Source organism: Podarcis melisellensis (genome assembly GCF_964234715.1).
Source record: "Podarcis melisellensis genome assembly, chromosome: 6".
Classification (NCBI taxonomy): Eukaryota; Metazoa; Chordata; class Lepidosauria; order Squamata; family Lacertidae; genus Podarcis; species Podarcis melisellensis.
The window spans coordinates 48,520,615-48,662,929 of NC_138538.1; the positions used below are offsets into that span (position 1 = coordinate 48,520,615).

At 44.6% G+C, this 142,315-nt stretch overlaps 6 protein-coding genes and 2 long non-coding RNA genes across 17 annotated transcripts in view; 4 read left to right on the forward strand and 4 right to left on the reverse strand.

The window, feature by feature from the left end:
• The first annotated feature begins 2,069 nt into the window (after positions 1 to 2,069).
• TIE1 (tyrosine kinase with immunoglobulin like and EGF like domains 1) lies at positions 2,070 to 29,412 on the forward strand. 2 transcript variants are annotated; one of them, XM_081916193.1, is made up of 23 exons: positions 2,070 to 2,695; positions 6,069 to 6,353; positions 9,097 to 9,207; positions 9,925 to 10,080; positions 10,611 to 10,742; positions 12,342 to 12,482; positions 15,491 to 15,619; positions 15,851 to 15,996; positions 16,540 to 16,684; positions 17,140 to 17,298; positions 18,336 to 18,473; positions 18,961 to 19,251; positions 19,769 to 20,059; positions 20,391 to 20,584; positions 20,743 to 20,953; positions 22,126 to 22,236; positions 23,575 to 23,765; positions 24,335 to 24,448; positions 24,600 to 24,670; positions 25,285 to 25,325; positions 26,106 to 26,202; positions 26,432 to 26,531; positions 26,934 to 29,412. In XM_081916193.1, exons 1-23 carry the CDS (start codon positions 2,647 to 2,649, stop codon positions 27,003 to 27,005), a joined length of 3,375 nt encoding a protein of 1,124 aa, XP_081772319.1. In that variant the 5' UTR covers positions 2,070 to 2,646; the 3' UTR covers positions 27,006 to 29,412. The 2 variants fall into 2 exon arrangements, with proteins under 2 accessions (XP_081772319.1, XP_081772320.1); XM_081916194.1 differs by lacking the exon at positions 19,769 to 20,059.
• A 3,281-nt stretch (positions 29,413 to 32,693) lies between these two features.
• Positions 32,694 to 50,910, forward strand: MPL (MPL proto-oncogene, thrombopoietin receptor). Of its 2 annotated transcripts, none has more exons than XM_081916196.1 (12): positions 32,694 to 33,580; positions 37,870 to 38,002; positions 38,120 to 38,301; positions 39,407 to 39,561; positions 40,116 to 40,272; positions 44,198 to 44,327; positions 44,905 to 45,086; positions 45,275 to 45,417; positions 47,243 to 47,399; positions 47,644 to 47,731; positions 48,792 to 48,876; positions 49,562 to 50,910. In XM_081916196.1, the coding sequence occupies exons 1-12, from the start codon at positions 33,154 to 33,156 to the stop codon at positions 49,997 to 49,999; spliced, it is 2,277 nt and encodes a 758-aa protein (XP_081772322.1). In that variant the 5' UTR covers positions 32,694 to 33,153; the 3' UTR covers positions 50,000 to 50,910. The 2 variants fall into 2 exon arrangements, with proteins under 2 accessions (XP_081772322.1, XP_081772323.1); XM_081916197.1 differs by having other exon boundaries at positions 48,795 to 48,876.
• LOC309372552 lies at positions 38,193 to 50,123 on the reverse strand. 2 transcript variants are annotated; one of them, XR_014169552.1, is made up of 6 exons: positions 49,985 to 50,123; positions 46,057 to 46,260; positions 44,827 to 44,913; positions 40,637 to 40,754; positions 38,993 to 39,161; positions 38,193 to 38,311 (listed from the first exon to the last, which is right to left on the reverse strand). It is a non-coding gene; the product is annotated as an uncharacterized lncRNA (long non-coding RNA). The 2 variants fall into 2 exon arrangements; XR_014169553.1 differs by lacking the exon at positions 49,985 to 50,123 and adding an exon at positions 49,484 to 49,594.
• Positions 50,911 to 52,751: 1,841 nt separating the features above from the next.
• CDC20 (cell division cycle 20) lies at positions 52,752 to 59,655 on the forward strand. The gene is made up of 11 exons (XM_081916200.1): positions 52,752 to 52,928; positions 53,628 to 53,847; positions 54,089 to 54,231; positions 55,259 to 55,355; positions 56,730 to 56,858; positions 57,081 to 57,277; positions 57,728 to 57,822; positions 58,421 to 58,652; positions 58,732 to 58,857; positions 58,992 to 59,109; positions 59,272 to 59,655. Exons 1-11 carry the CDS (start codon positions 52,884 to 52,886, stop codon positions 59,442 to 59,444), a joined length of 1,575 nt encoding a protein of 524 aa, XP_081772326.1. The 5' UTR covers positions 52,752 to 52,883; the 3' UTR covers positions 59,445 to 59,655.
• Positions 59,656 to 63,654: 3,999 nt separating this feature from the next.
• On the reverse strand, positions 63,655 to 86,655 carry ELOVL1 (ELOVL fatty acid elongase 1). 3 transcript variants are annotated; one of them, XM_081916208.1, is made up of 8 exons: positions 86,566 to 86,655; positions 68,753 to 68,819; positions 68,320 to 68,510; positions 66,534 to 66,614; positions 66,242 to 66,298; positions 65,759 to 65,864; positions 65,010 to 65,146; positions 63,655 to 64,732 (listed from the first exon to the last, which is right to left on the reverse strand). In XM_081916208.1, the coding sequence occupies exons 2-8, from the start codon at positions 68,796 to 68,798 to the stop codon at positions 64,487 to 64,489; spliced, it is 864 nt and encodes a 287-aa protein (XP_081772334.1). In that variant the 5' UTR covers positions 68,799 to 68,819; positions 86,566 to 86,655; the 3' UTR covers positions 63,655 to 64,486. The 3 variants fall into 3 exon arrangements, with proteins under 3 accessions (XP_081772334.1, XP_081772333.1, XP_081772335.1); XM_081916207.1 differs by lacking the exon at positions 86,566 to 86,655 and adding an exon at positions 84,020 to 84,178; XM_081916209.1 differs by lacking the exon at positions 86,566 to 86,655 and adding an exon at positions 84,020 to 84,166 and having other exon boundaries at positions 68,753 to 68,814.
• A 16,490-nt stretch (positions 86,656 to 103,145) lies between these two features.
• LOC309371338 lies at positions 103,146 to 103,467 on the reverse strand. The gene is made up of 2 exons (XR_014169062.1): positions 103,380 to 103,467; positions 103,146 to 103,270 (listed from the first exon to the last, which is right to left on the reverse strand). It is a non-coding gene; the product is annotated as an uncharacterized lncRNA (long non-coding RNA).
• A 1,682-nt stretch (positions 103,468 to 105,149) lies between these two features.
• On the reverse strand, positions 105,150 to 130,082 carry MED8 (mediator complex subunit 8). The gene is made up of 7 exons (XM_081916210.1): positions 129,943 to 130,082; positions 125,314 to 125,432; positions 115,177 to 115,321; positions 113,771 to 113,911; positions 112,370 to 112,451; positions 111,969 to 112,217; positions 105,150 to 105,604 (listed from the first exon to the last, which is right to left on the reverse strand). Exons 1-7 carry the CDS (start codon positions 129,946 to 129,948, stop codon positions 105,540 to 105,542), a joined length of 807 nt encoding a protein of 268 aa, XP_081772336.1. The 5' UTR covers positions 129,949 to 130,082; the 3' UTR covers positions 105,150 to 105,539.
• SZT2 (SZT2 subunit of KICSTOR complex) overlaps positions 130,007 to 142,315 on the forward strand; it is an 83,246-nt gene continuing 70,937 nt past the window's right edge. For all 5 annotated transcript variants that reach the window (XM_081916173.1, XM_081916177.1, XM_081916175.1 and 2 more), the window contains exons 1-4: positions 130,007 to 130,110; positions 135,057 to 135,182; positions 135,709 to 135,882; positions 137,649 to 137,819. In XM_081916173.1, coding sequence (XP_081772299.1) covers positions 130,081 to 130,110; positions 135,057 to 135,182; positions 135,709 to 135,882; positions 137,649 to 137,819 — 501 coding nt within the window. In that variant the 5' untranslated portion in view covers positions 130,007 to 130,080. The remainder of the gene's footprint in view (positions 130,111 to 135,056; positions 135,183 to 135,708; positions 135,883 to 137,648; positions 137,820 to 142,315) is intronic.

Here is a 142,315-nt window from a genome sequence, read left to right on the forward strand (position 1 = left end):
GCAACATTGGACTTCCTCCCAAGCATATTTATTTACCCAAACAGGCGACTGCTATTGTTCTCTGTCTAGCTCCTCCCACCCTCCTGGCCCAAGCTTAATCCTGTGTAGACTAACAAAAAAAGTGGGTCCCACAGAGCAACATTATGCACTAGGAGGGTAAACATAAGTAACCCTTCCTCAACCCTGTAAATGCAAGCAACCATGTTTAGGCTCCATGTAGCCTTTTACCAGCCCCAGGACACACATGCAAACAATGCTTCATCCTATTTTTCATGAACACATGCATGAATCCAGCTGCATTCATGCACCATTTCACATGTTGTGATCTGTGTATATGTGCAGCTTTGAGAACAGCCTGAAGCAGTCATGTCGCACGTGTATGGGTTAAACAGAAGCAGAACTACAGGTCACAAAAGGGGAAAGTTAAGCTCAATATTATTTCACAAGATTACAGGTCTAGTAAGTTTGCCCACAAGGCTTCAACCATAAATGGAGATATTTACCAAATAATGGGCTCATCCACACTGGAGTTTATTCTGGAGTCGAAGCTGCTTGTGTCTTTATATTTTGTATGTGTGTTGCATCCACACGATAGCATCCTCACCCAGGTAGTAACCCTCACTTCCCTCCCACTGTGAAAAGGATGCAGTCTGCCTTTTCCCACCAGTGTGTTGCTGAACTCACAGTATGGAACATAGGTGGTCATATTAATTTCAGTTACTGCTTTACTTGAACCCAAGGTCATCTGGAGCAATGTTTCCAGACTGTGGTAATATATGATTTTAATATTTTTAGAGATTTTTATTTTATTTTATAATTTGCTATTGCTACCTTGGACCTCCTTCAGGAGGAAGGATGGGATGATGATGATTTATTATCTGCCCTTCACCAGCAGGTCCCAGAATGGGTTACAATAACTTAAAATTCAATATTTTTAAAAGTTAAAAAAATTAGTCACAGAAACATCACAGGTTTCAAAGGTGTGTCTTCAGCATTTGCAGAAAGTGGTGTAGTGAAGTTACCAGACACATCTCTGTGAGGAGGGAATTCCACAAAATCATCACCACCGTTATCATCATCCTATAAAACCTTCAGCAGGTACTGACCTCTGTTTAGATCATATTGACACCATAGTTATTTGGTCATGTGAATTGACCCACAGAGTGTTGGGAAACTACATATTTAACAGGTTCGTTTGACTTGGCACAGAAGAGGGTCATGCATCCCCCTCTCCCCATTGATAACTCTGTGGTACGTGAGTGAACCTGGCTGATCCACAAATGATGGTTGTGCACAACAAGATGGGCTAGAACTTAAGGCAGTACTGCCCATCCATTGTGATCTGCATGTCTCTGGTTTCCTGTAGTGTGTAAAAAAAGTTGATAGCACTGCTGTAATCACAGCCATGCACAACTTCCAGAGGCGGACAGTTCCCCGGGCTGTAGATTACAGTGGTACCTCGGGTTAAGTATACTTAATTCGTTCCGGAGGTCCGTTCTTAACCTGAAACTGTTCTTAACCTGAAGACCACTTTAGCTAATGGGGCCTCCTGCTGCTGCCGCGCTGCCGGAGCACGATTTCTGTTCTCATCCTGAAGCAAAGTTCTTAACCTGAAGCACTATTTCTGGGTTACTGGAGTCTGTAACCTGAAGCGTATGTAACCTGAAGCATATGTAACCCGAAGTACCACTGTAATCAACTTCAGGACTCCATGATACCTTCTTTCCTCAGCAACTGTAAACTGTTGTTCCTGACTAGAATCTAAAGAGGCAGAAAGAAAACCACTTCTCTCCCAGACTGGCAGCGGCTTGTTTCTTAGCCTTGGATTTGGAAAACATGACTAAAGGGAGTTTCTTGAACCCTGAACACCAGTGGAGTGTCTCTTCATTTCAAGCCTCTCTCCATTGGGAGCTCAGTCCAACAACCTCCCAGTGCGTTGCTTCCTCCTGCAGGAGCAAGAGACAGGCAAGGAACAATGGGTGGAGAGCAGGAAATGGTGCATGGGAAACAGGATTTCATGTCATTGCTGTGCTGTCTGTGAGGGCCTCTAAGCATCCCTCCCCCAACAGACTCCATTCCTGCTCTGGCTGAATCCCAGCCAAGAAAGCTCTTCCCACTGACTCGCCGCTCTTGCTGTGCCCAATCCATTCTCACTCTTAATCAGTTCCTGAACTGCCCAGAAGTTGCTTGTGCGTGTGTGTTTGTGCACCCCAGGCTGAAGCACCCCAGGAAGGCTTTCCAAGCAAGCATGGAAGAAAGAGGCAGGTCATAATCTCTTCTGCAACAACACGTGGCAGGGAACAAAGCGCTGGAATGGGTGGAAGGGCCTTGGAGGGGACAATCTGATCTCCCAAGCAGGTGGACCAAAACTCAGCCAGAGTTTCTTTTCCTGAGGCTCGTAACATACACTTCAGAAAGCAGGAGCGGGATTTTCTAAACTGGAGAACCAGAATCTGTCTTCCTCATGGGGTGTGTGTGAACTTCCTTCGAGCTACTCTGACCCATTCAAAGCAATGGAAGACACAGGAGCATCAGGCATAGAGGACACACTCTGCAAATGAAAAACACCTCAAATGCCCCCATCATCTTTTCCTTTTCTGGATCCGTGATGTCTGAGCTCTCCTGACACTGTGTATACTCAGGAAAATGAGACTGGGCGGGCTTTGTGTTTTAACTCTCTTCTTGCATCTGGCAGGTAAAGTCCTTTTCCCCCCTTAACAGGTTGGTGGGAGGTGGGTTGCTATTGGTTTTGGTGGCAGAAAGAATGGAACTTGGCGAAGGTTGCAGAGCTAGTGGCTACAACTCTGTGCCAAGGTAGAACTTACTACTATTGGAGTCCAACTAACCGGGACATAGTGTCAGTAGAATGGTGCCACATAATACTTGTTCTGCATTTGTAAGAAATCAGTCTTTTAGTGTGGCAGCACCCAATCTTTGGAACTCCCCACCTATTGATATCAAGCTTGCGCCTTCGCTGTACTCTTTTTTTGTTGTTTAATACGTTGTTTAGACAAGTCTTTCCAGACAGGTAGAAGGTTGATGTATTTTAATCTGCTTTTAGGGCATCATTGGTTTTAATTACTTTTTAAATGTTTTATTATCTTTAAAAAAATTTTTTTTAAAGTTAGTTTTATTGTTTTATTCTTTTTGTAAACCACTTCAAGGTTTTTTTGTTTTCGTTGTCATAAATATTATGTAATTAAATAAATAAATAAAAAGGGGTGGCCATCCCCTTTCCTGGACAGGAAGCCACAAGCTACTCCTATCTAGAATTATACTGGTATTCATTACCGTATATCCAGTTAAGGGTAGGTAGTCTGATGCGCCAGCCTGTTGTCTCTTCAGCAAATTGGGGAACCACTATGAAAATTCCAAAACAATTACAGGCGGTGCTGGGAGAATCCTTGAATGGCATACGAAGGGGGAAATCTTGTTCTGAGCTCTCTGAACACCCACCTTTGTTGTGCTGCGTTCCTTCATGTGTAGATGCTGCATTAGCTACCAACAGGTCCAGTATTTTAATCAGGTTGATCACCCTCAGCAGTAGTCAGCCCTGTTTAATTGGGCTCTGGGTGAGGAACCCCTGGTGCCACCAGAATGGTGGGTCTGGGATTTAAACGTTTTCAGAGGTGCTGTTATGTGCTGTTTCTGCAACATCCTCTTTCTCTCTCCCAGCTAAGAGTGGAAAATCTTAGCCATATGGTGAGTGATGGACAAATCATTCAATTTCTGATCTGTGTCATTTTTTTGCATGAGTTCACTCGTGTCCTTTCTATCCCATTTTCACATTAATCTCTCGTATATGTGTGTGGTGTTGTTGCTTTAGTTTTAAAAAACTACATGGAGTTCCACATCTAGATACATATTTGAGGGCTCCTCCTATGCTAATGTTCCATCGTGAGTGTATTCTGCAACATGTTCTGGACACAAAAATAGTGTGTCGGCAGTGGATTTTTTTTCTTTTCTATTTCCTAGTTTGTTCTTTGTGATGCTTCCCCAATGCTACCACATTATTGTTGTTTGGGAAAGTTATAGCAGGCAGTGGCAGTGGCAGGATATGCACTGATTGGAAATTAAGCTGGGTGACCACCCCAAAACTTCTGCAGGCCAAAACAGTATTGAAAGCAGGATTATGTGTGACAGCCCCAACGGCATCATGATCACCAATAATCATGAATATGAAATAAAAAGGACATCTGCAGGCATCCTTAGACATATTTTCTTTTAAAATTCACACCTTTAAACATACTCTAATACTGTTGCTGAGCTCTGATGGAGCATTTGGGGAACGTGAAGAGCTGATGGGTAACTAAGTTCTGATCTGCAGATTGGTCTGGAAGGTGTAGATCAGGTTAGTCTGTATTCTCAAAGACTGAATTCCATGGCCATCTCCAACCTTTTCCATCCAGGCATGGAACACAGTGAATAGAGAATGGAAGAAAAGCAGTTTTGGTAATGCCCATCAGTGGTATTCCATGGGCGATGGGTGTTTTGAGATCATTCTGACCGCCATTTGTGCTACAAACACATGCTTGGGTGATAGAAAGAACCACCATATGGCTGAACACAGTTGTTACGGGAAAATTGGGTGGTACAGACACTGTTGGCTTGGGTTTACATGTACATTTCTGTTGTCTCTGTTCAGATAAATCTTGCAGAGTTTTGAACCACTGCAATGCCCCATGAATCCCTTTTCCTCATAAGAGAGATTGCAGTGAGTGGACACATCATGTCTGTCTCATACCATCATAGCCTGGAAAAAGCTATTGTGTGTATCCAGTCCCAAAAGGCCACAAATGGATTATTTAAAGCCCTGCTCTCTAGCTAATTTTGTGCATTGAAGCTATACTCAAGCCTGTATGCTCACATGTTTCTTACTAACACAGGAAATAGCTTCTGAGGTGGGTAGGGTGGACTTTTCATTGGGAAAATAGCACAGGTAAAAGGGTTAACCCATACTGTGAAATGAAACGAAATGAAACAGCAGAAGGGCAACGTCTTCTGTGTTTCATCAGAATATAATTAGCTGTTTTCTGAAAAGTGACATCAGAACATCATATCTAAGAAAGGTTAATAAGAGTTGCAAGCCTTCAGGGTCACACAAGCATAATGAGAGAGACAATCTGATCAATTCAAATATAAGGGCAGCATTCCAGAATATATAATGTGTAATAGAAGTATTCTGGTAATAGCATCATTGTTATTCCTGAAAAGATTTCTGGATTTCTATGCTGGAAATAATGTGTGACAAACACATTGATTGACACATGGTGTGTTTACATTTGTATATTGTGATGTATGTACATGTAGACAGAAGAAGGCATGCTTAACATGTAAGGATTTTGTCATAATTGACACAACAATAGCCCAAAGGCTATTAATGTGCTATCTCATCATACAAGCAATCTCTATGTTCCTTTCCAAATTCAAACAAATACACGGATAAATATTTTAAGTGGTGGTATAATGATTTGTTTTCAAACCTGTACTGTATGTGTCCCGAGACGGAATAATAATATTGTTTTTAACATATTAGATAAGAACTTCCTGCTGTGTTGTTGAAATGGCAACAGAGGTTGAGCACCATCCACTGTACCTTTGTATTAAAAGAATTTGTGTGTGTGTGTGTGTATGCGCGCGCGCACACACACACACACACACACACAAAAACAGTCCTACGCACAATATCTGTTATTAGATGTAAGCAATTAGGTATATGTATACATATTCAACTTATCAACAAAGATTCTACGTTCAGTGGCTCTTCCCAGAGGGATGGGATTTACTAGAGACAATGTCCCTGTTAAATAGGAACAACTGGAGTTTATATCCGTTGAAAGAAAGCACATAGCTTCAGATGTTACTTTCATGAAGAGGAAACACAAGTATGTCACAGATAAGCAGTCCCTGGCTACTTTCACCTGAGTGAAGCTGGCCCTCACAGTGGGAGAGTTCCCTGCTCTTCTTCTAGAGCCTAGGCAAGGCCTGGCTTCGATTGTGTGAATTATGCTGAGATCGTTTTCTCTCCCTATCCTAAAATAACACCTTCTCTTGTTCTTCTGACGCAGGAGCAATTATGGATATCACCCTGATGGCCAACGTTTTGAGTCCCTCACACACCAACTTCTACCTCTCGTGTGTGACTGGTGAGCGAAATGCCAGCCTCCAGATTGACAGAGACAATAAAATTGTCATGACCCACCCCAGGTCCAGATTCCAGATGTACAAGAACAGCAGCCATGCAGTACAAATGAGCGGCTTCTCCCGGGCAGACCTGGTGGGCATCACATACTGCTTGGGGCAGACTGAGTCAGAACAAACCAGGGTGGTTTATGTGCACAACAATGTGGATGGTAAGCTTGGGAGAGATTCAACATGACACTGGAAAAGATAATATGCAGATATGTGGTTTCTAAAGGCTGAAAGTCTGCACTTTCTGAGAACTGGGAGTGATATGTACTTTGAAGTTATTCTTTCTCAATGTTAGGTCCTTACATCATTGTGATAAGACCAAGGCTAAGGTAATGGAGTCTTCTCTCTATACCCTCCTCAGACCCAGACCCTGGGGTCATTCTTGCAATATGTTTATTTACCAGGACAAGGAAAAAGCAAAAATGAGTATTAATCAATCTAGGGAATTCATTTCGTTTTAGGCCCAGCCAAATAAATGTGTGTTGGCTTGTGTGTGTGAAATTGATTGCAGCAGTGCAATGTATTTTACTTTACTTTACTTTACTTTACTTTACTTTACTTTACTTTACTTTATTCATACCCTGCCCCTCTTGCTGGGTTTCTGGCTGGGTTTTAAAAAGAGGAGTGGATGAAAGAAGCTAGAGAAAAAACAGCACAGTGAGTGGAAAAAGATGTCTGTAGGCCAGTCTACCCATAGATGAAAAGGAGGTCCACAGCAAAGAGGAAGACCTGGAAATTTCTCTGAAGACAGGTCTACCTAGGCCTTGTCACCACTCAGTCACCAGCACAGGCAGACCCACAGCAATAGCCTCATGGAAAGGGCATCATTGCCACTTACTGGGAGTGGGAAGATTGCTGTGAAGGCATGGCTGCACAAGAATGACTTCACTGGTGATATCACTGCCAAGAGGCTATTGTTGTAGCTCCACCCCAATGGGTGAGTCACTCCTAGTCACTGGACTTACCAGAAATGGCAGACCTGTTCTCTAATTCTAGGTTTGTTTGTTTGTTTGTTTGTTTGTTTGTTTGTTTGTTTGTTTGTAGTATTTACTTTGCCCCCTTGCTGGAAAAAAAAAATCCTGCTGACATCTGTGGAAGGGATTCTGACATATTTTATTGATTTATATACAGTGGTACCTTGGTTCTCAAACTTAATCCGTTCCGGAAGTCCATTCCAAAACCAAAGCGTTCCAAAACCAAGGCACGCTTTCCCATAGAAAGTAATTCAAAATGGATTAATCCGTTCCAGACTTTTAAAAACAACCCCTAAAACAGCAATTTAGCATGAATTTTACTATCTAACAAGACCATTGATCCATAAAAGCAATAAACAATGTACTGCAGTCACACAATAAATCATTCATTAGCTGAACTGGTTTCCACACAGTCACAAAAACAAAACAAAAAAGAGCCGCAAAAACAGACAAACCTCAGTGTAACACTCAAAATGGAAGTGTGGCACTCAAAATGGAGCACATTTGGCTTCTGAAAAAGTTCGCAAACTGGAACACTTATTTCTGGGTTTGCAGTGTTTGGGTTCCAAGTTTGAGTACCAAGGCATCTGAGAACCAAGGTACCACTGTATATGATTTTCATAACTGTTGCTACTAGTACTCATAGAATGGCATACACAGATCTAACCATGCAGTAAATAGGGTATCTGTCTTGGATGCTTTAGTTGAGATTCCTACATTTCTATAATTCTATGAACTTAAGGGCACACATTTCCCCTGGCATCCTACTACAAAGGTATTTCTGGATGCTATGGTGCTAGTCAGTCATTAGTCATTTGAGTGATTCTTATTGCCAGGAAAAGAGACATCAGTCAGATAATTTAAACAAAGAACCCAGGAAGAATATCTGAAAATTGACTAGATTTTCTTATCTTAGAAGGCCTTTGAAGTATGATAAACATTGATTTGGGTGAGGCGTAACAAAGACACCACTGGAAATCCAGGCTTTGTTAAAGATACAATTTAAAGCATGACTTTGGGAGATATGCTCATAAGGGAGGGTTTGGAAAGAAGAATAAGGATGACATTAACAATAAGATGTAGAACAATCCTAACCCTAACATTACCTAAAATGGGCACATCAACTTTCACCTCACTTGTTGTATTTTAATATTTTGTTGGAAGCTGTCCAGAATGGCTGGGGAAACCCAGCCAGATGGGCGGGGTATAAACAATATTATTATTATTATTATTATTATTATTATTATTATTATTATTATTATTATTATCATTATTACTATTATTATATTGTTCCAAACACTGTGAGTTAGTACCTCCACTAAGTCTACATGCTCACCTTTCCCCTTGCAATATGTGTAGAAAATGCCACACACAGTTTGTTCCACCCTTGTAAGGATTTCATCTTTTAGCCTGGTGGCCTTTGCACTCTGGAACTCCCTGCCCATTGACATTAGGCAGGCATCTTAGCTGCGTTGTTTTCTGTAGCCATTAAAAACTTTTTTGTTTAGACAAGCCTTCCCAGATTAGTGAAACTGACATGTATTTTATATATGACATGTATATAATATTTTAACTTTATTTTATAATGTGTAGTTTTAACTGCTCCTTTATTATTTTTTTAAGGTTAAATTGGCTTCAAATCTGACTTCTATCAATAATTTTAATGTATTTTTTATTTTAAGTAAAACGTTTGGAGTCGCGCCCCCCCCCCCAATTAAGTGGTATACAGATTCCATTAAATAAATAAAGTAAAATAGGCAAATATACATGTTGAGCAGGATGAAGTGTTTAGGTAAGTTCTGGAAATCCCAGACAAAGATGGAATGACAGATCTGGGCAATCCAGAGCATGGCCCTCTGATGATCAGGGAAGAGAAAATATTGCAGGTCCTGCTTCCTAACCCACTCTCTGTTTCTGTCTGACCCTGCAGCCAACCTCGTCCCAGAGAAAGTGACACAGACATTCAGCCTATCCCAGCCAGCTGTACTTGTTGCCAAGATAAAGCATGGGAAGAATGCAGACATTTTGTGGAAAAGGAATGGCAAGTGACCCAGCTGCACGGCTTTGGGGAGATCTGCCCCTGCTCCAATGCTTCCCCACCCCATTCCTGGAACAAGGCCTGCCCTCAGTCATCCTTGTCAATCGAAGCTGGCAGTCTAGGCCCAGACCTGCCAGTGGGCTTGCAGCTGGATGCCTTTGTGCTTCCTCAGTTCTTCTCCTACCCAAACTGCTCTGTCAGTGATGTCCTTAGAGGTTGCAGGAGCCTCTAAGCTCTATCCAGGCCAGTCACAGGCTGGAGTGGATTAAGCCTTAGTAGGGCTTATTCAGGGGACGCAGGTGGCGCTGTGGGTTAAAGCCTCAGCGCCTAGGACTTGCCAATCGAAAGGTTGGCGGTTCGAATCCCTGCGGTGGGGTGCGCTCCCGCTGCTCGGTCCCAGCGCCTGCCAACCTAGCAGTTCGAAAGCACCTCCGGGTGCAAGTAGATAAATAGGGACCGCTTACCAGCGGGAAGGTAAACGGCGTTTCCGTGTGCGGCTCTGGCTCGCCAGAGCAGCGATGTCACGCTGGCCACGTGACCCGGAAGTGTCTCCGGACAGCGCTGGCCCCTGGCCTCTTGAGTGAGATGGGCGCACAACCCCAGAGTCTGTCAAGACTGGCCCGTAGGGGCAGGGGTACCTTTACCTTTACTTTAGGGCTTATTCAGAGTTCAGTTGTCACCTCTCATGCTTTTCTTCATCTCTGCCACTTTCATTTGCAGGGACCTACTATGACACCAAGGACCAGGGGGAGGTGAAGGAGAGCCAGTCCACTCTGACCCTGTCGCCTGTCAGCGTGAGTGACGGTGGGATTTACAGCGCAACATTCATTGGGGACAGTCCTTTGTCAAGTGCCTTCTTCCGGCTGATTGTGCGAGGTAAGGTAGTGCAGAACTGAAGAGATGCAGGTCAATAGGAGCCACGGACGTCCCCACTAATGTCTGTTTACATCCTTTGTTATGGGGTGGGTGTGATTCAGTGTCTCATCATTTAAAGACTCCCAGCTGAACATGTACAGCTTCTATTAAAAATGATTGTTTGAGATCATAAGAAGGCTTTCTCTGTGGTGCCTCTTTACCCATATGTGAGTCGTCACTTTATGTTGCTGCCAGAGTGTAATGAACACATAGGTGTGAACTTACCCTGAGCATAGTGGCTGTTGGATACTGTTAGTGACTGCACTGTGGTTAATGCTGCCTTCTGCTGTCCAGAGATCAGGCTTCCTTCCACATCTTCTTTAAATTTTATTCTATTATTTTATCCTGCCTTTCTTCCGTCATGGCACTCAAGGCAGTGACCAGAACCAGACCTGCCTAGTTTCATCAAAGCAGTGGCCTCCTGTGCATTCAGGCAATAATCTGTCTGTCTGTCTGTCTGTCTGTCTGTCTGTCTCTTCCCAACCTCCCAGGATGTGCAGCCAAGAAATGGGGCTCTTCTTGTGACAAGGACTGTCCCGACTGCCTGAATGGAGGCATCTGCCACCATATTGAGGGAGAATGCATCTGTCCACCAGGCTTCATGGGCACCCGCTGTGAAAAAGGTTAGAAGCAATGTGTACATGGTCTTGGTAGGAAGAGATGCCTCTGCTCCATGAACTGCACTTGTAAATCTTCACAAAGAGTATAGATGGTTGCCATTTGAAACCTAGTTGGATGTTGGACCCTGTATCTCCATATGTACCATATGAGGGCCACATCACTCCTTGGTAGTGCACTGCCTGTATTTCTGACTGATGTGCCCCTGCATAGAGTCAGCCCTTTGTGTGGAAAGCACACAAGAGTACCTGTGAAGAGCTCATGACTAAAGCATGTAAATTTTCCTCTGCTTTGAAACTGGGAATCCAGTTGCAGGAGCTGCATGGCCAATGATGTTACCTGGCTGAACCCCTTTGTTGTATGGTCTGCCCAGGAAGAAGAGGCAGGTTGGGTATAAGCACTACTCCAGCCATGCAGCGCAGTATCCAGAAGTGCATCAGATGCAATTCCTAACCCTTCCAAAACCTTCCTTTGAATGTGTCTTTAGGTGTGGGAGAAGCATTAGTTTTCAGTCTCCTAAACCTTGGTGTGCAGAGGTTGCAAGTGTATTCTTCCTTTTGAAAGTTTCCTGGTTGGGGTCAGGACTAATCATAATTGATGGGGAAAGCTCACATTTCCTTCTTGATTAAGGTGGAAAGATATGCTCTGTTGAATCCCCAAGAATAGCTCCTCAGACTTAGGCATGACTCCTTAGGCCAGTGGTTTTCAACCAATGTGCCTTGGCACCCTAGGGTGCCTTGAATGACAGTCAGGGGTGCCGCAGACAACATTGGCCTCTGTCCCTCTTTCCTTCCCTCCCTCCTCTGATGCCGTCTCGTGTCTCTGCCTCCCCTAGGCTTGCACAGCTATTTGTTGCAGCAGCCCTGGCTACAAGCTCTGCAGGTAAATCCTGCCTTTGGGGCTGGTCAGGGGACAAGGAGTAAGCAAGCAAGCAAGTGAGGGAGCCCAGACAGCCAGTCCACTAGCCCTTGCTGTTGGGAATGGACAGACAAGTCCCAGGCCGCTGTGGGGCAGTCTGAGGGGGCACCTCTCTTTGGGGGTGGGGCAGCTCAGAAACCAGGAGCAGCAGCAGCAGCAGCAGCTGCCCAGAGGACTCCCAAGGAGAAGTTAGAGGAGGCTGAGGGAACACTCCACAAGGGTGGGTGTTCAAGAAAGGGGGAGAGGCTGCCAGCTCTACAGGCACATGGTGACATAACTGGGCTCCTGAGCCCCACAGGGGTGCTACAGAAAGAATGTAGTTGGTCAAGGGAGCCGTGGACTCAAAAAGTTTGAAAGCTTCTGCCTTAGGCAATGAAGTGTGGGTAGAAGGCCCAAATAGCCTTCACATCTCGAGTCCCAAGTCCCTTATCTGCAGAGGGATCAACTGGTGTTGTGTGAGAAAAGGTACATGGGTTTGAGACTGAACCCAGAGATCTCAGTGGAGAAACTTGGCATCACAATAAAGAGGAATTATGGATTCATTGTAGGATTTGTTCTGATTGTGTGCAGATAGGGACACAGGAAGGAACAATGCACTGGCAAATGTAGTGCAGGGTTGGTGAACATGTGTGGCTTTGTCAGTACAGTGGCAGCAAATCCCTGACAATAATCTTCTTGCCTTGCAGCTTGTAAGGAAGGCATGTTTGGGCGAAACTGCCAGGAGAAATGTCATAACAAGCAAGGCTGCAAGGGGCTGGCCTTCTGTCTGCCTGATCCTTATGGCTGTTCCTGTGCTACTGGATGGAGGGGTCTTCAGTGTGGCTCAGGTATGTCCCCTGCAGTTTCTTTCTCCCAACTCTATGACACTTTTGGACACCAGGGTGATAAATGAGATGGGGAGGTGGGGGAAGCTGACCTACTTAGAAAGGCACAAGATGCAAGTGTATGGTGTCTGTTCCATAGAACCAAAGAAACTCTGTGCTGCCTTTCCCCTTGCTTTCCATGTTACATTTGGCAGCATAAAAACAAACCTCGTGTAATGCTTAGGGTGCAAACTTGTAGGCCACCCTTCATTAGGGCAGTTTCCAGCAATACATAAAAACACACCGAGGAAAGAAAATCAAATGTTAAAATAATCCAATTAATAAAACAGTAACAGAGCAACCAAATGAAGCAAACTGGTGGCTACTAGTTAACATAAAAAACCAGGAGAGTAAAATTGTTTTTACCCATCAGCAGAAGCCAAATTTAGGGCACTCCCAGATTGTCACTATTTTTGGGTGGGATTCAATTCCATACCAGCAAATTCAGGTTGCGTAATTATAGTTTACCGGAAGGCCTCACCGTATTAGACTTTTTGCATTAAGGAAAGTGATGGAGAATGCACTGGGATTGCTTGATTCAAAGTTGTATAACCTCCCTGCAAACAAATCAGAACAAACACTCAATAAATATTGGGCGTCACCTAATCTCCCCACAAACTTTGTGCAAACAAATCAGGATGAATGCTCAACAAACAGGTTGTCTGAAAGCAACCAGAGTCTCTGCCGCCTGGGCTTCCAGGGAAAACAAACTCCAGAGTTGGGGAGGAAACGATAAAGACTCTCTCATGCATCACCATCAAATTTTCATGTAGTATTTTTAAATAGTAAAAAATGACTTAACTTTGGTCCATTAATTACAATAGGTCTATTTGGAGTAAAACATAGCTGAATAACACCCATGTCTTTCTTTAGAAGGGTGTGGTAGATCCCCACCCACACGGCCATCATGTGATTGATTTCTTGCTAAACTGAAGCTTCTGACTTCTTGTATGTGTTCAGAGCAGCAATAGGGATACATATACCGTATTTTTGCCCTATAGGACGCACTTTTCCCCCTCCAAAAATGAAGGGGAAATCTGTGTGCGTCCTATGGGGTGAATACAGGCTTTCGCTGAAGCTTGGAGAGCGAGAGGGGTCTGTGTGCACCGACCCCTCTCGCTCTCCAGGCTTCAGGAAGCTATCAGCAAGCCTGGGGAGCCCACAGGAGTTCCCCCAGGGCTCCCTAGGCTGCGGATAGCAGCCTGCCACCCGGTGTGCAAGGCGCCCTGAAGCAGAGTGCCCCGCGCGCCGGGCAGACATCTGCAGCCTGGGGAGCCCTGCGCCAGCCTCACAAGCTCAGGGGACAGCAGGGAGGCGGAGCGCCGCCATACCACTGTTCCCCGACCTGGTTTGTTTTCCCCAACCTGGTTTTGGGGGGAAAATAAAGGAAAACTTTTTTTCCTTTATTTCCCCCCCAAAAAACTAGTTGCGTCCTATGGGACAGAGCGTCCTATGGGACGAAAAATACGGTATATTAATGTAATGTGACATCAGATCTGATTAACATGTTACTTTTGGATAGGGTAATGTTACCATGAGGGGGTGTTTTTACCCTTGTATGTTTCACATCGTAAAAATTACTTGTGAAAAGGCATTACCTTGAGAAAACTAATGTTTACCAAGTCTCATTCAAATGCTAGAATTTTTCTTGATACAATAAGTGCCAGTTCTCAGCACACAAGGGAGGGTTCAGGGTGGGGGTGGGGAAACAGTCCTTATGTGAAATCAACACTGTAATCATTGTGAGAAAGGTAATGAGCATTGGGGTCATGTGATCTCTCAGAAAGTGAGACATAATGAAGCCATGGGAAAGAAGAGCTCCTACAGGTGTGGCTAGGAGGAACCATGGATATTGGAACAGTACCGAGGAAGGCAAATTTCATTAAATCGCTTAACCAGAGCGCAAACTTGTGGTTTCATTGTTGTTACTACCAACAAACAGCATAGTCACATTGTTTCCTGAACATCTTCACATGGAAAAGATGTTCAAGAACCCTCCCTTCATCTCAGACTCACAGTATTCCTTAGTATTTTTATTCAGCTTTGGCTACTTTCTCTGCTGGGACTCTGTTTGGCTCATATCCAGGAGAGAGCTGCTTCCTCCCTTTGTTTCTTTAGAATCATTTCCCTCCTGCTTGGCTCCAACAAACCAAAAGAAAAAGGGGGTCCTCCTGAGCAGGAAGTTCCATAGCAAAGAGAAAAGGCTCCTCCAGACTGAGCTGTTCGTTAGCATTCTTCCTGGTTTGCTTCCACAGAGTACAATAAAGAACGGGCACCATATAACCAGTGCAAAGTTCATATGATGCCTACCCATTATTGAGCATTCATTCTGACATGTTTGTAGGGAGGATATATGACAGTGGGAATTTATCCTGATTTGTTTGTGTGAAGGTTAGACGTCTTCCCATCCATCTATTGTTATGCACATTTTTCAGTGCATTCCGCTCCCCCCTCCCCGCCCCTGTCATTTTCCAAATCGCAAAATGTCTCCTTTCCTGTTATTTGTAAAAGTGGGTTTGTTGCAACAGAGCACTTTAATCTACTTCATTTCTGCAAACCTACATTTCTGGGATGCAGTTGAATCTCCCCATTAAAATTAATAACATTCTGGAGGTGACCAATCCATTTTTTAAAAAGGAAGCCAGCACATTTAAAACTGCTTTTCGGTCTTACATGCCTGCAAACCTACAATGGGAGATGGGTTAAAAGCAGCATACATGAAATCTGCCAGACATCCTTGACCCAGGCACACACACTATGCCTTTAAAGGCCATTCAAAGCCTGTCCCTCGCCAAAGAATCTTAGGAATTAAAGTTTGCCCTTGATAGAGTTACTATTCCCAGCACCATTATTCAACTATAATTCTGAGTGTGTGTTTTGACTGTGCCTTAAACACATTGCTTGTATGCAGCCCCAGTCTCTGGGAAATGGTCAGAGGAGATTGACCCGCGATCCCTGTGCTCTTTCCCCAGCTTGCTCCTCTGGGAGGTACGGTGCTGACTGTGCCCTGGAGTGTCATTGCCAGAATGGAGGCACCTGTAACCGGTTCAGTGGCTGCATTTGCCCATCTGGTTGGCATGGACAGCACTGTGAAAAGTCAGGTAAAAGCACTCTGGAATGTGTATCCTGGGAATGGCAGGAACCAGGCCCAGTGCCAGAGAACTGCCAAACGAGTACATGAATGGGAGAGGGTGCTGCATAGTGGTTAGCCGTTGTCTGCCACCTAGAAATAAAGGGAGGCAGGGAATAAATATCATATTGCCCTTTTAAAAAATGCTATTTTATTATGATTGTAATGATGTTTTATCCTTATTCTGGTGTTCTGTGCTAAGATCGGATCCCCCAGATCAAGAACTTGGTCTCTCACTTGGAGTTTAACTTAGGCTCCCAGCCTGTAATTACCTGCATGGCAACAGGCAATCCAATCCCTGTGCGTGAAAACATTGAACTGCGCAAGGCTGATGGAACAGTGATCATGGTAAGCTACCATCATGTCCTGGATCAGGCCCTGTACCATCCCAGAGACCTGGGCTTGCTCTTCCCTCTGCCTCTCTAGCCCCAACTTGCTCTCACCCTACTCATACCCTTCGGTCTTTTTCTCTCTGTAAGCTCCCTTTCATCCAGATCAATCTATGAGCACAGGGTGTTAAATTGGGTTACACCCAGATATATATAAGCACACGGTGTTAAATTGGGTTTCTTTGTGTGCTTTTGCAACCCTACCTCTGTTCGCACGCGAGGAGGATAAATCAGGATCAAACTAGAGGTTATGTTAATTATGTAAGTATTTGGGTGCTTAAGCACGAGTGCTTTAGCATAGCAGTCCAATTGTCCTGACACCACTTTTCCTTCTGTTTATATAATTGCATATGATCTATTTCCTTCCATGTTGGTACTAGTAAGGATGGGGCTAGGTCAGTTGTCAACCCTACCTGCATCCCATGGGACTGTGGTTCCCCACAAATACTCAGAAACAGAAGACTTGAGACAGGATATGACTCTACTCTTCTCACCTCTCCAGTCTCTGAAAGCCATCATGGAAAAAGACTTGACAACCTGTGAATTTCAAGTGCCACCGCTGGTCCTCTCTGACACTAGCCTCTGGGAATGCCGTGTCTCCACTACGGGTGGGCAGGACAGTGGCAAGTTCAAGGTCACTGTGAAAGGTGAGCAGGACAGTACAGGTGGTGAGATTTCAGGGTTAGAGATATTCATGCTCAGCTTCTGAGAATTACAAAATCATCACAGGAAGCATCTTTGGTTGTACAGAACTCGGTTACTGAAATGTTGCCACACAGTTTTTAATTTAATACCCCTCCTAAGATACTCTGCAGTTCTTGTCCAGGCAAAATGAGGGTCTGATGTCTCTTTAAAGGTGGTGTCTCTTTAAATGTGGTGCTAGTTTTCAAGCAAAGAAACCTAGAAGGAGAGCATTAATCAGAGACAGAAACTAGGATTGTGCCAGGTACCAATCAGGAAAATATTGCATGAGAAACATCTGGTGCAAATCTGTCCTAATAGCTGCAGTCATCTTTCTCTCAAGGGCAAAGGTAAAATGTGCAATCCCTTTGTCTACTTTCATGTTTGCCTGGCTTGTGATTGATGCTGTTCCCTTCCTTAGTGCCTCCCATGCCACTAAGCCCTCCCAGGCTTCTGGCCAAGCAGAGTCGGCAGCTTGTGATATCGCCTGTGGGGCGCGTCTCAGGTGATGGACCCATCATCTCCATCAAGGTCCTGTACAAGCCCCAAACTGGCACTTCTCAGTGGTCATCCATTGTAGGTAAGGGATTTGCTGTAATCCAGATGGAGTCGTCGCTCAAATTTGTATGCTCTCTTAAATCTGCAGGGCTCTCTCAAACCTGTGCCTGCTCTGGCTTCAGTTCTTTTCAACTATACAGAAAGCGATCCAGACAGGAGTGTTGTGAGCAGGTGATCTAGGAGGCTGAGCTCTGGGTCTTTTGTGCTGGACCCCAGATCTCCTGCCCTTCCCCCTTCATTTCCTTTTTATAAAAAGTTTTATATTTATAGAACAGCTGGGCACACCATGAAGTGCAGTGCCCATGAGAACCCATTGCCCTAGCCATCTAACATCTTAGTTCGGCTAGGGACATGGTGCATTTATGCACATTTGAGTCATTTAAGTAACTAGCAATGCTTCTTGGCCCAGGGGATTCTGCTCAACAGGGAAGCAAAATATTTTCAGCTCAGCCAATCATGAAGAAACAAGGATTCTCTCAGGCATATGCTACAACAGGAACAGGAGATCAGGCTGTTAGGCACAACTCTTGATCCTGGGAATTGCAAACCACCACCACCTCAGCTACAATTCTCATCTGCCTTAATAAACTGCAGTTTCCAGGATTCTTTGGGGGAATTTTAATTAATTAATTGTACCCCACACATCTAACTGGGTTGTCCCAGTCATTCTAAGTGGCATACAGCAGAAATTGACAAAACACAGCAATGTACCAGACATTAAAAACTTCCCAATATAGGGCTGCCTTCAGACGTCTACGGAAAGTTGTATAGTTGTTTATCTCTTTGACATCTGATGGGAGGGCATTCCACAGGGCAGGTTCTACCACCGAGAAGGTCATGTATTCTGAATGTGCTTTAAATGTATTCTGTGGATATGAGGCAGTCCCTGTTCAGCAGATAATAGAAAATGGAGGGGACATTAGTCTGAAAGGAAAGGTCACAGAGCTGCAGATCCCAGTCAAAAGGCCCTGCGCAGTGGGCTCTCTGCAGTAAACAAAAATATGGAGCATAACCTTCAGCATGAGACTCTACAGTAACAGACCCATATTTGATCAACAGTTGACCATGCTCAGAACATCACCCTAATGAACCTGCGACCTGTCACGGCCTACCTTGTTAAGGTTCAGCTAACACGCCCTGGAGATGGAGGGGAAGGTGACCCAGGTCCTCACGCTGTCATGGTAACAGAGTGCCAAGGTGAGTATCTGAAGTTCAGTGAGCCAAATCTGGGAAGTGGGGAGATGAAGAATGCCCAAATCAAAAGAAGTAGATTCTGTAGTAGGCGTATGAGTAGTGCTAAGGATGCCTACAGTTTCTAATATCCTGGTTCCCGTGTGGGTCTTCTTCAGCCATCCTTCCAGTCAGTAGAGATTAACCAGTAGAGATTGTGCAAATACCTACTCTGGTATTCTACAGAGACCAGCTAAGTGCCCTGTTTCTGCCACTACCTCCTCTGGTTGGAGAACAAAATTCCAGTGCCCTATAGATGAGTAGCCCAACCTCTTCCCACCTCAGGGATCCAACTGCCTTCTGTCACAGTATATGACTGTATAAAGTTTACTTTGAGGTGGGTGAGTGTGTGTTAAGACCCTTAACATGTGAATAAACCAGGTTAACAACTTAACTTCGGTGCTGTTGGCAAGAGAATCAGGCTGATGGCTTCTTGTTTCTCTATTCCACACAGAGCCAACAGCCAAGCCTGTGATTGAACGCTCATTTGTTGAAGGGAGCAACACATTGCATGTGAACTGGAACCTGCCCGGTGGTGACACTGTGGGCTCTGGGTTCCTCGTCCAGCTCTATGATGCAGCCAAGGAGCTTGTCCATCAGGAAAACATCACTTCCATGATTGTGCAGTCTGCCTACATTCCAAACCTTAAATTCAACAAGGAGTACAGTCTGGTGGTGCTGGTCTATCACTGCACCAGCCTCGGACCTCCATCTGACCTCTACAAGGTCAAGATTGACAGCAAAGGTGGGCAACGGGATGTACCATCTGGGAGAAATCTGCCACTCTCAGAAGGGAGCGGGGCTGGGGATCAATGACTCTGGGGTGGGTGGCCTCTGCAAGGTTTTACTCCCGGGTGATCCCTTACAGAACAAGTACTATGTCAGATGCTCTTGCCTTCTTGGTAGACAGGTCTAAAATCTAATTAACTTGCCTTGGCATGGTGTTATGTGTTGCGGGCTCTAAGGTGCTTCCTATTTTGCAGGGATTTCTATTTTCTTCCAAGAGGCTTTGAACCTCTGTAAACTCCTCAGGAAGCATTAGCACATGTGTTGCCCTGGAAAACTGAGGGGTGCCTCAGGGACAAACCTACGCCTTGCTCATTGTTTCTTGGCATCGTAGTAACTCTGCTGAACAATGTCCTCTCATGCCTATGCCTAATAGGTCCACAACTGCACTGTCCGCCAAGCCACAGATTGCATTCCTAGCAGTTGTGGAACAGGTCACAATTGCAGAGCCAACAGCTGTACCACTTGCCTCCCAGGTCCCTCATCCCCACGGTCTCTCTCAGCGGAGCCCCTTGCTGACAGCACTGTCAAGCTCACCTGGCTGCCCCCTGAGTACCCCAATGGTGGCATCAACAAGTACATTGTGGAGGTGCAACAGCTGGGGGGTACCAGTGAGCCACAGTGGATGGACACGGACAACGGCTGGGATACCACTAAGATCATTGCAGGGCTGAACACCAGCGCGCTCTACCAGTTCCGGGTGCGAGCCAGCTCTTTTGTACCAGGCGAGTGGAGCAAGCCTGTGAGAGTTGAGATCGTGGGTGATGGTGAGTGGACCAGGGGCAAGTTTGGTTGGCTGTCCCAGGGGGTGGGGTCTGAGTGGGACAGGAGGCAAGTAATGTGCGTGAAGATGCCTCTCTGATTCCTACAGTCAAAATGCAGGCCAGCCAGGATGCAGGTGCAACTGGCTCTTGGCAAACCACACCAGCAGCAGCCACCTTGGCCTGGAGCACTGATCTACCCTGGGAGGCAGAACAGTCATAGAGTCCACTCATGGCAGTGGTTCTGCATCTCTATCATGTCATGCAGTTGCCTTCTCCTCCTTCATTGCAGAGCCAGGCACTGTTACAAAACGCACTGCTTCCCTCTTTCCCGCAGGAGCCCTGAGCCAAGTGCCCACCTTGGGGAGCCAGAACTTGCCTCCATCCAACCTGGACCAGCAGTTGCTGTTGGCCATTGTGGGCTCTGTCTCCGTCACTTGTGTGACCATACTCTTTGCCCTGCTGGCCCTTTTCCTCATCAAGAAGAACTTCTTTCACCGGCGCCGTACATTCACCTACCAGTCAGGCTCTGTGAGTGATATTGCCCTGCCCCACCTGCCTCTTCCCACTGATCTTGGCTCCCCACCCTCATAATTCTTATGCTCCACCATGCTTGTGACAGCAGATTGTTGACCCACTTGGTTTGCAGTGCTGCTGCCAACCTCCCCACTTAACTCATCCTCTCACAGGGGGAAGAGACCATTTTGCAGTTCAACTCAGGCACGCTGACCCTGACTCGCCGGCCCAAACCCCAGCCTGAGCCCCTCAGCTACCCTATCCTGGAGTGGGAAGACATCAAGTTTGAGGACATGATAGGGGAAGGGAACTTTGGGCAAGTCATCCGGGCCATGATCAAGAAAGATGGCCTGAGAATGAATGCAGCCATCAAGATGCTGAAAGGTGAGATGCCGCACGATGTCAGACTCCCATGCTTGACACAGGAAGACCATTACCTCTCCCTCGCTAGCCCTGCTTAGGGTGTAAATGATTGGTGATTGGCAGACCTGTTCTGATACTTGCCTCCTTCTTGGTGGTGGGGACTGCATTGACCATCAGACACATATGCATCTACTTTTTTTTGGTGCTCAAGCACCAAAGTATTCAGAGAATGAAGACAGCAGCCACTCCTCGCATATGCCTGTTCAGAAGGCAAGACAATGGGCCTCCTCACGGCACACAATCATAGAGAATATCTCCACCACATACTTAAAATGGTTTCATAGCAATTCCCAATCTCAGGTAGCTAGCACCATAGTGTGCAGGGAAACAGAGATACTTAGCAATTTTCAGCTCTAAAACTACAATTCACAGGATTCCATGCCACAAGCTATAACCAAGGCCTGCCTTGTGGTTTGGAGCTTGTGATTTGCTGGGGCAGCTAAACTACAAGCCCAGATCCAGATAACATGCTAAGCCCAAACCACAGTGTCACACAACACATCAGTAGAATGGCCAAGCAGGAACAAAGTGTCCATTATCTCCTCTCTGGGAACCTGCACAGTACCGTATTTTTCGCCCTATAGGACGCACTTTTTCCCCTCCAAAAATGAAGGGGAAATGTGTGTGCGTCCTATGGGACGAATGCAGGCTTTTGCTGAAGCCTGGAGAGCGAGAGGGGTCGGTGTGCACTTCTCCCCGCTTCTCCCCGCTGCCTGCCCCGCAAGCTCCGGGGACAGCTGGGAGGCACAGCGCGTCTTCCCACTGTCCCCGGACCTGGTCTGCAGGCGGGCGGCGGGGAGAAGAGCGCTTCTCCCCGCTGCCGGCCCCACAAGCGCCTGGGGGGGAAATAATTTTTTTTCTTTATTTCCCCCCCAAAAAACTTGGTGCGTCCTATGGGCCAGTGCATCCTATGGGGCGAAAATACGGTATTTGTTTGTTCACACTGACTGATAGTTTTGCTTAGCATTACATGTGAACAAGGGCGTTATGTATGCTTGTAAAACTGTGAGATGTTCATGCAGGAATGTTCATTTCCAATCACATTCAGGATACAGATATATTTGTAACGTGCATGTAGCACACCAAAAAGCTGGGCTTGGCCACGTGTACAACAAATGTTCTTGCCACCACAGAATTTGCCTCTGAGAATGACCACCGGGACTTTGCTGGAGAGCTGGAAGTTCTTTGCAAGCTGGGCCACCATCCCAATATCATCAACTTGCTGGGAGCCTGCGAGAACAAGGGTGAGACACTTTGCCAATAGGGCACCCTCCAGTGCTAACTACTTCTTCCCCTGCTCCTCCATCTTTGGGCTCATCTGCACCACCTTTTCCTTTATTCACTGAGGAGGGCCCCACCCTGCTTCCAAACAACACACACTCTAGCGTGCAAAGCCCCAAAGCCCCATCCTCTCTTCCCACTCCTTCACCTTGCAAAATATTTCCTTATTTCATTTCCCCTTAATCTCTCCCTGTGGTTAGTATGGGGCAGCGACTGGAATCAGAGCCAACACTTGAGCTGCTTATTCTAGGGTGCCAAGTTTAGTGTTTGCTTGCTGTTGTGAGGGAGTGACAGATCCTTAAAACGTATTGCGCCATCTGTGAGCAGGTGTCACAATCTGGCAAAAGTTTTACCACCAGAAAGCAAAGAATGGCAGATCCGCTGATGCCTGCTTCTGTAACTGCAAAGCAGCATAAACACCAAACCCAGAAGTGTTGTTATCTTCCTCCTCCTTTAGAGGAGGAAATTATGCAGTCGAGTTTCTCATATTTGGGGAAATCACAGGGGTCAATGCACCCAGAATGCCAGGCATTAACCTCACCCTGGGAAAATCACCTTCAAGATCACGATAGCTTCCCTACCAGGAGCTTCTGCCTTCTTTACAGCAGCAAAGTACTAAGAGCAAACAACTTGCATGACTGATAGAGCTGATAGCAGGGTGAGATAATGATGGTGATCACTGAAACACATTGTTAACCAGGCTTGGAAAATAAGTTTAGTTAGATCATAGTAGCAATCTAACAATACCCTTTAAGCACATGGAGGTGAGGGGAAGGAAGCAGAGCACATGGGTTTTCCTTATTTCTGCTGGAAATAGTGATAGAAGGGAGTGTCAGAGGGTTTTATGGGCTGCTTTTGAAGGGTCCATGGGCAGGGTTTTAAAATGAGCAAGAAGACTTCAGATCTGAAATACAAATAGGCAGAGAATGTGGCCCTGGTACAATAGAATGTGAGAGCAGCAAACAACCCACGTAGGTACAGAACCACCAGAGGGCCACAGTGCACAAAACAGATTTGGAAAGGGAGTTTTCAGGAGCAGTGTGGATGAACCCTGTCAAAGCACTGGCACCACCTAGTGGTTGCAGTGACGCTATCTGGTCTACTATCTTTCATGACCATGCATATTTTTACATACACTCTCCATATTACTTCATACAGAGGAGGATCGTGTGCCTTATCACAGGTTCATCTCTGATAATTTTTATGGTCTTTTCTTTCTCAACCCTGCTGCTTCTAACGGAGCAAGTTTCCTGACATGTTTGTCTGGGCATGACTTGACAGTCTCTTCCCTAATTTTCCAGGTTACTTGTACATCGCCATTGAATATGCACCCTACGGAAACTTGCTAGATTTTCTGCGCAAGAGCCGAGTCCTGGAGACAGATCCTGCCTTTGCCAGGGAGCATGGGACAGCCTCGACCCTCACATCCCAACAGCTCTTACAGTTTGCATCTGATGTGGCCAAAGGCATGCAGTATTTGAGTGAAAAACAGGTCTGTGTGTCCTCACCACCTAGCCATCTTTTCCCACCAGTTGGGCTCATGTTGGTCGATGGAACCGCTGGGCTGAGCTGGCTCCACTAGTTGGGCTCATGAACCAGTTCTCTTTTTTGGGGGTGGGGGGAATTAGCAAGCAAAGTCAAGGAGGGGAAAGACAGAGCAGGCCTGTGTTTGTGCTTTCCATTTGTAATGTGTTTCACATACACAGAATGGCAGGTCCATCATCTGAGTGTCTGACTTCAAGCTTGCAATAGTAGACGTGTATTGGAATCATATGCCAATTATATCCTGTATTGCTTCAGCATTCTCTGGTCCTAACTAAGAGCTGTACTGACATGGATAGAACTGGGATAACTTCATGTCAGTACAGCTCTGAGTTAGGACCAGAGAATGCTGAAGCAATACAGGAGGTGAAATGTAAGGCAAGATTTTTAGATGCCTACGGCTTTGGTTTCACAAGATTGCTCATGAGATGCTGTTGTGTGCAGCTATGGACTAGGATGAATGCCTGAATTCTCTACCACTGCCTATGTCACTCACTGCTGTTTCCTGCCCTCCCCTAGTTCATCCACAGAGACCTGGCTGCCAGGAACATCCTGGTAGGGGAAAACCTGACTTCCAAGATTGCCGACTTTGGTTTGTCCCGGGGGGAGGAAGTCTATGTAAAGAAGACTATGGTAAGTCTGGATAGAGACGATCATGTGGACCCCTTCCTCATTCCTCAGGCTTCTCTTCTGCTCTGAGTGGAGCCCAGCTCCCTCTCTTCTCTTTGTTCGCCGGTCTACTCAAAGTGGGCTTCTGTAACCCCAGTGATGCTTGTTTTCACAGGGCCGTTTGCCAGTTCGCTGGATGGCTATTGAGTCCCTGAATTACAGTGTGTACACAACCAAGAGTGATGTGTGAGTGATTTATGGGTGGGCGGGCAGGGTGGCAGGGTCAACTGCAGATTGGACGACAGTGATCAGGTGGCAGGTGGTACTTTCTTCAGTTCTTCTCACCAAAGTAGTGATGGCCGCCAACATGGAAGGCTTTAAGAGAGGATTAGACAAATCTATGGAGGATAAATATTATGTTGTGCTCTGGTTCCACCTGTGGTCTTCCCATGGGCATTTGATCAGCCATTGTGAGAACAGAGTGCTGGGCTAGATGGGCCTTCACTTGGCCCCTTTGTTCCAAGTAGAAGTAGAAAATGCAATGAAGAGGAATGTCATGAGGAGGAGAATGTATGAATGATCCTCTGTCTTTTACTTCTTTAATCAATCCATTAAGTTGCAATACATTTGAATGCTATACTACAAAAAAAGCCTATTGGTGTTTTTTGAGATATTGAAGGAAATGTACAATAACTTACAATTAACAAAGGGAAACTACTGGCTTCAGTATTTTCTTTTTTTTCTCTGTATTAGTAGCAGGCCAGAACAAAAATGATCTTAGAAAAGCAGCAAATTTGCTACAGTAGAGTGGAAAACCTGGACGACCTCAGCCTATATCCTAACTTGTCTTTCTCTTGCAGGTGGTCGTTTGGAGTTCTCTTATGGGAAATAGTTAGCCTGGGTAAGTTTCTGTCTCTGTTGCCCTCACTGTCCTTTATTCTATGCATCCCATTTTGGCCCCACACTCTTCAATACAACTTCTTCATTTCATTTCTCCAACCTCCTCTCTGTGAGTGATATCAGAGTGCCTTACCCTTACTTTGGTTGAGGAACATGGAAACAACCTTGAACCAATCTTCCTAACAGGACAGCCAAGATAAAAACCTTCACTTTGGGGAGAAACACAAAATGCGAGCATGCCTAGTCTTAGCAGATCTTTCCCCAAATGGGCTGGCTAACTATAACAACATCATGGGAGAAAAACGCTTACCAACCTACATAATCTATTCACCTCACCATATAGTTGCTACTGTACATCTTCCAGTCTAGCTGCACTTTGCATTATGTATGGGTGAGGACAGGACATACAGAGATGGGTGGTTTAGGAGAACTTTGTCCCAGTAGCACCCAGAAGGCTGTGTTAAGTGTGCATTGCACCAAGCAGGAGTGGCTAGTGATGTTGCACAGGTGGAGCTACATTGCTTGTCTGGTTTTGCAACACTGTGTGTCGCTGGCAGTTACCAAGTGGGGCAGGGGAGGGGCAAGGCAGTGGGATGCTCAGCACAGCAGCCAAGCTAATTCAGCACTCCCAGCACCGCACCCCTCCCACCCCTCATCAATGGGAGCAGCAACGTGCAGTGTTAGGAAGCTAGGAGAGCAAATTAGCCCTACCTATAGAACCCCACCGGCCACTAGTGGCCCCAAGATGCTGGTGAATATGGTGCCTCGTCTGATTTCCTAGGAGGGACGCCATACTGTGGCATGACATGTGCTGAACTCTATGAAAAGCTGCCCCAAGGGTACCGCATGGAGAAGCCTCTCAACTGTGATGACGAAGTGTAAGTGCAAACCCTTCCCCCTGCCCAACACACACATCCTATTTACTCAGTAATCTCCTGCCAGTGGTCACTGACATGCTAGGCCTCAGTATCTACATCTCCTCACTGTCGCATGCTGATGGAGGAGCTGGAGATAGAGATGCCCAGTAGACCAAGCGTCCAGTGAACTTGGCAGTTCCCCTTCCCTTGTGTATTTAGCTTCATTCTGATTCTTCACCTTCTCCTGCAGCTATGAGCTAATGCGGCAGTGCTGGCGGGACCGGCCATATGAACGTCCACCCTTTGCTCAGATATCGGTGCAGCTCATCCGCATGCTGGAAGCTCGGAAGGTATCACTATCTAGGGATATTCTTGCTGTGCTCTGAATAAAAACCTCCTGAGCTTTCAGCCTATGTGCTGTAAAGATGTGGGTGAGCAGAGTTTACAGTCAGATGACAGAACCCAGTGTCACCATTGGGGGGCCCAGCACCCTTACCATACCCTTCAACTAAGAATATCCTGTTGTTGTAGGGTCTCAGCAGGATGCAGGTGGTCCTTAGAACTGGGCCCTATATCAGGCAATTGTCCCAAGATGTTGGGCTGGGGCTTGCTCTGAGCATGATTGCAGTGTAAGGTTAAAAAATGAGTTATTGTATTGTCTTTTTTAGTCAGAACCTGGAGGAAAATGTACTCACAAAAGAAGGGGTAAAAGGGAGTAGCCCCCCAACTTGACTCTGTTTCTCCTTTGACAGGCCTATGTGAACATGGCTTTGTTTGAGAATTTTACATATGCAGGGATCGATGTGACGGCTGAGGAAGCATGAGAGACTTGAGCACTGACCCCACCAACCTGTGGACCCAAACAGGGCAATAGAAGCCTCCTGTACATATGTCTCATGGTCATGCCACCATCTTTTTACATAGAGCACAGAACATAGCTGAACTTGGCTGGTCCAGAGGATCCTTCATGAACCCATCCCTCATGCCATCTTCTTCTCTGACCAGAAGGGCATGGACAGCACACATCACAATCCAAGACTCTGCCAAACGTAAAGGAAATATATGGAGTTCAGAGAAGTGACACACAGCTATAAATTGTGCTAGGGGAGCATCTATGCTCAGTAGCCCTATATATCACAAACGCCATGTGCCGATTCCAGCCTGCCTCCAAGATGGACAGTATGGGACCCATGCATGAATGGAGGACATGGTTTGCATGTGGAGCAGCCTTCGACTTGAAACAGAGTGCCTCTTGGTCTTGGAATTTGGCATGGGGAGGAGAGGAGAGGAGAAAAAGACAAAGCATTACGAAAGCAAGAGAATCTGCATCATCTATATTCATGCATACATACACCACAACCATTATCTCATGCCTCGCAGGAAGGCGGAGGGCAGATCCTAGCCAAAGATTACCTGCTACCTGCATGGAAACACACTTCTTTACACTCCCTCCTCCAGGCTTCATTTCTGCAGAACAAGGCAGGAATGTGGAGATAGTAGCAATTTTCAAAGCCAGCCACTAGGAAGGGGTTTAAATGCTTTCACATTGACCCTTTTCATGTCATCTGCTGCTGCTGCTAAAAGCATTGGCCTGTGCCATTTGCAGTTCATCTCATATCCTTTCCAAAATAGCCCACTTTTCCCGGGTTCCTTATCACAGCCTGCTGCTTTTCTTTGAACAGGTGCAAGCACTGCACAAACTTGTTAAGCAAGTCCTCCATAATGTTCTGAATTGTAACACCTTTGAACACCTGTCCCAGGAGCAAGTCCTCCTCCACTTCCCCTCTTTTTCTCCCGTTTTGGCAACTTCCTCCTGCTCCTTGTCTAGCAGGCCCGTGCGTGTGCTGATTCCAATTAAGCCTGCTTCTTAATAGAATGTGTTCATGCAAAAGAAGCATTGCACAGGACTGGATATACCCTTGGTTTAATCTACCAAGGCCCTCCTTGTGTACAAGCATTCAAGTGACACATTATACGACAGGAGGGACCAAAGCTCAGAGCAGTCACATGCATGCTAGAAAGTTCTAGGTTCAGTCCCTAGGCATTTCAGTTAGAAGGATCAGATAGCAGGCAATGGGAAATACATCTTCCTAAGACCCCGGGGAGCTGCTGTAATTTGAAAGAGAAAATACTGATCTAGATGAACAAATAATCAAATCTGGATTGTGTGCACATTATTGGCTTAAACACAGCTAGGTGGTTCTTTTTCTCAATTCAGATCAAAGCTGGTTTGGGGGGGAAACACAGTATTCTATTAAAAAACAACAACAGGATAGATCTGGATTCTGGCTAATGTGTGTACACCACTTCCCAAATAAGCAGTGGGAGCTCAGTGGATGCAGAGTGAATGGGAGTGTGTACACAGCCTTAGTATAAGGCAGCTTCCTATGCATATAATGTCACCTGGATGCTTCTCCAAACATTTGCTTTTCAACAAATACCATGAGGAGTTTTTTTCACCGGGCAGAACATTGTGGACAGGGATTGTTCATGGAAGCAGACACAACTGTCCCCTCAATGATCTGGCACAGTCCACATGTTGTGAGATTAGTTGCTGGCTGAGAACTGCAAGTCTCTTGTCATTATAGGATGCCACGGAATAAGGTTTCCAAATCTTTTTATTGAGCCTTCATCCTGATTTGTTTACACAAAGTTTTCAGGGAGGTTTTATGATATTGGCTGTTTATAGAGCATTCATTCTGATTTGTTTGCAGGGAGATTATATGTTATTAGGTCAAGCAATTGTTGTTACACATTTTCTAGTGCATTTTCATGCCACTTTCCTTACTGAAAAAAGCGAATGTGTTTTTGTGCAGGGGTATGTGGTTTTGTCGTGTGTTTTTTAAGTGAGTTTCTTGTGCAAGAGTGACGAATCCACTTTAATTCTTAAATCTTAACTTTGCCGATACACAGTTAACTCTCACTCACAAAATAGTGATAGTCTGGAAATGCCCGTGTATGAAACAAAGGAAATTGGTAGGGGAATAGGAGCTGAACTTCAAAGAGTTGCTTTGGAACTCTCCTAGAATCCCATGGAAGCAATTCTAGCATTGCATGGAAATGGGAATGTCACCGAGGAGAGCAATCAGTTTTGCGGTGCGGTGGATCTAACCATGGAACATATGCTTTCAGACAGGTGCAAAATTAGCAGTACATGACTGTATAGGCCTCTAGCGGTTCTATGCTGCCTCTGCATTAGATTTGTACATAATAAAGGATGCATAAAAAGGATGAAGTTGTGAAATGGGGTGATGACAACCTTCCTTGTGTTTTAACAGAAATCAAGAGGTACTCTCTAGCCTCCATCCTCTTACAAATGAATATAAACTGTTTATTTTTGTATGTGCCTCTCAGTAACTTTCGCAGCCATTTTAACAGCCATAAAGGGCTACTTCTCCCACTCTGCTGTAGGAGGCAGTTCCCCCCCCCCTTCAAATACTAGCAGTCAGTACTGTTTGCATATTCTTTACCAGAGAATTCAGTGTAGGCCTTTGCCCTGCAGGGAATGCTGGCTCCACTCCAGGCATTGCTGACAAACTGTTTTGGTAAGAACAGGGAAGGGAGTGAAAAAACGAGGCCCAACTGAATCAAGAAATAACTCATTGGCAAAGTAATCAAATACCACTATAACTATTCTTAACTTGGATTTAACCCAGTTTGCCAGGGCGGTACAAGTTCACAGAAATATGCCCAAAGGGTTCTGCGTCTGTAAGTGTTGCCAAGGCAACAAGCGAGTTATGGATCCCTGATCCCTTCTCCTTCAGGAAAAAATGTCACCATTCCAGGTGGTGTGTTTCCGTTACCTGAGAGTAAACCACGAGAGCCCTTGTGAGGTCATGCCACCATGTCATTCAAATCTCTTTTTATATTTCTTTATGAGACATCTTAGTTTAGCTACCATGTGTGTGACAAATATTTCCACTTACAAATAAATAAGATGGTGATTTTCTGAGTAGGCCATCTTCGGACTGTCAAATCCACAGCCATATTTGGCACATTCAGCTCCATGGGATTAGTATTTGGTATACTGGTGCTATCTACAAAATAGTGCTTTCTGCTCATGGGCAACCAGTTATAGGATATGGAAGGGAATGTGCAGAATTTATGAGAATTGAAACTTGAAACAGCAGATCCGCTATTCCACGCACATGCAGCGACCAAAAATCATGCAGAATGTTGCAGGGAAGGAAGATTCTCTTAAGCAATAAATTCATTTTTCTGTAGTTAAAAACTGTTATGGAGCACTAAATAAATAGTGTTCCAAACAGGTTTTGGTACAAACTGCATCAGCATTTCCCAGCAGTATCAAGAGTGAGGCACTGCTACAAACATTTGCTTGATTGCTTGAGGGCAGTTTTGTGTTTATCCATGTTTTGAACTCTGTGTGGAGAAAAGCCACAGGGAGGGAAGTTGAAGTAGAGAAATGGTCGCTGAGGGAAGGGTTGGGGCATCTTCCTCATTCTCTATTAAAAAATTTCCCAAAGTTAGTTTTATGTTCTAAAAAAAATATGTTAGGGTTTCATAACGTGTTTGCACTAAGGATGGCTGTGTTTTGGTTTGCATAGGTAAGCTCTCCTTTAGATGTGAACTAAATCAAATTCTCTGCTATTCCTAGTTTGCATATAACAAATAATAATAATAATATAGTTAAGACCTTCATGGTATCGTTTTAAGAATCACTTTTAAATTGTGGAGTGTTTTTCTCTTGCATACATGTGCAGATTTTGAATGTTGTTGTTATTTCATTTATGAATGTTCCAAAGTGATTACAATACAATAAAACATGCACAGAACAGCTGCATATATAAAAACAGCTGACATCTGCATACATAAAAATTATATATGCACACACTAATAATAATAAATCCTCTTACCCATCAGGCTGGGTTGCCCCAACCACTCTTAAAACAACAAGGCATATATAAAATCAATTCAGTTCTGATACTGATACTAAATGACACCAAAGATTTACACTTGGAAGGCTTGTTATAAAAGAGAAGCATCTTTGACAGGCACTAAGAGGGCAATGCAAAAGGTGCCTGCTCGTCAGTTTCTCCTTGGGTGCTCAGTAATGTATGATTATTTTAGCCTTTACAGTTTCTTCACTGCTTGAATTGTTATCTGTTGCACACTTCCTCATGCCTGAGAAATAAAATGAAAAGCACCTCTCTCACCCTCTCCACCACATTTGCACTCTCCCACATTTGACCTCTAGTTTGTTATCTTCGAGCCTTTGGTTAGCTATAATCAACAATTTCTTCTGTGGTGTCCACTTTAGCGATGGTTGTCCCAGCAGCCATATCTATGGTAACAGGTGGACTTTACTCGGATCAAATGCATTGAGACATGAGTGTATTCTGCTACTCATTTAGCCAGGAAGAGCAAACACTGTCTTTAACTTGGTACTTTGCCAAAGGAGTATCTTAAGTAGCTTTTATGGGTTGCTCCAAACCACCTGTTTATTCAGCATTTATCCTGATTAGCGTGCAAAAGCTTATGTGGTGGTTAGGCCACACTATGCGTTTATAGCACATGGCTTCTCCACAAAGAATCCTGGAAACTAGTTTGTTAAGCATGCTGGGATTTGTAGCTCTGTGAGGACTAAACTACCAAATGCTGGCTTTATAAAGGATTAATTCTTATTTGTTTATTAGGCAGTTATATTATAATGAGCAGACATCCAGCAAGCATGCTGATTTGCTTGCGGGGTGTTTATCGTCTTCCTGACTATTGTTTGTTCATCCCATACATTTCAATATCCTGTCATCCTATCACTTTCCTAAATCCAAAGAGTCCTTTGTTTTTAAAGTGTTATGGCAACAGTTTTTAAATCCACTTTAACTGCACAAACCTTTTGTTCCGGTGTGTGCTTGAATCCGTCCCACAAAATAGTGACAGCCTTTTAGTGATCTGGTCCTTGAGTTACATGTTGTGGTGGAGCAAATGAGGGGTGGTCCCAGTACCCATCCGCTGCTTGAAGATTTGCTTGGGGCCTCATTCCCAGATGCTCCTCACAACTTGTGGATGTGAGTGCCTGTTGACTGTTTTCTCCCACTGGTTCCAACAAGAGCTGTTTTCTTAATGTTAACTGTCACACATGGAAGAGGAATATCACAGGAATTGTGGCTGGAAGGGCCACAGTCTTGATAACAGTTGCCACCCACCTCTCTCTGCACCTAGTGGTGTGTGTGTGTGTATCTGTCACAGAAACTTGCTAATCACATTGGCATCCCCTTGCTGGGTCTGAGAAAAAAAGGTGCATCAAGTGTAGCATTCTGCTCTCAGTGTCCAACAGAATGTCTATGGGAAGCCTGCAAAGGACCCCTGGACGGTTAAGTCCAGACAAAGGTGACTATATGGTTATGGCACTTATCTCGCTTTCAGGCCGAGGGAGCCGGCATTTGTTCACAGACAGCTTTCTGGCTCATGTGGCCAGCATGGCTAAACCGCTTGTGGCACAACAGGACACCAGGAAACCAGAGTGCAAGGAAACGCCTTTTACCTTCCCGCCACAGTGGTACCGATTTATCTACTTGCACTGGTATGCTTTTGAACTGCTAGGTTGGCAGAAGCTGGGACAGAGGAACAGGAGCTCACCCCATCGTGTGGATTCGAACCGCTGACCTTCCAATCAGCAAGCCCAAGAGACTTTGTGGTTTAGACCACAGCGTTACCCACTCCCTTGGGAAGCCTACAAGCACCATGAGGGTGCAATACCACTCTCCCATGTAACAAGTGCAACCACAGAGCAATTTCTCCCTTACCCCACACTCGAATGCCCAGACCAGAGCCACCCTCATTTGCCTGGAGCACCCACCCCACAACATTCACAGACTATTCTTCTGAGAGCACTGCCACCTCCTGCCAGTCCGCTACAACATCCAGTGCTTCCTGCCCAAAGGCCCTGTCCTTAAGAACCACCACCACAAGGGCAAGACATACTGCCTATCTGATCATAGCAGCCTCCAGCCAATGCTGCCACTCTTGCAGGCCATGGCGCAGTGGTTTCAGGCTGGGGAAGTGGTGGGGCCCAGGACTGGAGGAGGCCTTTACCCAGGCTTCCTGAGCAGCTGGCCTGGCACTTCCCAGATAAGCTTCCCTTGCACAGGTCCAGCAACAAAGGTTCAGAGCTTACGTTCACTGGAACAAAAAGCCAAGCAGTCCCTGTCTGCTACCTCAGCAGGAGTGCAGGCCACTGATGCATCCATGTGTCCAATGTTCTGCCAGAGCATATACTGTCGACACCAGCAGTGCGGAGGGACAAATTTTGACTTGGGTCTGATCCTGGATGTACCTTCTAGTAGGATGGCAGTTCCTCTGTGCTTGGTGAGGCCACTGCTAGCCATACTCCTGCTCATCTCTTTGCCTGTGCTGAACTGTGTCTACATCACAGATGAAGGTAAGATTACAAACTGCTACTACTGTCCATGGTTTAGGGCAGAGCTTTCCAAACTTTTCATGTTGGTAACATACTTTTTAGACATTCGTCATTTCACAACACAGTCATTCAGTTTTACTAGCAAACCGGAGATTAAACTAGCCCCTTTCCTGCCCTGGGAGGAGCTTGGGGTACATTAGCAGAACACACCTACACACTACAGCCGACACACTAATGTGTCACGACACAATTTGGAAAGCTCTGGTTTAGGGGGAAAGGTGAGGATGAAGCATGGCTTTTGTTACTTTTTTGTGGCCCTAGAAACCTCATTAGGAAAGCCAGGCAGGTGAATATTCTTGTGGACGAAGGGCATCTGGGCAGAGGGGGTGGGATGGGGCTTTCTGGGAGCACCACAACAACCAGCTTTCCTGGATTAGGGTTTCCAATTTCTGATGAAAAATGCCCTCTAGGCTTTTGATCACTGTGGCATGCAGATGTCATCAGGCAAGGCTTCTCACAATGCAGTGATGAAAGAAGACACTCTTTTCAAACTATTCTCCACCATGCCCTTATTAAAACATAACTCTGGACTGTACCATGTGGGATCAGGAAACTTTGGAATAAATGAAGCTCTTCCATACTCGTGGATCAAGCTCCACCTTGGCTGCTGCAGAAGGAGGGTTAGGAGAAAACCCTTTCATGTCCTATGCCAGGATGAGGCCCAGCACAGAGAACTATAGATCACAGAACTATAAGTGCTGAAAATTGTAGCTCTGTTGAGATAAACTACAGTTCCCGGGATTCTTTGGGGAAAGAGGTGTGCTTAACATGTATGGTATATTCACAGCCTCAGAGATCTACCTGCACACCTCCACCAAAGTGTTTCCTCTGTATTCAGGGCCACCAGTCAACAGAAGAGCAAGGAACATTGGTATGTGGAAAGATGGAATAGGTTACAAAGGCTCAAAGTGAATGTGGGTACCAAAAGCGCCAAATTGTTTCATGTCCAGATCAATGCAGTTCTTTACTAGGATCAGCTATTAAGTGCAGTCTTTCCAGATGATGAGAATTTTCCTCACCACAACTCTCAATTAGGGAGAAACAAGATCTAACTAGAATTCAGGTTTGTTTTTCCAGCACCCTTTATTCTTCACTGTCCTTTGTATAGCGTGGTTGTGTTTCCTCCCTTCTTCTGTGGGGGCACAAGGGTGGGGGGACAGGAACATAAAAAAGACACTGACCAAGAGTCCTGTCTATGTTCAAAACTTGAATAGCTCATAAGATCTTTTCAGCTTTTGCTGATGGATATGATACTGTTAGAAATACTACAAGGACAGAAACAAAAATCTAAAGAAATTCTTCTTTGACTTAGCGTGAATGATAAACCTTAAATTGTTTAAGGGTAAGATGTGAAATTATTGACTAAATATATATAGAACAGCGGTACCTCAGGTTACATACACGTCAGGTTACATATGCTTCAGGTTACATACGCTTCAGGTTACAGACTCTGCTAACCCAGAAATAGTGCTTCAGGTTAAGAACTTTGCTTCAGGATGAGAACAGAAATCGTGCTCTGGCAGCGCAGCGGCAGCAGGAGGCCCCATTAGCTAAAGTGGTGCTTCAGGTTAAGAACAGTTTCAGGTTAAGTACGGACCTCCGGAACGAATTAAGTACTTAACCTGAGGTACCACTGTATTCAGATTTCACAGATATCCTATGTTCTGCAGTGTTACTTCTCAAACCCTTAATTCTGATGGTATAATTCATTTTACCTTCTTGCATTGTTTGTTCCTACAGAATTATTGATCCCCTTGATTTCTTTGTTTCCCTCTCAAATCTTTTAAAATTAGGGCTCCCTCCAGATGTCCTTTTTATTGTGTATTTGTCATTACCCATGATTCTGCCTGCAAAAGTGTCACGGTGAATCTATACTGCTTTGTTTCCAGTCAATGCATGTCCCATAGTTTCCTGCTTTCCTTTCTCACTGGGATTCTAGATACTATATTTACCCTTATAAGACACTCCTGAAACACTGTGGGAGGGAAAAGCAGCTAGTGAATTATTTTCGTGGGGATGGGTTAATGAACCCTGTTACTTCTCCACTCAAAATCTTAGCGTCTTGAGACTACTTTTTTTAAAGTCATTGTTTTCATTGCATTTGCGTATAATGTGTAGTTTGTTCCCTTATCTTGCTTCCTCCCACTCTCACTGGGAGTTCTATCTCCCTGGGACAGGAAGCTGCTCCCCCCGCCCCAAGTTTGCCACAAAACCACATGGCTATTTTGGGATGTTTGTGAACACTTCCTGGCAGCAAATACTTTGGGGTGGTGGTAATCATTAGCTCCCCCTTTCCCTAATCCTTTCCCAACCCACTCAAACAACTGTGTTGCCAAAATGGATGTTCACATAAAAAAACAGAAACAGAATGACAACATTTAGGGTCAGTACCGTTTGCATTTGTGGGTTATGAAAATCAGTACTGTTAGATGGATGTGTGGTGTACAAAAATGAAAATACTTTATAGAAGGGATGAGGAACCGATGGCCCTCCAGAGGGTGCTGGACTACAACTCCCATCAGTCCTAAACATTGGCCATGCTGGCTGAACTAATGGGAGGTGGAGTACAACAGGTCCTCATTCTTGCATTATAGAGAAAATTAATACTGTTGGGGGGAGCATTTTAATGAGCCACTAAGCTTCACGGCAGAAGGGGGTCATAACAGGGCCAGTGACTGCAGGCTGCACCACTCACCCACCCCAAGATGCAGGGCGGGGTCTTTGCATGTTACCTGGTACGTACTTATTCAGAGAACTGCACCCAAACATTCAGGTTGGTGCCAAAGAATGAGAGCGTGGAGGTGCACTTTGAATAACCACAGCCAGCCCCCCACCTTTATTGAGCAACTTCTTGCACCTCACCCCACACCCACTTAATTCAAAATTAACCAACATTATTTGATCCCTTCATGTGGCTAACTTTTATCTAGATCATCAGCCGTTCTCCTCAGCAGAAACTAGTTTGTCAGCTTCTAAGACTGTAGGAACCCCCCACCCCACCCCTCACCCCATTTGCTCTGCAGTCATCATTATACTCCCACTGCTTGTTTGGGAAGTGGCAAAGCCCACATTATCCACAGTCCGTATCTCTCTTGTGGTTTGTTATGAAATAAATACTGTGTTTTGGTGCATTTTCCCACACACCTGCTTTGAACCAAATTGAGAAAAAGAACCACCTAGTTGCATTTCAAGCCAGTGATGTGTACACAGCCTAAGACACATTTCTCTCCACTGCAGTGTGTCTTCTGGAAATTCTATCATGCATTTGATAAGGATATTTGATTTTATATCCCTTCCCTCCCCATTATCATAGTTTCCTCACCCCTGTGTTGGCAAACAGGATTTCTGCCCCGCCCCCCTCCCAAGGCTAACTGTAGCATGGAGTGGGGGAAATTTTGTTGTAATCACTAAGGGGAGAAGGGTTAAATTTCACCACCACCACCCCAGCATGCTGTGTTCCCAATGAACATTGCTGCTTGGCACTTGCAATTTTTTAAAAAAACAATGTTAGAGAAACCATTAGCATCATGTGTAGTTACAGGTAGGTAGTTGTGTTGTTCTGCTGTAGTCAAAACAATTTTTTAAAAAAAATTCTTTCCAGTAGCACCTTAGAGACCAACTAAGTGTATCTGAAGAAGTGTGCATGCACACGAAAGCTCATACCAATAACAAACTTAGTTGGTCTCTAAGGTGCTACTGGAAAGGGGGGGAAATTATTTTGTTTCATCGTGTGTAGTTAGGGTCCTAGAAACATAAGAAGTTTCATTAGAGTAGGCCAAACTATTGGTCTATCTGGCCTGGAACTGTCCAAAAGTGAAGAAGCATTTCACATCATGCACTACTTGATTTTCTTAGCACACTGAAGAAAGGCCCTACAGGAGTGGTGCCTTCTCCCCTTCTGAAACTTCCCCACCCCCAAAGACTTGAGCATGGCTATAAAACTCTTATTGCAAGCTGACTGGAGCCCTGGAGAGAAGCACAACCCGTGACAGGCTGTGGTGACTTACTGGCCATTTCTTACAGCTTGTGCTTGTACAAACACTTGTATTAATCTCTATGACCACAGTTCTATTTGCCATGCACTTGCTTCCTCTCATCTCACAGTCCAGATGACTTTGGGTATTTGTGGTTACAATTATCGCCCTATTCAGCTTGAAGACTTATGCAAGCTTCTCTTTCTTTCTTTCTTTCTTTCTTTCTTTCTTTCTTTCTTTCTTTCTTTCTTTCTTTCTTTTTCTCTCCCCACACAGAGGCTGATCTATTGGCTAAAACAGCTCAGGACATCTTCTGCTTTTCTCGCACCTTTGAGGATCTCACTTGCTTTTGGGATGAACCAGCACACGTGGATGGGGCATATCGGCGCTTCTTCTATACATACAAAGGGTGAGAGGTTTTTATACATGGCTATGATCCATAGTCCAGGCTGCCTGGAAGGTTTCCAGTAGAAGAATACTGCAGCTCCTTGAGGTTTCCCACTGCCCACTGTCTTCATCTCCACAGAGACAGAAGCCGAGAATGCACTCTGCGGTCAGCAAAGCACAGTGATGGAGGCTGGCGCCATGTCTGCATCTTCCCCAGGAACCATCAGGATATTCTGCTCTTTGCAGAACTCCACGTCGAGGTGTTAGACACCATTAGTAATCACACCACTCGCTCTCAAGATCTCTCTGTGGCGTCTGTTGGTAAGCCTTCCTTCGGATTTGAGAAGCAAGGAAATGTGGCATGACATTAAAAACAATTTTTAAACACTTAACAATCACAAAACATGTGATGGCTCCTGAAAATATGTATCTCAGGTGTCATCCTTAGGACATGGTCCTAAATCCCACCCACCACTGGCAGGGCTTGTTGAGTGGTACAGCCATCACTGCATCAGGATTCCACCACTCACAGATATACCATTAGCAAGCTTCCTGTCTGCACACACATTTGGAGGGCAAAAGGGGGACAGCCGGGTGAAGGGACACCTCTGCCTAATCCAGCCCCCAGCCTGGCAAACAACAACCAACAGTACTGAGGATGAGGCCATATGTATCTCCCTGGGAAGGAAGTTCAAAGGGGTGGGGCACTGGCACCTGCCAGCCAAACAACTCTTGCTGGTGGATCAGGGAGCAGAGCCTGCTCTAAGGATCTCACAGTAAAATCTGAGCATGAGGAGGAAAGCCAGAGGCAAAGGGAAGGGTGGACAAAGTGGAGGTCACATAAATAAGAAATGAAGTTACACCTACTTAAGTTTCACACTTGAGGATGTGACACCATCAAATTCTTGCAAACTTTCATTTCTACATTTGGCTCTGTCCATATGGCTGCCCTTTTCCTAGAGGCTAAGAAGTAGTGCATCCGGCCAGAATGCGGATGCCTAGATTGACATACCTGTCCCATACCACCAGAGCTTGCCCTTGCTAGCTGGAGAACTGCAGCCCACCTTTCTGCTGCTTTGTTGTTGCGTGCTGGAGTCCCAAGAAAGCAACCTTGCAGCAGACGCAGCCAAGTCCCCAGCATTCTTGCTTGCCTCTGCAGATTCCTGCACTCCCAGTTGTGACTACCACACAGAGAAGCATTCCACTGTAAATATACTGCATATACAGGAGAAATGTAACAAATCCACATATTATGTATTTATTAGAACACTACTTGGGGATTTACTGTTGCTTCAGAGATTGAAACAACGGTAATATTTACTGCACCACTTAAGTGTTGAAATTATATCTTCATCTGTCTTTGTTTGTAAATCCCATAGTTTTCTATCTACGTTTGTAAACCCCACAATTGTCTATCTATGCTTAGGTCTGATTGCTCCACCAATGAATGTAACAGTGGTGTGGCCTGGAGTGGCACGACAGTTGCACGTAGCCTGGACCCCCCCACCTTTCCACTATGCAGACTTCTTGGCCTATGAGGTTCTTTACAGTGCTGAAGGCTCCACAGAGCCACCATCCAGGGTATGGCTTATATGGGGCAGGGGAGGTTGTGGTGTATGACACCTGCAGGGCAACTGGCTGTGTCTAAAACTCTAAGCAGGACACCAAGCTCTGTGGCTATCAAGTAGGGGTGAAGGAGCAGTTCAATGCGGTTTGCATTTATAGGTGAGCCTACTTATTTTGCACATTCTGCAACACTACACGAACCTTTGAACTCTACAATTCTATGATCCTATGAAAACACAGACATCCTTCCAAATTCAGAATTCTCTGAATTTTGCAGTGCAGTTCTCCAGCCAAATAGTGTGTACAAAAACACAAATACTAGGATAAAATGTGCCTGCAAATGCACATATTACTGAAAATAGCATACAAAAATGCATTAGATAAGGGAAAACACCTTTGCCAAAATGTGTGTATTATGCAAATGAAGCAGCGTAAAAGGGGAGAAATTTGCAGTAAAATGTTGCTAAATTTTCATGAGCACTTATTGTTAAACAATTTGCAAACAGATGAGCTATCGGGGGAAACTACTTCCACTAATCCTTACATGTGCCTGATTCCATCCCTCATAGATGGAAGTGAAGAACAGCCATACATGCCGCCTCAGAGACCTGCTCCCTGGGCACTGCTACCACATCCAAGTGCGCACCAAGCCTGATGGCCTCTCTCTTGATGGGCTCTGGGGACCATGGTCTCCAGTAGTATTAGCAGAGACACCCCATCTCCCTGGTAAGGGTCCTGTTGTTTGGTAAACAGTTGTCATGGGGATCTTAGTTGCATTACTTTCGAACAATGCACTATGACTGCATATTGTTACACGCCACCCCAATCTCCAAGCAGTGTGAGTTTCAAGTTGTTTCAGGTGCTTACCCAGGGTTTGGTTTCCTCAGAATGAGGGACATTGGAGACAGTAGTGTCTTTAGGATACATGGTTTAGTTATTCTTTCTATCTAGCTCTGTTTCTCCATAATAACTTATTTGGACTAGTGCCTAGATGTAGAGGTGAAACGGATACAGGACGAGGGGGAGTTGAGGTTGAATCCTGGCAAGATGAAAGCACTGTGGGTGAGTGGTTCTCATGTTAATTGCCTACCCTGGATGGGGTTGCATTCCCCCTGGAGGAGCAAGTTCACAGTCTGTGGGTTCTTCTCAATCTAGCTTTGTCACTGGGAGTCCAGGTAGCCCCAATGGCTAGAAGTGCCTTTTATCAGCTGCAATTGGAATGGCAGGTGTGACCATTCCTTGACTGGGAAAGCTTGGTCACAGTAGTTAATGTACTGGTTACTTCAAGACTGGAATTCGATATTGCACTCTATGTGGGGCCTCCCTTGTGCTTAAATCAGAAGCTACAGTTAGTACAGAGTGCTGTGGTACAATTGCTGGCAGGAAACTCTCCTCAGAGAGATAATAATAATAATAATAATAATAATAATAATAATAATAATAATAATAATAATTTATTATTTATACCCCGCCCATCTGGCTGAGTTTCCCCAGCCACTCTGGGCGGCTCCCAATCAGTGTTAAAAACAGTACCGCATTACATATTAAAAACTTCCCTGAACAGGGCTGCCTTAAGATGTTTTCTGAATGTCAGGTAATTCTTTATCTCTTTGACATCTGATGGGAGGGCGTTCCACAGGGCGGGCGCCACTACCGAGAAGGCCCTCTGTCTGGTTCCCTGTAGCCTCACTTCTCGCAATGACGGAACCGCCAGAAGGCCCTCGGCACTGGATCTCAGTGTCCGGGCTGAACGATGGGGGTGGAGACGCTCCTTCAGGTATACAGGACCGAGGCCGTTTGGGGCTTTAAAGGTCAGCACCAACACTTTGAATCGTGCTCGGAAACGTACTGGGAGCCAGTGCAGATCTCTCAGAACCGGTGTTATGTGGTCCCGGCGGCCACTCCCAGTCACCAGTCTAGCTGCCGCATTCTGGATTAATTGCAGTTTCCGGGTCACCTTCAAAGGTAGCCCCACGTAGAGCGCGTTGCAGTAGTCCAAGCGTGAGATAACTAGAGCATGCACCACTCTGGCGAGACAGTCCGCGGGGAGGTAGGGTCTTAGCCTGCGTACCAGGTGGAGCTGGTAGACAGCTGCCCTGGACACAGAGTTAACCTGCACCTCCATGGACAGCTGTGAGTCCAAAATGACTCCCAGGCTGCGCACCTGGTCCTTCAGGGGCACAGTTACCCCATTCAGGACCAGGGAATCCTCCACACCTGCCCGCCTCCTGTCCCCCAAAAACAGTACTTCTGTCTTGTCAGGATTCAACCTCAATCTGTTAGCCGCCATCCAACCTCCAACCGCCTCCAGGCACTCACACAGGACCTTCACCGCCTTCACTGGTTCTGATTTAAAGGAGAGGTAGAGCTGGGTGTCATCTGCATACTGATGAACACCCAGTCCAAACCCCCTGATGATCTCTCCCAGCGGCTTCATATAGATATTAAAAAGCATGGGGGAGAGGACAGAACCCTGAGGCACCCCACAAGTGAGAGCCCAGGGGTCTGAACACTCACCCCCCACCACCACTTTCTGGACACGGCCCAGGAGGAAGGAGCGGAACCACTGTATGACAGTGCCCCCAGCTCCCAGCCCCTCTAGACGGTCCAGAAGGATGTTATGGTCGATGGTGTCAAAGGCCGCTGAGAGATCCAGCAGAACTAGGAAACAGCTCTCACCTTTGTCCCTAGCCCGCCGGAGATCATCAACCAGCGCGACCAAGGCAGTTTCAGTCCCATGGTGAGGCCTGAATCCTGATTGGAAGGGATCCAAATGGTCCGTTTCCTCCACTGCACTGGTAGCCAATTTGCTGCCGGGCCAAGTCCAAAGCGTTACTGTTAGTCTATAAAGCCCTTAGCAGCTTGGGATCAGTTTACTTGCAAGATTGCCATACCCCATATATGCCCACTCAACCACTTCGAGCTGCGGAAATGGCATTCTTACAGGAGTTACATACCATATTTTTCCATGTATAACACGCCCCCATGTATAAGACGCCCCCTATTTTGAGGGACTCCAAATTAAGAAAATGGGGGAAGGTGGCACAGAGTTGTTTAAAGCAAACAAGCGTCTGTCTGCCTGCTCGCCAACAGTAGCCAGCAATCGTACACCCAATTGCCACGCAAAAGACAATCCAAAGCAACCTTTGCTGCAGCAACCAATCACATGCCCAATTGCCTCAATGGCAGCTAACCCAAACAATTAAACTCACTTCCACAGGATGCAAGGGGGGTTTTAAAAGAGGGTTAGGCAAATTAATGGCGGGTAAGGTGGTCAATGATGGCTATGCTCTGCCTCCACAGTTGGAGGCAACAATGCTTCTGAATAGCAGTGGCTGGAAACCACAGGAGGGGAGAGGCCTCTTTGGCCCAGGTCCTGCTTGTGGCTTCCCCACAGGCATCTGGTTGGCCACTATGGGAACAGGTTGCTGTGTTAGATGGACTACTGGGCTGATCCTGCAGACACTACCAGTTTTTATGTGGTTACACTAGGTAATATGAAATGCTTCCAAGAAGCACTTGTTAAATCTTCAAAGCTTTATTGCTTTACAATAAAGAGCAAACACCAGAATATGCCAATCACAAAAAAGAAATGCTTATTAAACTATGAAAGGTAATATATGAAATGCTTCCAGGAGATGCTTGTTGAATTATGAAAGGTAATAAGCACCTGGACTAATTAAAACAGCATACATCTCCCTTGCAAAATAAGAGATGAAGAGCAATAGGAGTATCTAATTGAGTCTTCACTGACTTCCTCAGAGGAAGGTAAATCTCACTGCTGTTGTAATCTGTATTTTGACCCAATAAAGTTTTTCATTAGATTTCTATCCCACTCTTCCTCCCAAAGGAGATCTGGGCAGCTCCTTTTAAGAACAGGGGCCTGAGGAAAGAGGAGCAGACTGAGAGGGAGGAAAAGGCCATCCATCTTGGGTGTGCCACAGTGGCCAGGTGAAGGCCAGGATCTGTCTTTAATGTGAGGGTGCAGAGGATGTCCATGTGTTGTCTATGAAGGCAGGGTGGTGTGGAGGCAGAGGACTGGTTTGGGAAGAAATGGGTAGAGGCAGAAACCAGTAGCAAGCAAGCAAGCAAGCTCTTCACTGTTGCAACAGAGTCCCCCACCCCTGTCCCGCTGCAGGAAGGTAAGGACCTAGAACAAAAGTGTATAACAGCTTTTAAAGGCTTTAGAAATTGCACAACCCCTTAGCCAAAGACCACCCAAAAGCATCATACAACCGTCACAGAAACAGGCGGTCTACAACATAAATTTGAGAGTTTGGCTTGTCTCCTGTTTCTCAAGATACCTGATAATGCTTGCTGACTTGCATTATCTTTGCCAGTTGGGGCCATCTTGTGAAATAGTATGTACCCTAGTTTCTGAAACCATTGTCACAGACCTCTCCCCTATTCATAAACAAAGTGTCTCTTTTGAGTGAATTTGAAGGATTTGTAAGTGAAAAGAACCATTGGGGAAGGTTTTTCCACAGTCTTTCCTTCTGCAGAGAAATATTTGGGGTCTGAAATATCTCAGGCATGTGGTTTATGTACTTAAGTTTTATTTATGACACCTTAGAATTCTTATGACAATTCCACATTGTATTTAAAAGATGCTGTCTTACTCCTGGTTCCTCTCACTCTCTGTTCTGCCAAGAGGAAATTGGCCTGCAGTGCTTCACTCCTGACCTACGCCAATTGCGCTGCTGGTGGAAGTGGGAGACCACAGAACATGGCCCCTCTCAAAGCATATTGTACTGGGCAGAAGAGAACAGCAGAAATTCAAGGTGACACAACAACACCCCGCCCCCAAATCCTGGGCTGTCCTGCTGCCGTAGTTATGATTGCTGGTGTCCACCGTTCATCCTCCAAAACACCCCTGCCTCCCCCTCAACTCTCACATGTCCACAATAGGCAAAGCTCTGAATCAGCATTGTCTCTGAAGTCACCCAAGGCTGCCCCCAAATATTCATATCATCTAGTCCAACCCCATACCAAGCAGGGAAATGAGGTGGGTCACTTTTGCCTATGTGGTCTTGAACATGTCCAGGGACTTTCTTTTTTAAAGATGTGTACGCAAGTACCTGTGTAAGAAATAAAAAGGTAGTGGAGGCAGAGGAGGAAGAATGATTGAGAGGAGAGACAATTTTTCATCAGGCTCTGCCCATTAATGCATACAGCAAGCACCAAAATAGCAATGAATCTATTGACTGGGAGGAAACTGGAGTGTGCGGGCATTTGTGAGCCAACCATACATGCAAAAAGAAAAAATGAGCTTCAAATGACCTGTTTGCAAGATAATGCCTCTGTGTAGACATAGCTTCTGTTGATATAGCTGACTCCATCCTCACTCTTGGTTTCCAGAATGCAAACCTGGCAGAAGTGTGAGGGGAAAGAAGAGGAGATTAAGCCCCACTATGACCGCCATAACCAGACATGCACCTTCCAGCCTAGCAACACAAGTTATATCTCTGTCCTGGTGATTCTCAGCCAGGGACAGCAAGAAGTCAACTACTTGAAAGAGCCATTCCAACTGCACCATGTTGGTAAGAATCTCCAACATGTCTGGGCCACGGCACCATGGCTGCTGTCAGTCTGCATTTTGGGGGTAGCAAACTGTCCTGAAGAGCAGGAGCATCAGGCGGTGTATAGTGCTGTTTGCACTGCATTGGGCCTCTGCCGCTTCTGCAAACTGAGCTGACTTGACCAGCCATCTCTCTCCCTCTGATTACAGTACTCACTGCTCCACCAAGCATCCTGCAAGTCACTGTAGACAGAGGTGTGCTAAAGCTGGAGTGGGCACCACCACTGGAAGAATTAGCTGAACATATGGTGTATCAGATACAGTATGCAGTGCAAGACATCTCAAAATGGAAGGTAATATATAAATGTATGAGAAATACATGAGAGAGTATTAGGACCACACATCTGTTGCATTAGATACCCTTTCCCCCCCTTTCAGTACTAGAGCACAACTGGAAAAATAAGGGAAGTGCCTTTGGTAAAAACACATAGCTTTCCCCAGGAAACACTCCCTGGCAGCAGCTGAAAAAAGGAAAGGAAAGAAAGAAAGGCTAATCCAGTTGCAGGCTGCATTAATAGAGTCATAGTTTCCAAAATGAGAAGCAATAGCTCCACTTTATTTTGCACCAGGACCTCATCTGGATTACTGTGTGCCGTGCTGGGCTCCTCACTTTTAAGCTATAGACAAAATGTAATGAGTTCAGTGAAAGGCAATGAATCAGTGTCAATAGCATGAATTATGCTCCACCCCCAGCCATCACCATTGGTCTAGGAGACAAGCACAAGCTGAAGGGATGTGTGTCATTGTTGGAATGTTCAGTCACCAAACTGATCTCTGTTTATACATGTCCTGAGGCATGTGAGACCACAGAAAAGAGCTAAGCCTATAAAACAGCTTTTATAGAACATGTTATTTTTGCAGCTCAGATAGAGTGGCTATGGGGTTCTGACACAGTTCTTCTGAAGTAGCCAATTATATATCAAGGAGCTCACCTGATCCTGCCTCACCCAACAGGGCCCAAACTTCCATCTTCCAGTCTATGGTGCCCCTGGTCTTTCACTCAGTTCCTCCAGACTGTTCAGCGTTTTGGGGTGAGATGCAATCACATACTGGCAAAATCAAGTTGCACAGTTCAAGTGAATTTGGTGTGGAAAGGGTGGGCTAACAGTTGTTTGATACAGTGTCATCTGACCTCTCTGCAAACAAATTGGGATGAATATTCAATAAATAGCTAATATCATCTAACCTCCATGTAAATGACTGATCTTCAACTGGTAGGTCAGGACCCTGCGATTCAGCCTTTCTCAATGTTCTCAAAGATGTTGAACTACAATTCCTATGATTCCTAGCCAGTGTGGCCAATGGTCAGGGATGAGGGGAGTTGTAGTTCAAGAACATCTGGGGACTCAAGGTTGAGAAAGGCTGCTTTAGTTGAAAATGGACTGATCTAAGGTGGGTCACAACAAGAGCACTCCCACCATGCAAATATATGGCAAAAGATTAAGAAATGGGTTCTCAAATGCATTTTGGGGTTAAAAGTGGATCCTGAGTCTGATAAGGTTGAAGATACTTGCTGTAAACAATTCAGAGAGAATGCTAAATAAACAGGTTGTCTGGAAGCAACCCAGGTCAATTATCTTTTATAATTCCACTGCTCCATTTTGTCATTAAAAAGCCTTTGATCAACATGCCAGGCTTTTCCAAAGAGGTTTGTGAACTTTCTGATACAATTGCCCTCAACCCTTGTAGAGCTGTCTTCTGGCAGCAGGATTTCTGGCAAGTTCATGATAAAACCAAGAGATGCTTTTTTTTTTTTTTTTGCACTAGTTGCAATTTGTGGACCATCTTCAAGGGCAGTGTCACATGCCATACTGCCATATCTGGCTTATGAATTCAAGGCATTCAGCCAGATGGGGAAAGTTTAAACAAAGGGACTTAAAGATGCTACATCCTCCAGTTTTTCAACACAAACAAAGCCTTTCACAAAGTGGGGGAGTGAGTGTGAGAGAGAAACCCATGTTAGAAGTTTGTACTGGGATCAGATGAGTGATGCTTGAGGACCAGCAAATACAGAGCAAAAGCAGTCTCACAGCTCTGACCCAGATAGCACAACTGCTCTAGGTTCTGGATGTGAATCTAACCAGCTAAGCACACCTAATGGGGCTATTCTCTGGGCAGACTCTGCAGGTGCAGTACTCAAACAGCAGTGAAATTCATCTGGCAGCCGGGGGCCACTGCTGCCTTCAGCTTCGTGCTCAGCCAGATGGACAGAAGTTCCAAGGGAACTGGAGTGTGTGGTCAGAACATGTGTGCACTGATGTCCCACCTGATTCAGGTAAGAGACCACAAATAGAAATGTAGGGTTGGATACAGGCAGTGTTTTTTCCTAAAAAGAAATGTTTAGGGGTACTCTCATTTTCCTACTCATATTGAAATACTGCCCCTCAAAGAGGCCAAACTTAAATTCACAAAACGTTTAGGGTTATGCGTACCTCTGCATCCCCTGAGGCCCAAATGGGCATTTAGAAAAGAGCTGACATAGTTTGGTAACACAGCTTCACCCTTTGTATCTTCCCTAGGTTCAACCATCTTAAATGTGACACCTGCTCTGTTGCTCTGTGCAGGGCTTGTATTGGGGATGGGCTGCATCTTCCTGTCCATTCACAGGTAAATTTACATCATCTAGCATTCACCTTCAATACTTAGTTTTATTTTGGGAGCTAGTTGCAAATTGGAGAAACTGTTATGGACACCATGCACAGACAATAATCACAACCATGCACATGAATGTATAATAAACACACGCACTCCCACCTTCACCAGCAATTAGGCTTGGGAAAAAGCATTTTTGCTCCCCTGCCTCCCACATCAGAGATATCTTCCTAGAGTGCAGCTGGAAAGGAAATTTGTACACATGCATCCAGGAAGTTCACTCAGATGCACATATTCTGCAACAATTAGGTTTGAGCAAAGTCTCCTATTGGAGCCAAGAGAGGACTTTTTCCATTCCTATTTGCAAAATGTCCCTCCCCTGATGCAATTAGGCATGAAAAAAGCCCTCTATTAGCTCTAGTCTAGTAGTAGACTTTGTTCAAACCTAATTGCAGAGGAGGTTCTACTGGGGGAGGAGGTTTAAAGCTGGGGAGAATTAACTCCCCTCCCCAGCTATCACCCTCAACATTGAAAGCTCACCTCACCCCACCGGTGGTGCCATGATTAGGCTACTATTAGCTACAATAGTAGGGTTCTTTCAAATTGCTCAGGGTTGGGGTGGGCTGGGGTTGATGTAAGACCAGGGGTAGGAAACCTAAGGCCTGGGGGCCGGATGTGGCCCAATCACCTCAATCCGGCCCACGGATGGTCTGGGAATCAACGTGCTTTTATGAGTAGAATGTGTGCTTTTATTTAAAATGCATCTCTGGGTTATTTTTGGGACCTGCCTGGTGTTTTTACATTAGTAGAATGTGTGCTTTTATTTAAAATGTGTCTCTGGGTTATTTGTGGGGCATAGGAATTCGTTCATTCCCCCCCCCCCCAATATAATCTGGCCCACCAAATGGTCTGAGGGACAGTGGACCAGCCCACGGCTGAAAAAGGTTGCTGACCCCTGTGTAAGACCAAAACAAAAAACACACACTTTGGGATGGGGCTGTGATAGAGGCAGATTTGCTTCTATTGAGATCAGCTGGGTTCCCCGAATTTCACATGCTCATTGTTCCTTGTTAAGCAGTCTGAAACAAAAGCTCTGGCCGCCCATCCCAGACCTTCACCATGTCCTGGATGGATTCCTCGAGGACAATGGAAAGCACCAGGTGAGGCCTTCCTCTTCCATACAGGCACCAACACCAATGTTGTTGGTGGATAGGACAGGAGACCAGAGTAATCATTTTTAAAGGTGGTGAACAGTATGGCTGCCTTACTGTCTTTCAGTTCTGTTTTGATGGGAGCCTGCTTCAAGTTTGCAAGGCTTCATAACTGACATGAAAACATCATGTCTTTTCCTTGTTAGGTCTTTTTCTTGATTAGTCTTTTTCTTGATGCAGATTTATAAATCCTGAATTGTGATTTGTAAATGTTGTCATAGTGGAAGTTCAAGAGACAGCATACTTTGTCTGAAGCAGCATTAAGAGTCATTTTAACGTGGCGAGTCAGAATACACCAAAATAGAGTATCTAACAGTGACAAAGAGGGCTATAAATACAGAACCATGAAACTGACATTTCTCTCTGCCTTATTTCTTATAGTTTCCAGCAGAATTGCATTAATTCCCATAACAAAATCTCATGCTGATGTTGCTTCTGTCAGCTATCCTCTCCCCAGGGAGATTTTCTGTCTGAAGTTGGGATGGCAAATATGTGCCGCCAGGTATTTTGTAATAGGAGTGTTAACATGTACACAGAGATGCATGTACACATTTACCTTCACACTGTAGATTGGAGAGGGTGAAGCCCAGGGACATTTTTGTGTTTCTGATGCTGCTTCCTTCCCATCTTCCAGGTGAATGCTTTCTTCTGCAACAAAACTTTAGAGGACACACCTTTGACTTGCCTGCTGGAAGTCCTGTCTGAGATACCCTTGGAAACACATAGCAATAGCCCTCTCCTAGATAGTACTCAGCTGCACCAGACAGAAAGGGACACCCAGGCTTCTTCACACTTGTACTACATGGTGCCAAGTCCTAGCAATCCCCAAGGGAATAATAATGAAAATGAGTATTTTGGTGCCACTGATGATGGACATGACACGCTCTCACTGCCCTTGGAACATGATCTACACATAACTTCGGAACTGAAGGTCCAGCTAAGTATCTTCACCTTGTTCAGCACACCGCTTTTGGCTCCTGACACAAAAGAGGAAAGAAGATGGGAAACTTCTGGGGACGAGTCTGTGTCTGCCACACACATATCAAACCAGTCTTACCTGCTCGTGGGCTGACTGTACATGCTCATTAGAGGGTGGCAACAAGAGATGATGTGGTTCTGTAGATTTTTGCAGAAGATATTCTCAGCTGCTGCAGGGAAGGCATTTTGCCAATTCCTGCACATTGAATCTGTTTCCTGTCCTTAGCAGCTGATTGCATTAGGCTGAGGGATAAGAGTAAAACCTGATTGGGAGATATACCCACATGGTAACTGGTACTCAAGGCCCATCATATATATTTCCAAATGCAGTGCAATTCCTAAGAAACTACACCCTACTGATTTACCCATTTGATTTTTATAGCACATGAGCCAGAGATAGCTGCAAAAAGCCATTTAGGACTTTCCACAACATGGAGAAGTAAACTGGCCGTTGCATGGGATGTTATGCCGATTATGAGAGCCAATCACAGCAATACGTGGTGAGCATAGAAATGCATATAATCTGTGGCTACTTAGTCTTAATGTGGTAACTCACATCATGTTGATAGGCCACACTGTAAAAATCAACTTAATCTATTCTGCCTTTGACTTCATTTTACATCACGAGCCACAACTCTCCTATAGCAGGGGAGTCACTATAATTACTGGCATTTGCATTGTGACCAGGTATTAGTGCATAGAATAATGTTTAGTAGTGCAACTTTTGTAAAAGCACACTCACTGTGGTCCCCCCAGTGCAAAGCCATGGAAATATGTAGGAGGTGGAGTTTTTGCAAGAGTATTCAGGATGGGATGGTTTTGAAACATAACACACAGGGCTTTCCAAAGGGACTCATTGCTCAAACGCCTCTTAAAATGCAAGGGTGTGGCTGAGCTTAGCATTTCACCTTCAGGCACATGTATATACTACCTTGTTCTTCCCTGTATATTGCTTTGTACAGTCTGTGTTGGTGATTATAGTATAGATAAAGAATAAAATCCCAATTGGCTCTGAAGAGGTTTTACTTCATGAGATTACAAATTGCTTACACTGAAAATAACCAGTCTTGCACCGCACAACACCTTAAAAAGCATTGGTCTGTTTGTGTCAAGCCTAACATTCTGGGAGCAATCTATCCTGGCCAATATTATCCCACTTCCAACCATAGAGGCTAATTTAGTGCAAAGCAGAAGAGCTTACATTTATTCCCAGCAATTAACCATATCACTAATGCTCAAACTGACTTTCTTGCACTTCAGGTCTGTCTACTGTTAAAATCAAAAGGCCTGTTAGTTTAAATGCAAACAGCTGGATTGAAGCAATTTGTGGATCACAGCATGCATTGCACAACTGGTTATTCAGATCTTCCTCAACAAGGCAGCCTGCAATCTTCCCCAGTCTACTCAAGGTTGGGGATAAGACTCTGGTTTTTTTGAGGTGTGCCAGAGTCGGGTTCCCAGGCCAGAGTTGAAAGCGCAGCAGTCTTTGTTGTTTTTATTCCGCAGGCATGGAACCCTCTAGTTACTAGTCTAGTAGTTACAGTACTTGATGGCATTTGAAGGTCAGAAGTCAAGCACATCTTGTACTAGAGATCAAATGCAGCATTTAACCCTCACTGCTACAGGGGCGGTAAGGGGCAGACAGATTTATAAGTGCCAGGGCTTGACAATCTTGGCTAAGCTCTGCTACTATCCTTGCAGCTTTGTCTTAATAGGTGGTGCAACTCAGAACTTTGAGGGGTGGCATTCCCTGTTGAAAAGTCGGAGCCTGTCCTGAGGATCTCTTTAGTGAGCTCTCAGCACAGGAACCAACTCCTAGGGGCTGAGGTCCCTTTGCACTCCTCCCAAGTTGATGGGCACTGCCATTCAAATGGTGGGCGTGTGCTGCATCATGTGATTGATTAGGTGGGGCGGGGCTTACCTAAGCCCCCCACAATATTTTAGTCAAGTTGCCACTCCTGGCTCTCAGGAAGCGTTCCTGTGGTAGAGCACATGTGATGTGTGCAAGAGGTCCCTGGTTCAATTGTTGCGAATTCACGTTGGGCTGGGAAAACACTTCGTCCTCGAACTCTGAGGAGCCGCTGCCAGTAGTGTAGACCAGTACAGTGGTACCTCGGGTTACATACACTTCAGGTTACAGACTCCGCTAACCGAGAAATATTACCTCGGGTTAAGAACTTTGCTTCAGGATGAGAACAGAAATTGTGCAGCAGCGGCAGCAGGAGGCCCCATTAACCAAACTGGTGCTTCAGGTTAAGAACAGTTTCAGGTTAAGAATGGACCTCCAGGACGAATTAAGTTCTTAACCCGAGGTACCACTGTACTGCGCAAGGTGGCCCAACGGCCTGAGTCAATACAAGGCAGCTTTCTCCTGTTGCATTTTTCCCCCGGGGGGTGGGGGAAAGAAGAGACGACCAAAGGCAATCACTTTCCCGAATGGCCCTGTATAAATTGGAGAGTTGGGCAGGATCCGCCCTACGAATTCCACCACGTGGCTCAGAGTCCCCAGCCGCAGACGCAGGCGGCTCTCTAGGGAAGCAGCGACTTCGGAGAGCTCTGACCGCACCACACGCACCCGCCCGGGATGCCTCGGTGGGCGATGCGCACGCGCGAAACATTCCGCGGCCCTCTCGCGACTGAGCCGTAGCGGACGTGCGGTTCCAAGCCTCGGTTGGAATTTTGGAACGTTATTGCGGCGTCCGGCACCATGGCAACCCCGCTGCCCTCTTCTCTCCCTCCTCCCCACTCCGCCACGGCCGCTAGGCATCATGGGAAGCGCCCGCACTCAGGAAAACGCCCCTGCTTTATCCATGGAGCCGCACGGCTCCCACCCAGAGACCTGCCCTAGCAGAGCCCCGCCTCCTCGCCGTCGGAGAGCCAATGAGAGAGACGAAGGCTGCCCGTTGGCCTAGGCTTCCCGGCGGCCGGCGCGTTCGAAACGGCCAATCGCTGCTCGGAGAGGCGAATTTAAATCGTGAATGGCGGAAGGGCTCGGCAGAGTTTCCTCCAGATCGAGAAAAAAGGTGAGTCCGGTTTGTTTGCCTCCAGGCGGCCCGCTGCGTCGGCTCTTGGAGCCTCTCCGCACCCGCCTGGCTTCCCTCGATCTCCTCGCCGCCTGTAGGGCTTTTTCCTGCCCCCCATCTCCGCCGCGTGGCCCGGGGTGGGGCTGCCCACCCTGCACGGGGAGCTTCCCGGGGCTGGGTGGATGGGTGGTGCAGTAGACCACGCCGAGATAGAAAAGAAAGGTACCCCTGCCACTCTTTTTAGTGCCGCTGTTGAAAACGGCTGGGGTCGCAAGGCATCCTATAAAAGCAGTGCACCTCCGGGGGTCGTAAAGTACGAAGAAACTTCCTTATTGCTACGTCGTTTCCACTTAGATGCAGAACCTGTGTCTTCAGGTGGAGACTCCCATGGGTCGATGCTGTTGCATGGGGCACAGAGTCCGGGAGTTCCTTTGAATTTAGAAAAGTAAATTTTGATGGGAAGGGGGTGCAATATGGCCTTTCTTGAAAAACGCAGCTTTCTATATAGAGGAGCATTCAAATGTGTGAGCCTCCATCTGATCCGAATTTAGACTTGCTAGCTTAGGGCTAGGCCAAACTGACTGGGAATGGGGAATAACACGCGTGCTCACCCAACCCTACTGCAGATGTGTATTGCATGGTCTCTGTTGGCCTTTTGTTTGCAGCTGCTGTTTATTTTATCTGGCTTTATCCTCACAGCGCCCTATTCACATGGCACAGTTCCTGTTTGAGAGTGACTTGCACGGGCTGTTGAAGCTAGATGCCCCTATTCCAAATGTCCCTCCTGCCCGATGGCAGCGCAAAGCCAAGGAGGCTGCCGCCGCCAGCTCTGGACATACCCCAGATGCTACAGCTCCTTCACCCATGAAGCCAGCTAACAGACCTCACAGCACAAGCAAGACCCCCTCCAAGACACCAGGTAAGACTCCTGTTGTATCTTATGAGGGTGAGGACACATCTTAATGTTTGAGGCTATGGGTTGACCTAGCATATGTCATTAGCTTGTCCTGTGGTTTTCCCCCAACTAGATGTTGAGAGTGGCCTTTCCACTACATCCCTTGATGGCACTGTGGAATAGTCACAGAAGTACTCCTTTCTATGAATCAAAACTTATCTATCAATAGATGCAATAGATTTTTTGCTGTTTCTCCATCTTGTAGGCAAGTCTGGTTCTAAAGCACAAAACACTCCAAACAAAACTGGAGGGGACAGATACATTCCTAATCGCAGCGCTATGCAAATGGATGTGGCCAGCTTCCTCTTGACAAAAGAGGAGTCCTCTGATGATACTCCCACCAAGAAGGTGAGTTTGTGATATTAAAGAACTGTTCCTCGTGCAAGCCATATAGAAATGGTGCAGGGAGATATTGACACCTAATAATTGGCAAAGCAGGCTTCCTGACAGTAGGTTAGCAGCTGTAAAGAGACAGGTGATAATACATGCTAGATTTCTGAAACCCAGCTATTATACAGGCCATTTTGCTCATATTAGCTACAAAATCAAGAATGACCAGTACACAATCCTAGGCTGTGATTTATGGGTAGCTAAGTAAATAACTCAAGCTATGTGATACAGGGCAGGAGAGCCTATTTCAGCCCAAAGACTGGATTTAAACTTGTCCACATTTCCAGGGGTTGCTTTCTACAAGTAGGAAGGGCAAACCAAACAAATTCCACAAGAGAGAAAATGCATGTGCCTCTTCTTTCCCTTGTCACAAGCAGGTAGCACACATGCATGCTTGCACCTCTGCTAGCTCTTTAGAGAGGATCTCTTAAGTTCATGCAGAGAGATTGTATATCCAATCTTAGTGTTAAGCATCACATCCAAGATCAGAGTTTTTAGGTAAAAGGTAGCATTTCTCCTCATCCCCCCTCCAGTGCCAGTGAGGGTGGGTGGAAATGCTGCCCTTTACTCTTATCTCCAATCTTAGGATGGTGGTGTTTAGCGGATAAAATTACAGAAGATTGACCAATCTTCACCTGCTTCCTGCTTTACAGTATATTGGCTTGTGTGGGTGGCAATGAGGTAAGATGTTATGCCATACAAACCTTCCAGCTCTGATTTGGCTCTCACTGCTCATGTCAGCCTGCAGGCATATAATTGCTTAGCTGTCTATACTGTGAGAGCAAGGGAGCTGGGAACCTTTGGCCTTCCAGATGTTATGGGACTCAAAACTCCCATAAGTCCCTGCCAGCATGGCATGTGGCTAGGGCTGATGGGAATTTGAGGTCAGCAACATCTGGAGGGATAATAGGTTTTCCATTCCTGTTGTATGACAAACTACTAATTCATTTATATTTTTTTAATGGGACTGCTTTTCCAACCCAAGGAGCATCAGAAGGCCTGGGCAATGAACCTGAATGGCTTTGATGTAGAAGAGGCAAAAATCCTGCGACTGAGTGGAAAGCCTCAGAATGCCCCTGAAGGTAGGACCAGATGCTTTCCTTGTGGGTGAAAGACACTGAAGGTATTTTTGTTGTTTAGTCGTGTTCGACTCTTCGTGACCCCATGAACCAGAGCACGACAGGCACTCCTGTCTTCCACTGCCTCCTGCAGTTTGGTCAGACTCATTTTAGTAGCTTCAAGAACACTGTCCAACCATCTTGTCCTCTGTCATCCCCTTCTCCTTGTGCCCTCCATCTTTCCCAACATCAGGGTCTTTTTAGATGGTAGAAATAGCAAGGATTCTAAAGGGATGCCCTAAATGGCTTTGGCCCAGTATACCTAAAGGAGCGCCTCCACTGCCATTGTTTTACCCGGACACTGAGGTCCAGCTCCCAGGGCCTTTTGGCAATTCCCTCCATGCAAGAAGTGAGGTTACAGGGAACCAGGCAGAGGGCCTTCTTGGTGGTGGCACTCATCCTGTGGAAAGCCCTCCCACCAGATGTCAAGGAAATAAACAACCACCTGACTTTTAGAAGACATCTCAAGGCAACCCTGTTTAGGGAAGTTTTTAATGTTTGATGTTTTATTGTGTTTTTAATGTTCTGTTGGGAGCCGCCCAGAGTAGCTGAGGAAACCCAGCCAGATGGGTGGGATATAAATAAAAGATTACTATTATTTTATTTTATTATGCTATGGTGGTGCTTCCTGATAATCCGGTTCATGCGGATGGCACCCTCGCCCTGCTATGCTGTGACTTCAGAGTGAGAATGGTTCAAGGCAATGATGCCTTCCTGAGTGGTAGGAAAGTAGTATTGCCAGTCTGCAGCCTAGCAGTGACTCGGGTTTATAGGCTGCCGCTTGTGTAATTCTGTATTATGCTAGTAAAACAAGGTGGTTTGCTTGCATTTTGTTCAAGCTATTAGGATTGTGCTGGTTCGGGTCACCAACCAGAACCCATAGCCTTTTACATGAAACAGCAGCAGGGAAGTCCTTTCTTGAATTAGGGTTCTCCTTTTTTAAAAAAAATAGAATTAACCTCCTTGATGCAGTGCGCTCTTGTACATGTTTATTTGGAGGTTCCATTTTCCTCAGTGGAGCTCTCTCCTACATATGTATGCAAAGGGTTGCACCCTTAGCTTGAAAGAGCAGCATACCTCAAGTGCAGTACCTGTGAGGAGGAAGCTTCTCTTGCAGATGGTTTGATCTGTTCATGGTGTGGTGGTGGCCTACCGCAGTTGCTTTGCATTTTGACAGAATTAGCTGAAAACCCAGATGTGTTAGAAGACTTATTAGGCCTTTCAGCAGCTGGGGCAAATGAGTTGAAACTAGATCTATGTCAGCTACTACAGTGGAAGCAAATACATGGCTGACTTTGGTTTGGGCTGCATAATCATGGTCACTCTTCCCCACCCCAGGATACCAGAACAATCTCAAAGTGCTCTACAGCCAGAAGAACACACCAGGCTCCTCTCGGAAGAATGGTAGATACATAGCCTCCATGTCAGACCGTATTCTGGATGCCCCAGACATCCGCAACGACTACTGTAAGTAGCTACAGTGCTTGTATTTTATAGGATCCCTGTCAGTTCTGCGATGGTGTAACGTGTTGCAGAAGACTTATGCCTCCATGTGGTATTTGCCTTGACTACTGTGGGTGGAGAGGGAGGGGTTGTTAGAGGAATCAGAGCCATGTCAGGCCTTACAATGGGGGGTGGGGAGGTGTGCAGAGGAGGAAGGGGCTAGTGGCGATTCATCTATTGTTTTAGATCTGAACCTCATCGACTGGAGCGCCCTCAACTTCCTGGCTGTGGCTCTGGATAAAACAGTGTATCTGTGGAACTACGAGTCCCGAGAAATAATCCAGCTCATGCAGATGGAACACCCAGATGACTACATCTCCTCTGTGTCTTGGATCAAAGAGGGAAACTACCTTGCAATTGGCACAAGTAACGCAGAGGTTCAGGTAGGGGTTATGCCTCTTTAATGACTTGATTAAGCATTGTTGACTTGACTACTTGCCAAGGGGCATGGTTTACAGAGATACTCATGATCTCTACCAGAAGTTCATAGAATCTTAAGAGCTGGGAGGGACCCAAGGGTCATCTAGTCCAACCCCCTGCAATGCAGAAATCTGTGTTATGGGGTTACTCTTTGGGGCCACGAGTTACCAGCAGGTACCCGGCAGGTTGTGGGAACTACTGAAGTGTGGGTATGTTCGTGGTTGAGGCATGACTGAGCCTCCTTGAGGCATGACTTTGAGGGCCATGGCTTGGTTGCATTTCTCCAATTGATTTTAAATGGTTTCGGCAAAGTGGGCTTGTCTTGGTATATACTCTTCTCCATTTCCAACCCCCCTGGCAATACTCGAGTTTAGCCAGATGGTTGTACTAATTATTGTCTGTGGTGATTCTAGTTATGGGACATCCAGCAGAAGAAGCGTCTACGAAACATGGTCAGTCACTCATCCCGTGTGAGCTCCCTGAGCTGGAACAGCCACATTTTATCCAGGTACGGCCCAAATCCCAGACACAGGGATTCATGAGAGCATTACTTGCTTAGGCTCAGCCTATCTGCAGGACTGTATTCTTCTATACAAACCTGGCTATGCTCTGAGATCTTTGAGGAAGGCCCTTCTGTCACGCCACCCTCACAAGCATGTTTAGTGGTGATGCGGGTGGGGCTTCTTGATGGCTGCTTGCAGACTTTGGAGCCCCCTCCCTAGAGGCCAGACCTGGCTCCCTCCTTGTCCTTCTGCTGGCAGGTGAAGACTTTTACTCCAGTAGGCTTCTGAGAACTGACTGTTTTTTAGGAAGGGCTTTTAATAATATTGTTGTTTCTACTAGTTTTTAAAAAATATTTTTATGTAGTTTAATATTATTGTTTAATTTCCATTTATTATCTTTTATGTGTGTATCACTTTATTGTCTTTATTCATGCTTGAGGCCTGGTTCTGGGGGGAAAGGCAGGATATAAATATAACAGCAGGAGTACAGCAAAACTGCCTTCTCTGGAACTTTTTTTCCTTTCCTAAGTGAAGAGGTGATATTGGTTGTCCTTAGCACTTGAGTTTGGGTTTATATACTAAATCTTATGCCTCCCTTAACAGTGGGTCACGGACCGGTCACATTCATCATCATGATGTTCGTGTGGCAGAGCACCATGTAGCAACACTTGCTGGCCATACGCAAGAAGTGTGTGGGCTCAAATGGTCACCTGATGGTCGCTATCTGGCCAGTGGAGGAAATGATAACCTGGTAAATGTCTGGCCAAGCATCCAAGGGGATAGTGGATCATTTCAGCCTGTGCAGACTTTCACGCAGCATCAAGGAGCTGTTAAGGTAAGTAGTTCTTTATGTAGGAGGCACTTGACATGTTGCTGGCAATAGGGAAGATTAACCTAAGACACCTTTCTTCTAGGCTGTAGCTTGGAGTCCATGGCAGTCCAATGTGCTGGCAACAGGAGGTGGAACAAGTGACCGGCATATAAGGATCTGGAGTGTGTGCTCGGGTACCTGCCTCAATACAGTGGATGCACAGTCTCAGGTAGGTTCACCTAGTATTCTCAATGGAAAATAAAGAGCAGTTCAGCATTGGATACTAAGCTGATGCTCAGTCTCTTCAATTTATACATGAGCATGTATTTGGACTCTTGGTACTCAGTGTTTTATGTCTGACAGGTGTGTGCAGTACTTTGGTCTACAAACTACAAAGAACTTGTGTCTGGTCATGGCTTTGCCCAGAACCAGCTCGTGGTATGGAAATACCCATCCATGTCCAAGGTCACAGAGTTAAAAGGTGAGTTCAGATAGATGGTATGGAAATGGCTGAAGTACCAGATTTAGCCAATTTCTAATTTGTGGGTATTGCTGCCTTCATATAATGGAAACAGCCACACATGCATTGTTCCTTCCACTTGTCTGCTGGAAATGGCACACCTTTGTTTTTAATATTCCCCAGGTCACACAGCCAGAGTGCTAAGCCTGACTATGAGTCCAGATGGGTCCACAGTGGCATCAGCAGCAGCTGATGAAACACTGAGGCTCTGGCGGTGTTTCGAGCTGGACCCAGCCCGTAAGAAGGAGAAAGACAGCAGCACCAAGAGTAGCATTATCCATCAAGGCATCCGCTGAGCCCGCTCTCTAACCTATTGCTTTGTGTACAGAATTTTAAACAATTTAATAAATATTTCACTCTCACTTAAGAAATGGGGTTGGTGCATGGGGTTGATATCTAGGATAGGATAAAAGCAACAGACTGATATATCAAAGTGGATTTAATTGTTGCTGGCTATCTGGCCTGTATCATTTGTAATAAACCAAATAAACTACTGATGGATGACCAGAGTGCTTATCTTAAATCTAGTGTTTCTGATGTTTCCCAAGAGAATATGCAGCCCTAGCCTATACAGACAACAGATACACAAAGTATGAGGTGTGTTGAAAATGAGGCCTTTAATGTTTTGAAGTAAACAAATGATAAGGTATCTAGTACTGTGCATCAAGGTGTATGGAAATAAGTCATGAGCAATTATCATCTTGGGTGTAGCTAAGGTGCCCATCAGTAGCTGGGCTACTGACAGTGATACAACATGCACTTTCTACCAAGGGCTGTTTAATTCCTTTTAGGGCTAAGAAGTGGCTACAAAAGCATTTATGGGGGCTGTAAGACCTTATTGTGGCAGAATAGTTGGATCAAGCTACTCTGATAATCTGGTTTCTAGATTGTATTCTTGTTCCAATGCTTGCAGTATATATTCTTTCTCCCATACAAATACTGTTCTTATCAATTAAAAAAGGATCCTTGCTGCTGTGTACTAAAACTTTGTAAGATTTGAGGATAAACAGTGTATGGTGAAACGTATACATAGCGCTATATAATACTTGGTGATTGAATCCTATTGGATTCAATCACCATCTCTTTAGATTCCACACCCACACCCAAAAACTTAAAACTATTTAATAGAGTAGCAGGAAGTAGAAACTGTTTGATATGTGCACATAGCTGAAGATAGGAAACATGGGCCACTTAGCTAGAATCAATATCAGAAAGTAGGGAGGGCAACGGGCTACCTTTGTTGTGCACTTTATAGGATTGGATATTGGAAGGAGGTTGTGCTTCTGGGCCTGGGATGATAGTAACTAAGAATGCCTGTATTTTACTGCGAAAAAGCTGGAGCTGAATTAGTGGAAGGCAGTTTACTACCAAGAACTGAGCTGTGCAGGCAGGCCCTGACAGTGAGAAATGTTTCTGTCTGCCTCATTCCTAACTATAGACCAAGGAAGTAGATGCATCCATGAAGTTTTAAAGTCCTTGTGCATCTCTCTTTACAGCATATTTTAATACATGTAACCTGTCACTTCCAGCATATAAACAGATGAGATAATGATTAAATCCAGAGGATGGGTTGCAGCTCCATGGTAGAGAATCTGTTTTGCATGCATTGGTGCATGCATCTCTAGCTAGGGCCTGTCTGAAACTACAGAGAGCCACTGCTGGTCAGTGTATATCAGTGGTTCACAATTGGTGGCCTGTGGATGGTAGAGGGTCCGCAGCTCCATTTGCGTAACAAAAACTACCAGAGATATCAAAATTTTCAATGGTAGGGGGTCCATGACTTGGCTTTTGAAAAACAAAGGATCTGCAGTACTTGGCTACTTGGATGTCACTGGTGTAGATAATGGTTTGATTAAAATCGTCACAACTGGGTAGCTTCTTATACTTTAAAAGCTAATTTAGGTGCCCCCTCACAGTGTGATCCTATACACATCAGCTACACACAGCTCTTTTTAAATGGGACTTGCTGCCATAGCCTACCTACAAGCAGGAACACTTGCAGGATATCTGCAACTAAACTTCCTGTTGTATTTTAGGAGGTATATAGTATTTGAAATCTGTAGATTATCTCAAAAGGTTCCTTCTGCCAATGATTCCATGAAATACAGAATGGCTCTCTGTCACAACTTCAGATGGTAACAGAAGCTAACATCAGTAACGGGAATTTGCTTCTGCGGCCTTATCTAAATTGGGATGGACAGCAGTCTCTTGGTCTGTGTCTGAGATATGAAAACTAGGGCTTGTGCATATTATTGACTAATTAAAATAGGTAACCACATTGACCCCTACAGATGCTCTTTGTCATGGAGAACTCGTTACCTGTAATGAAGGTACTATTGCTGTTATGCCCTGGAATGGGCAGACTTAAGTCAGAACTTGTGTTCCAAGTTCTGGCTTGGTAGAAAGTCTGAGCCACACAGGCTGCTGTGGTTAGTAGAACTTAAATGTTCTAGATAAAAGGCAACATCAAATAATTGTTGGTTCAGCTGTACTGCCTTCCAGTTAAACTCATCTGGCCAAATTGGGGCTGCAGTTAAAACTGAGGATGTTTTCTTAAACTTCACTAAGAGGAAGACTTTTTGCAAACGAAACAGTTGTTATAATATATAAAACTAGTGCTTTGTTCCTGATCCTAAACAAGACTTGAAGCAACTACTCAAGTTTGGAGTGGCTGTTCTAAAACAACTAGAGAAGCATGGCGCTTCCATAAGGACTATTAACAAGAAGACATACTATCCAAAATGTTTACACTTGTCAAATTTGAATAAGCTGCTGTGAGCACTTGTGTCAAGATAGGATACATATGTTGAGCAGTAAATGCTGTTGCCTGTTCAGTAGGGAGCACATAAGAACAGCCTATAGTTTTTAATCATAAGACCACGGAGCTCATTATCCCATATTTGCGAATAGACTGGGCAAGGCCAAACAGTTCTAATAGAAAGCCATACAGGTAAAGTCTCATTTGGAATACACTGTCCCATCTTCATTTCATTAAAGTAAAGGGACCCCTGACCGTTAGGTGTAGTCGTGGACGACTCTGGGGTTGCGGCGCTCATCTCGCTTTACTGGCCGAGGGAGCCGGCGTACAGCTTCCAGGTCATGTGGCCAGCATGACTAAGCTGCTTCTGATGAACCAGAGCAGCACACAGAAATGGTGTTTACCTACCCGCTGGAGCGGTACCTATTTATCTACTTGCACTGCATGCTTTCGAACTGCTAGGCTGGCAGGAGCAGGGACCAAGCAACGGGAGCTCACCCCATCGCGGGGATTCGAACCGCCGACCTTCTGCTCAGCAAGCCGTAGGCTCTGTGGTTTAACCCACAGCGCCACCCGTGTCCCTCCTTCATTATTAGTAACCAGGTGTTAAACCATAGCAAAAGAACAGCAAGAACAGGCATGCATAGTAGAATAAGCATATTTTACTATTGCTGAGTAGTATATCCCTAAATTCCCTTGCATCATAATAAAATACTAAATCAGAACAGTGGTGTAAATGTAGAATGCTGTCATAGGCATTAGTTGAAAGTTTCTCACACATGCACTGAAGGAAGGAGGCAGGACACAGCAAGGGATCAGCAGTGGAGAGATTTAAGTGTTACAAAACCTTGTAATTCAAACTAACAATAAACTTTGCTTAAAAGTTTTTAAAACAGGACCATCCTATCTGAAAACTGGCTAAAATAGCTGATGGTAAAAGCTGTAGTAGTACATCTAGCATTGCTTATGGCACATAATCCAGGTTATGTATTAGTCTAGCCCTAGCACTGAGGTAGAGAGAGACACTTACGTAACCAAGGCACTCTGCAAGATTTATTCCAACAAAATATGCATTCTGCCATGCCTTGGATTATTCTATCCAGCAACACTTGTAGCCACATTTAGCACTATCTATAGGATACTGCACAGATCAAATATCTGCCATTGTTGGCCAATTCTAACACAGGCCTATTTTGGGTGTGACACACAGTAGCAACAGCAGCGCCACTTTTCAGGCTACAGACAAATAGCACCAAGGAATAGGGCTTCTTCAGGCACAAGATATTTCGCAGCAGCTGGAGCTTGGGCAAGAACATAAATCAGTAAAAAACAGAAAGGCAGCTGGCCTAAAACTTTCCATGTAAGGAAAGGAGAATATGCATTCAGCCTGGCAGGGAGAGAAGAAAGGAGCCTAGGAAACAAATGCACAAAACCTTTGAGCAAAGTTAGCTTTGCTCAAGTCGTGGTCCTCTAGCAGAAGTCACCTGAGGCATGACACTACACTGGGCAAGCCAGAACGTGGCCACTACAATACTTCATAGGTTTTTGATCTGAATTTTTCAGTTATCCCCACTCCTTAAACTAACCCCAACTAAGGCACAAGGTGACTGAAGGGGAGCACCTCATTGGAACTGAATGTCAACATCTGTTTTATAGTCAATATGGCCCATGGAAATGTTTGTTCTTCTCACCCAAGCCTGACCAGTCATGGGTCCAAAGCCTTGAAAATCAAGAACAAGAATCACTACTCTCTTTCTGTCCATTTATTGTTGTGAATACAAGTGAGAAACTCAGGTAGAAGGGAGGCACCTCTCCTGAGTCCTCCCCAAGGCTTAGAATACAGGGAGCGTCTGCTCCTTGGAGCAGATCCAGTAATAATAATAATAAAAAGGCACACAGAGCAACAGCATGCAAGCTGGAAAAAGGTCCTTCTCCCTGGGCTTCAGTGCAGCAAAAGTATCTGTGGTCATCAACCCATGGGGAGCAAGAGCCCAGAGTTATTGCTAAGGTTGTGGGATCAGAGCAACCAAAAACTGGGGTTATGTGGAGGGATGAACACTGAGGCCAGCCAAGGCAGCAAGAATGAAGCCCTTGGCCTATAGCACCCCACCTGCATACAGAGCAGGAATAGATCTCTCTGGGGGAGTCAGACCCACAGCAACAAGGGACCACTCACATTCAAGTATGAATGGCAGGGCTCCAATGGGGTAAAGAGAATGAACAGCGGGCAACACAAACTTAGGGAAAGCAGAGGAACAAAATTCCCACCTGGATCACATGGAGTACATAGAACTAAATGGAAAGGTTTGTCCCATCTGGCAGAGTTCTGCTTTGGTCCAGCTCTGGAGGGAGCCCAGCCCAGGGCAGACACAGGCACTTTGAAGACCTTAGGCTAAAACCAGCACCAACAGCCCAAGCAGCCTCTCTCCCCTGGGACAGCTGAAGGCCAGGTGTGAGGGATACAGAGCAGTTGGGAAGGTGGCTTGGAACTGCAAGACAACAGTCTTTAGGCACTTGGTCTTGCTAATGGGCCCAGACATGGGTTCGGTTGGTCCGAGACACCTTGATCCCACCCACCTCCTAGTTGGCTTTGGTTTTGCCGTTAGAAATGGCACCATTCTCATGAAAGCCATTCTGCTGAGGTTGTGTCATGACCTTGGGCAGACGCTTGCCTCTAGTGTACGAATGGTACCAGAAGTTGGAGAAGAGGAGGAAGAAGATAACGCCGTAAATCCAGATGAGGTGGATGAAGATTGGGAACTGGTAGTCACAGCTGGGCATGAAGTAGTACTGGGAGATGTGGATGGAGACGAGCACAAACTGCAACTGTGGGTGGAGGCAAGAGAAAGTTATGGAGTAAAGAAGGCAGCTATATCCCGTTCCCCTACCCACGGGAGGAAATAGACAGCCCTAGGGACAGGTAGTTCAAGCTGGGAGAGGGAGAACACAGAAAGTCTAGCACAGGAAACAATTGCTAAATAAGTTCCTGTAGCTCTTGCCAAGAGAAAGGAAATAAGTCAGACCAATGTCCCAGGCTGGTTGTACCATCCAAAGTTGGGAGTTGTTGGCATGAGTGGCCTGGTCCTTTCCCTTTCCTACTCACCAGTTGAATGGCAGTGATGTGCTTCTTCCACCACAGGTACTTTTGATAAGCAGGCCCTGCAGCTGACAGCGCGTAGTAAAAGTACATCACCACATGTACTATCGAGTTCACTAAAGCATGAAATGAGCCCATTCCTCCTGCAGGCCAACAAATAAGAGAAAGGTTAAATTCAAATGGTAAAGGAAGAGCTGAGATATGACCAAGTCCTACATACATATAGCAAGACCAGAAAGGAATTCTTCTGGAAAATCAGGGACCACGAATATGGTGGTTATGGTGGTAATAGAGTAAAAGAAGTCAGAAATGTTTGTTATTGTTGTCTTTGTGGGGCTTTTTTTTGGGGGGGGGGGTTCCTAATCATCTCCAGTTAGTATTCTGTGAAATGCTATTTTGAAGTGCCCACGACAAATTTAGATTTCCAAATGAGCCCCCAGGACCCAAAAAGTTGAGAACCTTTGATATAAAAATTATACTATATTAACTTTTACCATTCTAAAAGCTCTACTTTATTCCAAAAGTTAACAATTCATCACCATGCAGAGACTCAAGGTGGCATACAGATAAAATAGAAACAGCAAAAAGCATAGATAGGCCCATTAAAAATCAATTAAATGTTAACAGAATTTACACACACACACAAACACATACACACACACAAACACATACACACACAGAGAGAGAGAGAGAGAGAGAGAGAGAGAGAGAGAGAGAGAGAGAGAGAGAGAGAACATGCCTTCCCTAAATCTCACCTGGGCCAAATTTGGCACCCCACCACCAGCTCCAGGGAAGCACTGAATGGTGGAACACATGCAGGAAGGTCACCTGTTCATTCTTCTTTCTTAGGATGAAGATCACCTGGAAGCAAGAGATTAGAGTGAGATGGGCTTTTCATTTTGGCCAGTGGGCCATTACTCCAGAATGTATAAAAGAGAGGAAGCACCATTGCAGACTCCAACTAGTAACAATCCAATCATCTTCAGTGAGCTAATAAATATCAACTGTACATACTGTAAGAAAATGAACAAAAACCACCCTATCCCAATGAAATACCTACTAGTGTTAGTAGAATATAAACGTTAGTCACCATTAATTTGCACAAATGATCCATGTCAGAATAAGTAGGGCTGTCTGACCACATCTGGTAAGTGTTGTTAAGGCCAATACAAATGTGTCAGCCATACCCATTTCTGCTCCAAACAAGATACTGTAGGCCTCAAAAAACAAGCACTTACTGTGTCAAGCAGTTCAATGTACTTGGAGATGATGAAGACCCAGGCTACATGGACCATCTACCAAGAAAGAACAATGTCAGAAATCCTAGTCATCAAAACATAAAGCTTCACCCTACTTTTCTACCCTCATTTTTTCTTCTTTCTGAATCCCCATTTCTCCTCTTGAAGTAATCCCACTACAGAATTGCAACATTTGCCAAGCTTGTGCCTACATTAAAAAAACAACAAGAGCACTCTCACACATGGGGGAATGTGAGACAAGATATGGGGTTAAAAGAATGAAAGAACTTACCCGAAGGGCCATGGGATTCTGGGATTGGTCCACAGGGTCACACCTCCAAGTGTAACCAGTCAACCAGCCTGACATAAGGAACTGCAACAAGGAGCCACCATTCAGATACTTCTCAATGATACTACATTCACCAGCTCAGCTTTGTAAACATACCCACAAAAAGTACTTGCCTAAAATTTGTGTTACTAGTTTTATAAGAGGCTAATCAGCTACGTTTCCATGCTCACTGAAGAGAAAGAGAAGCTTCTTCTCTATGCTCAACATTAAAATGCAGGCAACTATCCTATTAGCAGGAAAATTAAAATAAAATAAATAAAAGTAGCTTGCTATCAAACAGGCTGGAGGAGGACAGACAAAGCTGAGGGACAAGCTTTCCTTCCTTAGCAGCCACCAGCAGTCCATTCATTCATCTGCATAGAACTCTTAGGTCACCAATGGCTACCAAGCTAGTGCCGAAATGGAAGGTTGTACAAGGTACATGTCATACAGCTTCTCTGCCATGCAAATCTCTCTTCTAGGCACTTCTATGAGCAACCATTGGAACAAAACCCTGTGGAATTTTCAGCTGTCACAGCAATCCAAATCCCTTTTGCGCTGTGTTGCGTGCGCGCGTGCACGCACACACATACATACTAGAGAGGTGTCCCTTCATCCAGGGCTGCCAGCCTCCATAAGCCACCACCTGCAGAGTAACACCAGTGTCACTGCTGACACAGGGTTCCTCTTTCTGCCCATTGAATGGGCAGGCAGAAGGGCTGCTGGCAGCAGTCTACAGAAAGCCCCCAAACAAGGCTTTGCAGGGATGCTGGGACAGCCCTGCCCCTATCATGTGCTAATAGCACTGGGCCCAATCCGGGTCTGATTGCTGCACCAGCTCCATGCTGCCACAATACCCCACCCCAACTTCTGTTGCAGCCACCATGCTCAACAATTAGGTGGATGGGGTGCTAGCTCTGCTTCTTCAATAATCCCCACCTGGTTAGGTGGTGTTGTAAATAACTCTGATGTAATTCTGCATACTGACTTATATACACACACTTTATCTCCCCATATTTATAGTTTTAAAAATCAGCTTATGTATGTAGTTTTGTCCAGCAATGCCCTTGTACATCCAGCTGCTACAATGCAAGTCCAATAGACTTAATTTGTAACTTAACACTTTTAAAGAAGAGGCACTTCTTAAGATAATTCTCCTGACTATTGACCTGAGCAGGTAATGCTACCCCTGCCAGATTTAAGAAAATGGAATACCAGTAAGCATGATGCACTCCATCACATAAACACTGACAGAGAAAACATATTTACTGGGAAGGGGTTGTGCAATTCCCAAGTCACATGTATACCATTCTGTATAAAAGGCTACAATGGAGACACTAGACAACTGTTGCACGATTATGGCCAGCTGATATATTTAAGTAAATTACAGCTAGTAGAAACTTGTACATTGTCTGTTAAGCATAGCCTTGCTACACTTCTAGGTCATCATGTGAACAATTCCTGATAGGAAGAGTGAAAGAGAAATGGAAATTAGCATTCTCATAAAAAAACCACACCCTGCATGAACATTAACACCTTAATGTAACCAGACCAAAGGCCCATTGCACAAATGGTTTCCGTTGTCAGGATCCATTAGGTGCACCCCACCCCAAAACCTCTTAACCCCATAAAGCTTTACATATGCCAGGGTAGGAAGGAGTTTGAAACAGACACTGGGGATGCACCACAAGCAGTAACGGCAACATCCCACCAATGGAAGCTATAGCTAATCTATCTAGGAGATGCTTACCTCATAGACTATGTAGAGCGACAGAGCTACCATGGAGGAGTTATAGACAATCATGAACTTCCTGAGGTTCAGAGGTTTCCGGTTGGCCATGATGCGTGGCCCCAATGACAGTACAAAGTAGATATAACCCAGCAAGATGCCCGTCATAGGAAAAGGTGAGCCCATAAGTGGATACGAAGAAATCCGTGGGTCTGAAGGGAAAAGTGAACTGTTCAGAGGTGTGCACTGTGCCCAACAACACTCCCTCTGTTATTTTATCAGCAGCCCTATGCATCTAGGGCAGGATAAGTTAAGTGTTTGAGTCACACCGGGACCCTCAAGCTTTTGTTACACCTGGGGCAGGGGAGGTAGCATCTGTAAGGCAGCCAGAAAGTTGACTACTACTCTTCTTGAGGCCCCAGTGGGTCACTTTGGCTGAATAAGCCAAACTCACCTGCTTTCTTTATGAAGTCTTGATACATGTTCACCAGTGAGTCCATGGCAACAGTAGTTCAGCTGTTCTGCACAAGAAAGAAAGAGTGAGTCACACCAATGGTACTTGAATTATCTGCAGGTCCAGTCATACAGCACATACAGCTTCTACAGCACTGCTCCCCATCCTGCACAGAACTGTCAACTATTTTAATGAAGTAAGCAATCCAATCACTTCCTCTCAGAATCTTCCAACTGCCAACTTGGCCCTCCTCATATGACCAGCTACAGAGCTGAAAAATGAGAGATCACATGATCCTAAACACTTCTTGCTATTAGGCAGTATGATTTTGGGAATTCTGTGCCTCTTGCCCATCTGAGCTCTGCACAAAAAGCATTTGCAGCAAAATGCATGCCTATACAGATATAGGAATAAACTGTTTAATCAGGCACAAGCATCTCTCTATAACAGCCACTCTTCCCCATCCTACAATTGTAGTTTAGAATCACTCCAAGCACATGCTGTACAAGTCACAAGCACATCCCCAATAATGCTCTGCATGAACTGCAGCACAATGCACCTCCCCCCACTCGGTGCAAAATGACAGGCAGCCCTGGATTATTCAAGAAAAAGAAAACGCCTTTTTCAAAATGTTCTTTCACCAGCAGGTACAGAACAAACCTTCTCTGAAGCCGTAGATTAGGAAATCAACACACATGCCAACTAGACTCAAATGGTGAAGGCCAGTTCTGTCATAGAAGCCCTACTTGCCCAGCTTTTAAAAGATTTTAAGGAATTGGCTGGTTGTGCTGATTCACAGAACATCCTCTTGCTTCTGGCTCCATGTAAAAGATGCTTGATTCCTGCACCCCAAGATGGCTGCAGGATATTTGCATGGCCAACAGCGCAGCCTCAGCAAAACCCATGTATCAGGTTGCAGAAGATCACATCTGTTATTTCAATTCAGGTCCACTAACACATATGCACACACAAAGCTTGTTGCCCCTAAAGTCTGGAGTAGGTTCAAAGACAGCAAGGAAAGTTTAATGGTCCAACTAGAGAAGCTCTAAAAAGTTGAAAGTAGTACAACTGATTGTATGAAAAAAAAGAAGGTGATTGCCAAGAACAACTGTCCATGGCATAAGGTCAGTTGCCTGCATCATACAAGGGACTGCAAATTGGAGAGTTCAAAGAACAATTTAAAATAAAAGTGAATAAAGAATAAAAGAAACAAATGTAGGATTATCAAACAGCAATAGCACCTAGAGATTTTTAAAGGTTTTCATTAGAACTTCAGGCTCACTCTTCGCTTTGATGTACCCCCACCAAAGAGGAAAAGAAAGGTTGAATGTTTGCCTCATGAAATTCCATTAGACCCTCTGATCTGCTTATTAGACCCCTATAACCATACAAAATCCAGATTCTACATATCATAATCACTGCAGGATTATTACTGTCAAAGCTTGGGAAAATACCCATAAACCAAGTGAACAATCTATTGTTAGAAAGATATATGAATAGTTAAGACTGATTAAATTAACAATAATTGTAAAGACTTCCTTCTCTATTGCAAAGGAGGTCTGCAGACAGAGGGGGAGGTTCCTCACCAGTGTAGTGTGGCACAGCTCCACTACCATTCCACGAGTAAGAAGGTCAGAAATTAGGGGGCGGGGGGGAGTTGGGGAGAGACTTCAGACACCGAATCCCAGGCCCTCTCATTTCTCTGATGTAAAGCCAGAGTTACCTCAGCTTCTCCCATTGAAGTCAATAGGGAGAGAAAAGTAATCAAGAGCTCCTCCCACCCCACTTTCCACAGTGTTCGTAGTAAGCTGTCAGGGAATTAAAGGCAATAGTTTTTCCACCATGGACTCCCCACTCTGCCTAACAGAATGAGTGTATAAAGAAGTCAAGCTTATAAGCAGAATAAATGGAAAAGTTAACCCAGGAAGGGCAGTAGCCAACCAGGAACACTCATGTTTACAAGGGGATCATAATAATTTATTTGTTTGTTTAGTCAAATATAAAATGATTGAATGACGCTAGATTTGATTAATCATTTCTAGCCATATTTTCCTATAGTTTCCAAGTTACACCCACAGATGTTCAAGCAGCTAGGGTTCGGTATCTTTTGCTTCTTCAATCCTATACAAATAGTCCAACCAAAGACTCAGGGGGCAAGAAGCAAGTGCTGCAGGAAGTCCAAAAGATACTGACAAGCCTCATAAGCGGGGTCAATAAATTAAGAAAAACTCTAATCAGGTCCTGAAAAATATGTCTCTCTCCCACTTTGCCAACTGACCCAAGTTTGAAAGGTGCTACGAAGGCCTAACACATGCCTGGTAAAACCTAGCTAATCCCCATAATCTTACTAGGTTTACCAAGAGTAAGCCCCAGACACTGGCTGCTAGTGCAGGAAGAGGGAAATAGTACTAAAGTGCACAAAAACCCATCATACAACAGGCATAGCAAGGGAATTAGGGATAACAACATTCTGAGGTAGCTGACCCATTGTTCCTTGCAGAAGCTGAGAGCTAGTGAGCAGGAAAAGCCCAGAGGTAAGAGAAACACATCCCAACAAGCCACAGATTCTACTCTTCACTCCCCTTAAATTGGGAAATCAGCCAGGAAGATGAAAGAAAAGCCCTTAATTGAAGCACAGGTAGAAGAATTGTGGTAAGCAAACCATGCCTGATATTGGTAGTTGTTCTTTCCAATCTCCAACATGATAGTTGAGAAGATACTCTAATAGCTGGAAAACGTAGCCAAAGAGGATGGACAAGGAGTTGCAGAGGTGCTTAAGGGGCATTTCTGAATATATTACCCTTACACATCATCTACATGGTTACAATTCAGCACAACCACCTTTATGAGAACCAGGAAGTTCACAGAGCAAAAAGGTACTGGCTATTGTAGAATATGACTCTTGCCTAGGCAATCTAAGCATTCCTCTCAGCACCTGAAGCACACCTCTCAGTACAGTGGTACCTCGGGTTAAGAACTTAATTCGTTCTGGAAGTCCGTTCTTAACCTGAAACTGTTCTTAACCTGAGGTACCACTTTAGCTAATGGGGCCTCCCGCTGCTGCTGCGCCACCCCTGCACGATTTCTGTTCTCACCCTTAAGCAAAATTCTTAACCTGAGGTACTATTTCTGGGTTAGCGGAGTCTGTAACCTGAAGCGTCTGTAACTCAAGGTACCACTGTATTGTATTTCCCAGAGACAGGAGGTCACAACAACTATCCAGGCACAGTATATGGGCATTCCAAACTATAATCATTTAAAGCATTCCTCTCTCCACAGAGGCTTGCATATGACTGTGATAAGGCAGACTCTGCCCCCAGGCATACAATCCAAAAGAAGTTGCGACACTAAAGGCTCACCCAGGGCAGGATGATTTGAACATATTATGCCAATCCTGGCATGACTGCACAGGCTGCCAGTGAGTTTCCAGGCCCAGTTTCCAGTGAGTTTGAAAGTGCTGGTTTTGACCTACAGTATAAAGTCTTAAACGGTTCAGGACATCAATGCCTCTACAACTGCCTCTCTCTATATGAACTCACCCAGACCCTGAGATCATAATTCAGGGCCCTTCTTTGTGTGCCTACTCCATGAGAGGTCCGGAGGGAGGCAACATACACCTTTTCTGCAGTGACTCTCCCATCTGTGGAATATTCTCCCAAGGGAAAGCATTCCTCTTCTCCCAGTTCTTTGACTAATTAAATTATACAGTCATACCTCAGGTTACAGACGCTTCATGTTGCGCTTTTTCGGGTTATGGACCGCCGAAACCCAGAAGTACCGGAACGGGTTACTTACAGGTTATGGCAGTCGCGCATGCGCAGAAGCACCAAATTGCAACCCGTGTGCACGCAGACGCACCACTGCGGGTTGCGAACGTGCATCCCACACGGATCACTGTATAAGGCCTTTTAAACTATGGGGGCAGGGTTATTGTTTTTGTTTGTTACTATGTTACGTATTTTTCTGTTTTTATATTGTAAACTGCCCTGTGATTCTCTGAAGAAGGGTGGTATAGAAATTTAATAAATAAATAAAGGAAGAGAGACTAGAAGAGAAGAGATGAAAAATTCAAGCACCACTTCTTAGTTTTTTTAATTACCAGTCAGAATGGAAAGCTTTCAAGAGGAGGAACCAAACACTGCTTATATCTCAGTAGTGAATGAAGAGACCCTGAAGTACCTTTTAACTTTCTCTCCTTGATGAAATGGGCACTGCTCATTAATATGTTAAAATAGCTAGATTTTCCTATGCCTTGATGATTGTATGATTGAAGGTTAAGTCCCAAGTCTGGCAGGTCCTAAGCATGGCACCAAGGCTTGCCAAATCAGCAATGCACAGAGATGATGCAGGAATTGCTGTTCTTCCTCTATCCTGTATTGGCCCAACCTGCTCAGCCTGTTTGGGAGAAGGAGTGAATTTAGCTCGGCACCCACTCACACAGCAGCAGCCCAGCCCCACTGTAGCCTTAAGAGCAACTGTTTTGTATAGTCAGACAGAAAATACAGCACAGTCTTCCTTATCCCTTGCGTAAATGGGAAAATGCAGGGGGGACTGCAAAAATCTCAGAAACCCGTTACCATACAAAATATGACCATATTGTATTGTCCAAGTACCATCCACCTCTGTCCACTACATAACAAAGTTATCAGGTCAGACTGGAAGGACAGCCAAGGTAGGAATCTGCCCCAACTGCATTCTGGCAGGTTGCTGTGAGGGGTCTTAAAACGGATTCCCAACCAGGGCCTGGGGGAGAGAAGTGCTTCAGTTGAGATAATCCTCCTACTCAGTAAAAAAACCAACGAGGTTCTCAAAAAATCAAAAAACAAAGCAAGTGAGATGATCAAAGAGCAAGGGTCAGGACACCATCAAGGAGGATGGGAATCATCCCTCTGAGCTGTGACTACAAATGAAAGGGATCATGGCTATAATTTAACAGGAATTATATCCACCATGTGTTTCCCAGTGGGAATCCATAGAGATTAACTAGACACACACATTGTGATTAAGTTCATTTGTGTCTCTACTTGTACTGCTGCAAATTTTCGTATGTGGATTCCAGCTCCACCCACCTCTGCAAACAGGGGCCTGGCAACTCTCTGATACATCCTGTCAGGCCCATAGCTTTGTTGCATCTCCAACCCACAGATGTTCCATAGCCAACAACACAAAGCCCTGCACCCACATTAGTGTCTTGTATAGAAGTGTTGTGCCTGGTACTGCCACCCACATGGGAGCAGGGAGGAATCTCTCAATAGCATATTGATGCAGAGATGGGGGAGGGAACTGGAATGCTCCTATGATTGGCCTGCCAAGGGGCTGCACAAATATCCAGAGCAATAGGGAAAAGGCAGCCCTGGAAAAGCAACACTGACACAGAGAGTTGTCAAAAGCCCACATATTACTCCTATAAATCCTAATGATCAATCTGGTCACTAAACACACATCTGCCATTGAACAAGCCCAATCATATATCCCAAAGGCTGATACCTCTGTTTAATAGCAAGGCATTTCTTAGAATAAGCCCTTAAGAGACTTCCCTTAGTTCTCTAACGTGTTGCAGGCTGTGTTAAAAATCCAAACAGGCTATAGAAAGGGGCCACAACAGGTCCAGACAGCCATAGTAAACTACAAAAATACTTTAAGGTCAAAAGATAACTGCAGTGGCCATTTGGGAGGCCTGAAGGTTGCAAGGCAGGAGTTATGTGTGGCTCAGTTGTCTATTCAAGCCCCATGCCCCTTTGAGATTTAACATGCCACTACAGTGGACCCTCTGGATATGAATTTAATTTGTTCCAGGGGTCCGTGCGCACCCCGAAAAATCCATATCCAGAGGCGCCGCTTCTGCGCACACGCGCAGCGCGACAGAGCACTTCTGCACATGCTTGAGCGGCGAAACCCGGAAAAATACTTCCAGATTTGCCGCTTTCGCAACCCGAAGTTTATGTTGCTCAAGAGTAACATAACCCAAGGGTCTACTGTACTTATTAGCAAGACATGGCCCCCCACTATGTACACCAAAGGAGGCAGACAAACCTTATGACATTGGAAATATACACCTCCTTAAGCAGCTATCTGGCTCATATTAGTGGTTCCCAGATAGACACACTCAGGAACCAAGCCTACAAAAATTTATTTACGAAGGAGACAGAAATGCATTTACTGAAAACTTTCCAGACCCCAATTTCTCATACAACTCTCCCAATCTTCTTATTACTCTGAAAAACCCCCAACAGATTTACATCCCAAGGCTCAGGAGGTCATCCTAACCTCAAAATGTAACATATCCTATGGGAATCTTGAACTAAAATTAAAATTGATATATTTACTAAATAAATCAAAATTACTTCCAATGGAGGCCACCATTCAGCACTCCTGGGTCACGCCATGCATTTCTCCTTCACCATTTTCAGGCATGACTTTCCCTCTCCAGCCTGGTCATTATAATTTTGGCTAGTATTCACAGCCTTTTACGAATAGGATACTATTATTTTGTATTCTCCAACTCAAGTGAAAAGTTGCAAGGTCACACCTAAAGGAAAGTTATTGTTCTCATCAATTATCAGGGGGAATTCCCAAGCACAAACAGGAATAAGTATCATTGGCTCTACCAGCAGAAGCCAATCAAGGTTGCTTTCACCTCAAGAGTCCTAGATAGCTACGGTACCTCCACTAGTTCTCCACCTTGATATGGCAGCCACTTGTAACTATACTCTCTCTCCTACTCCCAGCTAGAACTCATGGACAATGTCAATAATTAAAGTCACATGCGTTTCCTGGGTGATAATCCAGGCTTGGTTTAGACAGAGATCCTGCCTGCCCTAAGGCAAAATTATTCAGAGAAACTAACTGCTGCTGAGCAGTTCAAACTCTTATAGCCTTGAGAGCCAAGCTGTACGTAAATAAGCCTCTCTACTTAATGTTTCAGATAAGGAGCGAGAACAGGCAAATGCCACAAAACATGCCTCTTTCCCTCCATACACAAATATCCATTATGGAAGGGATGGGGAATCTGAGGTCCTCCAGTGCTGCAGTAGGAAACAGACTAGCTAGAATACTGTAGGCAGATGAAAGTTAACACACATCCAAAGTCAAACTCATTATAGACCCATGACTCAGGGATAGCCTCTGATGGGATGATCTTGTAACATGAATCATCCATGAGTCTGCTTGATGAGAATGCATGATCATGGTAACCAGGCCCCAAAGCCACATATTAAGATTGCCATATGTCCTCTTTTTCCAGGACACATGCTCTTTTATGTGTATGTAAAATGAGAGCCATCATAGCGATCGATAGTTAAAAGTAGAAGTCAGTAATGTGTCCCCTTTTTTGATCTTCAAAATATGGCAAGCCTAATAGCAGACTGGAGAGAGAAAAATCCCAGCCATCAATAAATTTTACACTAGCACAGAGAAAATATATTTTCGAGTCCTGCTTCCTAGTGTCCCCAGTCATGTTATGTTTCTTCTAGATAGCAATGCAGACATGGGCAGTAGCAAGACTGGCCCTAGACCAAATGGCACTACAGGAGCAACTCTGGCTCCTTTCCTCCTTATTCATTCATACCTTACTATTGCATATGTAGCTCATTTCATGACTTTATTGTATACTTTACATGCATAAATTAGTCTCTAAAAAGATGCTAGAATCTGTAAATCATATTCATGTTATATGAACCATTTACTATTTGTTTCAGCCAGTGTTAAAAACTAAAGATATATAAGCTAGGTGCCAAATGGCTCCTTAAACCAAGCTTGCAACTGCCAAAATGGAATGTCTAGTTGCCATTTTGGGGCAAGAAGGCTCTAAAGTCTTATTTTTCAAACAATGGACTGACTGTGATTGGTTCTTAAAGAAAAGTCACTTGATCCAGGGACAGTCCACATATAATGGCCTATTCCAAGTTCTTTTTCTTAATGGTGACTGCTTCTGCTCAGGCTGCACAGAAAAAGCATTTGGCTCCAGAAACTCATTCCGATTGTGCAGATAAAATGTAACTGATAGAATTCTAAAGGGGGGGGCATTAGTGTGTGAAATAGTGTGCGAAGTCCAGATCCAATGATTCCCCAGGCATGCACCTCCAGATGGTGATGTCAGGTGCCACAGAAGGGTGGGAAAGCTTCAGCTGCCCACTACTTTCTCTCCAAGTCCATTGCCACGGTGGGAGGGGGGAGGTATTTCAAAATCAAAGGAGCACCTAAGTCAGGCATAGGCAAACTTGGCCCTCCAGATGTTTTGGGACTACAACTCCCATCATCCCTGATCTAACTGCACCACCACTATATACAGGTGAAACTCGGAAAATTAGAATATTGTGGAAAAGTTCATTTATTTCAGTAATTCAACTTAAAAGGTGAAACTAATATATGAGATAGACTCATGACATGCAAAGCGAGATATGTCAAGCCTTTATTTTTTATACTTGTGATGTTTATGGCGTACATCTGATGAAAACCCCAAATTAACAATCTCAGAAAATTAGAATATTAAATGAAATCAGCAAAACAAGGACTGCAAATAGAGCAATATTGGACCTCTGAGAAGTAGAAGCATGCATATGTACTCAGTACTTGGTTTGGGCCCCTTTTGCATCAATTACTGCCTCTTCTAGCAGGACTTTGTCACCCGCCCACACTGCCAAAAGCACCAAAACCTGGTTCAATGCCAAACTCGCGAGTTTGCTGGCCAATCAAGCACAGTAATCCCATTGGCATTGAACCAGGTTTTGGTCTTTTGGCAGTGTGGGCGGGTGACAAAGTCCTGCTAGAAGATGAAATCAGCATCCCCATAAAGCCCATGAAGTGCTCCAAAATCTCCTGGTAGATGGCTACGTTAACCCTGGACTTAATGAAGCACAGTGGACCAACACCCATGTTGATTACAATCCCATGGGATTACTGTGCTTGATTGGCCAGCAAACATGCTTGACCTGAATCCCATAGAGAATCTATGGGGCATTGCCAAGAGAAAGATGAGAGACATGAGACCGAGCAATGCAGAAGAGCTGAAGGCTGCTATTGAAGCTTCCTGGTCTTCCATAACACCTCAGCAGTGCCACAGGCTGATAGCATCTATGCCACGCCACATTGAGGCAGTAATTGATGTATGCCATAAACATCAAGTATAACAAATAAAGGCTTGACATATCTCGCTTTGCATGTCATGAGTCTATCTCATATAATAGTTTCACCTTTTAAGTTGAATTACTGAAATAAATGAACTTTTCCACAATATTCTAATTTTCCGAGTTTCACCTGTATACTGCTACTTTAATTTTATATACATAATTTTACCCACCCAGCCTCAATTTAATCAGTTTCACCAGAGACTGCAGGTAGGGTGGGGACAGCAAATGGTGGCGGCCAAGTTAGATTGATACCTATGTGGTTGTGATTAATGGTACTAAACATTAGATGAACCAGGGAAAGATTTGTGAATAATAATTATTTTAAATGCAAGCTTGATTTTGATTTAACTTCTCTTCCCAGCAGCAAAATTTGTTAATAAGGCGCCCTGAGCAAGGACAAAATTTGGTCCCCCCCGCCCCATATTTCATATTTTCACAATAATTCCTTCTGGTACAGTTGCTTTTTTAATGAATCTTCTCAGTTAAATACCCATATAAATAAATGTATTGCTATTAATATTATATTGTGCCCCCCTTGGCTTGGTGACTTGTGCAGGGGAACTACAGGCACTACTCTAAATCCAGTGCAGCTCTTTCCACAGAATTGGAGTTACGCTTCTCTGACCCAAGTACAGTGGTACCTCTAATTATGAACTTAATTCGTGCCGGAGGTCCTTTCTTAACCTGAAACCGTTCTTAACCTGAGGTACCACTTTAGCTAATGGGGCCTCCCGCTGCCACTGCACGATTTCTGTTCTGATCCTAAGGTAAAGTTCTTAACCCGATGTACTACTTCCGGGTTAACAGAGTCTGTAACCCAAAGTGTTTGTAACCCGAGATGTTTGTAACCCAAGGTACTACTGTAAGGTGTTGGTCCAGCATGGAAGTGTGCCAGTAACAGCAGCGTTTCCCACAAGTACATTCCATGCACTCACCTAGAACACTGAAGACAGGCAAGGCAGAAAGCCAATAAGGAAAGAATCGCCACGTCTGGAAGGAAGCTGCTACAGACATGTAGAGATAAAACCTATACCATACATGCAATACCAAACCAGCCTAGCTATGTAGCTAGCTGTGTTCTATTGTGAATCAGGGTGAGTGGCAGAAAGTCTAGTAACCCAAAAGAGATAGCATATTCAGTGTGACATTTATAAGTATACAGCACGTCATAATAAAGTCAATGGTAGGGTTTATATTACTGCACTTTGGATTTAGACATATTGTCTCTAATTGGCCTGGTGCAGTTACTGATATAATCACATTTTCATTTTTCTCAACAAATTAGGAAGAGGTGCTCCTTTAAGTCTTTAAATTCTGGCAGGTCATTACAAGAATTCTGTAACTAAGAAACACTGCCCAATTTTTAAATTTTTGCTGCTCCCTCCTTGTTTCTTTTAGATTGTAAGTCTGAGGGCAGAGACTGTTTTGTCACTTCTAAACTACTATCCAGGGAGTCTTTTTTTTTATTACTAAAATGCAATATAAGAATGCTTTACATAAATAATTACTATCTACATAGTACAGTGGATCCTCAGATTACGTTACTTTTGGGTAACGTAACTTTCGGGTTGTGAACGCAGCAAACCCAGAAGTGTATACTTCCGGGTTTCGCCTCGCATGTATGCGCAGAAGCACTCCGCGTGCCTTGCACACAAGCACACAATTGCGCTGCGTGTGTTTTCGGGGTGCGAACGGACCTCCAGAACGAATTAAGTTTGTATCCGGAGGATCCACTGTAGTTCTAACTTTACATAATTTCTATTCTAAATATGCAAGATATGACCAAGCCTTTGGAGCTGATGTGGCATTTATCTCTGGTCTCACCCATAGGTTTCCTGGAAGTTGCCAATGCCATGGCAGAATTTTAACCCTACACAGCCAGAAACAAACCTAGAATCATATAACTGAAGAGTTGGAAGGTACAGCAAGCGTCATCTAGTCCAGGCATAGGCAAACCTGCCCCTCCAGATGCTTTGGGACTACAACTCCTATTATCCCTAGCTAACAGAACCAGTGGTCAGGGATGATGGGAGTTGTAGTCCCAAAGCATCTGGAGGGCCGAGTTTGCCTATGCCTGTTCTGGTCCAACCCTTTGTGTTGCAGGAACAGAGTTTGGGCTCACAGGTAGGGTTTGAAGTAAGCTCTTCTCCCACCAACAGCCTCCCAGAGGTGTTGGGAAGGGCTGTAGGTCAATGGTATTGAGCAACTGCTTTGCATGCCAACTCCACCCGAGTGGTTCAAATCTCTACTCACTTCACTGGGTACCATTGGGCGAGTCACCATCTCTTAGCCTAACCAACCCTGCAGGGTTTTGTGAGAGTTAAAATGAGGACTATACATACCACCTTGAGCTCCTCAGAGGAAAAGGTGGGCTATAAATCAATAAAATTAGAAAGTGTTGATGCTGCACCCACCTGTCTCATTCATACAGCACATTGTTCAAATGTGCCCATGAAACAATCTAGGGTGCCCACCTAAATCAGTGTCTTGAGTAAAGGTGTCCTGGGTGGCAAGCAAGTGGATGCCTCAGAATTGCTGCAGGCCACTAAGTTTACCAGCCAGTGTGTATGCATTTTATGAAATAATTAAAGGGGGGGACTGCTAGGAGGTTTTGGAGGATTAGAAGGAAAAAAATACATAGGATGCTTCCTCCTGAGTCAGACTACTGGTCCATCTAGCTCAGTACTGTCTACACTGACCGGCAGCAGCTCCTCAAGGCTTCAGATAGGGACCTACCTGGAGATGCTGCCAGAGGTTGAATCTGGGACCTTCTGCATGCAAAGCAGATGCTCTCCCACTGAGCTATGGCCCCTCCCTTAAAAATAATGCAAGATGCTGGTTCTCATGGCTTTTAATTAAAGGCTGGTTTAAATAGGGCACAGAAAGCTGCCTAATGCCTTATATATAGGATGAGCTCTACTGAGTCAGACACATTGATCCATCTAGCTCAGGAGTGTCAACACTGACAGGCAGCAATGGCTCTCAGGCAAGGAGGGCAACACCTCTAGCCCTACCTGGACTGAACTTGGCACCATCTGGAAGCAGCTACTCTGCCAGGGAGCAACTTCCCTTCCAAAAAATCAAAGCTCCACCAGACAGGGAGAGAACAGACATCCTAGCAGGGCTCAGCAGCTCTCCTGGATAGGGGCAAGACATGGTGAAGAGAGTGGCCTAATGATGACACCTTTCTCTTCCAATTAGTATACAGGGTCTCCAACACCAGGCAGGGGTTATACCGTATTTACTCAGATCTAATGCACACCTCATTTTTCAGAACCTTGAAATCATAAAAAGTACTTGCTGGCAAATGTAAATGAATCATCTAATCTAATACACACCTTAATTTTCGCAACATAATTTGGCCAACGAAGTTGAGCATTAGATTCAAGTAAATATGGTACAGTATTTTTACAGTGTGTGCTAGGATAAAACATTTTAAGATACGCAATCACAAAGCTTGCTTTTGAAATTCAACTCCAATCTAACAAGAGTTGCACATGTAGGCAGATCAGGGAGCTTGCATGCATTCTTCTAAACTAGATGCAACATGTTGTCTCGCACATCTTTGTCAAAAAAAATTATTATCAAAAAGCACCTGTCTGGTGCTTTTAAATGCCTACAGCTGCTTGGTAGCCACTGAAGAAGCCATCAGCCTTCCCCTGCGGATGTAAGAGGAAAGGGCTTGCTCAGCAGAGCATACATTTTGCATGCAAAATGTCTCAGGTCCAATTCTTGAAATCTCCAAGTAGGATTGAAGCTCTGAAAAGCCATTGTCAGTCAGTGTAGTGAACTAGATGGACCTATGTTCCTATTAACTCATGGCCTTTCCTTGCCAGAAGATCTAAGGCCTATACCCTGTGACACTCTAGAAGGGTTTAACAGGAGACAACCATTTATTTAACTGTGCATTTAAGTGGAATGGAGATCTTTTGTGTGTGTGTGTGTGTGTGTGTGTGTGCGCGCACACACACACACACACACACACACACACACAAAATCACTGCTGTCTTCTCTCATCTTCAGTCTTTTGTTGGACAACAAAATAGGTTTAAAGACACTCTCAATGCAAATCTTTAAAAATGTAGCATAAGCACTAATAACTGGGAAACACTGGTCTGCGAGTTCTCCAGTTGGAGAACAGCCTTTACCAAAGGTGTCACGAACTTTGAAGAAGCACAAACTCAGGGCAAAACCGAGAAACGAGCTAAGAGGAAGGCAAATTTGGAAAACCCTCACCATGATTGCCTCCCACCCGGAAACCTATGTCCCCATTGTGGAAGGATGTGTGGATCCAGAATTTTCCTCCAGTCACTTACAGACTCACTGTAAGACTGTGTTCATGGAAGACAATCTTATTCAGCGACAAGGGGTCACCAAAGAAGAAGACATCTTCAGTATTCCTATTTTGCAAGTATAGGGCCTGTTTTAGAGCAGATGCTACTTGGCATGCACTAACTGAGAAAAAAAAGAGCTACCAGAGCCAGGGTTAAGCAGTCCACTATTTCTCTAGTTACTACAAGGCATCCACTAACTACTTTTCATTGTGTTTTAAATAATAGTTACAGGGAATGATGTAAGAGAGTAAGACACAAGATCTCAGGTGTTGCAGGACACAGCAGGAACGTTTTTAAGCTATAAGGCAGGAAGAACTGTTATGCCTAAAAATAAGTTTGATTTTTTTTAAAGTCATGATTTTGAATACCATAGAATACATGTTAAAAATCACAATTGCCAAGATTCTTAGAAGGTTGATGCTGGCACCTAATCTTTCAAGCACCAATTTCATCAGATGATCACCTCCCCAAGATGGCATCCAAGGCACCAAGCTACTGAGTGACATCACACTGTGCGCCTGTGGCATGACTTGTCAGATCTATGAAAAGTAACTAAAAGCAGTTAGTAATCTCCTGGGTTTGAAAGATCTTCAGAATGCAATGTTTTGCTGTATAAACACAAATACTGTAAAAGCTTATTTAATCCTGTTACACTTAATTCTTTGGAACACGGTTTGGGTGGAGGCTGTATAGGGTAACTAGAAAACTACTCCATTGGAAGTAAGGGGCAGGGAAGAGGATGGTCACAAGTCATACCCATCATTTATCTTCCTCTCCTAAGTGAATGAGGGCTGTAAACTGCTCTACCTACTCCTTATTCTTATTCCCATTCCAAATTTATGTAATTAGCTACATAGTAGAGTTTGTGCAACAGGATCACAAGAGGGGATGGATTTGTGGCGCAACTGGTTTCTCTTACAGAATCAGCTTAATTTCATTCTTGCAGGTGCAACTAGTTCCATCATTTCTGGAAGCAAATTTGACAGCAAAGCATGAATGCTAAAAGGATAGGCAAGTGTTTAAGAGAGAAGAAGCAGAAGTGACAGAGATTAGCTAAACTTAGCTACAGGCACCCCTAACAGAAGTCTCGATTCCCACATTAACTTGCCTTGCCACTTTCACCCTGTACTACAGTTCCTGTGCTTTTTAGTTAAGCCAGAACCTCACCCTTCAGAGGCATCCGAAGCCTCGCTCAAACCTCGAGGCGACCTAAAGGCCTCCTTTTGGCCTCTACCACAGCAACCGACCCCAAGGTTTAGCCTTCCGCAAGAACGAGCGCGGAGCCCCTCGAAACTACCCTGCAGCGCTTACATCCCTCTCGCCGCTGAGCCTTGGCGGCCGCTCCTGGGAAAAATTATTTCCCCTCCTCGTTCCACCCCGAAGGCAGGCGCTGCTGTCTCTGGGGAAAGGCGGGAGGGAAGCTTCCTTGGCCCACGGCCGGGGGAGCTAAGCAAGCGGCGCTCCTGCCTCTCTTGAGGCCCAGGAGTTACTCCTGTCAAAAGTTGCCGAGACGCCCTGCGCGGCCTCTGTCAGGCGCCGCTAAGCAAAAGGAAGGAAGCCGCTTTCCCCGCCGGGTCTGCGAAACCGCAAAGAAAAGGGCTACCGGGCGCGGCTCTCTGCCGTCCCGACGCCTGGCAGGCGAAGCGCCGGGGCCCGAGCAAACAGGGCGTGGCGGGCTGGCAGGCAACGGAGGAAGGCAGAAGCGCATGAAGCCGGACACCGGTCCCCGGACCCTTCGGGACTCGGGAGATGCCCCCCTCAGCGCCCTCCCTCAGCCTCCGTCGGAGAGCGGCCCGACGACTCACCCGCCTGAGGACGAGGAGAGAACCGGCGCGTCCCTGAGAGCTGCTTGCACGGCTACTATTTCCTCCTCTGAAGACCCGCTTCGGAGTCACCCCAGAGTTAAAGGGGGCCGCCCCGAGCGCTCCGCTGCCGGTGATTGGCAGAGCGGCGCTGACTACAAGCTACCTCACTGAGGAGGAGCCAGTCGTCTTGCTCGCCCCGTAGGAAGGCGCGCTCGCCGGGTGGAGAGGCCGCCAAGCTGGAGGGCGGAGGTGGTTGGTGGGGGGGGGGGGACGGAGAGGACTTTGAGGCCTCCCTCTCGCCCTCGGATTTGGCTGCAGGCGCTCCCCGAGGGCCAGAGCGTGCTTAGTGCACTTGTTGCAGAACTACTGAGCGCTGCCGGCAGGGCTGCTCCTCCTGCACCCGCTGCACCCGCTTCAAGGTCCTGGCGTCCGGTCTTGAAGACCTCTGCCGCTCCGTCCTATGCATGTTTACTCGCTTCCTGGGGGCGAGAGCTACGCTAGGTGTGACGCACGCTACTAACTCAAGTGACTCGTTTTTTTGGTTTGGTTTTTTTAAAATAAATATCAGGAAGGAAACGGAGGACTCTTAGAGCAGGGCAGCAAAAGAGGAGCGATTACCCCCGCCCCGCCCGGCCACCAGGCCGTGGTCTTCTCCCGGTAGAGAAGCTTTCTTTGGCAACATTTACTCCCACTAAAATGAGAGGCCCCAGCTATTTCCAGCTTCTGAGGCTCCTAAGCCTTCATAAAAAAATAAAACATGAGGAAAACAAAAGAAGACAAACACACACACTGTTGTAAACCCCCCCAAGAAGCGACACGATTTGATTTATTATTATTATTAATCAGTAACACTTTTCTAGATGAGGAGATGTTTTGTGGCACATCATACCAAAACGTGATACAAGTTATGACATTTTTTAAAATGCCTAAAAATCATCAATGGTCTAAATCTGAGGAGCCCTGTTGAGCTCAAAGTCCGTAGGACCCCCTCTGATCAGCCATGATCTGGATGGAGCTTGCTAACAACTCCTGGGAATTATTATTTTTTAAGGAACATTTTCATCATTATTTTAACTATTAAAGTTTTTTATCCCACCTTTTCATCTCTAAAGAATGTCCAGGGCAGTCAACATTCATACTTTAAGAATAAGTTTGATGAATCAACCAAGTGAAAAACAGTAGCACTGCCCCAAATATAGTTGTTTAGTCGTGTCTGACTCTTCGTGACCCCATGGAGTAGAGCATGCCAGGCACTCCTGTCTTCGCCCCAAATATACCTAGGCACAAACCATTTATTGGCAAAGTGAAAAACCTGCAAGCAGGTTGGCCAAATGTGAGCTAAAGACCAAAAACAATCATGCAGCAGAGTGAAAAATAATCAGCTGATTAGGTCAAAGTCCTGCCAGAATAACAATGTATACTAGTGAAAAGCCATTAGAGGGGTTTAAATGGGCCTCCATGAAGACAACCCTTAGCACATTCCTAAGAAATTTACCTAAGATGGTGGGATGCAGAGAAGATCTTAATATATGGGCAGGTTTATACTGGAGAAGATGGTTCTCCAAGTAACCTGGTCCTAAGCCACTTAGGACTTTAAAGGTAATTAGTACTTTGAACTGTTCCGAAAACAAATATTTTGTATTTTTATATGGTGAACTGCCCTGTGATCTTTGAAGGAAGGGCGGTTTCCAAATTTAATAAAATGAATAAATAAATAAATAAAAGAGATCCCACACATGGGTTCCCTTTTGAATGTTAAAGTTGAAACATCATTTATGCATCACGTTGTCAGCATTTGCTGCACCAAAAGCCACACTAAATGGGGCACTTGGCTGATCATTCTCACCCTGTAAGGTAAACAATGCATAGTTATGGTTATAAATTTTGAAGATTGAACTCATCTTCCAACTTATATGATGAAAATATTGACTATCCTCCACTACCACCCCATATTAACCATAAGCAAGTAGGCATAAAGCAGATCTAACAATAAAGACACATTGTCCTGCTAAATGGTGAAGATAACCGTACCATACTTCTGAAACTGATAAGATATCGAACAAGTGATTGATAAAACTCACTACTTGGCAGGACAGTACAAACAACCAGTGATAACGTCCACACTGGTACTACTTGGTAAATGATTATTTATATTCACTCACTATTTATTCTGAAGGCAATCTCAACGAAACACCATGTGAGTATACAAAGTTGTAAGTGGGACAGGGGGAGGAGAGGGGGAGAGGGGTTAAATATGCTCCCTGTTCCCGTTTTTGAAAATGCAAATAATAATAAACACATTTTAAAAAGTAAATAAACACCATGTGAGTAAGCTGCCGGTCTCTGTCATAAATTAAGGGAACAACATAATTGACTCCTACACTCGGACACAGTCCCAGGGTTTGGGTTGCCCAAGAGCAGGATTAAACTAACCAGCTTTCACACTGACACAATTCAGGATGCTATCTCCTCTGTCACGTATATTCTGACATTATGGACAATAACTGAAAACTAAAAACATATTCTCATTTATCACTGTCACCAACCTTTTTTGGATCTGGGGGCACACATGGAATTTGAAAAAGATGCCAACAATGCCAGTCACAAAATGGCTGCTGCCAGGGGGTGTTGCCTAACACAAAATGGCTGCCACCTCCGAAAGAATGGAAAAAGAAAAGCTTCAGGAACATAAAATGGTTCAAATAAAGAAAATCTATTCAATTGTGTTGTTGCTTACAATAAAAGTTTGAAAAAAGTATTGGTTATTATGTTGTCTATTGCTGGTGTGCTGCTATAGATTACAACTAAAAATAAAAGATAACTGAATCTAGAAATAATTTTGAATTACTATAGCTAGCCCATGGTCACTAATAAACAGACATAATTTCTGATGGCTGGAAAGTTTCTTGGTTTGGTTTTTTTGTTAGTTTGCTTTGCTCTTTTTATGGAATAGAAAAGAACATAACTACAAGAAAAAACACAAACATATTTTTTTAAACTCACCAGAGTAGTAATTCATCAATATTAGCCCAGACTAGTGTGATGTCTCTGCCTTTGCACTATGGTCTCCCTGCCCCAAACAAATTGGGAGCAATCCCTGCTGTGGTCCAGGCAGGAGGAATAGGTGATAATAAAGAGGACACCTCTGAAATGGAACCTCCCCAATAAACAAATTGGACCAGCAAAGAAAAAGGTGCTGATAATGATAATGGGTTGCATTTACCCTGAGTGGACTCACTTTAGTTAATGGCCATGGCTGAGATGGATTTCCATGCTTCCCCTACACACTTCCACCCCCCCAAAAAAACTTCTTTAAGTAGCTGTTTAAAAGAGTACCTGAACATTTTGTTTCATAATACACCCTCCCTCCATCCAGAAAATTTAAGTAATTACCAGCTAGCTGCCATGTTCCCCTTCTTGGGCAAGGCCATGTGTGGGTGGTCACAGACCAGATCCAGGTGTTCTTGGAAGAAACTAATGTTCTTTACCTTCTTGACCTTGACCTCACTTGATCTTCAACTGAGGGTTTAGCCTGGTTTTGGTATAGAAACTGCTTTGGTCACACAGTATGATGACCTCTGTTGGGAGATAGGGAAAATGTGTCCCTGTTAATTCTCATTGACCTCTCTCCTCAGTGCAAAAATTAGGAACATTGCCAAACATTTCTTCAAGATCTTTGCCTGGGGCAGGCAGAATTTTCACTCCTACACCACAGTTCCACAAGAAGCAGGAATAATCTATATATAGGGTTACCTATTTAAGTTGATGGTCACTCAAAATGGTTTGATCAAAATTGCTTCTACACATTGTGAAGCAAAATAATTATTTTATCAGCTTTCTCTAAAATTAAAAAGTGGAGCAAGCTCACATTATCTTGGCTTGGCCGTATTGCCAGAGTTAAAGTGATGCTACTGCTATGCCTCCTTGAAATTATCATAAAAATGATAGAGCAATAGCCAACAATGATACTTATTCATTTATTCATCTACCGTATTTTTTGCCCCATAGGACGCACCGGCCCATAGGACGCACCAAGGCGCTTGTGGGGCCGGCAGCGGGGAGAAGCGCTCTTCACCCCGCTGCCTGCCTGCAGACCAGGTCCGGGGACAGCGGGAAGAAGCGCCTCCCAGCTGTCCCTGGAGCTTGCGGGGCAGGCAGCGTGGAGAAGCGCTCTTCTCCCCACCGCCCGCCTGCAGATCACCTCCGGGAATAGCGGGAGGACGCGCTGCGCCTCCCGGCTGTCCCCGGAGCTTGCGGGGCAGGCAGCGGGGAGAAGCGCTCTTCTTCCCGCCGCCCGCCTGCAGATCGGGTCCGGGGAGAGCGGGAGGACGCGCTGCCCCTCCCAGCTGTTCCCGGAGCTTGCGAGGCTGGCAGCGGGGAGAAGGGCTCTTCTCCCCGCCGCCCGCCTGCAGATCAGGTCCGGGGACAGCGGGAGGACGCGCTGCACCTGCCAGCTGTCCCCGGAGCTTGCGGGGCTGGCGGCGGGGAGAAGCACGCGTCTCCCCGCTGTCAGCCTCCAAACCACATAGGGAGACAGCGGGATGGCGGCGTTCCGCCTCCCCGCTGTCCCCCGACCTTGTGGGGCTGGCACTGCGGCTCTCCTGAAGCCTGGAGAGCGAGAGGGGTCTGTGCGCATCGACCCCTCTTGCTCTCCAGGCTTCAGCGAAAGCCTGCATTCGCCCCATAGGACGCACACGCATTTCCCCTTCATTTTTGGAGGGGAAAAAGTGCATCCTATAGGGCGAAAAATACGGGTAAATAGGAAGCCTCAGCTACCTTGCCACCCATTGTACAGGCCCACAGCACAGGGAGGTGTGGCAGTAACCATTTTGAAATGATATTGTGATGTGGCCAATCTATACCACGCACATACCCCCCCCCCTTCTGTTTAATTCTTTAAAAAGTGTTCTGGATAACAATGGAACGTTAAATGGGCAGGGAATAGCTGAGGCTAACCATTCCAAAAATTATCTATACTATCTCTAGACAATTTCTCAAATCCCTTTCGGAGCTCAAGGTCTGGAAAGAATGGGCAAACAAATTCACTCCTTTAATGTCACCCAAGGTGACCCATTCTTGATATTTCACCATGGAATTACTATGTGCTAACACTCCTGGAGCATTAGTACAAACCAAATAGCTCTTGACAAACTCCAACTTGAAATTCATCATAAAGAACTCCTGAGGTCTCCTTGGCAACTTTATGAGATGCAATGAAGGCCTATATCAGAAGTAATAAAGCCTTTTGACAGCTAAACAGGTCTCCTAGGGCGAATGTGGACTTCCCTCTGGGTCTGCTGCCACCTTCAGTCTTGAGGCCTGGGGGACAAAGGAGAAGAACTGGAGGTCAAAGCAGGGCTCAGAATGTGTCTGGAGGGGTCACAGCAGGGCTTCACTTTGCATTTGCCACCACTGATGCACACACTTACAAGAAGATCCAGCAGGAATAAGTTGGGTTAGAGCTCTAGTCTATGTGCACACTTGCCGTGACAGTGAACAATTCAGTATTATCCATCTCTCTGAGGCAGGTGTGATTTCTGTAGTGTTCCAGCGTAGAAAGAGACTTGAAGCATTTCTCAAATTTTACAAGTCATGGACTATCATATGTTACAACATTCTTTACAGCTGACTTGTGACAGGGGCGGACTTTGGTAATATGGTGCCCTGAGCAAGGAAGCCCGCCCCACCCCACCAAATATTTTTTAATTTCACAGTAACTGTATAATGGTACAGTTGCTTTTTTATGGATCTTCTCAGTATTACTATTTTGCTCTCCCTTAGCTTGGCGCCCTGTGCGTAGGAACTGCCCACGCCACCCTAAATCTGGTGCTGTTTGTGATACTTACTTTGAGAAAAGTAAAAGTAGGAATGTCTGAGCACTGCCTTCTGGGGCAAATCATGAAGAGAAAGGGGTTTGTATTTTTTGCTGCTCTTAGACCTGGAACTGAAAAGGCTCCTGATTTGGAGGGTATCTTGGAAGTACAGAGGAAGCATTGTCCTAGCAGTGAATTTTCTGGTTACACAATACACTGGCTGTTTCTTTGTGAAATCAAGCTTTGCCCTCATTTTCTGCTCTCACACAGAGTTGCCTGTAGCTCTGTCAGTGGCTGGGGGTGCTTAGGAAGTGACTGCTATTGTTTATTGCTATGGCATTATTGTGAAGTATGGCATCACCACTCTGATGGACACAAGTCCAAAAAGCAAACAAGATAGTTAGTGCTTGGCCTGTGGGAACTGTGATAGCAATAGCAGAGCCAGCTGCCAAATATGTAGTCGTACCTTGGTTTTCCAACGCCTTGTGCTTCAAACGTTTTGGCTCCCCAATGCTGTGTTCCGGTTTGCAAACTTTTTTTGGAAGCCAAATGTCCAACGTGGCTTAGGCGGCTTCTGATTGAGTGTAGGAAGCCAATTGGAAGCCACACCTTGGTTTTAAAATGTTTTCGGAAGTCGAACAGAATGGATTCCGTTTGAGAACCAAGGTACGACTGTATTAGCATTTATATACCTACCAATTAAGTATTCAATGTGCTTCATATAGGGTATCCTGATGATCTTTGTAGTAATTATGTAATAAGATTAGTACTCCTGTCCTCTTATTGCAACAATCCTGAAATATGCTATTCTCATAATTCAACTGGGAGCCTGAGAGAAAATGATTTAGTTAGTTTGGGGCTGTGTTGAGATTTATGAGTCGCATACCTCCTAAAGGAGGGGTGGGGAACCTGTGGTCCTCCAGATGTTGTGGACTAAAACACCCATCATTCCTGACCGCTGGCTATGCAGGTGAGACAGTTCAGCTACAGTCTAATAACATCTTGAGAGTGGCAGGTTCCCCATTTCTCCCCTGAAAGATCACACCTGTGTCTTGGGGGTATTCTTCGACCGGACTGTGCGCAGATGCACAGGTGATATCTGTGGCCAGGAATGCTTTCCTCAGACTTGCCCTTCTATGCAAGCTGCAACCTCTGGAAACAAGAACCTGGAGTCTGTGACCCAAGTACTGGTGAACTCAATGTTGGCCTACCACGATGTGTCCCACATAGGGCTTTATTTGAAGAGTATTCAGAAACTGCAATTGGTCTAGGGTGCATCACTGAGGCTGCTGGCTGGCACTTGGCTACGAGACGATATAACATTTGTTCTCTAGGAACTATGCTGGTTACTAGTTAGTTGCAAAGTGTTCTTTAATTTGTGATTTAATTGAATTCTTGATGTTAATTGTGTGGGTGACTTTTGGAATAGGCTATAAATGAGAAGAAAATAAAAATGAAAGGAAAGCTGGAAACATCCCACCCAATAGCCCCCATTCAACCATTACATTATACCAGTTATTTCATGCAGCTTTAGAAACATGCAGATCAAGCCAAGAAATTTATTCTGTGTGAAAACAATGAGGGGGCAAAGGTACCACTCAAAACATGTTTGTTAAAGTAACTATGTCACACGCCGTAGAACCAGTTGTGAAACCACAAAAAAGTATGTGATGTCTTGCTCAATACAAGAGGGCAATGCTTCAAATTACGGAGGCAGCATTATGCAGGATTACTTCCTTTGTAGTAATTTTGAAATAAAGATGTGGCAAAACATTGACCTGGAACTAGCAGCTAAGGCGTACCTAAATCCTAAAGCTCCAGAAAGGACGATGCTCAGGTCAAGGCACCAAGAGAACAGAAGCTGGGCTTTGCTGTTTCCTTTCAACAATACCATTCAGTAAAAGCTGCAATGCCTGTAATAATGGAAGAACTAAGAAAGTATGGTAAAGTGGCCAGATTCAAAACCAATGAATCTAAATCAGAAATAATGTATATGGGTATTTCTCACTCTGATCAATCAATAAATCACTCAAAACAGACCAGTTGTAAAATCTGCCACAAGGCAGATAGAGTGCCCATAACTAAAAATCTGTCAGCAAAGGAAGTAAACTTCACACATTTACTTTTACAGGTACAATGGGGTCATAGATCTTGGAAATACCTGTATTTATCACAGTGGCGTAGCGTGGGTTGTCAGCACCCGGGGCAAGGCAAGTAATTTGCACCCCCTAACCCGTGGATTTGTGCCCCCTAACCCGTGGATATGCGCCCCTTAACCCTAACCCCCAGATGTTGCGCCCGGTGCGGCTGGCCCCCCCTGCACCCCCCACGCTACGCCACTGATTTATCATGTTCAGGTCACATAGCTGCTGTAAAGATTGTTATCTATCCTTCCAAAATTGTTGTTTATATTTCAAGTGCTGCCAATTATCATTACAACCAAATAATTCAAAATTTGGCAGTGCTTAATAATCAAGGTCATACACAAAGGGAGGGGAGCATGACTAGGCTACAGAATTATATCTGGAAGTGTTCCAACTGGTGGGGTTGGAATCCTACACCTGCAAACTTATTACAATGCCTTTCAACTAAAGGATTTGATGTCATTGATCCACAGATAATATGGTAAACAATGGGTGGATATAGAAATTTTGGATCCAGTATGTAAAGCATGTCCTTTTCTACCCTCTTCACTTGCTAAAACCCATACCATTGCAAATCCTTTCCTATGCACCGCACTGAATATTTGGAAAACAAAGTTTTAAAAAATGGCTGCTCTGATGTCTCTTTGCTACTATCCATCTTTTAATGAAGCAAGGAAATGCTTAGATTGGAATGGCTGGAAACAGACAGGCTTTTATAGACTTTTATGCAAATGGTATTCCTCTACGAAAAGAACAATTCATATGGGACATACCAAATCTTAAATGGTCGTGGTACCATTTCAATCAGGCAGAGGGCCTTCTCAGTGGTGGCGCCCGCCCTGTGGAATGCCCTCCCATGAGATGTCAAGGAAATAAACAACTACCGTACCTGTCTTTTAGAAGACATCTGAAGGCAGCCCTGTTTAGGGAAGTTTTTAATGTTTGATTCTATTTTTAATATTCTGTTGGAAGCCACCCAGAGTGGCTGGGGAAATCCAGACAGATGGGCAGGATATAAATAATAAATGATGATGATAATGATGATGATGATGTTAAGTTTCTTGTTAAACCCAGATACTTCCACTCAGGCAAGCACATGTTTTGCTAACCTCTTTCCATTCTCTAAGGGTATACCTTCCTTGATTTTTAAAGCTGTAATAAACCTAGAATATGGCAATCCTTTGTACCCCAAAATGCCAAGGGAGATGGACCTAGAAGTGCATATACCAAATGAAATACGGACGGCTTTGTGGTCCAAGAGACCATTGAGATAGGTTTCTGCAAAAATCAGGGAATCCTCATTAAAATTTCTGCATAGGTGGCACTTTACACTGGTGAGGTTATCCTGAATATCTACTAGATTTGTGATCTCTTTAACTGTGCACAGGACCCGCCACCCGCCCAATGTCAATTCACCAGTTGCTCCTTCCTGCCCACCTGCTGTTGCTTCTCCCTCCCTCTTTGCCCCTCAGTCACTACTGACAAATCTAGTCCCTCTTCCAGAGCAACGTAGGGAGCTAGTGCCCAGGCCACTGCTGCTTTGTAAGCAGGGAGATGTGGGTGGCTGGCTAGGAGGGGAAAAGGGAGAAACATGGTCCCAGTGCTTATAGCAGCAGGCAGGTAGTAGGAAGTGGCAATGAGAAAGAAGGCAGAAAGCAACACTAAGGAGGTGGAAACATGGCTGGGCCAGTTTCTGGTTACAAAATGTTCTGTGCTGGCCCTGGCAATAGATTAGGTGTCTGATTATATTATTATAATGTATGCTTTGTGAGGTTGCCAACCATGGCAATTGGACATTTAAGCTGCTTAAAAAGGTTTTAACTGGTGCCTATAGTTCTGATTTTAAAACCACAGCATTACATTGTCTATTTGGCTGCCAAATTTGTTTCTGGCCTAAATTCAAAGTACTGGTCCTTGTTATGTATTGAGGTTCTCACCTTGGCCACCAGGGGTATTGTGTATATAGTTTTCACTCAGGTCCACGTCAGTTACTTTAGGCGGGAAACCCTGGGTTGTTGTTGCTACAATGTTGATAGCCGGCTGCTTATAAAAGCAGGCTGGTTGAGCTGTTTGCTGTTCAGTTCTGTTCCAGCTTACAAATAAAGAGCTGCTTTGGAAGAATCGCTGTGTCGTCTGATATGTTCACCCACAACTTAACACCTTTAAAGCCCTTGTCTGTGGTAAGAAGACCTTAACCACTTTCTCCCCAATTTTAGCCTTAAGTTCAATATTACAGGCCCTGCTCTATGTCCACTGGCATTAGATTTAAGAGTGAGCACAAGGGATACCTGTCTCTTTTCTTTAATGGTACCTTGATTACAGAACAGCCCTCACAGGGAAGATCCAATTGGCTTCAGCTTCGCTTGGCTCATTTATTCCTGCAGGGTTTTGTTTACCATATATTAATTCTGATCTGCAGTTGTTGCCGTTTGGTTTCTATTCTTATGCTGACAATTCTCTTTAATGCAATTTATTTTTGTATGTTTTAAATAATTATTCTATGCAGCTTATTTATTGGTCCTGTTTAACACAGGTCAGTGGCTGTCCGATTTCTGGGAGTCACTTTAAAGCTGCACATTTGGTAGGAACAAGCTGGTAGACAATTTATGGGACTTCAGCTGGAGTAGGAGTAAAGAGGCATAACAGTTTTGGAAGTATAACAATCACACTTGAAATCTCTCCTAGGATTCCAGTAGAATACAGCAGTATTGTTATTTTTTAATGTACAAAACAACACAAAGATGTCAATAAAATAATTATTGCCTGGACACTGCTCCTTCGTTCAAGTTTTTCCAACACATTTGCTCTAATTGAGCTAAAATTGCTTGCAGTTAATAGTAGTGCAATCCTTTCCTCCGTTATGTAAACAGGAGGAGATTTTCTATCTATTTCTGGCAACAGAACTTGAAGATATACTGGCATTAGGGATCCATGGAGGTATAGCATCACACTTATGGTACCATAACATTACTCTGCTATAACCGGACTTAACTCCACCAGTAGTTAGGCACTAAAAGGGAATAATTTGTACAAACACCCAAGGAGAATAACAAATATTGGTATATTGCTAATATTCATCTTCTCAGAATCCATTCCAATAGGCTTCCTCAGGATTCCAGATCCAAATCCCTCATAGGAATTTTGGTTCAACTACAACATCTGGGGATGCAAGGATAAGGCACCTTCTTCAGATAAGCAAGAAGGAACCCATGCTTTAAAGTATGGCTGCTGCAAATGTCTTCTGTTTTATTCCTCCCCTTTTATTCCTCGCAACATGGAGAAACCGTATTGGAAAAACAATCCTTCCCCTTCAACAACTAGTTGCAGTGTCAGGCTTAAGTATAAGGTGTGCAGAAAACAAGGGAGGTGTTGGCCTCAGACTCCAAAATGAAGATAAACTCCTACCATGCACAGATGAAGGTGACAGGGAAAAGCCACTTTTACAAAGAGCAGCGGGTATTCCACCCAGTTACTGCTGGTCAAACATTAAAGGCAAAAAGTAATAGCAAACTTCATTTGGTTGGGTAGGAAGGCAAGCGTGAATAAAATAGGAAGAGAAATTTGTAAGAAAAGAGAACTGGAAATTGCTTGCTTGGTAATATATTATGAAACATGGGTGATGAAAGTATTTTAGAGGAATGGAAATCAGACAGTGCAAACAAATATAAGTAGACAGGGAAAATGGTGCAATGGAGAAAATTACATTGTTAATGTGGGCTTAAATATATGGGACAAGCATTGAAAAGTTTTGACACCTAGCACATTGGCAATAGCACCCATACTAAGAGGGTGAAATATGGACATTTAGAAGATTTAGAAGATGTCAGGATATGGCAATAAAGAGATATGAGCAAATGTGAAGAGTGGGAGAAAATAAAATGGGAAGTTTTGTACGAGACAAGTGCCAATACTGCCTATTTTCCATTTTATTCAAATAAAAACCTTTTTTAATACGTTGAGACAAAAGGTTTATGCAATGTTAGTTCTACTCAGAGTAGACTAATGGAAATTAGTGTACATGACTCTGTTGACACCATTAATTTCAATAGGCCTATTCTTTGATTGGGTAGAATATCGCCTGCACATTTTCCTTCCCAGTAAGCCAATTACTCCTTGTCTTCATACCTGAAAAACAAAAACAAGCACACCAGGAGATCTTAAAAAATCTTCCTGTTTGTCACTGGCTCACTGTGTGGTATTGGGAACACTGCTCTGGTATCTTTTCAATCAAAAGGGTAGCCATCTAGCCAGGATCATGAATTGCACTCTGCCTAAACTTAGGCAAGCTTGCCCCAGCAGGCAGTCAAAGACCTACATGCCAAGTCCATGTGTGTCATATTCTTATTTTAATTTAGGCTTTTTTTTCATGATCCCAGATCTGGGCACCACATTGAAAATCAGGGGTGGGTAGGCTGGAGAGAGCCCTTTTCATTTCCTCGCTCCTAAAACCATCCCCTACCAGTCTCCTTTTTCTGGCTAGTTGGTTCCCTGAAGAGGGGCCCTCCTTTTTAGAGTAGGGATTAACTGCAATATTTTGTTGCCGGTCTCACACTTGTTAGTATCCTAACCCCTTGCCCAGGCTGTTCCACTGCACCCCTGCAGGCTATTTTAGTAAAGTCCTGCCCTTAATTATATTTCCACAGAGCCCAGTACAGTGATGTCCTGCACCTGTTCATCAAAAACAACAGGGAATGACATCACTGCTTCCACTACAGCAAGACACACAGAGAGATTCAGACAGACACATCAGTAATACACCAGAAAGAGGACTTATAGGCAGAAGGAAATGACAAAGATCAATTGTGGAGTCGCACGGTCCATGCAAGCTGTAGAGAGTGTTTAGAAATGCTACAACAAAGGTGCAGATTAAATGTGGTCTTCAGATAAACAGAAGGAAATAGCAAACTAACGTAGAATCCACAATTGCTCATTACCATTGCTGCAATTTAGTACTACTAAGATATTTCAAACTCTAGGTTAATTTTACTCACCATGGGGAAAAGCAACTGGCGAGTGAGGATTAAAGTGAAAGCAGCAAATGGTAAAAGGATTTTTAAAAACCCTCATGCCCACTTATGTGCTGCACATAGTGCTTTCCCTTGCACCCTGCAACCCAGATTTCCCACTCCAGGTTTGCTACTGGACATTTAGCTTGGCACTCCTTCACTTCCACAACAGTTGTCTATTATTTTTCAGCTGTTCAACAGAGTTAACTCAGAACAGATCTGCAAAACTACCTTCCAACTCTGCCACATTGGTGTAAGTCCCTGTCACGCCAGTTACATATGTGGATTGGGTCATAGGAACTTCAGAGACAAGGAGAAAAAAGATTTTCCTAAATCAATAACAGTTTTGAAGAGATTATAGGGAATATATAGAAATAAAGTAAATGTTCACAAATTGAAATAGTGTGGTATCTTACGGTTTTATGTTGAAATCGGTGCTGCTTTCTCCACCCCCACCCCATTTAAATAAAACTTTAAGCAGCCAGACAAGCAAAGATATCTGTATTCTTAGTGTAGTAATTAATGATTCACAGGAAGAAATTCATAACAAAGAAATCTGAAGCTGGTATGTAATCATTTAACTCACTGAAGCAAAAGGTTTTAATAACAGTGAAAGGATCTCAGTGTGACTAAATGCTGACATGTGTGAAGTAGTTCATCATGAGAATAAATAGTAATTGTAGATGTAAGCCTGACTTCTAACTGAACTAGGACCACTCAGATTAGATGTCTTATACTGTGGTCAGCTATTTGCTTCAAAATTATATATTTGCATTAAAAAGTAAACAAATGAAGACCAGTATTATGGCCTTTTAGATCATAGAGACTCCAAAATTAGAAAAGAGTGGTCTTTACTTCAAAATGCAGCAAACAGGATCACCTCTGCATAAAATTATCTATAAAAGAAGTTTCTTTTTCATCTGTCTTCAGGCGTTTGTTCCTTTTAACTAATCCTAATCCACAAATGTGGGTAAAACCTCAGTGCCTAGGGCTTGCCGATCGCATGGTCGGCGGTTCGAATCCCCGCGGCGGGGTGAGCTCCCGTTTTTCGGTCCCAGCTCCTGCCCACCTAGCAGTTCGAAAGCACCCCAAAGTGCAAGTAGATAAATAGGGACCGCTCTCCAGCGGGAAGGTAAATGGTGTTTCCGTGTGCTGCACTGGTGCTGGCTCGCCAGAGCAGCTTTGTCACACTGGCCACGTGACCCGGAAGTGTCTCCGGACAGCGCTGGCCCCCGGCCTCTTAAGTGAGATGGGCGCACAACCCTAGAGTCGGACACGACTGGCCCGTATGGGCAGGGGTACCTTTACCTTTTTTAATCCACTCATATTTCTTAGGTTTTTCTCATTATTCCACCCCTGTCTGAAATATGCAGCTCCGCTGTATGTTTTGTTATTTAAGAGGCTTGGCAAATGACAACAGGATTTATGATAATTGTTTCTTCCAATTAGGAGCTTTGGATGAGGGCGTTATGAAAGCCAAGTACATGAAGTTTACTTAATTGATCCTATGGACATTGGCATTCAAATGTTTTGAAACATTCTGCAAGGCTGGTAAAGCCAGAATACCTACAACTAATCTGGGAGATCTGTGACATGTAAACAAAGCAGACCTATATTTAACACAACCCTGTCATCTTAGGCTCTAATTCCCAATAAAGCTACATTGGCTTCTCTCTGATCTTTGCACTCCCTGGACCACCGTAACTTTACACTCAGTTTGTGCACTGGGAAGCATTCATATTACTGCATTGTGAAAGCACTGAAATAGCAGCATGTCTTGATGGCGGCACACATGGAGTGGAGGAACAGTGTCCAGTCTGAGACAAAAAGTCTGCACAAAATAAGAAAATGTTAGTACGTCTCATATCAAGACCAAGTAATTCTTAGTGCAGGAAAGTGGTGTATTATAAACCTGAAATTCTCCAAAATACTAACACTAGCTCTAGTATTGTCATAATACCCTTTAGAATGGAAGACACTGACTAGCTAAGGAGGTAGGCAAAAGTCCAATGGCCATTGAAGAGCCATGTGTGATTTGCAGTACCTCTGGTGATAGTTTCAGAATAACGTAAGGTGCAAACTTTTCTGAGAGATTTATAGGCAATGGTTAAGAGGCACAATACAAGGAGACAATAAGCATTAAAAAGAATTGTTGCAGAATGGTTGGTAACAGGTGGGCCTTTATAGATTGCAAGACTTTTATGCAAACGGTAAAGGTACAGGTACCCCTGCCCGTACGGGCCAGTTGTGTCTGACTCTAGGGTTGTGCGCCCATCTCACTTAAGAGGCCGGGGGCCAGCGCTGTCTGGAGACACTTCCGGGTCACGTGGCCAGCGTGACGAAGCTGCTCTGGCGAGCCAGCACCAGCGCAGCACATGGAAACACCGTTTACCTTCCCGCTATAAAGCGGTACCTATTTATCTACTTGCACTTAGGGGTGCTTTCGAACTGCTAGGTGGGCAGGAGCTGGGACCGAAGACGGGAGCTCACCCCGCCGCGGGGATACGAACCCCCGACCTTACGATCAGCAAGTCCTAGGCACTGAGGTTTTACCCACAGCGCCACCCGCGTCCCTATGCAAACAGTATTCCTCTACAAAAAAAATTCACAGGTGACATAGCACACCTTAAATGGTTTGTGGTACCATTTCAATCAGCTGTTAAGATTCATGTTAAACCCAGATATTTCCACTCCAGCAAACAGGAACCTAATAGCGGTAGAGCACATATTTGTCAACCTCTCTCCATTCTCTAAAGGCATAGTTTCTTCAGTTTATAAAGCTATAATAAACCTAGAATATGGCAATCTTTTGTACACAAAAATGCTGTGGGAGATGGACCTAGAGGTACCAATACCAAGTGAAATATGGGTGGCTTTGTTGTCCAACAGACCATTGAAATTAGTTTCTACAAAAATCAGGGAATCCTCATTAAAACGTCTGCATAGGTGGCACTATACACCAGTGAGGCTACCCCAAATATCTACAGAAGTCAATCCTAATTGTTGGAGAGGGTGTGCTTTCAAAGATACATATTTCCAATGTGGTGGTTTTGTGACATCATCAAAGCTTTCTGAAGTGCTGTTCTCAAAGAATGAAGCTTGATAGATAACAAAAGAATTGAAATGTCTCCTGCATTAGCACTACTTTTAGAAGACATCTGAAGGCAGCCCTGTTTAGGGAAGCTTTTAATGTTTGATGCATAACTATATTTTAATATTTTGTTGGAAGCTGCCCAGAGTGGCTGCGGAAGCCCAGCCAGATGGGCGGGGTATGAATAATAAATTATTATTATTATTACTTGGCCTTAAGATGCCACCTGCTCAAGATTACCCTAATGATGATCGGTTAGGCTTTCTACAGATAGCTGCCCATATGGAGATGACTGCATATTGGAAAGCTGATGTTGGGTTGAACATTTGATTCTTGGTGTATGAGTGTATAGTCCAATAGCATTGGCTGAGAAACTATCATGTCAAGTCAGAGCAGCAAAGGGCAAACACAGTCTCTATTCCTTTTAATCACATATGGCAAGTCTTTGTAGCTACCAATTAGTTTCCGGGCCCAATTCAAAATGCTGGTTTTGACCTACAAAGCCTTAAACAGCTCAGGACCACAATACCTCAAGGACCGCTTCTTTCCATATGAATCTACCCGGACCCTGAGATCATCCTCTGAGGCCCTCCTTCATGTGCCTCATCCTCAAGAGGTCTGGAGGGTGGCAACATGAGAATGGGCCTTCTCTGCAGTGGCTCCGTCTGTGGAATGAACTAGGGAAGTTCACCTGGCGCCTTCATTATACACCTTTAGGTGCCAGGCAAAAACATTCCTTTTTAACCAGGCCTTTGGTTGATTTGATTGACATCCTATGCCATTTTAAAATGTGGTGTTTTTTGGAGGGGAGTTATTGTTTTTATTTTGATGATATATTTTGATGTTTTATATTTTGATTTTGTTCTGTGAACTGCCCAGAGACCTCCAGGTATAAGGTGGATGATGATGATGATGATGATGATGATGATGATGATGATGATGATAATAATAATAATAATAATTTTTTGTATCCCGCCCTTCCTGGCCGAGTGGCTAACATCATAAAATAATAATAATTTGTTGATTACATAAATTGCTCAGACTGTGGCAGGAATCCACCCAACATGGGTAGGAAAATGTGGCATTATCTTTTAGGGTAATCAAATTACACCTAATTACATAACTTGTCTTGATAAAATTTCAGGCTTGCCATGCTATCTGTTGTTTAGTGTTGCAACAATTATTTTTTCAAAATTAATGAAAACATTATTCACCCCCCTCCAAATATTGCAAAATACTCTCTACTGTAGGGATGGGTAACCTCAGGCCAGTGACCAAATGTGGCCTTCCATGCCCCTGTGTCTGGTCCTAAGGACTCTTCCCAGCCTACACCTGCTCCTCGGCCCTAGCCCCTCCCTCAGTGGACCTGCTTAGCACCTTCCTTGAGTATTGTTGCATGGCTACAATGTGTCCTTGGATTCTGATTTATGTTTCTTGCTTGCCTGAATGGAGGATGGATGTGGGTGTGGGCGAGTGCATGCATGTAGAAACTTGCCTATTGTACAAAGGAAAAATTCACACTTTGTTCTGCCAATTGCCTAAAAGCAAATGAAGGCTGACAAAAGTTGCACACCCCTGCTCTACAGGGATGGGATCGTCACTCAAGCAGTGTGCATCTTTATGCATCATGAGTGGTAGAATAGATCATTGGGGTGTTTCTTCTATGAAAGTACCAAGCCTCTTGGGAGACTACAGATGTAGAAAACTGTGCTGAAGTCAGCAAGCAAGGACCAACAGCAAGCAAGGACCAACTGTGCTGAAGTCAGCAAGCAAGGACCAAGCTAAGAAATGTTTATAGAAAACTCTTTGAAATATTGCATCTGTCCTGCAGCACCTCTCTTCCCTAAAAGCAGTGGCCAATGTTCTTTTGGATAGACTTTGGATAGACCTACTTCTTGAACTTTTATCTGAGAGCTTCACTGGATGGCACCATGTTATAATGGAAACATGTATCACAGCAAGGTGTCAGAAAAAAACAGGTAATCCGCATAGTTTGCAGCCATTTGCCCTTGCAGCCACCCGAAAAGTTGCGGTACCGCACATTAAAGAGTTGTGCACAGGGGCTCTCAAAACCCACAACCACAAAACCAAAGTTCAGTAACTGGAATGAAATAAGCAAGTTGGATTATCTACACCTGGTGTTCCCAAACTGTGTGATCTGAAAGCATTCTGGTAGTCTGCTTTGTGTTTGTGAATTTGTGACTGAAGATCGGGGTGGACACATCCAGTGCAATAAATATTCATATTAATTGTGATTTGTATTTTTATTGCTTTTAAGTTCAAATAATTCAAATTGCAATACAATAAAAATGTATAATGGGGGAAATCCCCATTTATAAGAGGGTTCCATTCTATGACACGCACAAGTGGTGATTCCCCCACCCCCTTCCGTTGCCGTTTGCAGTGCATGTGTCAATGGGAATGTGTGTGCTAATGACGCTCAAGTGGGAAACGCCTCTATATAAGAAACGAAAGAAGCAATACAAATATAATGAAAAATATAGCATCTAGCACAGTGCATTGCAATTGTTACAATAGGCAGAAAAATCATTAAGTGGTCCAGCAAGACCTCAGCAATTTTCAAGTGGTCTGGCGTGGGGGGAGTTTGGGAATCATTTTTGTACACAGCTATGTATATTATTGGGACGTGGGTGGCGCTGTGGGTTAAACCACAGAGCCTAGGGCTTGCCGATCAGAAGGTAGGCGGTTCGAATCCCTGCGACGGGGTGAGCTCCCGTTGCTGGGTCCCTTCTCCTGCCAACCTAGCAGTTCAAAAGCACGTCAAAGTGCAAGTAGATAAATAGATACCACTCCGGCGGGAAGGCAAACAGCGTTTCCGTGTGCTGCTCTGGCTCCCCAGAAGCAGCTTAGTCATGCTGGCCACATGACCCGGAAGCTGTAGGCCGGCTCCCTCAGCCAATAAAACGAGATGAGCACCGCAACCCCAGAGTCGGCCACGACTGGACCTAATGTTCAGGGGTCCCATTACCTTTTATGTATATTATGCACCGGCCCATAGGGCGCACTTATTTTTTGGGGGGGGGGGGAATAAAGAAAAAATATTATTTCCCCCCCCCCCAAGCCCCAAAGAGCAAAGAAGCCATGACAGCGAGCGGGATGTATCCCGCTAGCTGTCTTGGCTTTGTTTTTAACCTCGGGGCTGGGGGTCCGGGAGCGAAGGCGAGGTTGCGCTCAACCTCGCCATCGCTCCCGGAGCTTGCCGGGCTGGGGGTGGGAGGAGCCCCAGCTTCCCCCGACCCCAGCCCCCAGAACGGGTCTGGGAGCGATGGCGAGGTTACGTTCAACCTTGCCATCGTTCCCGGAGCTTGCTGCTATCCGAAGCCCGGGGAGTGTAGCGCTGTAGCCCGCTGTGCACCCCGGGCTTAGGGCAGCTATCTGCAAGCCTGCGGCGCCCGGTGGGAACTCCCGCCAGGCTCTGCAGGCTTGCTGATAGCTGCCCTAAGCCCAGGGTGCACAGTGCCGCACTCCCCGGGCTTCGGGCTGCAGGCAGCTATCCGCAAGCCTTCGGAGCCCGCGGGAGTTCCCGCCGGGCTCTGCAGGCTTGCGGATAGCTTCCTGAAGCCTGGAGAGCTAGAGGGGTCGGTGTGCACGACCCCTCTCGCTTTCCAGGCTTCAGCGAAAGCCTGCATTCGCCCAATTGGACGCACACACATTTCCCCTTCATTTTCGGAGGGGGAAAAGTGCATCCTATAGGGCGAAAAATACGGTACCTTTTTCCTTTTGTGTCATGTTGTCAGATTGTAAGCCTGAGGGCAATATATATATATATATATACTACGAAAGCATATATATATATATATATATGCTTTCGTAGATTTTCACGGGTACAGGAATGCAGGTTTTGGTGTCCTCGGGTGTCTTCCCGTGTAAAAGTTGGGGTGTCTAGGCGACGTTTCGACGAGGTCTCACTCGTCATCTTCAGGCTGGTGCTTTCGGCTTCTTGTTACTGGAGCAGAGCAGGATCTCAGTGTTTGAGTTCCTATAAATACTGTTGAGGGGGTGTGGTGTATAGCCTCCAATGTTCTGGGCAGAGAGGAAGTTCCCAGGCTAGTGTGCCTTTTCTTCTTTTGTTCCTTAATTACTTGAGGGATATCTTGAGTGATTTCTTGAGTGATATCCTGAGTACCACTTAGGTGGGTCATTAGGTGTGGATTAGTTGCTAAAGTCTTTGTGTCTTGACCTCTTGAACTTTGTGAAGAGTTTTTCTGAGAAGATGGCTGTACTGCACTTAGTTGTGCTCTGGCTTGGCTTCGTGTATAGGGGCGAGCTGTGGTTTTGTGGCCTGTGTCAGCCAGATCTGTGTAGGGATTGCAGGGGGGTGCAGCATCCGGAGGACCAGACCCAAACCCAGACCCTCTCCACAGATAAATTACAGACACCATCCAGTAGCCAAACCATGGTGGCACCTCCGGATGCTGCACCCCCCTGCAATCCCTACACAGATCTGGCTGACACAGGCCACAAAACCACAGCTCGCCCCTATACACGAAGCCAAGCCAGAGCACAACTAAGTGCAGTACAGCCATCTTCTCAGAAAAACTCTTCACAAAGTTCAAGAGGTCAAGACACAAAGACTTTAGCAACTAATCCACACCTAATGACCCACCTAAGTGGTACTCAGGATATCACTCAAGAAATCACTCAAGATATCCCTCAAGTAATTAAGGAACAAAAGAAGAAAAGGCACACTAGCCTGGGAACTTCCTCTCTGCCCAGAACATTGGAGGCTATACACCACACCCCCTCAACAGTATTTATAGGAACTCAAACACTGAGATCCTGCTCTGCTCCAGTAACAAGAAGCCGAAAGCACCAGCCTGAAGATGACGAGTGAGACCTCGTCGAAACGTCGCCTAGACACCCCAACTTTTACACGGGAAGACACCCGAGGACACCAAAACCTGCATATATATATATATATATATATATATATATATATATATATATATATATCTATATCTATCTATCTATCTCTGTAAACTGGTCTAGGAGCACTTTCAGCTCAAGAGCAAGAGGTAATCGTTTAAATAAATATGTAAATGAATACACAAAGCAGAACATCTGATTTTTATTAAACAAAAAACCATAAAGAGTACATCTTGCATGTCTACTCCTCCTCCACCATCCAATTCTAATCACAAAAGCACAATCCAAGACAATCAGGCTTCATATTTATATGTGTAGAAAAGAGTCAAGATCTGCTCCTCATCCAGGTCTGGCTCATCAACAGATGTGTTCTTCCCAAAGGAATGCCTATGCCATTCTGTATGAACACACTGAACACTTCTGAGTCCCAAGTGATAAATGCAGCCATGTAAATAAATTATCGCAATGAGAAGGTAATTATCTCAGGAGACAGAACTTTAGTCAGTAATCTTGCTGTTGAGAGTGAGCTGAAGTCTGAAAGGATGTCCAGAAGCAGCAACAAGCCAGAATATTTCCTACTCACCTTTGGTAGGGATGCATTGAAGCTGATTTGATATTGGTTTTTATGCCGCTGGGCATTTTACCTGGAGAGAGGAAAGCAGCTGGGCTTAGCAATGTGTTAGAACAGTCTACATTTTAGGAGTGATGAACATATAAGTGGGAACATTCTCCCCACTTCTTCCCTGGGGTTCATGTCAGAATCTTCTCTGCACACACTTTCTAAGTGAGGTATAGCCTCTCTCACTGTTTAATTTCATCTACTTCTGCATTCCCTTCCCATATTCACTCTGTGAAAATCTTGTTTTGATCGATAAAAACATAAGAAGAGCCTTGCTGGATCAGACCAAAGGCTGATCTAGTCCAGCATCCTGTTTCCCAAAGTGGCCAAACATCTACTTCTTGAGAAGCCCAAAGGAGAAAATAAGCTCAACAGTCTTCTCCTGCTGCTGTTCCCTAGCAACTGGAATGCAGTGGGAACTGGTATAGTAACCAATGGTAGTCTTGCACAATGCAAAATTCCTCTGCAACAGCATGCTCCATTTAAGAGCTCAATTCTTTGAAAATAATCATATGTATATAGGTTATCATAACTGCCCCTTCATCCCCACCCCCAGAGTGTGTGTAATGTAATCCTTCTGGACATCCTCATTAAAAAGCTGGCTGACACGAACCTTTCTCCTACCATCTGTGACTGGATTAAATACTTTTTGATAGATCGGACACAAACAGTGAGGATTGGACATGTAACATCTAATTCCTTAAAAATCAGCACGGGCACACTACAGGGATGTGTGCTAAGTCCCTACCTGTATTCATTGTATACATACAATTGTATATCATCTGACCCGTCTACTGCAGTTATTAAGTTTGCAGATGACACCACCATAATGGGTTTAATAACAGCTGGAGACAAATCAGCGTATAGAGGGGAGGTCCAAGAAATATCTACATGGTGCCTAGGGAACAACTTGCACCTTAATATCAGTAAAACAAAGGAGATGGTGTTGGACTTTCAGAGGAAGAGAGGAGAACTAGCCCCACTGTACATCGGGGGAGGGCTGTGTGGAGAGAGTATCTTCCTTTAAATTCCTAGGAATTTATCTCAGTGAAGACCTTACTTGGAAAATAAATACAACCCAGGTGGTTAAGAAAGCCCAACAGAGATTCCATCTCCTCAGAGTAATGTGAAAGAACGATGTCAATCAACATTTGATGATCTTCTACCGGTCAACAATAGAAAGTGTCCTTTCACACTGCATCACGGTGTGGTACGTTGGTTTGACATCAACTGATAGGAAGTGTCTACAGAGGGTGGTGAATACAGCACAAGATATTATGGGCTGTCCCAGTTGTATTACGGGGTGGTTTGCCTCTGTTGGTTAAAGGAATGGATGTTGCTAAAAAATACAGATTTGTTGGATTTAGAAGGTTATGATAATAGATTTGGTTGGCATGCATATTTGTGCTATAACAAAACAAAAATCCACAAAAGGTTTGGTAATCATATATTTCGAAGATCTTTATATGAAGTACAGTGGTACCTCGCAAGACGAATGCCTCGTAAGATGAAAAACTCGCAAGACAAAATAGTTTTTCATTTTTTGAGTTGCTTCGCAAGACAAATTTCCCTATGGGCTTGCTTCGCAAGACGAAAACGTCTTGCAAGTTTGTTTCCTTTTTCTTAAAACCGTTAATACCCAGGGTGCATTGCTTGAAGAGGTGCAGTTGTGACTTGACTTTGAGGAGCAACTCATAGCACGTGGTGTGGTAGCCTTTTTTGAGGTTTTTGAAGACTTTGGTGATTTTTGAAGCTTTTCCAAAACTTCTTTTGCAGCCATTTGGTAAGTTAAACTTTTAAAACTTTTTTGGGGGGTTTTGGATTTTGGGTTGGGGTTTTTGGAATTCAAGGACTTGGTGTTGGGGAGGGGTTTGCAAGAATCTGGAAGCTTCTGTGTTTTTTTCTGCATTTTTATGATTTTTTGTGACCATTGGGGCACTCTGCTGTTGTTAAAAAAAAATTCTGGGTTTGGATTTCTGTGTGGTGGGTGGCTGGGGGAATAGTTTGGGAGGGGTTTGCAAGAATCTGGAAGCTTGTGTGTTTTTTTCTGCATTTTTATGATTTTTTTGTGACCATTGGGGCACTCTGCTGTTGTTAAAAAAAAGATTTATGGGTTAGGATTTCTGTGTGGTGGGTGTGTTTTCTAGGAGCTTGTGTGTTTTCTAGGAGGTTTGGTGCTTTTGAATTTTTTGGATGTGAAGCACTGATTTTTTTGGGGGGGGGTTGCGAAGGTAGGAGCTGTGCTGCCATGGGGCCCAAGAAGACTGCTGCTGCAGAGGCCGGCGAGAGGAAGAAGGAGAAGGTTACGCTGGAAATGAAGGAGATCATCCGGAAGCATGACTGTGGAATGCGTGTGACAGACCTCGCCAGGGAGTACGGGAGGAATCCATTGACCATTGGGACCATCCTGAAGATGAGGGAGAAGATCCTTGCGACTGATGCAGCCAAGGGAGTCACCAGGATCGTGAAGAACCGCCCAGCTGTTCTGGAGGAGGTGGAGATGTTGCTGCTCATCTGGTTAGAAGAGAAGCAGCGTGCAGGGGCCACAGTGACTGAGCCCATCATTTGTGAGAAGGCCAAGGCCTTGCACGCAGACCTCGTCCGGCAACAGCCAGGAACCTCAGGTGAGCCAGAAGTCTTCAAGGCAAGCAGAGGCTAGTTTGACCGGTTCAAGACGAGATCTGGAATCCACAGCGTGGTCAGGCATGGAGAGGCTGCCAGTTCTGATGTTCCTGCGGCTGAAGACTTTGCAGCGGAGTTCCTGGAGGTTGTGAAGATGGAGGGCTACGTTCCACAGCAGGTCTTCAACTGTGACGAGACCGGGCTGTTTTGGAAGAGGATGTCCAAAAGGACTTTCATCACTCAGGAGGAGGCCAAGTTGCCTGGCCACAAGCCTATGAAGGACCGTCTGACCCTGCTCTTCTGTGTGAATGCAAGCGGCGACCTGAAGATCAAGCCACGGCTGGCGTACCACTCGGAGAACCCATGGGCCTTCAAGAAACACAAGGTCGACAAGGAGCAGCTGAGTGTCATGTGGCGATCCAACAGTAAGGCTTGGGTCACACGTGTGCTGTTTGTGGACTGGGTCAATCTTGCTTTTGGCCCTGCTGTCAAACAGTACCTGCTGGACAACGACCTGCCGCTGAAGGCCTTGCTTCTGATGGACAATGCTCCTGCTCATCCTAAAGGCCTTGAGGAGGACTTGTTGGAGGAGTTCAGCTTCATCAACATCATGTTCCTGCCGCCTAACACCACGCCACTGCTCCAGCCGATGGATCAGCAGCTCATCGCCAATTTCAAAAAACTCTACACCAAGGAGCTTTTCAGGCGATGCTTCGAGGTGACTGATTGCACCAACATCACCCTGCGGGAATTCTGGAAGGACCACTTCGACATCATCACCTGCTTGAAGATGATTACCACGGCCTGGGACGGGATCAACCAGAGAAATTTGAATTGCGCTTGGCACAGCCTGTGGCCGGACTGTGTGGTACCAAGTGACTCTGATGCACCAGAGTCAACAGTGGTGCAGGACATTGTTTCCTTGGGGAGGACCATGGGCCTGGAGGTCACAGAGGAGGACGTCAGCGAGCTGGTGGAGGAGCACGACCACGAGCTGACCACCCAGGAGCTGGTCGAACTGCAGGCAGAGGCTGTGCAGGAGCAGGCCTCGCTGGAAGAGGAGGAAGCAACTGAGGAACGGCTGTCCTCCAAAGAACTGAGGGACATTTGCCTGAAGTGGAAAGATGTGCAGGCTTTTGCACAGCGGCACCACCCTGTCAAGGACCTGACACGTGACCTTGCAAACACTTTTGATACGAGGGTCATGTCGTCTTTCAGGGAGGTGCTGAAAAGGCGGATGAAGCAGCAGACCATGGACAGGTTCTTCAGCAAGAAGCAAAGAGTGGAAGAGGAACCTTCTTCGAGTTGTCCCCCAGAGTCTTAGAAAATGTATGTACAGTACTGTACACTTTGGTGATTTTTAAATGCTTTTCTGTCATGTTTAGAAACTTAAATTATTGTTCCTTCAATTTTTGAATTGCTCTTTACAGTATGTGTGACTTTAAAGAGCACTTAATAAACTCTTTTTGTACCAAATTTGGCTTTGTTTGCATTTTTTTTGACCATAGGAACGCATTAATTGATTTTCAATGCATTCCTATGGGAATCCGTGCTTCGCAAGACGAAAAATTCGCAAGACGAAAAAACTCGCGGTACCACTGTATGGGATAGGTATAAAAATTTATCAGAACGTAAAACACCGTGGTGGTTATCTCCATTGGAAGCAATGAGTGTGAAAACAATAAATATGAGTAAAAACTGGGTTACCTATTTTAAAGAAAAAGGATTTGATGATAAAAGAAATCAAAATTTGAAATAGAAATATTAAACAATGAATGTAAAATAATATCTAAAATGTATAAAATACTGTTGGGATGGCATTTGAAAGATGATACATTGGGCAAAAGACTTTGGATATAATATACAGCTTGAAGAATGGGAAAGGTTGTGGAATGAAAGGATAGAATTTACAGCCTGGAATGCTTTGAAAGAGAATATGATGAAAATGATGTATAGATGGTAAATTACACCAGGGAAATTAGCTAAAATGTACAAGACAAATAATAAATGTTGGAAATGTAAAGAGAAAGAAGGAACATTTTATCATATGTGGTGGGAATGTAAAAAAGTAAAGAACTTCTGGGAAATGATTTTTTTAAAAACCAGAAGCATTTTTACTTGGTATTATAGGTCAGGACATTAATAGGCAAGATGTTAAATTGTTTTTATATGCAACAACTGTGGCAAGAGTATTGTTAGCCCAGAAATGGAAACAAGAAGAAATTCTGACGAAAGAAGAATGGCAGACGAAAATAATGGACTATGCAGAATTGGGCAAAATGAAAGAAAGGATTCAAAGCAACAGGAGGCCCCATTAGCTAAAGTGGTGCTTCAGGTTAAGAACAGTTTCAGGTTAAGAATGGGGGGCCGCTAGGGAGAGGGACCTCTAGGGGCGCCTTGGAAGATGGCTGACAATATCATCTCTCCAGCTCACACGAGGTAATTAAGAGGCTGATATGGGAGTAAATCAGCCTCCCAAAATTCTTCCCGGGGAAGGGAAGATGCAGCGGTTGCCCATAAATCACCCCCAAGTTCGAAAGAAGGAGGGGGTGAGGGCACTGGACGGAAAGCCCTCGAGTGAGCTCTGGATCTCCCGGACGCTGCTTCTGAGAGCAACGCTAGTGCATTACTTAAAATCTTTGATATAAAAGTAATTGCACATGCTTCGAGCGAAGAAAAGGGTTTATCAGCTGCTAATTAAGCCTGCCACTGAGAAGTTAAGAGAGATGGAATGGACTGCACAGAAGATAACATCAAAGAATAACAGCTATGTCGGTATGTTGAAATGGAACGGAAGGGGGGGAAGCTTCTTCTTTTTATTATATTACTAACAACCCCTCCTCTAGAAGAACCATCACACGACTGACAGCAAGTGAGATTAGAAAATAAACTGTGTGGAAATAAAAATAATAACTAAAGGTTATTACTAAGCTTTGTTTTTCGGAAGATCTGGAAAGAAAAATGAAAGGCTCTCCTGTGACGCAGTTCTTAATCGGGATCTGCCATTATGAGATAGACTATGTTGCGAGATTAACAGTCAAAGGGGGAGGCGAGCCACTGCTTTGATATTTGGATTGTAAGTTTGATTTCTCCCCTGGAAGGACTGATTAATGGTGCAACTGGTCTGGGAAAATTAATGAGCAGACGCTTAGAATTTATTTCATCGGATCTGACAAAAATGGCGCCTGCCGCCCGAGCAGGACTTTTGGATCAGCGTGTGATGATTTACTGCAAATAAAAGACTTACCAGCTTTAAAAAGAAAAGAAAGGGAGAGCCTTACAAAGTTCACACAGAAACATAATGATGCTTGCTTCAACTCGCTTGTGGAAACAACTCAGAGGTGATTAAAAAGAAAAACGATAACAACCAGAAGATCGGAAGATGGGACTTGTGAACACCAAAAGCAGCAGAAATATGAGATGACTGGACCCTTACTGAACTTGAAGCATGGGAACCCCCAACAAAAATTTAAAATCTGGCAAAATATTTGGACTTAATGATATGTATTGGTATAATTTGGAGTAATTAATGTGATATGATTGGATTGTTAAATGGAAAATATAATAAAAATTATTTTTAAAAAAAGAACGGACCTCTGGAATGAATTAAGTACTTAACCTGTGGTACCACTGTATATGCATTTAAATTCCCCCAGGCACCGAGTCCTCTTGTCTCAGGATAGCTCCCCATTCGCTACACCCGTACATTCCACTTCCTCTCCTTTTGCATTTGAGACACTCCAATATGACTGAATGCTTTTATTTACCTGGCTGTCCTGCTTGTGTCATCTGCACTCCTCCAAGCATGGACTGTGGCTGGCTTGATGCTCCAGACATTTGTACCTGCTGCATAGCAGAAGCACCTGCTATGATGGGGTTGGCACCTGGCTGACCGGACTGTACAGGCCCTGATACACCGGGTGGGCGTCTGTTTGACAGACCCTTTCCAAAGGCCACAGCTGCAACAAGTGCATTGGTATCAGCAGGGTTGAATGTCTGCTTGTTCTGCCGTAAACCTGCACAACGAAGGAAAATTTATAGAGCACAGTCTTAATACCATTATGCTAATCTTGGCTGCTGTTATTCTACTATTTCTGTTTCTAGGGCTACTGGACTGTGAACCCCCTCTAACACCTCTGCTGTCCCTCCTGCTTCTCCAGTGCCATACCTCCACTCTCAGACTCTCGGTCTTCTTTGTTGATTTTCTCCAATAAGTTCGAGCACATTTTGTTTAAGCTTTGGATCTGTTTCTGTAATGATAAGATTTGCACAGTAAAACATGTCAAGGAATTTGTGTTGCCTTAAAAAAAAAATTACAACCTTTAATAGACTGCTCAATAAAAAAGCTATTTGAGTATTTTACATAAAATGGTATAAAAGATTTATTAAAAATATTAATAAAACCAACTTTTAAAGGTGCACTTAATAAAATTATAAAAAATATAGATAAAATCCGCAGAATTTTGACTTTCAACAAAACCTCCCGTTATATTCTGGTGGAGAAGCTGGTAAAATGTGGCCTAGATGATGTTATTGCTAGGTGGATTTGTAGCTGGTTGATTGACCAAACCCAAAGAGTGCTCACTAATTGTTCTTCATTTTCCGGGGGGGACGGGACGGGGACTGACCAGTGAGGTGCTGCAGGATTCTGTCCTGAGCCCAGTGTTGCCAACATCTTTATAAGTGACTTGGATGAAGGAATTGAGGGTCTGCTAATCAAATTTGCAGAAGACATCAAACTGGGAAGGGTAGCTAATACTTCCGAAGACAGAATCAGGATTTAAGAAGACCTTAATGGATTGGAGAACTGAGCCCAAACAACTCCTACTGTTACTGCTGCTGCTGCTATTCCTATACCATCCTTCCTCCAAGAATCACAGGGCCATTTACAATAGAAAACTAACAAAATGAATTTCAGTAGGGACAAATGTAAGGCTCTGCACTTAGGCAGGAATAATCAGACACACAAATATAGGATGGGGGACAAGAGACTTGACAGCAGCACATGTGAAAAGGATCTAGCGGTCTTAGTAGACTACAAGCTCAACATGAGTTAACAGCTTGATGCAGTAGCAAAAAACAAAACAAATAAACCCCCCAACCAATGCAATTCTAGGCTGCACCAACAAAAGTATAGTGTTCAGATAAAGGGAAGTAATAACATCACTCTGTTCTGCCCTGCTGAGATCCCCACCTGAAATACTGCATCCAATAGGTTCAAGTTACAAGAAAGGAGATTCTGACAAAAAATTAGGAAGAACTTTCTGATAGAGCTGTTAAGCCATGGAAAAGACTACCTCAGAAAGTGGTGGTCTCTCCTTCATTATAACAGAGGTTGGATTGCCATCCGTCACAGCTTCTTTAAGCTGTGAGTCCTGCACTGTAGGGGGTTCCAGTAAGTGAACTTTTGGGGTCACTTGCAACTCTGATGCAGAATATTAAATGTGAGAACATGGTGGTAGAGAGAGATGCAAAAGACCACAGGATTCCTACATATAAATATTCAGCAAGAGATATTTAACAACAAAAACCTAGGAGTTGAGTATACTTAAGCAGCTGAAACCCTTACCAGTGCCGCATCGGTACCAATGCGAGCCGCGTCTGTGCTCAGCTGCTTCTCTTGCTCCTCTACTTCAGGATCAGGCTTGGTTCTCAGGTGATCAGGCACAACCTCATGGCTGAACACTGGCACTCGGCCTTCTGTCTGCCGCTGGAACATCCAGACCATCAGTGATCAAAGTCATACTTTGCCGCAAAGCTACAGAATACCAAGTTGGCCCTACAGACCTGATGTAGGTTACAAAGACCCAGTTGTTCCTGGGAATTTAGGCCCAGGATACCTGCCAGCAGGATTCTAGCAATTAAATTGCCAATGCATAAAAAGTTTAAGCAATGAAGGTGAGCAGAAACAGTTACTTCTCTGTGTTGGCATCTTTACCCTCAGCTAGCAGCTGAGTACCTTTGTAGCTCCTTCTGGCTATCTACGAAGGAAGAGTCTAAAATTGGGACTGTATCACCAGCCAACAGGAGCCAGAACAGACTGCCACGTCTAAAATATAAAGGGTATAATTTTATCGCTCTGTGGATTTGAACTGTAAGCTGCTTTGGTGGCAATATTTTCTGAAAAGCAGGGCAAAAATAAAATGAATGTGTAATCTGTGAGAAACTTCAAACTCTGTTCTTCATGTTTATCTGAAGACACGTGCTGCGTAACACTAGTTTGTGGAGAACTGATTGAGCAACATTGTTTAAGACATGACCTAGGAATGTCAAACTCAAGCCTCTGGAATCCAGGGGTTGTAATCAATGTAGAGCTAAGGATAATCTTCTGTCACCACAAGTGTTTCTCCTTGCGTAACAGAAGGTCCTCCCTTTTTCCTCCCACCCTCACCGGTTCTGCGGGCAGCATGGGTGAGGAGAAGAGCAAATGTCCCATTGTGGCAATTTAGTTGCCCCATAAGCTAAGATGTGACATACTTCCTTTCTAGACTGCAGAGGCATGACACCCTCGTGTTTGGTGTACAGTATACCCAAAGTCCTAGCTAAAAGATTCTTCCAGTAGCAAGGTATGAGGCTGTGGCAGAAATCAGCAAAGGGAGGAGATAGAGGCCAACATAGAATAGAGCATGAAGGAACTGAGGGTCAATTTGTTACATCCTTGCTTTCCTAAAGATCCTCTTTTCTCACTGGTTTCTGGCTTAGTCAACATTTGCAGCAAAGTGAAGTGATGTAATGAAGTGTACAACTTCAGCCTACAGGTAGGAGATGCCATTTTTAAAACTCCCCCAAATAAAAAACTGGAACATGAGCAATCTAGTCCAATCCATTACGTGCTCTGCCATTTATAATACTTAAGTATTGAAGGTGCTACTATTCTCATTTAACCAACCTGTCACTCAACTTTTTCACCAGCACTGGAGCCAAGAAATGACTTGTAGCTATAAAATAGATTGTAATAATCAGCCAAATCCTTACCATGATCTCCTCATCACGATCTGGAGACAGCACTAGTGGAATTATGACCTGATTGCGCAGCAGTGGAGTCTTCTCATGTTTTAGCACTTTATTCAGGGTATTCAGCTGACCTGAGAGTAGAGCGAAGCTGTCTAACACTGAGGGCCTGAGGCAGAGATGGGAAAATGAAAAGGACATGAGGCACACATATACAGCATCCCTACCTCTGGCTGTGGGAAGTTCAAATCTTCACTGTTGAATTATTTTATTACATTTATATCCCGCCTTTTTTCCAAGGAGCTCAAAGTGGCATTCATGGTTCCCACCCCCTGCCCCATTTTGTCTTCACAATAAATCTGCAAGGTAGTTTAGTGAGCTTCATGGCTGATTTGGAACTAGAACCCCAGTCTCCCAGGTCTTAGTCCAACACTCTTACCACTATGTCATACTGGCTGTACAGTGGTACCTCGGGTTACAGACGCTTCAGGTTACAGATTCCGCTAACCCAGAAATAGTACCTCGGGTTAAGAACTGTGCTTCACAATGAGAACAAAAATCGCACGGCGGCAGCGGGAGGCCCCATTAGCTAAAGTTGTACCTCAGGTTTAGAATGGTTTCAGGTTAAGAACGGACCTCAAGAACAAATTAAGTTCTTAACCCGAGGTACCACTGTATTGTAGTCATGATGCCATAACAAGAAAGGCAAGTAGCTCCAGCAGCATTATCACAACCCCCTGCTAATTTTAACAGATAACACAACACACTGTGCCAAGAGTGGAATATCTAGATTCCACCCCCCCTCCTTGGAATATCTCTGAGATTTGTGGGTATCTGTCTAGAGCAGGTATGGCCAAACTTGGCCCTCCAGCTGTTTTGGGACTACAACTCCCATCATCCCTAGCTAACAGGACCAGTGGTCAGGGATGATGGGAACTGTAGTCCCAAAACAGCTGGAGGGCCAAGTTTGGCCATGCCTGGTCTAGAGGGATTCTGCCCCATGACAAGATGGGAGACTTGAAATGCCTTCTTGTTTGGACTTCCACTTGAGGCGCCATGGAAGATGACTGAAAATTCCATCGCTCCGGCTCTCATGCGGTAATTAGAGGCTGAGATAGGAGTAATCAGCCTCCCAAAATCTTCCCAGGGGTACAGGAAGACAGAGTCTCATCCGCGGATGCCCAACAAACTAGCCCCAAATTCGGAAGGAAGGAGGGGCTGGGGGCACTGGATGGAAAGCCCCCAAGAGAGTCTAGCTCTCCTGGATGCTGTCTCTATGAGCAAATCAAGTTCCATTTCTTAAGATGAAAAATGGATTTAAATTTTGGACATGCTTCGAGTGAGGAGGGAGGAATTACTCTGCTAATTAACCAGCCACTGAGGTGCCAAAAAAGACTGAGTGGAAGAAGGACTAACATTTAAGTTGGTATGTTGGAATGGAACAAAGAGGGGAGCCTCTCTTATTACTGTATTTTGCTTTATTATATTATTTGGCAAAAAAACCCCCAGAAGAACCATTTACATTAACTGTAACAAGCGAGATTGGAAAGTTTTGTATTTGTTTATATAATATGGCTCTAAAAATATAAACTGTGTGGAAATAATAATACTATATAATTAAGGCTTTCGATCTTTGACTTGCTTGGAAGAGGATAAAAGATTCTCCAGTGTGTGGACTTCAGGCAAAAGCAGAATCTCATTAGCCGCTGGAGAGACGTTAAAAAAACTTGGACGGTTTCCTGGTATCTGTGGGAGTTGTGTTGCACTTGAAATCCGCCATGATTGGAAGTCAAGACCGGGCTGCAGAATTACAAATAGTCAAAGGGGGAGGTGAACCTTTAATATGTCATTATACTTCTGTTTCCAGTTTGATTTGGTAAATCTCCCCTGGAAAGCCTAATGTTTGATGCAGCCGGTCTGGGAAAAGCAGACGCTTAGATTTGATTTTATTGGAACTGAGTGAAGATGGTGGCTGCCAGCAGCGAAAAGACTTTTGGGTTGATTTGGCAGAAACACCAGCGTGCGAGGAGATGATGCAAACTTATAGAGGGGAATCATAGACATAAAATCCACACAGAAACACATCATTGTTTGTTTTAACTCGCTTGTGGGAACAATTCAGAGGCTGTGAAAGAATGAAGGTCAACAACAGAAAGAATTAGAGGAACCATCGGAAATGACTATGAAAAGCAGTAGAAGTATGAGATGTTCAGAACCCTCCGAACTTGAAGCATGGGAAGTCCTATTAAAAATATATAATTTGGCAGAATATTCAGACTATTTAATATGTATATGTATAATTTGGAATATTTAATGTGACTTGATTGGATTGTTAAAGTGGAAAACTTAATTAAAATGAATTTTAAAAAACGAGAAAAAATGCATTCTTGTTCCAGGATATTAGCCAAATCCTAATGAATTCTGAACAAAATACCATATTTTTCGCTCCATGAGACGCACCTGGCCATAAGACGCACCTAGCTTTTAGAGGAGGAAAACAAGAAAAAAAATATTCTGAACGAAACAGCAGATGTATGATTTTTGTGGTTCATGCTGTGGCCACAGACATGTGATTTGACGGTGAGTTTGGGGTAGCCCAATGCATAAATCCTGAGGATCCATGTGAATCCGTGCTTTGTAACCACGTTTTTGCGCCATTGCGGCCTCATCAACAGTGGGTGCATGGTTTTTTTGGTGCAGGCCGTAGCCTTGGACGTGCTATGTGATCTGATGGTGAATTTGGGGTGACCCAATGGAAAAATCCTGAGGATCCATGGGCTTTTACCTCCCCCCTCCCAGGCAGCCTCCTTTACCAGCAGCCTTATCTCCCTCCCGATCGATTGCCGATCAGTGGCTTTGTTTCAACACCCACTTCCCTTTCTCACACAAAAAAGCATGATCTGCTTTTCGCCCCTGGGCAATTTGGCTCCAGGGACCACGCATTTCCTCCATAAGACGCACAGACATTTCCCCGTACTTTTTAGAAAGAAAAAAGTCGTCTTATGGAGCGAAAAATACGGTAATTGCTCTCATTCTACATTTATGGAAAATATCACATCAAACAGAACTATAGGGATTTCACACAGTCTTCAACAGGGTGCCACAAGCAAAGCTGGATGAAAGAAAATTGCTTCATACCTGTTTTAACAGTCTGGATATACACATAATTACTCAGAAACAAGCACTATTGGGTTCAATTAGATTTCTCCCAGGTAAGCATGCAGAGGGTTACCACATTTGACAAGGGATGCTCCAACAAACTGGCAAAGCTAACAGAGATGCTGCAATAACTGTCAGATCATAATCCGATTGTAATGGAATTAATGAGAACAGATGAATCAGTTTACATGGAGAAGGAATGAACGATTACTAGATGATCAGAAGATTATGCAAAGGGCACAAGAGACTTTACCAAGAGTATTTTGAATTGAATTTGAATAAAGAGACAGAGTAGATATGGTATGGAATGCAAGCAAAGTGGTAATGAGAGGTTTCTTTATACAACAAAATAGCCTTCAGAAAAGAGTAAGAGAAAAGAAGGAGGATATATTAAAGCATATAATTGAAAATGAAAAGCAACGAATCAAGAAACCAAGAAGTACACAAATAAAACAAAATATTAAGATGCTGCAAACCCAATTTTCAATATTAATTAATCAAGAAGTCGAATGGAAAATAAAAATGCTAAGGCAGAGGAATTCTGAATTTGCCAATAAACCTGGAAAATTATTAGTTTGGCAACTGAAAAGGAAACCAGGACAAAATACTATTAATAAGCTAAAAATAGAAGATAAAATAATAGAAAACCTGAAAGAAATCAGGAAAAATCTCCTAAGATTTTATAAAGAATTATATAAAGCTGGAAAAGAAAATATAGAAAAAAATAGAAAACTATTTGAAACAGAACAAATTACCGAAGATTCTGAAAAATAAAAAAGACCAATTGAATACAAAAATAACAATAATGGAAGTAAAATCAGCAATAAAACAATTAAAAATAGGTAAAGCACCAGGACTGGATGGACTCAATGCGAAACACAACAAAAAACTGTGTGAACAACTGATGTCACCCTTAAAGGATGTCATGAATAATATTTTGTTCAGGGTGGGGAACTTCAAAGACTGGCAAAAAGTATTATCAAAATTTATCTGGCAGGGGAAACAACCAAGAATTAAATACAAAATCCTAACAGATACAAAAGAAAGAGGTGGTTTCTCCCTGCCAGACTTGAGAATATATTGTTAAGTGTCCTGTCTATGTTGGTTGAGGAATTGGATTTTGTTAGACAGATCTTTTAGATTTGGAGGGCTATGACAACAGATATGGATGACACGCATATTTATGGTATGACAAAGTAAAAGTGCATAAAGGATTTCTGAACCACACAATAAGAAAATCAATTTATGAGGTGTGGAATAGATATAAAAATTTATTGGAACGTAAAACCACTTGGTGGCTCTCTCCAATAGAAGGAATAATGGTAAAAAAAGTTAAATATGAAAGGAGAGTGGGCCACGCATAGAGATTTATTGACAGAGATAGCAAGTCAGTTAAAATTAAAAAAACATTTGAAGAAATAAAAGAGTTATTGATGGATTGGTTGCAATATCATCAGGTAAATGATGTGTTTAAGGAGGGTAAAATGAAAAACGGTTTCAGTACACTAAGATCTAGGCTGGAGATAAACTTATTGGGTGATAAGAGGAAAATATTATCGAAAATGTATAAACTATTATTGAAATCGCATACTAAAGATGAAGAGGTTAAAGGGGTGATGATACAATGGGCTAAAGATTTCGGATATAATACTCAGTTAGAATCTTGGGAAAGGTTGAGGAAGGAAGGTGTTAACTTTACTGCATGCAGTGCACTTAAAGAAAATGTTATGAAAATGATGTATAGATGGTATTTACCATCACGGGGGCCTGGTAGGGACCCCAAGATCTCCTGCAATGCTTTTGCAAAGTTTTTTGCAGATAAAGTCGCTTAGATTCGGAAGGAGGTAGACTCCACTGTGGGAGCAGAGCCGGGGCGGGAGAGTGCTAGAGTCCTGTATAGTCATGTTAAAGGTAAAGGGACCACTGACCGTTAGGTCCAGTCGTGGCCGACTCTGGGGTTGCGGCGCTCATCTCGCTTTATTGGCCGAGGGAGCCGGTGTACAGCTTCCGGGTCATGTGGCCAGCATGACTAAGCCGCTTCTGGCGAACCAGAGCAGCGCATGGAAACACCGTTTACCTTCCCACCAGAGTGGTACCTATTTTTCTACTTGCACTTTGATGTGCTTTTGAACTGCTAGGTTGGCAGGAGATAGTCATGTTACATGGGATCAATTCCAATCTGTTACCTCCAAGGAAGTGGACAGGCTGCTCGGACGAGAGAAACTGACCACCTGTCTCCTTGATCCTTGCCCATCCTGGCTAATAAAAGCGAGCTGGGAAGGGCTGGGCGATGGGCTCTGTGGGGTGATGAAAGCTTCCCTCTATCTCCAGTGGGCTAGGGACAGCCCCGTGGTTTTCTTCGGAGCTGAGGGCGATGAAACAATCGCTGAGACGGCTAGAGCGTCGGTGGCAGAAAACTCACTCCGAATCTGACCGGACACAGGTTAGAGCTCAACGTCGAGCCTACCAAGTGGCGATAGCGATGGCGAAGAAGACTTTCTTCACCGCCTCTATTGCATCTGCAGAAAATAGTAGCAGGAGACTCTTTCAGGTGGTCCGCAATTTAACGGAACCACCTTTACCACCGGGGCCTTGTAAAGACCCCAAGATCTCCTGCAACGATTTTGCAAAGTTTTTTGCAGATAAAATCACTCATATTCGGAAGGAGCTAGACAGTACCGTGGGAGCAGGGCTGGGGCGGGAGAGTGCTAGAGCCCTGTCTGGTCAAGTAGCATGGAATCAGTTTCAATCCGTTACCCCCGAGGATGTGGACAGGCTGCTTGGACGCGTGAAACCAACCACCTGTCTCCTTGATCCTTGCCCATCCTGGCTAATAAAAGCAAGCCGGGAAGGGCTGGGCGATGGGCTCTGCGGGGTGGTGAATGCTTCCCTCTGTGAGGGAACATTCCCAGATCCGCTGAAAGAGGCGGTGATTAAACTGCTTCTTAAAAAACCATCTTTAGACCCGGCCAGTATGGCCAACTATCGCCCAGTCTCAAATCTTCCATTCTTGGGCAAGGTGATTGAGCGTGTGGTTGCTGAACAACTCCAGGCACGCCTGGAGGATGCGGACCATTTGGATCCCTTCCAATCGGGGTTCAGGCCTCATCATGGGACTGAAACTGCCTTGGTCGCACTGGTTGATGATCTCCGGCGAGCTAGGGACAAAGGTGAGAGTTGTTTCCTAGTTCTGCTGGATCTCTCAGCGGCCTTTGATTCAATCGACCATAACATCCTTCTGGACCGTCTAGAGGGGCTGGGAGCTGGGGACACTGTTATACAGTGGTTTCGCTCCTTCCTCCTGGGCCGTGTTCAGAAAGTGGTGGTGGGGGATGAGTGTTCAGACCCTTGGGCCCTCACTTGTGGGGTACCTCAGGGTTCCGTCCTCTCCCCCATGCTTTTTAACATCTATATGAAGCCGCTGGGAGAGATCATCAGGGGGTTTGGACTGGGTGTCCATCAATATGCAGATGATACCCAGCTCTACCTCTCTTTCAAATCAGAACCAGTGAAGGCGGTGAAGGTCCTGTATGAGTGCCTGGAGGCGGTTGGAGGATGGATGGCGGCTAATGGATTGAAGCTGAATCCTGACAAGACAGAAGTACTGTTTTTGGGGGACAGGGGGCGGGCTGGTGTGGAGGACTCCCTGGTCCTGAATAGGGTAACTGTGCCCCTGAAGGACCAGGTGCGTAGCCTGGGAGTCATTTTGGACTCACAGCTGTCCATGGAGGCGCAGGTCAATTCTGTATCCAGGGCAGCTGTCTACCAACTCCACCTGGTACGCAGGCTGAGACCCTACCTGCCCGTGGACTGTCTCGCCAGAGTGGTGCAGGCTCTAGTTATCTCCCGCTTGGACTACTGCAATGCGCTCTACGTGGGGCTACCTTTGAAGGTGACTCGGAAACTACAGCTAATCCAGCATGCGGCAGCTAGACTGGTGACTGGGGGCGGCCGCTGAGACCACATAACACCGGTCTTGAAAGACCTACATTGGCTCCCAGTACGTTTCCGAGCACAATTCAAAGTGTTGGTGTTGACCTTTAAAGCCCTAAACGGCCTCGGCCCAGTATACCTGAAGGAGCGTCTCCACCCCCATTGTTCTGCCCGGACGCTGAGGTCCAGTGCCGAGGGCCTTCTGACGGTTCCCTCATTGCGAGAAGCAAAGCTACAGGGAACCAGGCAGAGGGCCTTTTCGGTAGTGGCGCCCGCCCTGTGGAACGCCCTCCCATCAGATGTCAAAACGATAAACAACTACTTGACATTCAGAAGACATCTTAAGGCAGCCCTGTTCAGGGAAGTTTTTAATGTATGATATTTTAGTGTTTTCTGGTTTCTATGGAAGCCGCCCAGAGTGGCTGGGGAAACCCAGCCAGATGGGCGGGGTACAAATAATAAATTATTATTATTATTATTATTATTATTATTATTATTATTATTATTATTATTATAGTTCTGCTGGATCTCTCAGTGGCCTTTGACACCATTGACCATAATATCCTTCTGGACTGTCTGGAGGGGCTGGGAGCTGGAAGCACTGTTATACAGTGGTTCCGCTCCTTCCTCCTGGGCCTTGTCTAAAAAGTGGTGGTGGGGATGAGTGTTCAGACCCCTGGGCTCTCACTTGTGGGGTGCCTCAGGGTTCTGTCTTCTCCCCCATGTTTTTCAACATCTATATGCAGCCGCTGGGAGAGATCATCAGGGGGTTTGGGTTCGGTGTTCATCAGTATGTGGATAATACCCAGCTCTACCTCTCTTTTAAATCAGAACCAGTGAAGGCAGTGAATGTCCTGTGTGAGTACCTGGAGGCGGTTGAAGGATGGATGGCGGTTAACAGATTGAGGTTGAATCCTGATAAGACAGAAGTACTGTTTTTGGGGGACAGGGGGCAGGCGGGTGGGGGGACTCCCTCATCCTGAATGGGGTAACTGTGCCTCTGAAGGACCAGGTGCGCAGCCTGGGAGTCATTTTGGACTCACAGCTTTGGACTCACAGCTTAATTCTGTGTCCAGGACGGCTGTCTACCAGCTTCATCTGGTAAGCAGGCTGAGACCCTACCTACCCGCGGACTGTCTTGCCAGAGTGGTGCATGCTCTAGTTATCTCCCTCTTGGACTACTGCAATGCTCTCTACATGGGGCTACCTTTGAAGGTGTGATGGCCTAGGACTCAGGCTCGGAACCGGAGGAGTCTCAGTCCGCACCAGATCCTCTGCCTCAGGCGGCATCTGAACCAAGTCTGGGGCCTGATTCTGAAGAGCCTCAGTCTGCATAGGTTCCCTTGCAACAAGCACCAGCTGAACCGAGTCAGGGACCTGAGCCTGCCCTGGCTCCAGATGCGGGGATTACCTCTTGCTCTCTGCTGGGCAATCACGTGCAGCTGCTCCACTACCAGTTGGGTCAGGAGAGGCTGAGGCGGCCTCTGGGCCTAGTAACCCACCGACATCTCCCGAGCTGCAGAGACTCAGGTCTGAGAGAAGGAGGGACCTGAGTACTCGCAGCAGGAGTGATCGCCTTCGGGCGAAACAGGGAGGAGAGTCACTGGGGGATCAGGACCGGCTGTTACCCCGTCAGAGATAAAAGGCTGCCAGAACCTGCCCCAGGACCCCAGCCATGTTGGACTGACTCCTCATGGAATCCCTTGGATTCGGGACCGGACCTGGACCGCGTAGCTTGGGTTAACCCCCGAGCCCAGCACAGAAGGTGACTCGGAAACTGCAATTAATCCAGCTAGACTGGTGACTGGGAGAGGCCGCCAGGACCACATAACACCAGTCCTGAGAGATTTGCATTGGCTCCCAGTACATTTCCGAGCACAATTCAAAGTTTTGGTGCTGACCTTTAAAGCCCTAAACGGCCTTGGTCCTGTATACCTGAAGGAGCATCTCCACCTCCATTGTTCTGCCTGGATACGGAGATCCAGCGCTGAGGGCCTTCTGGCGGTTCCCTCATTGTGAGAAGTGAGGTTACAGGGAACCAGACAGAGGGCCTTTTTGGTAGTGGCGCCCACCCTGTGCAACGCCCTCCCATCAGATGTCAAGAAAATAAGCAGCTATCCTATTTTTAAAAGACATCTGAAGGCAGCCCTGCTTAGGGAAGTTTTAAATATTTAATGCTGTATTGTTTTTAACACTCGATTGGGAGCCACCCAGAGTGGCTGGGGAAACTCAGCCAGATGGGCGGGGTATTATTATTAATAATAATAATAATTTAACACCATCAAAACTTAAATGTATAGGACAAGAACTAATGAGTGTTGGAAATGCAAAGAAAAGGAAGGTATCTTTTACAATATGTGGTGGACTTGTAAAGAGGTAAAGGCTTTCTAGGAAATGATATATGAGTCAAAGAAAATGTTTAAAAATACTTTTGTTAAAAAACCAGAAGCCTTTTTATTGGGTATAGTGGGTGAAGATATACCAATAGAAGATAAAAGGCTGTTTATGTATGCAAAAACAGCGGCAATAATTATTTTAGCCCCAAAATGGAAACAACAAGAAGTACCAACGAAAGAAGAGTAGCAGATGAAAATGATAGACTTTGCGGAACTGGCGAAGCTGACGGGGAAAATCCAAAACCAGCATGATCAAGTATTCCAAAAGGATTGGAGTAAATTTATACGATACGTGAAAGATTATGCGATACGTGAAGCAATCAATGTCACTAGTAGGGCTATATGAAGATTTGTAATGAGAAATTTTACCCCTTTTATATTTATTTAAATTTTGAGATATTTTGTAATGAGCGTACTGTAATTAGAACTGAAAAACGTATAAAATGCTATGATATAAAGGTTAATTTTGAAAGCCATGAGGTGAGAGGGAAGGAACTCGATAGGGTCTAGAGAGCCAGAGAGGTAAAGTAGATAATAATGTAATTATATGTGTGTGTGTGTGTGTGTGTGTGTGTGTGTGTTTTTTCCAATATCAAAAAAGAAATAGATGCTGCAATGACAGCTCTCACCAATAATCAAGAGTAGCCACACAACTTTCTTCCCAGCCTCTTACCAGGTAAGTCGGTCATATTCATTTTCCAGCTTGTAAATGAAACCGACTAAGGAATTCTTCAGGTCAGCCACTTGACTGATGAGAGCCTCAAGAGATAGTTCAAGCTGCTTCTCCTCTCTCTGGAAAGGAAAGAGTAATAACCAATTTTCTAATTAATGAGTGTTCAGTTTACAGGCCCACTTTTGGCTTTCATATACAGTGGTAGCTCAGGTTACATACACTTCAGGTTACAGACTCCGCTAACCCAGAAATAGTACCTCGGGTTAAGAACTTTGCTTCAGGATGAGAACAGAAATCATGCACTGGCGGCGCGGCAGCAGCCGGAGGCCCCATTAGCTAAAGTGGTGCTTCAGGTTAAGAACAGTTTCAGGTTAAGAACGGACCTCTGGAACAAATTAAGTACTTAATGTGAGGTACCACTGTAGTGAATATAGTAATTATTATAATTATTTTTAGTATAGAAAGATTATTGTCTCTGACAAAGCATTTGACAAATGTGTGGCAAGAGTAAAGAGTGTTAAAAGAAAACTTGCTAGACTGAAGTTGTGCCACATAGCAATGATGATATTCTGATTCAGCTGAGTCCAGAGGTTTAAGACATGGTGCCTGGTGCATGACCTTCCTTGTATTTCACTTGTGTTTGCTCCTTCTTTTTGGGTGCCTCTGTTTTAACCCTATGGGCTTAAAGATATGTGCACAAACATAATAGACTTGCACGGGGTAGGAGCTGATGAATTTCTGGATCTCTGCCACGATGTTGTATTCACTCTTAAGAGAAGCAACTCTTAAATATTGGCCACAGATATTTCCCCAACATTTCCTCTTTTCAGGGTTCCCTTTGGGTGCTGTTCAAACACTGCCTTTGCATTGTTCCTTGCTGGTGGATGAAAACACTGGGTATCCCTCTTGCTACATCATACTTGGTGCAAGTATGTCAATAGCATTCCCAAAAAGCTTGTTTGCACTGATAAAATATCTTTGAAAGATTATCTGGGGAGGTAATCTTGCACTGATTACTTTTATTTGTAACCTATGTTGCTCTGGTATATGATCATTAATAGCTGTATCAGATGGTTGAAAGGAGGACAGTTTAACAAATTAAAGTTTGTAGGGTAGGTCAGGTTCTGACCGTTCCTGATTTATAGGGTTGTTCCCCACCTTTCCTAGTGTAGGGTTGTGCCCTTGATCCAAATTAAAATAAAATCGTTGATATAAAAGTAATTGCACATGCTTCAAGTGAAGAAAAGGGTTTATCAGCTGCCACTGAGAAGTTAAGAGTGATGGAATGGACTGCACAGAAGATAACATCAAAGAATCACAGCTATGTCGGTATGTTGAAACGGAACGGAAAGGAGGGGGAAAGCTTCTTCTTTTTATTACAATATTACCTAGCAACCCCTCCCCTAGAAGAACCGTCACATGACTAATAGCAAGTGAGATTAGAAAATAAACTGTGTGGAAAACATTTGGATCCATTAAGTGGCGGGGGCGGACTATCCGAATCGGTCCTACATCCCTGCAGAGGGGAAGGGTTGCAGAGAAGTCCAGTTGCACCAGGAAGTGATCTGACCATGGCACTTCTTTTGTTTCACTTTTACTTAGTGTCAGATCACCAACATCCATAGAGGTGAACACCAGGTCCAAGGCATGTTCGCGGCTATGGCTTGGGCCAGACTTATTCAGGGACAGCCCCATGGGGGCCATGCTTTCCACGAAGTCCCGAGCGGCCCCTTGTAAGGTCGTGTCGGCATGGAAGTTAAAATCCCCTAGGACAACCAAACTAGGTGTCTCCAGGAGAACATCCGCCACGACCTGAAGCAGCTCGGGCAGGGAATCCTTGGTGCAGAGGGGAGGTCGGTACACCAATAGGAATCCTGTACTGTTCCTATTGCCCAACTTCCAGAACATGCACTCAGAAAATTGGGTTTTGCCAATAGGACGCCTGGTGCAGACTAATGACTTCCTAAAAATCACTGCAACCCCCCCTCCCCGCCCACAAGGCCTGGGTTGCTGTGTATAAGAGAAACCTAGTGGACAAGTAGCGGCAAGGACAGGCCCATTTGCTTCATCCAACCAAGTCTCTGTTACACATGCCAGGTCAAGTCCTCCATCCATGATCAAGTCATGGATGGCTGTGGTCTTATGAATGATTGGCCTGGCATTGCACAGCAGCACCTTCAGGTCATGTGGGTATCCCTTGCTGATTCTAGTATCTGTCCGGTCAGGACCAGACCCGGAGGCAGGGATAGTCCTCAAACAACAACTAAACCTGCCTCCTCGGTAATGACATGGTCTGGTCTTAGCGTAACTCCTCCTCCTACCCGTGATCACTGAGATTGGTTGTCCTAGTGCACCCCCCCCCCGTGGAACCTGCCCCAGCCATTTTGTAAGAAGGTGACATGGGTGGTATTCAAATTTGCCTGTGACATGGCAAGTATTCAGGATTGAGGGAACCAAAGCAAGCTATGAAGTAATCATCATTTTACTGTTATGGTTTACAAAAAGACACCCTTTCTAGAATATCAGCTCAGAAGAATGGCTTATTAAAACCAGTAGATGAAACCAGATTTATTACCAGCTCAGAAGAATTATGATTACAAAAGACAGATGTGTACAATAAGCCCTCACAAGTCTTCTGAGCTAGTATTATAGTAATGTTGCCTTTTTGTAAACCATTAACAGTTAATTATGATCTTTAATCCAGACAAGGAACACTTTCCAATGTGAACTGAACATTATTAACTATGCAATTACATCCGTTTAGATATATAGAACTAAAACTGTTGTTCTGCAGTAGGGACAGCTCTTTGCGGTCCTTGGCGTTAGTTATGAACTGTATGATTTTTTAACTGCACATTTTTACCTGGAGCAGCCCACTAACATGCTTTTTATTCACATTTGCAGATGATTACTGAATGTAGCAGAGGGCGGCTAATTAGTTGGGTCCAGAGTGTGGTTAAAGGGGGTGGTCCCTGCCACATTGAACAAGGCAGTGGTGCAACTGCTTCTAAAGAACCCTTTGGATTAGAACAACCAGCATTGACCAGTTGCAAATACAGTACCTCTTTTTTTAAGAGAAGCTGGTGAAGCGGGCCATGGGGCAGCTGAAAGCATTCTTGGGAGGGCAGATTATTTAGATCCATTCCAACATGGATTCAGGCCTGGCCACAGAACTGAGTCGGCCTTGGTCACCTTGATCTCTGCAGAATGGGATGGGGGAGTGAAACTTTGCTCCTGCTTCTTGATCCTTATCTCCAGTGCTATTTAATATTTACATGAAGCCGTTGGAAGCCATCCCTATGAATTTCTGGGATAGTGCTATCAGTTTGCTGATGAACCTAGCGCTTATTCCTCATTTCCCACCAGCTGCGAGGAGCAGCAACAGTGTTGACATCATGTGATGTCTCTGAGCGTGAGGCAGGAAGTCTCAGCCAGTTCTCAGTGTAACTGGGTGGAGTTACAGATAGGCAGCCGTGTTGGTCTGCCATAGTCAAAACAAAACAAAATTCCTTCCAGTAGCACCTTAAAGACCAACTAAGTTAGTTCTTGGTATGAGCTTTCGTGTGCATGCACACTTCTTCAGATACCATGGGTGGAGTTACTGAGTGTTGTTTTCCTTTCGCTTCTGTATAGAAGCAGAGTCGAGTTGGAGACTCTGTGCTCTGCTGCTCAGAGAGCAGTCATGATTGTACAGTTTTAATAAAGTAGCTGTTAGACTACAGATAGTCTGTTAGCTAAAGACGAATCAGTTGTAAAAGACAGCAAGGCTCCAACACTTTTAAAAAACTTGCACAGAAGAGAATTTCAACTTTTCCCAATCTCTTCACTTTACCTCTTCTACTGTTAAGAATTCATCTATACATGTATGCTCTTGCTTTTGAAGGGAAGAACGTCTTCAGGAAAGGGTTGTATGCAACTTACTGAGATACCTTGCACACCTATTAAGCTATAAAAATGCAAGAACCCTATTCACCTTTGCAGCTGCTTTCCGCAAAGGAGGGGTGGGAAACCTCAGGCACCACGACCATGTGTAGCCTTCCAACCTACCCTTGGGCACACCCCCTCATCAACCCTGCCCCCATGCCCTCCTGGCCGCAACGAGTCAATGAACTCCCAATACTGCTTCTTGATTGCCTGGGTGGAGGACACACGAGGTACGTGTGCAGAAACTCCGACTTTCATCCGGCTAGCACGCAGCTTCTAGTACGCACAGTTAAGAATCACACCCATTTCCTCACCCGCCACAAGCACGCCCCCCACCCCGGGAGGCCTGCAAAAGGGAACCGGGCCCTTGGGCTGAAAAGGGATTGCTACGCCTGCCCAATCACTGCAGAAGAGCATTCTCACTATTATTATTGGGAAAAGAGCATTTGTAAACCCCCCCCCCCGATCTTCTGCCAAAAAGGCAATGCATTAAAACAAGCCAGTCCCTACCCGGAGGCTTACAAAATGGGGGGGGGGGGCAAGGGAAAGGGGGCAGGGAAGGAAGAGGAAAATAAGGTCCCTCGTAAACTAAGGGAGGGAGAGGTTCCTCAGCTACTGGGCTAGAACTAGCCATTTCCCTAGAAAGATGCGGTCCCAAAAGCCCCCCCACGCCGCCGACCCACCAACCCCGCCCGCTTATTTCACCTGCATAGTGACGGAGACCGGAGACCGCGATATAAAGAAAGCCTCCCGCGGACGGCGGCTTATTCGCGCGCGCGCTGCTTCCTCTTCCGGGTTGGTGCGTCACGAGGTCGGAGGTCACGGAGTTGGAAAGTGCTGGCCATGGCGGCCTCGGAGAGACCCGAAGCAGAGGTAGCGCGTCTGGCTTTCCTGTGCGCGCGGGGCTGGGGAGCGTGGGGGGGCCGGGCCGTGTGCAGCGGCACGCGCTCGCTCGCTCGCTTGCTTGAGAACGCTCGAGCTTCCCAGGCAAGGGCTGCGAAGGGGGCGAGAGGCTTTGCGGGGATGCAAAGGGAAGTCCCTGCCTCGGGGCGCTGTGTATGTGTGTCGGTGGAGTGAGCGCGTGGATGCAAGGGAGCGTATTGCATTGCGTATAACGGCTCACTGCCACTCCTAGATCTTGTTTACTATGTGTTTATGTATCTGTTTTGCGCTTGCAGCCCGCCCTTCACCAAACGTTCCACAGGGCAGTTTGCAAACATGCCGTGAATGAAACAAGTCGCAACTTAACGTTGCAGTCACAAAAGCAAAACCGTCAAACAGCCTATGATTTAAAGACAAACCCAGTAACATAGGAAAAAAACACCATGGTACAGTAGTGTTGGATAAGTGTCTTGCTGTATATTGCACCTAACCTGAAAGAGATTTCATGAGAACACGTGTATTCGATCAAAAGCTCATCCCTACTTTGCCCAACAGTTTTGCAGTCGAGGGTGCCACAAGTAGGGAGTCCCTTTGCTACGGAGAGGTGCCTTTAGAGAACAACAGAGCCAAATGCCTCTGGCAGAGGAAATGTTTAGACGTAGGGAGATGTGCTGGACTCTGCATGCCCATTGTTGTTACTGCATCACCTACCCACATGCAGCCCTGGTACTTTTTTGGTACTATTAGTGCACATGTGGTAGAATGTTCAAGTCGACTTGCTACGCCTCCACTTGTCTACAGAGCAGCCTTATGGATGCTTGCTCAGAATTAAGGCCTAATAGGTAAATAGAGCATATGTCTAAGGATAACAGCCTTGATTTGCCATTAAGGGAGAAACAGGCTTTTTGAATAAGAATAACTGGCCATTTTTGCTCTTCCTATCTCTAACAGTGACCAGGTATTCCAAGGGAAGTTGATATTAATGTAAGAAATATAAAGTAGACAATATTATATATTCATTGGATCACCTGTTGGCTGTAAAAATATGAAACCTTTCTAGTTCCAAAAAACTCTCATGCTGTAATCCTATGTGTTTTGTCCTCTGTAGTTTATGTAGAAATGCATTACAAACTCAGTTAGTTAATGGCATAGCAAACTTATTCTTGAAGAGCCCTGAAAGCCTGCACAGATTAGTAACAAACTTTTCCAGCCAGGCCACACCTGAGTCAGCTCTCCAGGCCTTCCGGGTCATAGCTGTTTCTCTTAAAGGGCCCACATGCCAAATAGATGATAATGCATTTGCACACAAATTTAAGAGTAAATTCAACTGAAGTAGTTAGAGCTTTTTTTTTAGTATTAAAGAGAAATAAATCATTTACAACATTGTACACTGAACATACGACACAGACTTCAGTACTAATTCCAGTGATTTAACATACTCTTAACCAGCTGTTGAGAAAAAGAGAAATAATAAAGCAATTGATTACAGTTACAAAATCTTGAAAATATTATCATATATGTCCATGTGGAATTCTCACATGGTACTGGAATTTTCCATAAAAGAATGTCAGGTCTTATTCTTTCTCTAATTCTGTTGAAAATGTAAGCTTTAATTTTAGCAATCTGCCAGTGGGACTACTAACTAAACCCTCCTAGGATCACATTGTAAATTGCACAGTGGCAGTTCCTGCCAGATAGTAGTGGACATTGCTCCCTGGTTGTTGTGCTACATGGTTCTGTAGGGCGCTATTTTGTCCCACTGCTAATTAACACATACATGGAGTGGCCATTAAGAGTTTTGGAGCATGGTTTCACCAGTACAGTTGTACCTTGGAAGTCAGACGGAATCCGTTCCGGAAGTCCGTTTGACTTCCAAATCATGGCTTCTGATTGGCTTCAGGAAGCTCCTGCCATGGAAGCCCTGTCAGACGTTCGGCTTCCAAAAGAACGTTCGAAAACTGGAACAGTCACTTCTGGGTTTCAATCATCCGGGAGCCAAAACAATTGAGAACTAGGCTGTTCAAAAACCAAGGTATGACTGTATACTTATGGCACACAGCTCTGTTTCTTCATAACATCTGAATTGGGAGTGGCTTTTCAATCACTGAACCAGTACATGAGTGCAGTGGTGGACTGAATGAGGGCCAATAAACTGAGTTTGAATTCTGGAAATATGGAAGCTCTGTGGGTACATCACATTGCTTATTGCCTGTTCTGAAGGTGCAAGTATGTAGCATGGGGGTATTTCTCTATATATACGAGGTGCAAGTGACTTCTATGGTTAGGATTTCCTTTCGCTGGCTTCATTTGTATGCTAGATACAGCCGTATCTGAATCAGGTTAGCTTGGCTTTTGTAGTCCATGCATTGGCAACCTCAGCATTGCAATGCACTTTGTGTGGGACTGACTTTCTGCTTGGTCCAGAAGTTTCAGCTAATGCAGAATGCAGCTACTAGATGGCAGACTCCATGTGACACCTCTGCTGAAACATCTGCAATGGCTGCCCATGTGCTAAATGGGCCCGTGTCAATATTATTTTGATGAAATACAAAGCCCATGACAACTTAAGGACCACCTGGACCCTTATATTCCAGCCTGATCACTGAGATCATTCAGAGAACAGCTGTTAGTTGTCCCCTGTGTCTCAGAAGCCAGGCATCAGAGTCATGAGTCTCATTCTATGGAGAGTGGGTGGGCCTTTTGGGACATTATGTCTCTTGGGAACTGGACAGTTCTGGGTGGGGACTCCGGTAGCCTCCTTGCCAAGCAGCAAAATAGACCCTAGGCTGCTCCTGCTCCTCTCCTCACAATCTGGTGTGATTCCCACCTGTCATGAGGAGGTCTCATAAAGTGTCCCTTGTCTGGTTGCAGAACAGCCACTGCCTCTTAAAGTTGTGCATGTGAGTGTCCCAATAATTCAGTTACAGATAGGTAGCCATGTTGGTCTGCCATAGTCAAAACAAAAAAAATTCCTTCCAGTAGCACCTTAAAGACCAACTAAGTTAGTTCTTGGTATGAGCTTTCGTGTGCATGCACACTTCTTCAGATACACTGAAACAGAAGTTTCCAGACCCCTCTATATAGTGAGAAGGTGGGGAGGGGTATTACTCAGAAGGGTGGTGGGAATGGGTGATGGGCAGATTCAGCAGCTTCTCTTCAGCAGCTTCATCAGGAATCACAAGACAGAGAAACCAGTAGGAGAACACTTCAATCTCCCAGGACATTCTATACAAGATCTCAAAGTAGCTGTTTTACTACAAAGGAATTTCAGAAATAGACTGGAAAGAGAAGCTGCTGAATTGCAACTTATCACCAAACTTAAAACCATGGAGACACCTGGTCTGAACAAAGACCTTGGATTCTTATCTCATTATACATGACAAATCCATTTTTCACCTTCTCACCCCTTGCTTTTTCCTGTAAGACCTATTGCAGTCGTTAAGAGTCGTCAACAGGCTCATCACAGCTATCTGCCAATCACGCATTCCCACCACCCTTCTGAGTAATACCCCTCCCCACCTTCTCACTATATAGAAGGGTCTGGAAACTTCTGTTTCAGTGTATCTGAAGAAGTGTGCATGCACACGAAAGCTCATACCAAGAACTAACTTAGTTGGCCAATAATTCAGGGCAGGGCTGAAGAACCTCTCCCTTTCTTAATTTACTAGGAACCTTATTTCCCTCTTTCCTTCCTGCCCCTTTTTCCTAGTGTGTTGTGGTTTTTCCAGTTAGTAAGCCTGCAAGTAGGGACAGTCTTGTTTTAATGGATTGTATGTAAGTCACTCTGGGAGCCTTTTGGCGGAAGATCAGGAGTACAAATGCTCTTAATAATAGTAATAATGCTCTTCTGCAGAGATTTGGCAGGAATCTTTACTGGTAACTTTGGAACATCTCTTGAACACCTTTTTGTGCTGACAGGCCCATTCAGCTGTTTAATATCCACTACCCCCAAGCAAAGCATGGATTGCCAGTGCCCAGGGTCACATGGAGGGGTAGGGTGGATGTCTGCATCACCCAGGAGATGACAGCCACATAGATAAGAAAATGAGAGATCAATTCCTGGTTCGCATGGAGAAGCCGTTTTCAACAGAGCCCAGTGATGGAAGCACGTAGCTGTATTGAGGCAGCACCAGGTGTTGAATTTTTGTGCCCCTAACAGTTTTACACCCGGAGCAACTGCCCCTGTGGCTGCCCACGCTATGCCACTGCCTCCAAGATTTGCCAGTCATTATAATGATTATTTTGTATTGCTTTATGCTATTTTATTGCTTGGGACGCGGGTGGCGCTGTGGGTAAAACCTCAGCGCCTAGGACTTGCCAATCGTCAGGTTGGCGGTTTGAATCCCCGCAGTGGGGTGCGCTCCCATTGCTCGGTCCCAGCGCCTGCCAACCTAGCAGTTCGAAAGCATCCCCGGGTGCAAGTAGATAAATAGGGACCGCTTACGAGCGGGAAGGTAAACGGCGTTTCCGTGTGCTGCGCTGGCTCGCCAGATGCAGCTTGTCACACTGGCCACGTGACCCGGAAGTGTCTGCAGACAGCGCTGGCCCCCGGCCTCTTAAGTGAGATGGGCGCACAACCCTAGAGTCGGACACGACTGGCCCGTACGGGCAGGGGTACCTTTACCTTTATGCTATTTTATATTTTATTGTATTTGTATGTACTGTTGTACACTGCCTTGATATTTTATGAGTGGGTGATGTATGTTTCTATAGATAAAATAGAAAATAATAATTAATAAATAAATATACCATTTTATTTTATTTTTTGTACATCTTAATCTTTGGGCTCATGTAGCATCTTACAGCAATTGTTGAGTGATGTAATCTTTGCCATCCTGTTCCGGCGGTATAATGACAAAGAACAATTTGAGACAACATGTGAGTTTCTTACAAAATAATCAAGATGTGAGATTACAGTTCTTTTTTGTTGCTTGCAGGTAGAGGAGGCCGGGCAGGTCTTTCTCTTGATGAAAAAGGATTATCGAATTTCACGCAACGTGCGCCTGGCTTGGTTTCTCAGTCGTTTGCATCAGGTGATCTGGGCAGTGCCTGAATCTGAACTGGTAAGCAAGCTGCACGTAAAGTTTACTTCTGTATGATGACCTCTTAGGCCAGTCAAAGTAGGAAAGCTTTGGACTGATGAACAACATTTAAATTTCTGTGATGTAGGTATGAGGTATCTGAGGGGTGGTCTTAGGTTACACCCCTTCTGTGATGTATGTATGATGTTTCTGGGGGTGGTCTTGATCTACAGGATGGGAATTTCAAAAGTCTTTATAAGCCTTTGCACACCATTTTTCTGGGTCCTCCTACTTTCCTGCGTGTGAGGGGAGTACCCTGTTGCAACAGATCAATAAAGATCAAGCTTACTAGCTGCTTTGCTTCTCAATAGTCTCTGGTTGGCCTCTGTTATTTTCTCCTACCAATAGGGAACCTATGTAAGGACTCTATATGGGCTCTTGGATACCCCATAAGGGAAAAGGGCAATTTTTGTTTGCAACAGCATCTAGGAAGGAAGATACATCTATAACCGAGCTTTACCCTTTCGTTGTGTCCTGCCTCCATTCCCCCCCCCCCATTTTTTTTAAGGTACATTCAGATAATGAGTTGGATATTCTCAGCATCCTTCCAAATAGCTGGCAACCTGACGAGCCTGTTCAGCCCAGGCCATATCTCCTAGTGCCTTCTACACAAGTCACTTTCCTTGCGCGCCAGTACCGTTTTGTGATTGAATTGGATTTGAGCCCTTCTACGGGGATTGTGGTAAGTGTACTAGTTCCTCATCCTGTGTTCCCTGAGCATTTCTGTCATCCTTTTTCCTCATCCTTGCCCTAGAAGTGCTTCTTCATCGTCTTGTCAGCGATAGCATATCTTTGTCTTGGAGAAGTCTCCCAGGCTCTATTTTCCTAGGAGTTTTGTCTGCTGGGTATCCTGACTTATTCCTAGTAGAGAGAGCACTTCATAGATGTTTCCAGAATATTACATATGGAATGCTCCTATTATTATTTATTGAATTTATATACTGCCCTATACCTGGGGGTCTCAGGGCGATTCACAGAATAAAATCAAGATATAAAACCACAAAATACATAATAAAAATAAAAGCAACAACCCAATAGCCCCCCCAAAAAACCCCCACACATTTTAAAAGGGCATAGGATGTAAATCAGATCAACCAAAGGCCTGGCTAAAAAGGAACATTTTTGCCTGGCACCTAAAGATGTATAACGAAGGCACTAGGTGAACTTCCCTGGGGAGAGTATTCCACAGATGGGGAGCCACTGTAGAGAAGGCCCTCTCTACAGTGTTGCCACCCTCTCAAGGAGAAGGCACACAAAGGAAAGTCTCAGATGATGATCTCAGGATCCCGGTAAATTCATATGGAAAGGGTTGGTCCTTGAGGTATTGTGGTCCAGAGCCGTTAAAGGCTATATGGGTCAGAACCAACACTTTAAATTGGGCCCAGAAACTAATTGGTAGCCAGTGCAGTCGGACCAGGATCAGTGTGATATGCTCAAACCATCTTGCTCTGGTGAGCAACCTGGCCGCTGAATTCTGCACTAGCTGAAGTTTCCGAACCGTCTTCAGAGGCAGCCCTACGTAAAACACATTGCAGTAATCTAACCTTGAGGTTACCAGAGCATAGACAACAGTAGTTAGGCTATCCCTGTCCAGATAGGGGCGTAGCTGAGCCACCATCCAAAGCCGATGGAAGGCACTCTGGGCTACTGAGGCCATCTGAGGCTCCAGTGACAGCAAAGGATCCAGGAGTACCCCAAGCTACGAACCTGCTCCTTCAGAGCAAGTGTAACCACATCAAGAGCAGGTGACCTCCCAGCCATCTGGTCTAGGGAACCACCCACTAACAGTGCCCTCAGTCTTATCTGGATTGAGTTTGTTGGCTCTCATCCAGTCCATTACCAAGACAAGACACTGGTTCAGCACTTCCACTGCCTCACCTGCAGGTGTAAAGGAGAAATATAGCTGAGTGTCATCAGCATACTACTGACAAGTATACTCAGAACCTCCAGATAACCCCACCTAGCAGTTTCATGTAGATGTTAAACAACATGGGGGATAGGATTGAACCCTGCGGAACCCCACGTTGAAGGTTCCAGGGAGATGAAAAGCATTCCCCAAGTAATACCCAAGTAATGACTATCCAAGTAGAACCACTGCAAAGTGGTGCCACCCACCCCTAGTTCAGAGAGTCGTTCCAAAAGGATACCATGGTTGATGGTATCAAAAGCTGCTGAGAGGTCGAGAACAATTAACAGGGACATGTTTCCCTTGTCTCTCTCTTGAAAGAGGTCAGTTTTTGTGCCAAAACCAAGCCTAAACCCCAATTGAAATGGATCCATAAAATCAGTTTCTGCCAAAAGTGCCTGGATCTGGTCTGTGACCACTCACTCCAGAACCTTGCCTAGGAAAGGGAGATTAGCAACTGGCCGGTAGTTAGTTAGCTGGAAACTCCTGTCTCTGGTACAACTTCAGTAGAAGCTTGATACTATGTCATTTTTCTTCTTCAGGATGACTCTACAGGGGAGATAATTTTCGATGAAGTGTTCTATGCCCTGTCCCGGTGTTTAGTGGGGTTGTTAAAGCCTTTTCGGATCCCAGGCTCGGACATTATCTACCAACCTGAGATCTTCATTACCATCCAAGTATATTCTTCCATCATTGGCCTGCAGACACACCAGGTAGGTATTATGTCTTGTGTTTCACGAGGCTGTTAACATGAGAGACTGCTGATAATGAGAGGTTTCATTACACGTCTAAACAATTGAACATTTGAGCCAGACTCTCCTGTGACATAAATTAACACCCTAGGGTGGAAGAATATTAGGAGCTCTGAGCAAGTGTCCTTCTGTTGGCAAACCTTTTTTTTATTAAGTCATCGTCTTCTTTTTTAATTAAGTCATCATGTTCTGTAAATGAGATTAGTTTGCTAAGGATTAGATTAGTTCTGTGTCTTCTCATTTAATCCCACACCCATTCCACTGCAAAATCTGTTTTCAATGTCACATTATGTCCTACGGCATGGGTAAGGCTGCTCTTTCTACAAAGGTGCATTTCTGCAGCAAACAGACAAAAATCCCATTGTTGATAAACTTTACCTGTGTTGAGCAGTGCATTCATACTGAATTACAGTGGTACTGGAGTTACAGATTGGTTAACTCTTCATCTTATACCATGCACATATTTTTTTAAAAAATGTCAAAATTGGCAGTGCTTTTATGAACCCTGTATATACTTTGCAAATTGAACAGGATCACATGTTTTGTCATATTTTGCATAGCCTTTTAAATTTATTTCTTATTCATTTTCTGTCCCACTTTTCCTCAAAGGTGGTATTACACATGGTTTCCCACTTCCCCATTTTATTCTCACAACAGCCCAATGAAGTAGGTTCGGCTAAGAGAGTGACTGGACCAAGGTCACTCAGTGAGCTTCCTCACTGAGAGGGGATTTGAACCCTGGTCTCCCAGGTCCTAGTCCAACACTCTAACCACTGCAACCTGTTCTGCTTCTGCCAGTCATAAGGGGCATAAGGAGTTACTCAGGAGTGTTGTCCCCTAACCACTAGAAATCCTTTGTAGCCTCTCCTTTACGTACTGAGATCTCCCAGAATGGCCCGCACATTTTCAAGCTTATTTTTCACAGCTATAAGGTCGGGGGGAAACCTGCCTTTTTTTTAAAAAAAAAAATTTTTATTAACAGGCCAATCACATCACATTATCCAAATCACATTAGTTCCAAATTATACAGCCAAATTTAAAATTTTGTTGGGGGTACCCATACATCAAGCTCTGCACGAGTCCAAAACTCCGAACAAGTCCAAACATCACTTATATTACTGCTTTAATTAGACAGTTCTATCCAGTTCAATCCAGATAGTCCTTTATTACTTTCTTTCTCTTCTTGTTGTTATCGTATATTCCTTTCTTTGCAATCTCTGATAATTTTCACAAGCAGATTGAAAACAGGCATCCTCTGTGTGGTTTTTGTACTCTTCAAAGATCATATCGCTCAGGGACAGCCTCTGTTCAACGCTTCCATAAAAAAAAATAATCTTCGGTCTGTCCTTTACTTTTCTCAGGCTTATCAAATGAATCAGGAGGCTCTGTCAGGTCAAGCTTGCGTTCCAACATTCCTTCTCAATCGAACGATCCTGATTCTCCTCCCCCTGTCCTTCTTTCTCCGGCAAGCCTGTCTTGGCGAGACGCCATTTTTTAACTGCGTCATAAAAATTTTCCTCTTTCTCACTGTTCACCAATCCTCTCTCCTGTTATAATCCATCCCACACAGTTCTTGAATTCCTGCTTGTGATTAATAAAAACGCAGCGATTTTATTTCTATCTGGGGTGAAGGGTCATTAATATCACATCGTGCAAAGAAAAAAAAAGTTTTTTCCTCCACCCCCCCCCCCTTCATTCCAAACATACAGTATCCTAGTGGAGATTCATCAGAAGATTTACTTATCCATCTGTCACTCCCGGTCACAGAGATCCATTAATCAGCAGTCTTATCTCTCGAACATTACTTGATGTATGTGCTTCAGCTTCATTAGAAACCTGCCTTTTAAAACGAATATGGAGATTTTCAAGTTGCTAAATTCTGTGCACACAATTGATTTGTGAATTTCTGTGTGCACAATCGCAAAGCTTGAATATCCTTAACTCTGATTATTGTGAGGTGCCGAGTGTAGTTGGACTTTGCCTCTCCTACTCCTGGCTGCTCTTACTAGAGCTGGGTGGCAATTGTAAGTGGTTCAGTTATTATGAACAGCATTTTTGTCCACATCCACAGCATTTAGTAAATTGTTAGTATTCACACATTTATTACTTGGAAATTATTATCAACAGTTTCTTACTCGTATATTCATGATTAATGGTGTTTGTGTGTTTGCTCTTCCTGCTTCGCCCTCTAGCTACCAGGATAGCTGTGTATGATTTAGGATATATATTTACTTTCACTTGTTTCCTTGATTTGTTTGATTTATGTATCAGGTTGTATGTATACTTGTTGCTAATTTTAGGAGCCTAAGGCAGACAGTGACAGCAAATAAAATGTTGGGGTGCTGCAGTTTTTTTGTCGCGTAGGTGTCAAAAGCTGTTCTGTGAGTATATGCATAGTCCTGTGTTTGCAGAATGCCAGAATAGCAAGCCAATATTAATGACTTTTCTTTTTAGTAATAGAGCTACTTCTTCATCCCGTTCAGTGATTTTTCTTTTGCATGGTGCCTGATAATTTATTTGGCTTCCTCATTTATTTACATACAAAACGCATGTGCCATTTTTTCCACTGCGGTGTCCAAAGTAGTTCACAGTATAAAATTTATATTCCACAATAATAATCAAAAGATAAGACCAATAAAGACTTAATTCCTTTGCCCCCCTTTCCTGACTGCCATTAGATTGGAGGATTTCCCCCCAGTGTTTTCCTTCTGTGCCAGGAAAGAGTGAACAAGAACCACTCACATTACAGACTTAGTGCTCCACTGTTCTTTCAACAACCCCATGAATCCATGGGAGCACCAATTCTGCAGCAAACCAGCATTCTCTGTTAGAAAACAAATGGGAAACTAGCTACAACAGGTCAGCCATCCATGAAACCTATGAAACAGAATGGGAGGAGGTTGCTATTTTAAATGAAAAAGAGCATGGAGTGAACCCCTCCCTCTGCTTTACCACACCACCACTTTGTGTCATTTTTTCCTAGCCCAATTCTAGTTCCAGAAGTACACTAGGTTGGGAGCAGGGTGGAAATAATAAATATATATATATATATATATCAGATTTTTAAAAATTTTAATCGGATTTATTTATTTTTTAAATCAGATTTTAAAAATAAAATTCTTTTGGAGGAAAAATCTTTCCAAAGATAGTTTTCTTTGGAATGCAGAATGCTGCAGCGAGACTCCTTACGGGGTCCTCGCTGCGAGATCACATTCACCCGGTGCTATACCAGCTGCACTGGCTCCCGGTGGAGTACAGGATCAGGTTTAAGGTGCTGGTTTTAACCTTTAAAGCCCTATACGGCCTAGGACCCTCGTACCTACGGGACCGCCTCTCCTGGTATGTCCCACAGAGAAACTTACGGTCTTCAAATAAAAACATCTTGAAGGTCCCAGGCCACAGAGAGGTTAGGCTGGCCTCAACCAGAGCCAGGGCTTTTTTGGCTGTGGCTCCGTTCTGGTGGAACACTCTGTCACAAGAGACTAGGGCCCTGTGGGACTTGACATCTTTCCGCAGGGCCTGCAAGACAGAGCTGTTCCACCAGGCCTTTGGCCAGGGCACAGCCTGACTCCCTCCTTCGGCAATCTTTGCGGAGCTCTGGCCCAATGGTTGCCAGTGGTTTGTTTTGAATTAATTTTATAATGAATGATTTTAGAGTGTTGTGTTGTACTGTTGTACTATTTTATTGTTGTTAGCCGCTGTTAAGCTGTGGGCGAACATATCAGACACAGCGATTCTTCCAAAGCAGCTCTTTATTTGTAAGGTGGAACAGAACTAACTGAGGAGCTCAGTCAGCCTGCTTACATAGAGCTCTAGAACAATGTAACTGTTGCCATTTTCTAAAACTATCCAATCACTGAACGTCACTTTCGATCCTTCATTTGCATAACTATCTACAGCATCCCCCTGCTGGCCCAGGGTAAGAACTTCAGTACATAACACCCCTCCCCACCGAAATAAGGCGTTAGTTACTTCTGGAAAGAAGCTCATATTATACTGATCCCGAAGAAAGAGGGGGATATATTAGATGTAAAAAATTTCAGACCAATTTCGTTATTGAATAACGACTATAAGCTATTTGCGGATATACTAGCGAATAGACTAAAAATGGTGTTAAATAAGGTGATACACAAGGACCAAACAGGCTTTCTGCCGGGGAGGCAACTAAGGGATAATGTAAGAAACCTGATAAATATAATTGAATATCTTGAAGTCAGAAATGAGAAACAGGCAGTATGCAGTATTATTGTTCATAGACGCGGAAAAAGCGTTCGATAATGTTTCCTGGCATTTCATGAAAGAAAACTTAAAAGTACTAGGAGTTGGTGAAAATTTTTTGAGAGGTATTGGCACGATTTATTCGGATCAAAAAGCAAAGTTAATAATTAATAACAACATATCAGATAACTTTGAGATAACTAAAGGTACTAGGCAGGGATGCCCTTTGTCTCCCTTGC

Coding starts and splice junctions, on each gene's coding strand:
- TIE1 (XM_081916193.1), top strand. CDS start 2,647: ATGAGACTGGGCGGGCTTTGTGTTTTAACTCTCTTCTTGCATCTGGCA. Junction 25,326..26,105: donor ATGGGAAATAGTTAGCCTGG/GTAAGTTTCTGT, acceptor CTGATTTCCTAG/GAGGGACGCCATACTGTGGC. Junction 26,203..26,431: donor CTCAACTGTGATGACGAAGT/GTAAGTGCAAAC, acceptor CTTCTCCTGCAG/CTATGAGCTAATGCGGCAGT.
- MPL (XM_081916196.1), top strand. CDS start 33,154: ATGCTGCCACTCTTGCAGGCCATGGCGCAGTGGTTTCAGGCTGGGGAA. Junction 33,581..37,869: donor TGTCTACATCACAGATGAAG/GTAAGATTACAA, acceptor CTCCCCACACAG/AGGCTGATCTATTGGCTAAA. Junction 38,003..38,119: donor TTCTTCTATACATACAAAGG/GTGAGAGGTTTT, acceptor TCATCTCCACAG/AGACAGAAGCCGAGAATGCA.
- CDC20 (XM_081916200.1), top strand. CDS start 52,884: ATGGCGGAAGGGCTCGGCAGAGTTTCCTCCAGATCGAGAAAAAAG. Junction 56,859..57,080: donor AGACATCCGCAACGACTACT/GTAAGTAGCTAC, acceptor CTATTGTTTTAG/ATCTGAACCTCATCGACTGG. Junction 57,823..58,420: donor AACAGCCACATTTTATCCAG/GTACGGCCCAAA, acceptor CTCCCTTAACAG/TGGGTCACGGACCGGTCACA.
- ELOVL1 (XM_081916208.1), bottom strand. CDS start 68,798: ATGGACTCACTGGTGAACATGTATCAAGACTTCATAAAGAAAGCAG. Junction 65,865..66,241: donor ACATTGAACTGCTTGACACA/GTAAGTGCTTGT, acceptor TCTTGCTTCCAG/GTGATCTTCATCCTAAGAAA. Junction 64,733..65,009: donor ACATCACTGCCATTCAACTG/GTGAGTAGGAAA, acceptor CTCCACCCACAG/TTGCAGTTTGTGCTCGTCTC.
- MED8 (XM_081916210.1), bottom strand. Junction 113,912..115,176: donor ATCGTGATGAGGAGATCATG/GTAAGGATTTGG, acceptor TGGATGTTCCAG/CGGCAGACAGAAGGCCGAGT. Junction 112,218..112,369: donor CCGAGAGTCTGAGAGTGGAG/GTATGGCACTGG, acceptor TTCGTTGTGCAG/GTTTACGGCAGAACAAGCAG.